This window comes from Ammospiza caudacuta, chromosome 17 (genome assembly GCF_027887145.1).
Source record: "Ammospiza caudacuta isolate bAmmCau1 chromosome 17, bAmmCau1.pri, whole genome shotgun sequence".
In the NCBI taxonomy this organism is placed as follows: domain Eukaryota; kingdom Metazoa; phylum Chordata; class Aves; order Passeriformes; family Passerellidae; genus Ammospiza; species Ammospiza caudacuta.
In genome coordinates this window covers 7361253-7505431 of record NC_080609.1, presented here as the reverse complement: position 1 = coordinate 7505431, position 144179 = coordinate 7361253, and the positions used below count along the sequence as shown (strand labels likewise).

Here is a 144179-nt window from a genome sequence, read left to right as displayed (position 1 = left end):
TGAGCCTGCTGTGCTTTGGTTACTCCTCATTAAATCCACGGCATGGATTTAATGAAGGCGAGAGGGAGAACAAAGGGGGCCATAAACCAATAGCTCTGCTACAACACAGTCCCACCTCAACTCAGTGCAACAGAATCAGCCCTTGGCAGGTCTAGGGCAGTACAAATCAACTTTTTCACTGTTCACTGACTAGCAAAGTGCTTCTGTGCCACAGAGATCCCTGCCATGATCATGTGGCTCTGCCTGGAGCAGAACTTGGCACACCTGTGCTTTCTGGAGGTACTTCAGATGCAGCAGGCACAGCACCAAAGAACTCAGCTGTCCTGGGAAATAATGAGGGAATACACAATGGAGATTTATTTGTTCCCACACATTCACAAAAAACACCAGCTCAATCTGCACCAGAAGCAAATCTGAAATGAAAGAGGATATTATGGTGTACATCAACAAACTGTTCCCAGGCATAGTTCTGGAGAAATGATTACTCAGCTAGTAAAAGTATTTTAACTAGATTTGCACGGCTCTTGTCATATATGCTCAAACATGTTTGCAGAGATGCATTCAGTGTGGCACATGCACGCTGATGTCAGTTCCAGTGACATGCTCTCTGCACACTTGAATTGCCCTGACAGTACTGTGGCAGCAAGGCTGCTAAAACAGTTGTTTTTAACAGAGGTACAGGAGGTCAGCTCAGCAGGAGAAGTGACTGTAACTTTCAGTAAAGTGCCCGTTTAGTGAACCGAGTCTGGGATAGTTGTGCTTTTGTAGTTCAAAGGGAGCGTCTCTCTACACGTTTGGCTTTTAACACCATCCCTCCATGTGATTAAAGAAAGCCACAAGAAAGAGGTTTCTACATTATTATCTCTTCCTGGAAAACAAACCTGTCTGTTTCCCCGAAGTTTGCTGGTACAGAATTATGCAGCTTTAAAGGCAGCCAGACATTTTGGCTGCCCATCCACTTGCTTTCCTTGCAGCTGTCATTATCTCTGTTTTACTTTACCTGAACTTAACAACCCCTCACTCCCTTTCCTCATCGGTTTCAGTAACTCTTCAAAATGAAAATCAATAGTGCTCCTTTTACTCCAAAGCACAGCCTTTCAGATCATCACATCATATTGTGCAGCAGCTGCTTGGAGCCTGTGTGGCAGAAATAGCCCTTGGATGAAGGGTTTCCAGTAAAAAGCTGCCTTTTTCTAGCATTTCACTCTTAGCCTTTTACATTGGTTTAGATCAACATTGGGTTTTTATCAAGGGATTCAAGTGACATGTTAGTGGCATGGCTAAGACAACTCAAAAAGCTTTTAAAAAGTATTTCATCTAAGAGACACTAAATAAACAAAGATCTGAGTGAGTGGATTCCATTCCTGTCAAATGGTCATTGAATTAAAACAAATTTACCTCAAACCTCTCATTAACAGAAGAACTGCAAGTGTAATTTAAGTTTCTGTTTTGCTTTTAACAGTATTGTTAATGCATTATAGTAATCCTATTCCTTTTTAAGAAAGTTGTCCTTATGACAGATACATGAAAGGCCTCAGGAAACCCCCCTCCCTCTTCCTCTAGAAGTGTCAGGTTTGTGAGGAAGAGATGGTATTGCAAAAGTCTGGACATAATGTAACAGATTTTGCCAGCAGACAGGGCAGACCCTGGATCCTCAGGGTGGTCTCCCTGGTGCTGCTGTGCAGATGGGTGGCCTGGTCCCTCCCTGGAAGGGAACAGCACAGACTGAAAGACCTGAGCACTGAAAGTGAATGTGCTACAGCTGCCAGTTCTCATAATTCAAGTTATCTGAAATACCAGATCACTTCAGAGACAAGCCAGGTTTCTGTCAGCACTGTGGAGAAGCTGACTTCTATAAACTTCTGAAGGAGTTCACAGTATAAGTGACACATGGAAAAGCTGAAAGTGGCAGTTCTGAGAAACACAGTGACAGGGTTGTGGGCAAAGGACTGCAGCAAGGCAATTTTTTGCATTTGTTTTATCTTGGGTCTTTTTTATAAGAAAGTTGGGAATATTTTTTATACATACATATATATATATGCACACTACAAATGCTTCCTTTTGAGACAGTTGCATCCTACAGGAACACTGCAGTTGAGAGTGTGAGAAAGCTTTGCTGCAGCTGCATAGTGACCTCTTTATAACCTTCTTTGTGCCTGCATGAAGGACCAGTCAGCAGCTGTGTCACTCAGCTTGGATTTTAAGATTTCTTCCTTTACATAACCCCAGACAGGTTTTCCCCCATTGAGAAATGCAGCTGGTTTTGTCCCAACTCCCTCCTCCTCACAGCCCCTTCCTGTGCAAGCAGACACCCTCATCATGATGCCACTATCAAACAGCAGCAGCTATCACTACATGGGTTGCATTTGCTTCCTTCCTTCCCTCCCTCCCTGTGGCAGGCACAAGAACCCTGGATCTCTCTCTCCCTTTATTATGGTGCTGCCCGGCTGCCCAGGTAATACCTGGTATTTTACTGGGTTTGCAGTGTCTTCTATGGGAAGAAATGACAGAACAGAAGCAAGTGTCCTGCAGGCTAGAGCTGACTCACAAGTGCCTTGGCTATTGTAGTAATGTTTCCCTAAGTCCAGAGAAATGAGGCTGAATTCCAGATGTGGTGTCCAGGGAGAGCACAGACACTTCATCTTTGTCAAGCAGATGGGAGAAGGCTCAGGGTTGAAAACAAGAGAAAGAAAGAGCAAACTTTTCTTTAGCCTACACACAAGGCTGGTTGTATGATCTGATATCAGAAATATACATAAAGCCAGAGACAGATGTGGCACTAAGTAACTTGTTGGGTGTCTGTTCATTCAAACCAGAATTACTCTACAGTGCCTACAATCCATTAGAGACAGAGTGCCTTAATTGAAAATAATCTGGTGAGAGAATTATTTAGCCCAGATGTGTGCGGATGACGAGCAGGAGTTCCAGGTTCCAAAACAGCCCCACTAAAGCTCAGCAAACAAAGGAAGAATCTCTCTGATTATTTCTGCCAAATGCAGGACTCCAAAGCCACCTCATCTGGCAGCCTTCCAGAACTGATGTTCACTGAGAGTAATGATTCATATTTACACTGTTCTTCCTCAAAATACAGGGGAATTTTGAAGCATATCCAGACGTGTAAACTTTTCTTTAAGCAACAGTCTCATTGCAAAGTATTTATATACTGAGAATTCCCCCCTACTTCTGGAAGTATCTGCCACACAGAAAGTAACAAAATGCATCCCAGTATTCTGCAGCCCAGTCTGACTGGGGCAGAGCTGAAATGCTTCTTGTTGGAAGTCTTTAAGACATAGATTCTAAGATGAATCAGGAATTAATTCCAGCTATTTTCAGCCCACATTCAAAATTCATGCTTCACTGAATGCCATCCAGTGTTTCAAAGATAAGCATTTTGAGTAAGTGCCACCTTCACCAACGTTACAAAAGTACTTTATTTTTGACTCACATTTTACTTTCCTCCTGTATTCAAATTCCCTGTTCTAATCACCATTTCCAGTGAACCCTTATCCATTTCTGGAGATCTATACTTTTCACTAGTTGGAGAGAAGAAACACTGGACTTAAGCACTAGAATTACTCAGCAATGAAACAAGAGTTTGCTTTATGACCAAAAAAAGCTACACTGGAAAAAATGTATCCTCTGTGGAACTGACTCAGTGTGATGGAAAGTGGCAGACATACTATTGACAGTGTTGTTCTTCTCAGGTCAGCCCCTGACAGGTTTTTTCAGTGCTGCAGTACAAATTACAGGAACTGGCCCCAGCCAGACCCACAATCCACATCTCAGCAGCACTAACAAGGTTCAAAGGTGGATTACACATATGTTGATTATGGGAAGAAGGAAATTGATTCATTATTAGAGAACAGAGCATTTTATACAAGCTCTGTTACCAGGAATATTCAGAAATGTATTGCTGCAATGTCCCCCTCAGAAGCCATGTCACTCACCTATTCTGGCACAGGAAGTGAATGACCTCAGATTTTACCTCATCACACACATCCTGTCCCCATGCAAGTCCTTCAGCCAGGTGGGCACTCACAGCACCCACATCCACTCAGCCACAGCACTCTGCTGAGATGCCTGCTGGTGGTGCCAGTTCTGGCTGGCTGCTCATTCAGATGGGCATCCCCCAGCTGGGGCTTGAAACTCCCCATGACTACAGAGCCCTTCCTGTCCTGAACAAATACTCCTGTATTTGTAGTAAACACAAACAAAAAATCAGGATGAATAGCATGGAGGGGATATTAAACAGCAATAGAAGAGTTGGCAAAGAATTCAACATCACCAAAGGAAAATGTCATTTAATATCACTGAGCTTAACTAGCTCAGGAAAATATCCCAGAATAGCCTTTATTTGGTAGTTAGAGTTATTGGGAAAAGCAGCAGGAAGTATGCTGGAGACAAGGGGAAATCCTGCTGCTAAACCATGAGAAGTTGAACACAATTTCTATTTTCACTCTAGGCTGAACTGTGCCACTCACTCCTACTGATAAAAACCACACACCTTCAGCTTGTATCAAGATCACATTGAGTAGAAAACCTGCCCAAAGTCTAGCTTTGGTAAATCACAAAATGAAAACACTCACATGGTAAATACACCAATTCAGTTCCCTGAGTCTGTTTAATATAGGTGGATATTTAAACTTCTATCTGACAAATCTCAATTCCTTAGATTATTTATACTTCCTTTGGAAAAAGCTATAACAGCTTTTTATAGAGCATAGTCAATGAAACTAATGTACAGTACTTTTAGTGAACTTATATCTAAAAGGACACCACTTTAATATTTTAAGAGCAGGAAAAATACACATAGGTTGAGAGAAATGAAAAAGAAATGTTTGAAGAGAAAAAGGGGAAGGTGTGAGATTGGAGTGTCTGCAGTGAACCCCACAGCAAAAAGCTAGAGGGGGCTGTAAGAGAATATCAACCCTGTATAGTCAAAATAGGGGCAAGAAGGAACTAAGAAAGAAGGTGCAGAAAAAAATTTAAGTCCATTCATAAGGAAGAAGTGTTTTACAGCAACACAGCCATTGTAAAGCTCTAACCTCTAGTTTACTTTGGCACCTTTACTAGATATGGTTTGATCTGAGATGGGATGAAATCCTATATTGATTTAAGAACCCTTAGTAAAATGTCCCATCTATGAACCATGCAGGGATTCCCTTTCTACATATATTTTAGCATAAACATGTTATTATTTTATTATTCTAAAAATGTGCTTTATTTGTTTTAGTATAAAAGAAAAATGTACTGCAGAGTCCTGGAAGAGAATTAACAAAACAATTCTGTCACTGGGGCCCAAACTTAAAAGAGCACAGGCACTTGAACTGCCTTAAACTTCAGCTTGGTATTAGGTAAGTGACATATAAAAGATTTTGGTGGAGAAAATATATCAGAGTGTAGTTAAATGGAATTTATGGAATGGTATATTGGGTTGCTGTGAACTCTATCAGAAGAAATGTGTATACCTGTTAGCAGAATTTTAAAGCACTATTTCACCCAGCAGCCTGCTGAGTGAGGTTGGCTCAGTGGCATCTGCTGAACATGTTGTCCAATTAAGCAAGACACTGCCAAGAATCATAGAGCTGCAAAACATTTTCTTCTCCTTTTAGACATTTCTCTTTTCAAGAACCCACCTTCAAAATTGAGTATGGACAGAGGGTTCTGAGCTCCAGCTCTAAGCATAAAACACATTTTGACATAAGTTTGATCACATGCTAGAGGTGACACATGGCTCCAAATCCAGTTCCTAAACTGCTGCTAGGGAGAGCAGATTACAGCAGAGCTTGTGAGCAAGAGCATGAATGGCTCCCACAGCAGCTGTGGCTGGCTCAGCTCCTGGCCTTGCTGCAGTGCCCCCTGCTTCAAGGAGTCTCCTGCTTGGGCTGCAGGGACTGCACCACGGCCTGCAGCCTTCAGCTGCCACCAGGAGCAGCAGCAATAAACAGAGGCAGCAGTGTTGTGTGGTGAGGGGAATCCTGTGTGTGACAGCAGTGCCAGATCTCCAGAGGCAGGGTGCTAAGGACCAGTGTTTTAGGCTAAAACTAATGACACCAGCAAACAACCCACTGTTTATAAAGCTTATACTCTTTTGTTGATATTAGGTATGGAAAGCAGGCTTTAGACCTCCCACAGTGAAGATCAAAGTTGTTTTGAAAGGGTTCACATATCCCAGGATCTTAAGTCTTACCCTCAAGCCAAACCGCTCCTTTAATAACAAGACTGTCAACTGCCAAAGAGCAGGTCAGAGATCTGGTTGTGGGTGAAAAGAGAAAGACTTTAGCACAAACTTGTCATTCATGTGGGACACTTTTTTCTCTTCATCTTCCTGCTCTCAGCTTTGTCTCTTAACAGCTTTGAATCTCCTACCTGTGTTAGGCTTATTCCAGTCCCTACACAGCAACAGACCACAATCCCCTCTGTGCCTTGGGGGTGAAAATAGCAAAGAAACCATCTGAATTGCCTCAAAGATAAAAGTATATAAAGTGTCTGTCTACATTAAAAATACATTAAGTTCTTGTCTTCTAAGTCTTTGAATTTGAGCCTTATGAACTTTATGAGGTGACAATTGTGCAGGAACCAAGAGTCAAAGCACAAACTGTGCTAAAACGTCTGCCACTACTAATGAATTTCCACACTAACTTTTGGTCTAATCAAGCCTAGTTTTACACTGCTAACATTACCTGGTCAAAATAGTTGTACCAGAATATGCCCCAATATGAAGTTTGCTTCCATTCCAGTAGGAATTACCTTTACCTTAAGGCACCTCCAACTCAGTTAATTTCGAATCATCTGATGCTGCTGGACTCCATTGTAACCCTACAATCATGAACAAGGACTTCTGCCTTTAGAGAGATAATGGTCTCTATTCTAGTACAAGAGGTAGAAACCAAAAGGAGTTATAGCTTCATACTTCTTGTAAATACCTCCTCTTATTCAAGTATGCTTATGCCTGAGAGCAGCTTTTTCCTTTTAACTTTTGGTACCAATATTTTTAAACTACAAAGCAAGGGCTTTATACTTGCAGAATTAAAGACAGATACAATCTTTTGAAAAAAAAAACACATTTATTTTCCCACATCCTGGGCAGCTGCAAGATCCTTGCATGTTATTAATGACCTTTCTATGTACTTCAGACTCAATCACTCTGGGAGAATACTTTGCTTTAACTGCTTACCTGAACCCCAAATTTTTCTTAATGCTTCTTACTCCTGTGTTCCCCTCCTAAATGTGTCAGGGACTGTCATTCAAAGAACATTTTCTTCACTGCCTGCAGGGCTGTGTATCTGCATCACAGATCTTTCTGTTAATGATTTATGGTACCAATTCAAAGCTATTTTCACATTTACAACAGCATTCCATACATCCTCTTTCAAAGAGATCCAGGAACAAAAAAAGCACAGGGTTGCCACCAGCTGTCCTAGTGGGATAGATCTTGCAGGGCATAAGTGCCTTTGAGGCACATGAAGCAGGGTCTGACTACAGGAAACACAGATTGTTCCCAAGTTACACAGAGCTCAGCTGATGTTAACAAGAATTTCAACCAAATGAGTACATTCTGTGCAGGCAACAGCAGCTCACTAGATATTAGAGCACTCTGAACAGATAAGGTAAAAGATACCATATGCAGTGTGTGCTAAATGATTTAGCCAAACGTCTTGCAGGAAAATGTTGATGTATTCTATTCCAGGAATGTTTCCTGGGAAAAACAGCTGTTGATTCAGGACAGAAGATTTCAAGGCTGCCTCCATATACCAGCTGCAGCTTTTCAAGTAGTACTGAGTTATATAATTTAACTTATATTCATAGTTAGTATGTTTTCACATAAATGGGAAAGAGGAAAGGCATCTATCAGTATGAGCAGAGTAAATTACACAAGCAGGACTAACTACTGATTTAAAATTGGACTCACAAGCTCAAATATAACTGGAGAAAGGACAAACAGACACAGCCTGTCCTGATGCCCACTCCCAAATGATACATGGGAAACTCAGTCACTTTGCTACCTCAAATTTAGGCTGGTTTCAGACTATGTCCTCTTCTTTCATATGTATTTTTAGTTCTTGTAACTGTCAAAAATCTGAGGATATAGAAAACACCTTTTTCATCAGCTTTTCCTTTAGCTCTGATACAAAGAACTGCTAGTCAAGTGAGCTAGAAATTGTGTTGGTTTTGACTAGTTAGCTGGTGTGTGTTTTCAATTTGTGCTGAAAAAAGTGTCCATAATTCAGGGATGTTTTTGTTATTGCCAAGCAGTGCTTACACAGAGCCAAGGCCTTTTCTGCTCCTCACCCCACCCAAGCAGCCAGGAGGCTGTGGGTGTGCAGGAACTTGGTGGGGGCACAGCCAGGGCAGCTGACCCCAGCTGACCCACGGGATATCCCAGACCATATGGGTGTTATACTCAGCACATAAATCTAGAGAAGAAAAAAGGGGGGATGTTCAGAATGACAGCATTTTCTTCCCAAGTGACTGGCTTGATAGAGCCCTGCTTTCCTGGGATGGCTGAACACCCACCTGCCCATGGCAAGTGGTGAATTAATCCCTTTGTTTCTGCATGGGGCTTCTGCATTTCCTATTAAACTGTCTTTATCTCAACCCACAGGGTTTTCTCACTTTTACTCTTCTAACTCCCTCCCACTGTGAGAGAGTGAGCGAGGGACTGTGTGGGGCTCAGCTGCCAACAACAGAACCATGGGTGGCTTCTCTGTGCTACAATTGCTTTTGTGGTCCTTGCTGTTCTTGCTTGCTTTTGCTCAGCTGGTGAGGAGGAAGTGAAAGGAGAGATGTAACCAAAGGGGTTTGCATTGAGAAGCTGTTCTTTCTCATGCAATTTTTTTCACACCATCACAGCATTAGATTTTTCCAGCAGCACCCTTAGAAAGTTGTAAATCTTGAGGGCAACAAGGGTCAAAGACTCTGCATATCCAACTGACAAGCTGAGAAGTGCTATCCCACAGTACTGCAAAACACCAGAGCCATCCTGTCTTATTTAAATCTGATGCTCTGACAGGTGAAGGCCACTTTCATGCTTGTGCTCCATCACACAAGAGCTAGATAGCACCCTGCTAACACAGCACAGCACCTGACTGTGGGCATCAAACTGAACATCTCTCTTGCCTTTGGGGGAGAAGTCAAACAATAGGGAGCCCCTGCAGGTGCCTCCACAGAGGGCAGGTGGAGGAAGCTGTCACCATAATGATGACTGAGCAAGGCTGTTCCCTTGGGTACATCCTGTATACCAAAAGCCAGAAGTGTTTAAGAAAACTAATAACCGGACATCCTGTTCTTTCATCTGTCATGCATGGAACTGAACATGCAGGGGTTTTTTTCAAGGACACGACCAGCACCTCTAACCTACAGAGCCTGTGAACCCAACCTGCAAAGGATGAAGGATGAATTGTCCTTCCCTTTATAAGTCAAGATGTTCCTGTGAGGAAATAATGTATGGCAGAAGCAAACCTAGCAGAGAACTGCATGGCAAAATAATTGGGTAAAGCTGTGGGACATAAAAATGAAGAATATTAATGTTGTTGGGTAAAAAGCACAGATGAAAATAGCAGGAGAGTTTCAGTTATGCTGATGTGCAGTTCAATAATTGTGCAAAAGCAAGCACAGTTGCATCTGGTGATCTCAGATTTGAGATGCAATCAAAAATGGGATAAATCAGGGAGTGAGACAGAAAATACCATGAGGTGACCTTGATGTGTCTCAATATTACAGAAAATAGAGTAAGCTTGGGGGTGCTCATAATCTGTGAATTGGACCCTAAAAATTGATAGGATTGCATAAAATTGTGCAACTTCATAATTAACTTTGGGTCCTGCTGGTCAACAAGTTTTTTTTGGTGTGGAGGTTTGAATTTTATGTTTTATACTTGCCAGTTATTTCTCCTTGACAAAAGCTTAGTTCTGTTTGGGCAATTTGTTATTTTGCTTTTGAAAACAGACTGAGAATTTTATATCACTAAATATTATGGATCCATAATGAAACTGAGAGAGCTGGTAGTGCTGCTAAAGCCACTGCACCAGGCACATTTTCTGCTGAGCCTTCTGCTCGGCCCTTCACCCATGCCTTGTGCTTTGTTTGAGTTCAGGTGCTCTGTGACACTCTGATGCTTCCAGCTGCTCCATCCCCACGTTCCCTCAAGGAGACAAGGACAGAGGGCAGACCCTGGCCTTTACTGCCTCCACCAGTCACAAGCTGGAGGGGCTGTTTTGATGCAGGGAACCTTTCCAGTGCCATCATGTAGCCAGGAAAAGAAACTGCTCCTTAACAGAGGACAGCAATCAACATCCTCTGCTGCTCTGCTCCCCAAAACAGCAGCACCCCTCTGGAGAGAGAGGGGTGAGCTGCTCTCTGGACAAAACTGCTCTCTGGCCTTTAAGAGAGGGTCTTAAACTCCAGCTCTGATCTCTGAGCCTGCAGATGTTGAACCAGCCCTTGCCAATTAAATAAATGACACAACTTCCTATTGCATAAGAGTCCAAAGGTTAAAAAAGAAGGGTAAGTAATATAGGATAACAGCACTGCACAAAGCCAAATCCTTCTGTAGCCAAAATAAAACTTAACCAAGTTACAGCCTTCAGTTAAATCACAATCGTATTTCATTTGCAGCTTGGTGACTTGCCCAAGTCATTCACCATGTCACTAGCTGACTCAAAGAGTGGGGTTAAACATAAATTTAGTTATATGAAGTCATGCCCCTGATTGAGTTGGACACTAAAGCATCTAGGTGTGTTTCATCTCAACCTAAAGCTAACACTCTTCAGGGCATCTCTGCCCTCAAAATGCTCATTTCTCTCCACTGACTCCAAAGAGAACTTAGGGTACACACATCCATACTGTGTGCCAGGGATGGGACACTGCACTCTCACAGCTCAAAAAGCTGCACTTTTTGAGAAGGAAAAGAGAAAGAGGGTAAAAAAATAAATGGGATTAGGAACAGTGATGCAATTTCCAAGAAGAAAACAAAGAATCAATCCAATTGAAGAAAAAAGCAAAGAAAAAGTAGTCTTAGGAAAACTTGGCCTCTGAAAAACAATGCACTGAGATGAAGAAGAAAAACATGGGTAGGAGAGGTATGTGGTGTGCTTAAGTTTTTGTGTTAGAACACGTGATTAACAGGAATTTGTATTTCCTTTCCAGGGAAACTGCTATTGCTAACACCGCTCTCACTTCTAAAAAGTTTTCCGAGCTCCTGGCAAAGATGTGTCAATGATCCCCTCCTTAGGTGGCCCCTCCGGACACTGACGATCCCTTGTGTTCCTTGGAAAGCCATTAACAGGTACAGCTGGCACACAGCAACATCCCTCCAGGCAACGTGATCAGCTCCCGGCTTAATGATAACCCCACTGATCGTCAGCCTCTAATCGCTGCATTTTGGGAAGGTGGGAACAATATTTTGTTTCTACAAGGACTAAAACTGATGCCTGGAATGCCAAATGAATTTCTCGTTTCCTGAAACTCGAGGTGTCCGTGGCCCATCAGTTACAAGGGCACTGGGCTCCAGGAGCAGGGCTGGAAATGGGCCATCCTGAGAGGGAAGATGCCTGACTGAGGCTCTTGAGCTCTGCAAGGAAATCTTCCCTGCATGCTGCTGGAACAGCGCCAGCAGAACGTGGCACGAGTGACTGAGGGGCCTCCTGCTGCTGGCACTGCCAGAGGATGCTGCTGCAATAATTAGCTGGAAGCACTTTTACCCCTGGCCTGTAGCACAGAGTTGTGGGTGTCTGCTCAGTCACACATCACCGTCGCTGATCCTGTGCACAGGCACGCTTAAGCAAGACAGGGGATGTTGAAAACCTCCTGCTCCTTTCCAAGCTTGTTTCCTATGCACTCCTGCTTTCAAAATAGTGCTCATTTAGTGTTTACGATGTCAGTTATCTCTTAATTCCTCCTTTTTAAAAAGTTTAATTGAGAAAGGAAATAAGTGAAAAAAGAAGAGTGCTGCACAGACAGCCCTTGAAATTGCTGTGCACGAACTCATCTGATGGAGCTTTGTAGTTGTTCCAACAGTTGTTCAGGTGATTGGGATGAAAAAAATGTACCACAAATCAACACTCTTATAGTGTGACAACACACCAACACACTCTAACCCTATCTCATGCCTTTTCTTTCCAGAGGAGGGCAAAGTCTTGGCAACATCCAGCACAGTTATGACACATGTAAATGATTTTATGAATGCTATTTATAAAAGGCTCATCACAGTCTCTGTGTCCTTAAATCACAAATTAAGGGTGGGGATGTTATTTCATTAGAAGACAAATCACATGTTCTAACATGAAGGCAGTTTTAGAAAAGAAACCACCCTACAGCAGTTGGACCAGCTGATTAGATATTTTGCTCCTGAGTTTACAGGCTTGCCCCAGACAAGAAGCTGCTGAGCAGAACTGAGACCACGCCAAGTCATTGTTATGCTGGACAAACACAGAATTCTTCTCCCTGCTCATGACATAACATATCCTTGTGAAAACATAGCTGCTTTGAAATCCTGAAAAAGCTGGGATCTCTATCATCAGGGCATCAAGCCTGTTTCATTCACATGACAGGAGATCTGTGCCTGTGTTGGGGGTGGCGAATGATGAAGCCTCCTCTCTCTCCTCTGCAAGAGAGATTTCTTTAGCCAACTGGTAGAACATGCTTTGAAACCTAAACAGTTTTCTTGTTTTTTTTAAGATGAAGTCATTCATGCTCACACCACCTGAACTGAAGCTGATGCTGTTTTCATTCTTGTGGATAGAGGTCTGGAGCACATAAATATGCTTGTTAAAAGTAAGAAAGAAGCCACAGTCTTTTGGGACTGAGTATCACAGAGGAATACTAATGAGTGTATTGTTTCTACTCTTATTTGTGGTCACTATTATCAGCCTCTTGTTTAGAATCTTCATTTGTTGGGCTTGGATCCATTAAAAAAATAAAATATGGAGCCAGATTTTTAATTTGAAATAGGAGAAGTGAGGTTTTGGTCTTTTCTGCATCTGCCACAAAGGAACCATTCCTTGCAGACTGCAGCCAAAGCACAGGGAAACCAGGACCATCCTGTGCCCTGCCCCAGACACTGCACTTGGGCAGGAATTGTGACAGGCAGCCAAGGCCAGTGCTTTCCTTGCTCAGAGGTGTCAACAGGGCTCAAAGCCTTGAGCCAGTGAGAAAAGCATGTTGTTAGTGTGGGACATCCATAAGAGCACAACAGTAAGATGAAGAAAAATTAATTCATAGCATTATTTGTATACTCCTCAACATGAAAACTTTAACTTGTCAAATGTGGAGGAAGTGAAGCCTCAGTAATCCTGGAAACCCTTGATTCACTGTTTCTGAGGAGGGGGTCACTTTCAGCCTCACAATGTGAAGGGAAAAGGCTCCGTCCCTTCTTCCCACCTTCCCTTCTTCCCACACCTCTGTATTTCCCCATCCTCAAACCTGCTGCTCAGCTCTGCCAGGTACGCTGCTGTCAGACTTGTCCTTGAATGACTCCAGTCAACTGAAGCAGACCAGAGCAGGGGTAAATCTAACTTGCTGGCCTGGAAAACCAATCTAGCTCCAACTTTTGTGTTTGCATGAGGTTCCCAGGTGCGAGCAGCTACGCTAAGCACTGGCTCCACACACTTCTCCTTGGAAACATTCCCAGCTCCCAGGGGAGGGGCTGAGTCAGTGCTGGCCCTGCCACACAACGGGAGGGGGCTGCAGCTCTCACACAGCTGCTCTCTTCAGATCAAGCTGCTTTTGACTCTGACCTTGCTCTCCAGCTACGTTTTGAGAGATGCAGCACAAGTATCAAAGGACTTGCTGTGCAGTCTTTCTTTAACCTGTGCTCTGCAGGGTCTCAACACGACTGACATTGCTGGCTTCTTCCTGCTCCAAGGAGGGATTAATGCACTGCTTCTCACTACATCCCCTCTTACTGGTACACTGCAGACCACAGACGCTGCAGGCCAGTCAGCAATTGAATGAATCATCAGACTTTTGTTCCCCAGGAACATTTACTGTACTAATCAGTAGGAAAACACAAGCCCCAGATTTGTCCTTGGTTCAGCCTTTTTGTTCAGAGCCCGGGATGTCTCTTCTACCACCCTGTTTAATTTCTCAATTAAGCTGTCACATATCCCTTGTTTCTGAAGGCAGAAGGCTCAGTCATTGGCTATCAGCAACTTCTGACACCAACACACAGATATCACATGCCACAATAAACTACTTATCACTGAGATATAACTACATGTACTGAGAAGATGCCATAAAATACCCAAAAAATCTAAGTAAGTATTTTAGCTTTTGACCTAATGTACCTCTTTTCAGCATTGTAGTAAACTCTTTAGTACCAATTCTCTAGTAATCCCAAACTCCTCTGGACACCTTTACACCTTTGTTGTGGTGCAGAGAATTTACCAGATTTTGGGTGTAAGATGTTCTCCATTGAGTTCTAAACCTCTCCTTCAGAAAGTTTCATTCACAAATGAAATGTTTCAGGTTTCACATTTGAGCTGCTATAAAGCAAACCATGGCAAGAAGCCTTATAAAATACTTGTTTTCTGTGGTGCCACTCAACACAAGGAGGTTTTGCCATGGCTGTGCAATGCTCTGTCCTTACAGCCCTGCATGGCTATGGTGGCTGCACTGATGCTGCCCCACACCAGTAAATGAAAAGCTTTTTTTAATTCAGTCTAATTTCAAAGAGCAATCAGAATTTTCTATGGTCCCTTCAAACTCTTCTTAAAAACCTACAAGAATTTTAACAGAAATGTGGCCATCTTACTAACATTTGACTGAGGCAGATGCTCTCAGATGCCATGAGTAAGCAGTGGGAAAAGTGAACATGAGGACACCAGGGTGAAGGAGGGTAATGTGGCCATGCAGGTGGCAGGCAAAGGGCAGCATTGATTGCTAATGCAGAAAAGCCAAGGACACAAAATCTGTCTCCTGTTGCAGCATTGGGAAAAGTGCTGCCTTCTGCAGGAAAGCAAGCCAGGTTTCTATGGTTTCCAAAGGTTTCTAAACAATTTGAGTATTAGTTTCCTAGATTTGAAGATAAAGGCATAAAAATCCCTTTTGTTTCCTTTAGAAACCACTTTTTGGCACTGTGTTGTGTGACTTCTATCATGAAGTGGATGAAGGCAGAATTAAAAAGATGAAGGCAACAGGATTTAACAGGACAGCAGTATCCAGCAGGCACTCAGGAGACATAAACACACCTGGTGAGTCATACTTTTAGTGCAATCTGTAACACAAAATATATAGTCTCTTGGGGTGGTAGGACATGACACCTCTCAACCTGCTATATACTATTATGTCATGAAGATGTCTGAAATGCAGTGAAATTTCTTCTTCCCAGGGGATGAAGACTCCTTTCAGTGATATGATAAACTGTAAAGAAGTAAGAAAGATGCTAAGAATGAAAAGAGATTGCCTGAGAAAAAGTTCCTCTGAGAAAAGGTGGATATGATGGAAAGTACTGAGGGTGTTACACACCTCCAGACTTGCTCTAGATAGTTCTCTCTTATCAGAGACAGACAGAGATAATATAAGGAACCAATTAATCATGGACTGGTTTGATTTCCCAGACAACTGTCATGCAACAACTGCTTCCAGCAGTGACAGATTCCAAATATTTTTGTAGGATACAGTTATTAGTCAATAAAGTTTTGGACTTGTTTTGGTAACTCTGAATCATGTGCCACTTTCAATGTGGTATTTCTGGCACCCTGCATCCTGGGGGTGGTTCCACACAGTCATTTTAAGCAACAGTTTGTCTGTCTTATGACATTTCCCACCCCACTACCTTTTTTTTTAACCTGCCCCACAGCCTTTTAGTCTCCCTGATTTGGCTTGGCATGCAATTTTAGCTTTGGATCCCAAGATCTGCATCGCACCCAGTCTGTTTCTCCATTCTGTTCTGGGAGTGTATCCTCCTCTGCAGCTCACCAGAGTAAATATGACATAACCCTGCTAATTCCAAAAGAAAGCACCTGTAAGCAGCCTGATCTGGGATATTGAAACAGGATGGTAATGTCTACAGACACAATTCCAGCAGAGCAGATGCATGGCAGTGTTAACATACACCCAATATCACACCACAAAGTGTTTTATATCCTGATTTTATGTATGGTGGTGCCAAAGATTCTATCAAGCTTCTCAGAAAACTGCTCTACCCTCAACAAAAGCTAAGAGAGACAAATAATGCAATTACCTTTAGAATGAATTTAAGTTAAAATACTTATGGGTATTGTCAAGGGTGAGAACCCAAAAAATTGTACATAGAGAATATTACAGATATCCATCCATGAATGTTTGGATAACAGGCTTTACTATTTTCTAGGGGAATTTCGTCCATCTGCTAATTTCCTTACCAGGGAAACACCTCTGCAACAAAAGTAGGTCATTGGGACTGCAGGGATCCCTTCAGCTGCTGTGAGGCAGCAGGAAGGTGTGAGGCAGCAGCATCCATTTGTCCTTAGCACAATTTCTGACTGAAGTGCTGCACGATCAGCACTCTATTAACAATGGCACAATGGCACCAGGAATTGTCTGGACACTCTCCTGGTTTTTAGGCAATGACTTAATACAGGACTAACTGCTGGAGGACGGCTGCAGACTGAATGGTTTTGGGGCAAGTTAATAGATGAGTTGTACATAAGAGATAACAGTCTGAGGATCATCAAGGTGCTGGGTGGTACCAAACAGCACTAATTTACCGAGCAGGGTGCTGAACACATGCACGGGCTCTCAGGTGGGTGGGGAAGACCCATGGCCAGCACAAAGAACTTCCCAGCTATCTTGGCTTAGTGTGAATTGCACAGTTTGCACTGATTTCTTTATCAAGATACCAGAGCTCCCACTTATGGGAAGTAACTCCTGTTGAATTCACAGGAATTAATTAACTTCCTTCAGACACTTAACAGTGCTCAGCACAACCGAAAGGAAAGCTAGGTGGGAAATTTTCTGTGAACTTTAACAGAAGCAGCTTGACCACTGCTGCCAAGTTCAAGGCTCCTTCCTGATAAGCAATTCAACACAATATGGAATATCAAGTTTACAAGATAACAGGCTGCAACAAGCTGCCCACTGACTTTGCTCAGTAGTTTATATCCACCACTTTCTACTCAAGAGAATGTTAGAAGTAGGTTGATTTTTTTTCAATTAATCTACTAAGGAAAGAAGGTTAAGGAAAAACTATCCTTGATGACAGTAAAATAACTTCTCAGTAACTTTATGGAGTTCTCCTGATCATTGCTTTTGCTAAAATGCTTTGCTGAAAAGAGAGAAACGTGCACATATGCAGATCTCCTATTCATGTAGGCCAGTGTTACATGCTCTACTCTCCAGCAGTCTTTCTGGCACAGCTTCTCCCCTACAAACAATTTGAGAAACGTCCTTTGCATTATTCTCTGTGATTTCTGCTGCCTTACTTTCAAAATCCAAAATAAGCAGGCAGGAAAAAAAATCAGAAGAAAACTGGTCCATGTTTCAAAATTCATTCTTTCTTTTCTCTGGAAGCGCAATTACAGCTCATGAGCATTTGTGAGGCCACTAAAGGGCTGTGGAAGCCCAAGGAGCTCACACAGTGGGAGGAAGATCACCCCACAGCAAACACAGATTATTGGAGCCAGGAGGATCCTGAAGGGAACCGTAACATGCTCAGAGCACTTTCATTTGTTTTGTGAAGAACTGGAACTCTTTTCCTCCCTTATTCACAATGCTTACACTGAGCTCAGCTTTGGGATCTGGGAGTGCATCAGGAAGAGCATTGCCAGCAGGTCAGGGAGGTGACCCTGCCCCTCTGCTCAATGGCGTGCTGGGTCCAGTTCTGGGCACCTCAGGACAAAAGGGACAGGGAGCTGCGGGAGCAGAGGGTGACAAAGAGAATGAGGGGACTGGAGCCTCTCTCTTGTGAGGAAAGGCTGAAGGAGCTGGGGCTGCTCAGCCTCCAGAGGAGATGGCTCAGAGGAGCCCTCAGCAGTGCCTGTCAGTGTGAGCGGGGAGGGCTCAGAGCAGGGACCGGGCTCTGCTCCCCGGCCCAGCAATGGCACAGCAGGAACGGGCAGGAGCTGATGCCCGGGCAGTTCCACCTGAGCACCAGGAAGAACTTCCCTGAGAGTGCCCGAGCCCTGGGACAGATTGTCCAGAGAGGCTGGGGAGTCTCCCTCGCTGCAGATATTCCAGACCCATCTGGACACAATCCTGTGCTGTGCGCTCTGGAACGACCCTGCCTGAGCAGGGAAGCGGCACCAGATGAGCACTGTGCTCCCGACCAGCCTGACCCGTTCCGTGGTTCTGTCTCAGCACTGTCCTGACCATGTCATGAACCATTACAAACCCCTGAGCTGTACCAGCATTAACAAGAAAATAATTTCCTTATCATTCCAGGAAAGGACAGCCTAAACCTCCAACAATTCCCCGGCCTTCCCCCATTTGCTTATCCTGGAATGGGATTTGCTTACAAAGACTTTAACAGTCACATTTTATTGCACAACAGCAATTAAGAAAAGCAAATTTCACCTTCTGATGAATCAGATATTACTTTCATGGTTCCAACTGCTTCAGTTAAGCAACTAATTAACTGCTTATTTCATTGAAGGAAAACAATGAGCAGAAACAGAAACCAGACAGCCCTTCTTTGTAAAACATTTCCTAGGAAATTTTGGTGATATTAACCAGAAAAGAGGAAGCAGCAGCAATGATTCAATTTTGAAATAATGAAAACCTCTGTATTTTTACGTTGAAGTCTCACCAAGTGACAGCCAAACCATCTCCTAAAATAGATTTACTTTCTGGGTATGAGGATGAGCCTGTCTTTCTCCACACACTTCTCATCACAGTCTATTGTTTCCTTCTTCCAGGTCACCTGATTGCTGAACCTTCTCCCCTGCTCCTGATGCAAACCAGAAGTGGGAAAATACATTGTAAGAGAGCCTGGAGTACATCTTCCTGCTGTGTTCAAGATATAGGCAAAGTATGAGTGGCTTTGGTGCAGTCCAAAGCTGATCAAAGCTGGGAGAAAGGAGGTGGCAGCTCATACAGCTCTGGATAGCAACAGGAGGGGGCATCTGGAAATCAGCTTTACAGAGCTCATGGAGGTTTTGAAAGTACTGGGCCATAAATCATCATATGCATGTACTGAGCTGATTTTCACATGCATGCTTCATGTTATATGTGCTTCAGATTTCTGAAGTTTAATGTGGGGCAGAGAAAAGGGGTTCTAGTTCTAACAAGGACTGCTGTTTGACTATGCTCAAATCTGATTAAAGCCTAACTATCCAACCTAATGTTTAGCATTTCATTTCAAGGTTGTTTCCTTTTGTTTCCAGAAGCACAGAAATAATTATCTAAGTTTACAAGGAACTTTTGGCTATATCCAAACTACAAAGTTTTTTTCAGGCTGGAATCCTGACTAAACTGGAGAATAGGTTTGAACTATTTGCTCCTTGCACATTTTTTGAAGTAACAACAGAAAAACCAGCTTTGAATATCTATGGTGATATGTAACTGAAAATCCAAGATAAGCTTCCATGTAACAAGGAGAGGTCAGAGGTGTCAAACTCAATAATTTACATATAAACTATGGCTGTTTAAGTGTTAGTACCATTGAATTATATTTAGACAGAGAAGAGGAAAAAAACCCATCTGACAAAGATGTAATTAACTTTGGTACTTCACCTTTTAAAGGTGTAAGAAGGCCATTTACATGAAGTTATTGTGACTATTTCAGTCTAATTTGGACTTCTGGAACTCAAGAGCCTTTAAAAAGACTATTTTTATGACCCTAATACCACATCCTAATCTGTGATGAAGTAATACTAACCAGATCAGGCTGTTTTAGAAAAATAGCATGAGTGCAACTAAGAAATCAACAGGACAAGATGTGGGAAGTAGGCATAGTTTTTTGGATGCCCAGCTGGCCAGAACAGACTCCTGCACAATTTCAGTTCCTAGGCATGGGCAAGTAAAGATAATTAGTGGCAGTGAGCTGACCAGCTATGTTTTCAACCATGACATCAACACACACTCATCAACAATCTGTGCTTTGCACACAGGCACACGAGTTTTCTGCTGGATTATTTTTGTGCACAGTTACAATGGCATGACAGACATATTCCATAGGTGAACATCACAAAACTCTCTGGCCTACTGGGCTCCTCATTTTAAGTGTGGTGGTGCAGCTGAAGCACTGAGCCAAGGAAGAGGCAGGCTTAGGCTCTGCAGATGAGAAGTTCTGAGTCCCAGCACCTGGAGCTCCCTGCACACACAAAAACCTGGCACTGCTCTCTGTGCTCTGGCTGCTGTTGCTTGGCTCTCCTGTACTGCCAGAAAGGACCATCCTCAGCTTTACAGTGGATAAAAGGGATTGAGAAGTGTTTATGGCTGCAGCATTAAAGCCTGTCCATGCCTGCTTATACAGGAAGATAAACAAGTCTCTGTTCCTTTCCCTTTAAACAGCAAACACAATACAGTGAGGTTTTGAATGTGTTTGGTTTTTTTGTTGCTGGTTTGGTTTGTTGCCTAAACTAATATTAGACATGTTCCTAGGGAAGCTCAGCACTGACTTACAGCCAATAGGCCCTTACTGGGTAGCAGCCAGATGACAATATCTCCTCTCAAAAGAGGTTTCCCTTTTCAGATATCTCTGTGTTATTTATAGGCAACAAGCAATGCATACAAAACATCAGGAGAAAAGGGAGGGGCAGCATCAAGCATCTTGAGACTTTATTCAATTACTGCCTGACAGAGAAATAGTTGCCAAAGTCTTTTTGAATAGTTTTAAAAACTTTTTATTATAGGAAAAAAGATCCGTTAGTCAAAGATCTGTCAGCCCAGGGATAAGGAAAAGGCTTTAATTTCTAAATAGAAGGACACTTAGAATTTAGACCACCTGCAGTGTACTTGCTTCTAGAAAATGATGGAGGATTTGTTTGCTTTTGGTGTTTTTGGGAGGGGACTGATGAAGGAAGTGTTAGCTTCAAAGAATGCCTAGGATAGAAAAACAGCTGGAGTAGAATACAGTGGAGGCAGAATTGTGGTTCCAGGGACAGCCAGGAAATTTCAGTGGAACAGCTCCCTTGCTTTAAATCCAGCGGCTGCTGACACACATAGCATAATTCTCTCAAAGCATCCTGGGTTTTGTCTTGATTTTTTGAGAAAATATAGTTCATGTTCATGTGCCTCTTTGCCTCCTATTCCCGCCATGAAGGCTTCAATGGATTGGTTGATTCTAATCCAGTTTGCTACAAACCTTGAAACACCAGAGTTACCAACTCTCTCCAGCCCTCTGCGTATGCACAGTTGAGAAGAAAGGAGAAACTACTTTCATTTTCTCTGTTCATCTAATCTCAGAGGAAAAAGTACAAACAGCTCCACTGTTAGATTTTTCTGGGATGACCCATCTCCTACCTGGGAGGCAAGACAGGATGTGCTGCTCCCTGCCCTGTCAGCAGGTGAAATAAAAGAAGGTGGAGGCTTGGCCACTATGTACTGACAGGAAGGGAGTTAAAAATACATCTGTGTAGGAATTTATACATGACCTAAGGAGTAGCTCAGAAATGCAGGACAAAGTCACAGAAATATGCAATTGTGTAAGGTCTGCTGTTAATAGCTGAGCTGCTCTCCCACTGCACTAATCACTCAAAAGGCAGAGGGCCAGTCTCCTTCTTAATTAGCCCTGAAAAGTTAATGACCCATCACCTTGGCTGTGTTACAACTTCTGCCCACAAACAATAGATTAACCACTCAGGGACCAGCACCAACAGCAAAAATCTTAGTTCAGCAATCATGAAAGACCAAACCATCAAACAGGACAGTGCTAAAAGGAGGATGTGTCAGGAACACCTGAACTCACAGACTGCAGGGAGCCCACGTGCTCCCAGTTTGCCATCACAGGCCATTAGTAATGGAAATTAAACTAACTACAAGTGATGGAAAGCCTTCCAAGTGATGTACTGACTTCCTCTCTAGTGCTGGATTTAAACTCCTAGGTTTTTACAACATTAGAAGGCAAGCTAAAAGCAAACATCAGAAACAAGGCTATGGAGCAATCAGTGAAATTTCTGATAAGGGCATTGAAATCCAGGAGAAACAAAATGTCAACATTTTGTCATCTCAATGTACTCAAGTCTAAAACAACTAAATATAGTCATTGTATATGGCCTTTTCATAACAATCTGTAGCTCAGTTATTTTGCTCTGCAAATACAGAGGAAAAATGGGGAAGGGAGGGAAATTAGGGATGAGATATTAGGGGGGAGGGTAAAAGGGAATTAACATTGGATTTGCAAAGCAAAAGCTCCAAATCCCAGTAAACAAGATTTGATACCATTTTTACTTTGAACACTAAAGCTCTTGGCACATTAAACTTCTTTTAGGGTTAAGTAAATTACAACAATGTCAACTCTTGAATTAAACCAGGCAATTCCTGCATTTACACAAGTCTGACATTGTTTCAGTTGAAGGTAGAAAATGTACAACTAGAGTCCATGCCCCTGGCTGTGCTGCTTAACCTCCTGGAGGCAGGAGCACCCTCCTGCCCCCTGCAAATGTTTTACTGCAGCAAATTGCACTGATTGTTCAGTTAGCCAGGGAAAAGAGCTGTCCTCGCTCCAGAGGCTATGATGGACAGTGAGGGTGATCAGGTCCACCCAGATTTTGCTAGTAATTGAACTGAATAAAAGCTCTTCCCCAGCCAGCTCTTTGGCCAGTGAGGCTTAGAACCCTGGTGACATCTTAAGTGTATTCAATTTAGATCTGCCTGAGAATTTTGTATATTATTTATGAGAATTGATTGATTTTTTTTTTCTCTGTGAGGGAATAATATAGCCTGTATCCCTCCCTCCCCATCATATGTATTTCTGGTAAAATAGTTCCTACATAAATACCAATGCATCACTGTCAGAAGAATTGTACACTTTTAAAAGACTGCCTCATTTTGTAGTTCCTCACTTTACCAGAGTAACAAAAAATTAATGGAGAGGAAAAAATACCTGAATACACAGAAAATTCACAATTACCTTTCCTGTTTGCTGTTGATAGTCCATTACAGAATAAGGTTAACTTCTCCAGCTACTTCACTACTGTCCTGCAGCTACATGTTATACAGATATTAATTTAACCTTGTCCCAAAATATGTTAAAACTGAGAAGGAAAAAAAGCATGGAGATGGGTAGTAATATCATCTTACTTTGTCTCAGAATAAAATTCACATAATTGCTCTTTCCTGTCTTATGCTTGAAAAATCAGAATTCTTACAAAATTTATGTACATGTTTTTCTTCCACAGGATGAGGTTTTCATTTTCATAAGACATTTAAATACCCTCCCCCCAGCAAGCTGGATAAGAGATATAGGTTTATGAAAGAAGATTATGGCAGATTTTGAGTTCCTAAATTCAAAACTGTGCTCACAAATATGCAATTCTGCTGAGCAATTTTTGGGCTCTGGAGATTCTCTTAACTCCAGAGATCACTTTTGGGCTTATTGCCAAAGACTTAAATGCTCTCCAGACAGCATGCTGGCTTTGGATGTGGTTCTAAGGGTGGGATTATAAAGAGTTCTGAATTATTGCTAGTGCTGTCAGTCTAGCAGGGGGAGAGTGTTTATAGTTAGGCACCAGTGGATTTATTTCTCTGGAGCACTTGATCTCCTGTGATCCATCCTACATCAGCCATTTTCCACAAGGTTGTCCCTATTCAAGCAAGTCTTTGCCCCATATCCTATCAGTAATTTGTGTGTAATTTGTTTATGTCAAAAGTTATCTACTGCCTTCTCTTGATGAAGTTGTCTCTATGTTCTCCACCTGCTTTCTCCCACAGCTATGAAGATATCAGTATTTCCATCCATTCCCTCAAGGAGATTGAAGGAGGGAATGGAAGAGTGGGAGATGGGCCTCAGCCAAAGCAAGGTTTATTCAGAAATTTCCTATTGGGAAAAAAAGGCTACAAAAGTTTGTTTAAATTCTGAGTCAGTTGGAAAACACCACAGCAACAGACATTTCTAAACTTTAAAAGAAAAAAAAATACAATGTGCATGCTGAACTCAGAAGAGGTCCATCTTTATCTTTCATAAAAGCAAATTTTTATTTATTTAAACTAAACTGAAAAATTTAGGATTACTACTTCTGTTTCAAAACTGGAGAATAAAAGCTATATTTCAATTTCCCAGATGCATTCATTGCATCGGGGAAAAGCAGTAAATCCATAAACCTGAAAGTGAAACAGTCTCATAAAATATCACCTGACTCCACTGAGCTATCTTATCTCAATGTCCAACAAAAACTGGGGCATTTACTAGAACACTGTCACAGCTCTGAACAGCTGCAAAGGAGCTCACATGGCTTCTTGTCCCAAAGCTGCTGTACAACACTTCAGTGGTGACACGAAGGTACACCTTAAATTGATCAGTGGGTAAGGAAGAAAACACTTGGAAAAACAATTCTCCCCTCAGTTGTGGGAAAAACTTCTGCATAGAAGCAGCCTTGCTTGGCGCTGAGGGAGAAAAGAGGGCTGGACAGAAAAGCCTCCAATTCTGAGTTCAGTTCAGCAGCTGCAAAATCAGTCTGGCAAATTTCCATGGATATGGTTTGTACTGAGGCTGCCCAAGGGCCAGTACTGAAACTACTCTGCTAAAAAATCCTGCAATTCCTTCTTGTCCAACACTGCCTTCCCACTGTGTGTGCCAATGCCAGTCTGCCAGGAGTCCTGGAAATAAAACAGCACTGCAGATCACAACACCTGGGATGGGGTCAAGTACTCACTGGGGGAAGAGCTTCACCCCATTTGGAACAAAAAGAGGACTAAGTGTGATTTATGGGCACAGTGGTAAAAGCCTGGCCTCTAATCAGTAGCACATCATTACTGATGTGCCCATATTGCCACTCCTGCATTTAGTTTTGCAAAATACTTGTTATGACCTGCCAGACACCTCCAGTGCCCATGTACAGGCAGCATGGCATAGGGGTGCTCTGTAACCCAGCACACTTCATGCCCTGGGCCTGTACTCTGTGGCCAACACACCCTGGAACACTGCTCAGACTACAGAGGGAAAAGCCTGAATGGAGCTGCACAGCCCAGTCACATCTCTTATGTTGATGCAGAAATGAGCATTGGAGAACAGATGATTTTTGCACTTGGAACTGAGCCCTTGGACCACAAACCCTGCATGTACTGAGCCACTGTCTTCCCTCCCCAGAGCATCCCTCATGCTCCAAAGAAAGAAACAAACCAGAAAGAGCAGAAGAATATAGATCCTGCTGGCTCTCATGCTGGATACAGTGATTCAAAAATAAGATGTTTTGCTTTTCTCAGTCGCCCTTCTAGGCATTTAGAAGAAATTTATTTCATATGTTCTGAGCCCTCATTTTAAATGGAAAGGATCCTGTGATCATGGCATTAAGGACTACTTGCAAATACAGTTTTGATCCCCCATTGCAAATCCAACAGATCTGCTCAGCACCTTTCACTCAGCACTTCAGACTAAGAAGAGAACAGGATTACCTGTTCCTTTCTATACAAATATTTGTATAATAGATAAAACCAAAAGGAAACTACAGTCCATAGTACTGCTGCACATATCAAGTCCTGATAAGGGCTAAATCATACTTCTGAAGGGTTTCTTTTGAACTGGACACAAATGAAGGAGTTACAAGGTGAATGACTGGCTTTATCATAGAGATAAGAAGGCAGCAGAGAGCAGTAGCAGCAAAGGCTGTAGCTCAGAGAAAGCACGTGCCTGGCACTTGACCTGGGACATGCTGAGAGCTTTGAGAAAGATTTCATGGAGGTTTAAGTGAATTTCAGACTGGATGCTGCGGTCCTGTCCCTGTCCCTCCCTCTCCAGCTCTAACTTGTGCCAGCAGTAAAGCTCATGTGGCTCTGTAACAAAAATGTCTGGCAAAGAAAGATGAAATTAAGTATTTTGGAACTTTATTTCTTCCAGTTAGGGTTCAGACAGATTATTTCCCCCACCACAGTCACATGAGCACTATTTGCTAGTAAACAAGTTCACTCAAACTCCTCACCTGAGTCCTTTGCAACCTTCTAGAAAAGTATAAAAAAAAATCTCAAACACTGCCAACCCACTTGGCAGTAATAAACTGAACACTGGAACATTTGATCTTTAGACTCACCAGTTTGAGTGCAGAAAAGCTTTTCAACTGAGTTGTACAGGTTGGCTCTCAATACTAAATGGACACTGACGTGAGGGGAGAAGAATTTCTGCTATGGGAAGATCTAGCCAGAAAATGTCAAAAGCTTGGAAGCCAGTTCTTAGGAAACAAGCTGTAAGACACGGAAGATGCTAAATTATGCTTGTCAAATGCATGTCAAGAGAGAGGAAAACAAAAACATAGTTGACAGAAAGCAATCATGTCTTGATGCTCCTGCCTGAGAGCAGAAAGTGGTTGATGGCTACAAACATCCTAGATCATCAGCCAAAATAAATGAAGGAGATTCCCACTTTATAAATGGTGAGGCTGAGTAGAAATCTACTCAGCCACACCTAGAGAAAGTGTACTTCAAGCCTCTGTCAGCCTCTCTTCCCAGCAGTGTGACTGTGTCCTCAATATCAAACCATTTCAAGCCTATGAAAGTGTTCCCTAAGTGACCTCCTGTCAAAACACAAAAGTGTTCTGCACTAGGAAGGAACAAATGGTACAGGCAAGGTGGCTTGGCAATGTCTGTTAAATAGGCAAGGGAGGGGGAGAGAACATGCTTCTCTGCAAGGTCTTCAGGCACTATCAAACTCTGGAAAGAGTTTGGGTAGTCTGCAGTAAATCCAAGCACTGCATACTACCTCCTTCAATCTGGTATTCCTCACTTTCCATTTTGCTGTCTCCATGGGATTATTGGCTGGAAACAGACACACTCGATCATTTCTGAGACCTCAGATTCCATTATTCTGCCACAACATTTACTAATTATAAATGCTTTGCCAAATATCCAATGTTTTCACTGGCTGAAAGCCCACACTTAATGGGCTGATAAAGAACAAATGCTGTCAGAGAATGGCACGTAATTGGTTACAGAGGTCAACTGAAACTATGCATTCAGGGGGTGCCTGCCTGAGCAAACAGCATAAATGAACTTTTCCTGGATAAGAAGCTGAATGAACTCTACTCCTAGAAGGGAATTTAATATGTTTAACTATTCCCACTGCTATTAAGCCTTTCCCTTCAGTGATCAAAGTTGTACATGTCATGCATGCTACTCTCCCAAGAATGCTGTGACTAGAAAACAAATGGAGAGAGTTGACTCAGAGTGTGTGCTGGGCATGCATAAATAGGCATTCCTCTCTTTCCTGGGCACACTGATCGTCCAGGAGGATGCTTCCAACACTAATCTGCACATCCTGGCTGGCATATAACAATAAGACATGTCTTTTTAAATCCTGCTGTTCTGCTTCCTCCCTTGTTTGCCCTGTAGTCTACAATTCCCCCAATCTGTCCTCTCCCTTTCCTGCATTACCACTCCCGACCATTGTCAATTCACATCCACAAACCTGCAAAAAACCAAAGAGAAGTTAAAGTTCCATTCTTCTCCATTCCATGCTACCCCCTCTTCCCTGATCACTCAGAGCCCTGTTTCTTGGAGCAGGACCAAGGCCCCAAACCATCACAGGCCAGAGCAGCTGCAGTACCAGCAGTGTCCCAGCCCAGCAGGCAGAACAGCCTCGGGCTGGGGAAGGGGCACAAGACAAGCAGTGTCCATGTGACAGTGCCCACGTGCTCCAAGGATGTTTTGGTTTTAGGATTAAATCCTTTCTGTGAAACCATGTCAATGCATTAGCTAACAGAGTGGGGAAGTGAGAGCACACAAGACCAAGCAGCTAAAATAAGATGGTGATCAGTGAGAAAAGCTGCAGAGAACAACTCAGGGATGTGAGAGATATCAAAGGGCTGTTTTCCAAAAAGTTTCAACAGTTGTTCTTCTGGCTTCAGACTTTAGTTGGCTTCCTTAGCTTGGCTATTTCACTTTCCAAAAAAGCTTAGTGCTGGTGGAAAGGGGGACAATACTGAGTGAGTATTAATATATCTGTTTTCTAGATTTCTCAGATATTTATTATCTAAACCCTCTCAATAGCTAAAAATGCTCTTCTCAGCTTCTGGAGGTTACATTGAAGACATGTCTTTAATTTGACTTGTCAGCTGAGTGAATGCTCATTCAGTCATCTGATGGCAGGCATTTGTAGGAAAATATCCAGAAAAACAACCCCAAATAAGAATTTTCCTTGCAATCAATCAATCTGGTTTCCAATTAAAATCACTCATTCCTTTAACTTTCTTCCATGAAGTCTTTCCTTCTACTGTGCCAAATTCAGGGAGTGAACCCTGTGAATACAGGGTGAGGGGAAAACAAAGCCAAACCCACCACCTGTCCTGTCACCCAAACTTTCAGAAGTTTTAGGAACTGTGGTTGGGATCCACAGGAGAAGTACAGGAAAAGCAATGGCACAAGTGTGCAGAACACTCTGGAAATTAGTAACTCCAGGGACAGCTTTGTAGACACAGTTCCTGACTTTTGCTGTATTGATTGTGCCCTTACACCTTTCCACTTATTTATCATTTATTTTACTTGCTGTCTCACTCTTTTGGTAGTGCTGTCTTCTTAGAAATATATTCAGTAGTTTATTCCATTTTGACAAAGAACGGAAACAGAAGCTGCAGCCACCTGAGTAATTAATCTCTTGAAGGTATTTGCAACATTACAGACCTGGGCTTAACAGATACCTTGTAGGGCTTTCCTTCTTTTAGCTGGACTGTTATTAACTCAACTCTGTATATTTTAACAGTAAGCTCTGTTTACTTCCGTAACATATGTTAAATGGATATTTTGGTATCACCACATCAGGATACTGAGTACTATAAAAGTGAAAGCAACTTAGGCAAAGGCTGCAAGGGAGGGGAAATTAGAGTGCTTAATTGCATCAGCCTAACCCCTCCAGGTTAAAAGGCCTCTGTCTAGCTGGTAGGAAATTCAAACACCACTTAAAAAATGAATATATATTTTAATTCCTTATCATAGGTGGTTTAAGAAAAGCCCCAACTTTGAACTGAGCTAACTTTGAAAAGCCTCACCTATTTCAGTGGTGGGCATGCAAGAGTCCAGTCTGCAGACAGGTTTTTACCACCTATTGATTCCTGTGTTCAGGGTCCTCACCTGGTGCATTAGCAGGGAGCCAGAGGTGGAAGAATTAAATAACCAGCTGAGAAAGCTGAGCCAGAGCCGAGTTCCAACTCGGGTAACACCCCAAACTGATGTTCTACACCATGTTGAAATCCCTGAAGGGAGAGTGGTAGTTTCACTTTTGGTTCTGCCGGTGGAAGGGAGGAGCTCAGTTTCTGTTTCCCAGAAATGCTCTCTTTACTCGTAGGTCTCCTGCAGTCTTGTCAAGGACTTATTACCACCCCCCCCCCCCCCCCCCACCCCCGAGGAATCCTCAAACATTCCAAGGAGCCAGCACATTCCTGACACATCTGCACGGTGTCCAAAGACCAGGAATACTTAAGTCAGACTTCCCCCTGCTCTGGTCCTCCTTCAAAACACAGAAATTATGGTATTTTAGTTCTGGACACAGTTTCACCTATTTAACCTAAATTTGTTTCTGTTTAATTTGTTCTGACTAGTGGACCAAATATGGCAAAAATACTCCTATCAACAATTTCATATTAGCTACTTCTACCTTTTTTCTCCTCCATCTAGTGTATTTTATGTTTTTGTACTTTCAAATCCATCTCAATTATTCAAAACTGGTTGCAACACATGCAAACCAAAATGAATTGTATCAATATAAACAAGGACATAGAAATTTACAGGATAAAGACAGAAGCAAATGACTTCTGCGACCATTTCCTGCGTGGAAAAATATATTTGAATGATACAGTCCCTGAGAGCAAGCAATTTAAGCTTTTGCATGACTAACTTGACATTAAAATTCCAACTCTGGACCACAGATAGTGAAACAGTCACCCATAGGATGAGTTTGCAGGCATGGCTTGTTTCACCAGTGGACTAAAAAGGATATTTTTTCAGATATTTTTTCCATTGAAAAAATTGGTTTGAGGTTTCTTAACTAATTTATTTTGGCAGGCCAAGGAGTCTGTAGTGGGTATTACTGTCTTGATGCTTTGAAGAACTCTGTTTTTTTCATGTTCCCACAAAAAATCATTTGAAGGACAAAAAAAAAAAAATCCTTTGCCTCTTTGTATAACAAATGGCTATGGTCTAAACCAATAAGAGAGTTTAAAATTACTGTTTCTAATGCGACCGCTGAGACATTTCAGACCTAATTACATCTGAGGCAGACTTAACCACCCATTTCTCTCCAGTTTCACACAAACAGTAATTGCCCTGCAGCCGCACTGCAACACTGGAGAATTAACCACATCCTAGAGGAGCTGCAACAGCTCAAGGGAAACCCAGGAGACTCCAGAGTGGCTGTGCAGGCAGAACAGGCTCCCAGATCAGTCCCACAGGTCTCCATTCCGCAGTGAGAACCAGAACCAGGCCACTGGTGTTCTGTACCAAACACCTGCACCAGGTGATGCTCCACTTCCTCTCTTGGCTTTCTACTTTAGCTCTTGTTGAATTAACATGGAGTCAGAGACACAAAGTGAACATTCCTGAATCCATATGCATACATGTACTGATGCTCATCCTAATTAACTACTTGTAAAAAAACCCCACTATTTTTACTGGAAGCAGCTGTGCAGATTTTCCTGCAAGCACCAAATGATATACAACCCCTAGGCAAAAATATAAGTGCTATTCAAGTTAGTGCACTAATATAGACACAAATAAATGATCTCTATTAATAAAACTGTCAAAATTAATGTTCCCACAAAAATCTTACACCTGGATCTCACTCTGGAGGCCAGCAACCAAACCATGGAAGCAGGAATGTGGTTCTGCAGTTCCAGTATGGCTGGATCACTCCAAATATGCTGCTCTGTGGCAGGCAACAAATCTTCAGTGAAGAAAAAGAGACAGCAAAGTGCTTTTTTACACACTTAGCTACTGTGAGCAAAAGTGCAAAGTACTAACTTCGGTACTGTAATCAGTGGAGCTATAAACAAGATTATCTGTCAGCCACAGAGCTTGGAAACTGCAGAACCAAAGCCAAAATGGCAGCAGAAAAGTCCAGGAGTTTCCTGGCAGGGTAGGTAGTACAATTCAGGATGCCTCTTCCTTGCTGCAATGTTGCTCAGCACTGTGGTAACTCTTGGACAGGGAGAGATTTCCTCTTATTTTACAAACCAGCCACTGCACACTGTTCAGACAGCAGAGGTCCCAACCAGCCTCCCACTGCCACGTGTTCCAGACTGACTCTGGAAGCAGCAGGGAGCAACAAGCTGTTTGCTTTGCTCCAAGATTGCAGAGTTCATTGACGGCCCCTCACTTATTTTACGCCTTGCACATCCAGGCTTTGGTTTGCTGTCTTGGCTCAACCAGGTTCAATTACATTTTCACTTTATTATCTTTCTTCGCTGCCTGTTTTAATATAAAGAATAGTATTTCACATTGCATACTGAGCTGAGAATCCATCCTCCCAAGCCTCCTGGAATGGAGGAGGAAAGCTAAGAAAACAAGGAGCAGGTGCTCCCATTTGCCTGTCAGGTAGACTTCATAGAGATCCTCTGGGTTCACCACACAGAGGTGTATTGGATCTAACACCTAAAAATAAAACATCTTACAAGGAAATGTTACTGTGCACAGATTGGGAATTGCTCCAGAATGAACGCTCCACACCATGGGCTCGCTCTGATAAAGGAGTGTCCAAGTGAAGAGGTGCAAGTTTCCTTTTCCTGGCAGACTGAAGCTCGATACAGCTGCAGATCCAAACTCCAGAGCACAGCAGTGGCTTTGCAAGGACCAGCTCGTACTTGTCAAAGTCAGTCACAGCTTTCTGCTTTCAGGTGAGATAGATGATGTTTTTAAGTTCTCTTTCTTACAATGAGAACAAACAAGCCAAACCAAAACAACAAAAACCATGACAATGGTAAATTAATAACTGCCCCAGAACTCCAGTTCAAGGCACGTCTCAGACAAAGGCAGAGTATTTGCACTGCAACATCTGACTATTGCCCATTTGAGGAACTTCATTTCTGGGAGTTGAGAAATACTGTGGGTTTCTTTCCTATTGTTTCCTTAATCTAGAAGCAATTCAGAAACATCACAGCTTCTTGGGTAAAGCAGAATAATAAGAGCTAACAGTGACAAATCCCCAGTCAGCACTAGATCTGTAAGTCTGTGCCCTTTCCCCTGAACTAGCTCTTCAGAGGAAAAGCCATCCTACTGAACTCCGAAAGACACCTTGTGTCTGTGCTTGCTTGGGCAGAAGAGATAACTTCTTGCAAGATTTCTAGTAATTCTGGCTAAGGAAGGCTTGCATGGAGATTTGTTAATGCACTTTTGAATTAAATATTCCCATTAAAAAATCTGAAATACAGTTTTTTTCATTCCCATTTTCTCTTATGAATAAGTTTGAAATCAGAGTTTTTTCACTTAATGTCCCAAAAATTTGTTGGTTTTGATAGTTCACACGTAACCAAACCATGCAAAACTGCTCTTTTATCAGCTCTTGTTGACAGCTGAGGCAATATTCCAGATGATTCTCATCCAGTCTGGCTGAACAATCATTCTGGGTTTGTCCTATTACTTTTCTTAAAACATCTCTTTAGTCATCACATTATTCTGAGGACTAGCATTACATGGAAAAGTCTCCTCATACATACTAGTAAAAAGATCTTGTCTAGAAGATGTATTTTAAGATCAGATATTACATATAATCTCTCTTGCCACTGGAAATTCAAACCAGTCATCAGTAAGGGCTTTGTGTTCAGTTCTTGAGTCATCCACAGACTCCACGTACATTCTGAGCCATCAGAGCGTGATATGCTTTTCTTATCTCTAACGGAGAAACAGTGCCACTGCCTTGCACAAGTCACACACCTGCCCTACACACAAGTCATCCCTACACACTGTAAACTCATTGTAACAGGGTTTGACTCAATTCACATCTGGCTCTTGGTTGCATTTTCAGAGTGAGCAGGGATATCTGTGACATACCATGGTGGGGAATGAGAAGCTCCTGAATCAACTTCTGGTTACCCAACTCAGAGTCAGTAAGTAATTAAAAAAAAATAAATCATTCAGTGTTTCACGTTAACAAGGTTAGTCACAGGACTACTCAGAAATTTCAGTTTCCAGAATGAATGGTAGGTACATCGTCAATGAGGGAGCTGAGGAAATCCTACCAAGGGAACATTGTAGCACCAGGATGCAGTGACTTCTGTGTTTATTTTCTTGAAAATACTGAGAAATCAACAGTTTCATTCCCTAATTCACTCAGGTAATACTTAATTTACTGTTATAAGAAATACTTAATGAGTCTTGGTTAGGTCTCGTTGTAGTGCCTTATAGGACCCACATTACTGGCCACTTGTGGTTCTTCATTTTGGGATACCTAAAAAAGCTTCAGAGGGAATTATCTGTTTCTTTCTGCATACTATTCCCATTCCAGTTGTTTTCAGCTAGTTCCTGATAAATCTTTTTCTAACAAACATGCTCCACATGAAAAATTGTACCAAAACCAGGCTTCCTATGGTCTTTGACAGATTCTCTGTACAAGAGACAGACCAACGGGGATTGTTGAATTATTCTGATAAATGGTTCTACATTGTGTTTGACCTTTGTTGGAGGTTCTTAGGCTCACGGGTACCTTGTTTGCAGTGGTGTAACTGGTAACTCAAGCAGTTAAGGATTTCTTCATGATTACTAACACGTAACACTTCCCTCTAACAGAGCAAAGGAGAAAAGTTTGTCATGTCCCAACTCAGAGATGGCAAAAGGGAACTTCTCACCTACACTAATCCCTCCACATTATTTCAGATTACACTTCCTATCAGTTTCAGAGAAGACACCAGGCTGTCACTGAAGCAGATGAAAAGTGTTCCTTTTTAATCACTTGGCATTTTACTGTCACATCTTAAATGATGCCAATCTTCCATTTTTTCCCCAAATAATTGTGCTACTAATACCTGAGACTTTTACAGAGGTGGTCTGTACATCATATTGCTATGGTTAAATTGAAGGAAAACTCTTCACTTTCTTGCTTTTCTTAGCAATTTCTTTCTATTTCTTAAGTCTTGCATTTCTTTTAGCCTATGTATAAATAGATGCTTAAAACAGTTTCAACATTCTAAGACTGACTCACACATTCAATTTGATTTCTAAGAGAGTTAGTAATTTCCTTACTATCATTGCTATGAAGCAGAAAAGATGGAAAAGGTTTTAAATATACTGACTTTTCCCCCTTTGTTGTTGTATTTTTTTTTCCTAAATTTAAAGGAAACCAGGCTTCTTTTCAGAAAAACCCAATCCTGTGATCATTCTGGACAATAGTGAACAATTACAAATTATGACCAAATCCTAAATCAAACATTCCCAGAAGCTAGGAGAAATACTTATTTTCTTATAGTTTTAAAGTTGTTCAGATGACACAGAGATATAGTGCAAACAAAAAACTAAAAAGTATTTGCTTTAAAAGTTACAGGTATTCAGCAGGAACTATGTTAACTGGAACAAGGAGTAAGACTGGAATGATGCCTTTAATGACATTTCTTCATGACAAGGTGATAGAAAGATTAATGCTTAACATCAGCCTCAAAGCCCTTTACCAACATGAATTAGGCTTCCCAAGTACCACTAATCTGTTTAAAAAGGGTGAACTCAGGAACAGGAAAGACCTGTCCAACGTCCTGTTAAGCTGAAGCCCAGGTGAAGCTGCTGATACCAGCCTGAGACACAGCGTGCAGTGTGAGTTGACCTGAACACAGCAAGGGAAAAGGCACCTCTGATTTCCCCTAACAGGTCTGGTTTTCTCTGCACCTTCATACAAAACAAGAGGAAGCTTAGCTCCAAGACTGTCCTTCAAAGAGATCTGTGGTTTGACAAAATTTGAGAAACATCCCTCCCTCCCTCCCAAAACGTCTCATCTGAAGATCTGTTCAGAAACTCTCAAAGAGGCTTGCAAGACCTGTTTTCACCAAAACCTAGTGTGCTGAGTGAGCCTATCTCACTCCAAAGCACTTTGGCAGCTGTAAGAATGACAATTATCTAACAGACAGTGGTTACCAACACCACTTTCGCAGGAAAGCCTTGAAGCTGATAAACTGTGATAAGCAAATTCAAGTGAACTGCACGGTGGAGAAGTAGCAAAGCAAAGCTGCTCACATCTTGTTCCCAAGAACTCTGGAATTAGCTACGCCCCTCTCACATCAGCAACTGGGTTTGCATAGGATAATATGGTGGTGGAGAAAGAGTAAGAGTTAAACACAGGTCTGGATATGGACAGTTGTATTTGATATTCCGACAGGTGATGAGCTTTTTGTAGTATCAGTTAAGCAACTGACATCCTGAACAGAGGTCATGATCTCATATAAAATACTATAAAATGATGTTTCTTCTCTCTTGTCCCTCAAATTAGCTATTAGAAAGAGCGAGACTACTTTCCTCCTTTGCAGACCCCATCTCTCTCTGCAGACTAGAAATTCTTTTTCCTAAGACATTATGGTTACGTGCCTCTCTCCTCCTTCAGAAACTCCTTTTTCTATCTCTGGTAGCTCTGGCTGCTGAGGCAGAAACAGCTCTGAGCACCACTGTAGTGCTAAGCCAGTCTGGCTCTCTTCCTTCTCAATGCACTGCTCCATCAACAATGCAGTTTCAAGCAGCTGCCTAAAACTGCTTCAAATAAAGGACCCCTAAATGAGGACAAATTTACACAAAGATGTCTTCAGTCAATTAACCAAAAGACAAAATTTGTTTCTGTAATAAAGTAACAGCTTGTTTTCCCATCCGGTGTCACGATGTTTATTCCATACTAAAGCTGAGAAAAATGTTGTGGAACTAAGAAACAGGGACCAAGAATTCATCTGTCCTTAGCTGTCATCCAAACAGGCAAAAAACAATATTAAACTGTGGCCTATGTGAAATATAAACCTTCATTTGGAGACAAGACAGTGAGAATGGAATGCTGAGATCAGTATTTTCCACTCAACAAGCACAACATTTCTCAACTTTGTAGAGTTGAGTGTCTGAGGACATGCAACTTTCAACTTATTTCAGAAAATCCCCAGTCTGCATAATAAGGCACTTAATCAAACACTTCACCTTATAAAATCCATTCTCTAATGACATCAAAAATCAGTAATAATTTTAAGACATTTGCAGATAAAATGACAGCAAAATCCTTCAGCTAAAAGCAGACACGTTATCATCTTATTCCAGAGGTCCCATACTGTTGTCTCCTTATCACAACAGTTCCATACCTTCTGAGCGTTTTCTCATGGTCAGCTCCTCACAGCACTGACTCTTTCTCCTTCCCAAAGCAGCCACTGACTCCAGTTCCCTTCTCACCCAGCCACCCCACTCTTTTATAGCATCTGCTTCTCATTGCTTACAGCTGTGGCCTGTTAAAGTCAGGCCTCCTCCTGATCTTTGCTAATTGGCCCAGCTGCAACTCCTTAGGGATAAGATACTTTCTACACTAGCTTTAGTTTCTTCTATTCTATCCCTCTACACAGACACACAGCTGAGCACCACCCAACCAGACTGCCTTACTCCCCCATGAGCTCAACTACCTTAACTGTGTGTGAACATTTGTCTGAAACCTTTCTTCCAATTTTTCTACTGGAAATTTGCAACTCCAGGTGCTGCAATTCTCTCTGCTTCTCCTTATTTGAGAGACTAAATGTATGAGTTTAAAATTCAATTGAATTTTCAGGGAACACACTCTCATAAACAGCCATCTCTCATTGCCAGTTGTATGCAGCACATATTCAAGATCATCAGAAAGTACCAAGACAGCTTTTTTCTTCATATAAACTCTAAGACAGCAGAACAGAAATGCTGTTTCTTCTGCCCCAACAGCTGCATCCATGAAGTCACAAAGAACTCCCTCCTTGACATGGAAATAAAGGTTAAGTGTCAAAGAACAAAGAAATTATCTCCAAATGCTGTATCTTTATTTAGCCAAGAGTTACTTTGACAAAGACATATGTATTGACAGAGTTTCACTTATTTTTATAACTATGCTGAAATGATCTTGCTGATAAAGATGTGGATTTACCCACTATAGGACTGTTCAAGTTGCTATTCTTAGATGTTTCTGGGGAAAAGAGTGGACTAATGCAGCAGTGCATTTCTGTCCAGGTAATTTTCAACCCAGTCAGCTTGAAAAGAGGTTTGGAGGCTGTGCTTTCATTCCCTCTCTGATCATTGTTAATTCAGGTCAAGAGGCTCAATCTGACTCTAGAGAGGTTTAGAGTCTAGAAAGGCTTAGCAGAGACACAAGAAAAATGACAAAAGGCTGCAAGAGTTCTGAAGCATCCGGATACAGAATCACAAAGCAGTTTCAAACACGAAGGAAGGGACCTTCCTGGCCACAAATTGGCATCCTTAAAGCAGTGTTACTGGCAAAATTCAGGAGGTTTGGCTGCCAGGAGCAGATTCTAGGTCATTTTCCACACCATGATTTAATATCTGCATCTTAGGAGACAACACTGTGATTTACTCTATCTCTGATACCTAGCTTGCTTATCTGATGTACAATGTAATTGAATTTCCTCCAAAGAAAGCTTTTGGAGCAATGACTATTTTGAGAAATAACATTTCCCAAGGAATGTATATTGACCGTGATGAATTCCTATAGATGTAGAGGCTAATTAGCAAGAACCCAACTAATAACTTGGTTGGATTTAATCCATATACTGAACTGGCAACATGCACCAGAGAAGGAGGCAGAAGGTGAAAGCATGTCTTTGGGGAAGAAATCACACATGACAGGCACTTTCAAAGTGGTTCACAGATATTTCAAATGTTGCCTAGGCTCTCTTAACCCTTGGGCTCATCTGCTTTCCATCACCCTTCCAGGCCTGTTTCTGCTCCCCCTCCTGCTATGTCTTTCCTGCATACTCAGGGCAAATTACCCTGACTTAAAGATGAAAATGTCTAACAGTCACATATGCACAACATTCTTCTAAATAAAAGCAAGGTTCTGTAAATGTTGTCTTTCATTGCTCATGGATGTCCTTGTGCATCAAATGCATGCAGCAGCACATGAAAGGGAAGAAGTTCTCTTAGTAAAACCATTTTTATTGCCAAGTTTCATTTACAAAGAAAAGTCTCTTCCTTGTTCATGTTCAGGTTTTCAATAGCCATGACAAATTCTCAATGCCAGCAAATACAGACTCAGAAGTCTGGATTTCAGAAACATACACCAATATTTTCTAATTCCACTCCCTTCCCAGATGCTTAGTTACATTGTTCTTTAAATTAAGATAAGATATCACATTTACTCCAAGTATCTAACATAACCTACATTAAATAATTAATACTTATTGCCTGTAGAAAGACATTTCAGAATTAAATTCACACCATGTTTGGGCTTTTTTCCATGTAAATGTAAGTGCAGGTTCAGGACTTCTTTTTCCTCAAATGAACTACATTTCAGACAACTTTACTGAAATATATTTCATAGGAGGACAGTCCGTGTTCATAAAATGCTTTTTGTAGTGCTTAAATCCCAGGTACATTCATTCTTCTAGAAAAATACATTTCTACCTCTTTGCACTGAAAACAATCAAACTTACAAAGCAGCTAGAAATGAAGGAAAAAATTTGCAACAAAAATATCAACACAGCTATTTACAAGTGGAGATGCCTAAAATGATCTTCTAAAGTTTGTAATGCTTCCAGAATGTTTCCTGAAGTTGTGACAATGTATAGTTAGTGCTGTCCCTGGGCAAAACAAAGCTCCTAGACATAATAGTCTGTAAATTTCACACTTGAATCTATTCTCAATCTTTAAAAAAAATTATCTTCATGTTCATTGTAGTACTTTTGCCTCAGTTAGTCCTTAAATACAGCCAAACACTAACCCTTAGCTCTCATACAGACTATAAGATTGCAATTACTGTGTGTCTTAAACTCACTTTAGTATGAGTATCCATAACTAAAAGTAATGGGAAACAAGATAAAAAAAATTTCAAGAATCCTCAGATTATGATCTTAAAAGAATCCTGTGAACTAGTCTGGACCTTAACTTTTGTTATCAAGTATTCTTAGTCATTACCTGCTTAAGCCATTTTTGGTTACTTTTAAAATAAATGCACTCCACACATTTATTTATGCTAACAAGACAGCCCCAACAATGACAAGTTTTTCCTTTTCATATTAAGAACCAATCAATTCAAGTTAACAAAACAATAAACCAGATACCACCACAGTGCACATTTATTAGACAACCAAAATTTAGCTTTACATTTATGATACATTAACAAACACAAAATATATATTTTATAACACCTTGCAAAAGAAATCAAAACTGAGCAACGTGCAAATCTAAAAATGCTGGGAGATCAAAATAGGGAAAATTCTGTACAAATGTAATATAAAAATATGTTTCCATATGAAAGAACCCTCTGTTTGAGACTCAGTCAAGAACTGCATCTCCTATGTCTTTGTTGCTACTCAAGTATTGAGCAGCAGAAAAACCCCCAAGAACTACTCCCCTCCCGACCCCTAAAAACATCCCACCCTAGCAAGCCCTGCTTGGATCACCCTCTGCTTTTCAGAATCCAATAGGAGATGGCAAGAGTTATTCTATTTGTTTCTAATTCATGCTGCAAATGCTGGGGAAGGTCAAGAGAAACACAGCAGGCAAGCACAGGAGAACTTCTCCAAAGATTGCTAGATAAGAGAAGAGCAGTGCCCAGGTGAGTGGTATCTTAAGGTAGGTCAGTGTGGTGAACCAGGGACACACCAAAAAATTCTTTCAAGAAGGACAGTAGCAGTTAAGAAGAGACTTTTCAACATGTATTTAGATGGCTACATTAGGCTGTCTGAAAGAAGGAGACCAATTACCTTGGAAGCAAAAGGCCTTGATCTCCTGCCCCCAGCTATGTCTCTGCAGATCTCTGATCCAACTACAGGACTAAACCATTTCTTTTCCCAGGCAGCAGCTGCTTGCCTGGGCAATGCTCTTTTAAAAGCAAGTTTCACTTCAGCTGGTTAGTGGAGACAAGGGCAGAATGTTTACTTTGGTGTGGGTTTTCTGACCACTACTCCCTGGTGGTCAGTGCCCCTGCTCTGAAGGCTGTTCTGGAGCTCCCTGTCTCCTGCAGGAGTGACAGCAGCACCTCAGAGTGACAGTAGTGCCCCAAGAGTGACTGACAGCGGCACCCCAGAGTGACTGACAGCAGCACCCCAGAGTGACTGACAGCAGCACCCCAAGAGTGACTGACAGCAGCACCCCAAGAGTGACTGACAGCAGCACCCCAAGAGTGACTGACAGCAGCACCCCAAGAGTGACTGACAGCAGCCCAAGAGTGACTGACAGCAGCGCCCCAGTGACTGACAGCAGCACCCCAGAGTGACTGACAGCACCCCAAGAGTGACTGACAGCACCCCAAGAGTGACTGACAGCAGCACAGCACTGAAGTGTTTACTTTTAGGAAGTGGCTTCATCCTTACACACACAGTTTCACCTGCTTGTCTGATAGCTTACCTACATCTTCAAGCATAGTTTATTTTACTGCTAGTGAAATGACACAATTCCAGGGCAATTACTGAATTCCTGGATTGCTTGAAGTAATCACAAATTAACAGTAGACCTATTCTTCTATTTTCCTAAAAACAGTATTTAAGTCATTTCCTGTGAAGCTCTCACTAGACAAGTGATCATGAGATTGAAAAGCCACTCAAAGGTAATAAAAAGTACAGTCACCTCTCTTTCCCTTTGCCCCATTACTTGTGCAGTACAGCTCAGGGGTGAGATTATTCATATGCATTGAAGAGACTCCTTGTGCATGGGTCTAATCTTACTAGAACTGAATTTGAAATGAGATAAATTAAGATCAAGGTTTTCCAGTCTAAAATTACTTCTGTTTAAGGGAACTCAGCCTGCACAGTGATATTTTCTGTAATCTAGGTCAAGAATCTAAGGTTAATAACCAACATAAAATGATTTCTAATTAAGTGAGGCATTTTTTATAATGGTCTCCAGAATATTACTAAGACTACAGTGTAATGCTGCACCATTTTAGAGAGAGTCTAGACTTCAATCAGTTCAGCTAATAAAAATTCATGTGGTTCTTGTGCCCAGATTGCTACTGATGTGTCTAGGCCTGTTCAGGTACATGCACATTAGCTGCAACAGTGACTGCATGAATGCAAATTCATCTTAAGCATGAGACAAAAAACCCAAAAAAGCAGGCTCTTACTCTAGTAATGCCAGATTTTCACACAAAATCCACTGCAGTGCTGAGGACACCTAAACTCTGAATTCATTTAGAGTTTGGGCCACTCTGGAATGGTCAGAGTATCAGTTAATTCAATTTGAGACAAAGTAGAAGTCACAGAAAATTAGAAATCAAAACTGCATGAAAAAGTAAATAGGGGGAAAAAATTACTGGCATTCAAGTGGCAGACACCTCACATACCCAGCTGGCAAAGATTCAATTATTATGTGAAGGAGAAGACAGAAAAAGTGAGAAAAGTGGTACCTGTGAATTAGTCAATCTCATATGTGTATATATATATGAATATATATCTATATATACACACATATATCTACACACACATATATATGACAGCCAGGAAGAGGTACAATAAGCAACTGGGAAAGGGGTAAAAACGTTGCAGATTCACCCATTTGGTAAGAACTTAATGCCAGTAGAGTGCAGTGGTGACTGAAATCAATACCAAGTAAACAGCAGCCCTCCTCTGAGGAACTGCCAACTCAGGGTTGAGAACAGACCAGCAATGACAAGCTACTCAATTTACTATTAACTTAAATTAACTTACTTGGAAATTGATGAAAAATCTGAAATTCCTTTCATGTTAAATTATGTATCAAATCAGCAAAGAACATTCCAAGCTTTAAGAAACATCTTTGCCTTTTCTGTCAGCTTGGTGTCAGGATCTAGGAAGTAATGTGAACTCAGAGTCACTTTTACGTATGTTTAATGTTGTTTAACTGAGATACCATCCCAGACAGGAAGAAAAATAAACAATACCTTTCGAGATCAGACTTGCAATGGAATTATCAGTTAGATATGGTGACCTTCTTCCTACATGACTATGAAAAATCTGAAAAACCTCTTTAGAGTAAAACTGCTTCTGTCTGCTTCTTGAAGTTGTCTTTCAGTTGCAGAGATATCACCATTCCTCAGATGTGTAGCAATTTGACTGTCAGAAGTGAACAAACAAGCTATAGCAATCTTGTAAAATATTTTACATTCCTCTCTAGGCGTGTAAGCAAAGACTAAAGTAGTCTCAAAAATCCCTTGTGTTAATTTGAACAAGCATTGTGTTTTAACTTTGAATCAAACCTTGAAATAAATAAATATGGAAAACATAGTATTTAAGTCTGGAGTCCTACAAAGACAATACTGAATGTGGCCAAGCCTGCTGGTATTGTGCAGACCTCCAAAAGATGAACAAGGTTAGGATTAAAAAAAAAAAACAACCAACCAAAAAAAAACAAATAAAACCCCAAAACCCCTCTTCCACAAATAAAACCCCAAACCAAACACCAAACTGAAAAAACACACCCTGACTCAAATGGAAATTTTACCTCTGTCCTATAATATATAATTTTTTTCTGGTCAATGGCACGTCTCCCATTTCAGAGACGTAACAATGCAGTACCATGAAGCTGGGTATCCAAAAGTCTCTTCACTTTGCCATAATACTGTAGACCTTTTACAATAAATTAGTTCCTATTAGAAAGACAGTAGGTTCTCTGAAACATGTTCATGTTCTTGTATAACATAAACTGGTAGGAAAGAACCAATCTAGATTGACAAGTCTGGGTTTTTCTCTCTTCCCCAGTTCAGATATGCTGAGTATGCGATGTTGGCTCCAAAAACTGCTGACATTCTCTGTCACCACTTGGTCCCTTCATGTGGGCCTGAGGCCTCTCAGGCCTCCAGAAGTATCTGCACTCCCAGAGGAAAAAAAAAATAATCACAATTTGGTTGCAATTCCTTCACTGTTTATTACAGTCTGCATGGTGGCTTTAGTCAGAACTTTCCTCCTCTACCTCTTTCACCTTGTCAACCTCAACTTCAGGCTGCAAAGAGGCCTGAGGGATGCAGCTGAATGTTCGGATGCTGTGCGGATCCACTGGTGGCACCAGTGTAAGCGACTCCACGCTCAACGTGTCCGTGCTGTCATCTGTGAGTAAGGATATGGTGGGCTGCTGGGCAGGAATCAGGCTGGGAGAAAGGTTGGCTGTTTCTGTGTCACTGGGTTTTACAGCATTTCTGCTGGACTTGGAAACAGCAGCAAGAGTTTCATCAGTCAACATCGTCTGACCGGAACTGGCCGTCAGAGGCTGCTCTGGAGCTGAAGCATCATCTGAGAAAAGAAAACACCAAGAACAATCAATACTCAAGGCAGTATGCACATTAACCTAACAATACACCATTATTCAAGAATAACTGGGTAGAAAATACAGTTATGTGAAGCACTATGCTTACACATCCACATTTTAGTAATTAGAAATAAACCAAAATATTATAAAGGCATAACCTAAAATGTCAGTAGGATTATGTTCTAATTAGGAACCATTTAGTATTAGAATATGTATCAATATTAAAAATTTTCTTAGAGAGAGCAAGTTGAGGGAAAGAAAACCTCTCCAGTATTTAGTATGAACTAAAATGAACCCGCTACCCCTTACCAGGAAGATCTTTAGAAATAAAAGAAAAAAACTGAAGAACCACTCTACAGCCAGCTTTCCCAAAAGGTGGCCTGTTTCTTACAAAAATTTGGAAGTCACTCTCTCAATTCATCCTCCAGGTTCATATTTAAGTGACACCTCAACCACAGAAAGCAGAATTATGGCAGAAGAGGAAGGAGGACATTTCCTTGCTGCAACTGAAAGGTGCTGCAAGAGGCCTGCTTTACACAGCCTTCTGAGACATGGGGGTCTCCTCCTAAGCAAGGAGCATCCAACACTCAAATTGAGAATAAGCATAAATGCTACAGAAAACTGATATGCTGCTGCACCTCCTACTTCATGAAAAACCCCTCCAACATTATTAGCTATTTGTGCTGTCCTCTCCCCCTAAAAATCCTAGTGAACTGTCAAGCAAGCTGTTCATTTGGCTCAGGATGGAGAGGGAATGGACAGGATGAGGTGATACAGCCTTAGATGATCAAGTATGCCCAGAAAAGTCAGTTTTTTTTCTTTTCAGACTACAATAATAGATGCCATTAAAGTAAAAGGTATCCAGCTTCAAGACAGACCAGTTTTAAAGCTTTTCTAAGAAACAGCATGTGTTCAAGTGTACAGGAATCTGCAGAAAAGCTTACAAGGCAATGTAGTGAATACATAAGCTAAGAATTAAATTATGGTTTTAATACACAGTGACCTTAAAAAATTTTCTGTTTCATTATGATTCCAATTAGTCCTGGAAAACAGAAAGCATGAACATAAGACAAAGGGAAAAAAAAAAAAGGAAAAGCAAAGTAGAGAATGGAATGGGTATCAGTAAGGTATAAATGGATTACACTAAAATTACTGGTTTTTTTACCTTTCTGGTAAGATAACCCAAACAATGGTTTACTCTCACTCCAGAAACCACTCATGTACTTTTTGCTGAATTGGAGGCTAAAGCTTCTTGCTTTGATAAAAACAAGATTTTTAGATGGTAAAAAAGTCTGCTATTAAATAAAAGAGGTATCAGTGGTTATTTTTGAACTATAAGGACAGATTCAAAGTAACCCTACAGATTCTTTATCTGTCAAGAAGCTTTAGTGAGAATGTAGCAACTGATAACAGAGGAAGTGATGCAAGAATCACATGGAAAATGAACTACTCAAACAATGAAATACAGGCTCATTTCTCTGAATTCCAAGCTGAACACTAACATTTCAGTATGCACAGAACAGTGAGTTTCTGCTTTTTCAACCTATACAATCTTCAAATGCTATCAAATGCTCTTTGCCAAGGTAACTTTTAAATCTTATTTATACTACAGCATGAATAGTCACCCAAATTCAGATTCAGAAACCTGAGGCATTCTGGTAAGTAAAGTATTATCAACTAATGGCATTCTGCTCAGAATGTTGCATATAGCACATTTCTATTTAACTTCTGAATCCACACTTCAGTTCTTAAATCATTCCTTCTCCTCTCCCAATAGAATATCAATGTCTTAATACTTGAATTTACTGAAATGATGAAAGACATTATATTCTTTTGTTATGCTGCATGTTTTGGTCCCAAAATCCTTCCAGGTAGGTTCTAAGTTAATGTTAAAGTGACTCCTTTCTTAATGCCACAAACAAAAAATATTTGGAAAAAGTCTTCATAACAAAAAGTATCTGGAGTTAACAAGTCCAAATTTTCTACACAAAAGTCTCAAAAAAACCCATTAAAAAGAATGACAAAAGTATCAAAAACTGTGAGCAAACTACGCTGCCCAGTATTTCAGTGGCAGCATTTGTAGAGAATACAAGATCAGAGCTCTCCTGTGCTTCCCTCCAGCTGTTATTGATATTGCTAGAAGCCAGTCTCTCTCCTCTCAGGATGTCTTTTGTCACTGCCAGCCTGGTTTCCATCACTGTGGCATTGAATTTCAGGGAACAGTGGCCAATTGCTGTAACCCAGGGTGGCACCACTGTCAAAATGATCAGAAAACAAATCCCAACACACAAAAGGGTGGAGGAGAGAGAGTTCTTAACACTGTCTAGAGCTCACAAGAATGTCTGTCCTTAAGCAGGTACCAAGCTCTTGCTTCTAAGGAGTTTCACATACTCAGCATATTTACAGATTAATTTCTCTACTTATTATCTGGAATTTCCCTTTATACTATATATAAAAATACTAACTGGCTTTCAAAATCCAAACTCCCAACATTTTGTTGCAGTTTGACTTTTGGATAGAAAGAAAATTTGTAATTTTTCCCTGGATAAAACCACCGGTCACCGAGATATGCTCTGCTCTTAAATATCAAAAGGTTATCACCTAATACTAGAAAACAGCATTTCTATTTATCTTTCCCCAGCCTCAATGTACTTAGGCAAGAGTGTTTTGGCACAAAATATATGCCAAATCTGCAGCAAAACCAAGGAGAGAGAAGTCAGTTTCTTAAAATGGTTTTGATCTTAATACTGAGCTCTAGCAAACAGTCTTCCATACCTCCAAACTTATTGTACTTATTGAAAACAAGGTGCAATTTTGCAAGTTTTGGGGTATTATTAGCTCTCTTTGGATGCAGAGCCTTCAACAGCCTTACATGTTTTTCAGCACTTCTTTAATACTACAAAGATTATTGTTACAACAAAAAAAAAACCAACTAAAACATTCAACTTGTTATATTAACTTATGCTAAGAAGGGTTATTGTGAAAGAAGTTTGAAAAGAACAGAAAAAGGAAAGAATAGACATCTACAGTGAAGTGTCCTAAGCTGTACAGCAACGTACTATGAAAGGATAACAAAAATACAAATTACAAGACATTAGGCAAAAAGTTGCAAATTAAATCTATAATGATGAAAAAGGGTGTTTATATAATACTAGCAGAGTAAAGTAGCTTCATGCCATGACAGGAACAAAGGAAAAGAAAATTAGATACAAGTTCAATCAGATTATATAACAAAGGTCATCTGGAGCGTATTTCCATATTTTTTTGCATCTGCTCCTCCTCCTCACCTCCTCAGGTAAGGACAATCAAACAGTCCATAAAGTCATCTGCTAGAACCTGATGATCACAGAAATATTAAGCTTGTGCCATCAGAGTCCAGGGACAGTCTTATGCTGAATGCCTGTCCATTTGACCTGTGCTATAAAGAGATTTCTTGCTGCTGGCCAAGGACCTGCATTACTGTCCATTCAGGAGCCTGTGTTTACTGAATTTCACTACAGCCAGGGCTGCCCTGTGCAAATGAAGACATGGCTGCTTTGAAGCTGGAGGCTTGATAGCACAATTTCCACCTTTGGCACGAGTGCCCAGAGACATGGGAGAAACCACAGATAAGGCTTTCAGGAACAGCTCATTATTGATTTACAGTTCTCCCAAAACAAAACGCAGAGACAAATATTATAACGCTTTCTTCAGTTTCCTACCTCACTGTCACTGCTGTCAGCATGGAAAGCAAATATGTTCTACTGATTATTATGGGCTTGTGAAGGCTTATGGAGGAACCTGCCTGAGTGGGTATTGCGGGAGTTTCTGCTGCAGCTGCTGCTGGAAGGCCTAAACCCAGTGTCCACCGTGACTGTCAGCCTCCGACAGACTAAACACCCGCCGGCGTCCTTTCCTGCCAGACCTTACTAGAGGGAAACACAGCCAGAAATCATACAGAGCCTTCAACAATGACACAGGGGAGGGAAACTGGAATGGAGACAAAGGATAAATGTTAGAGCAGCAACAAGAATAAGTGACAAGGACACACCCGTAACTGCTGGTATCTTGAATACAATTTGACACCACACCAAGAGTCTTCTACTTTTGGGAAATACTTCTGAAGCAGGAAGTATTCATTCTTTAGAAATAAATGAGTTTATATGAATTTAATGCTTTGCTTCCTATCTGAAAATGTTTGTAAGTTTGGGCTATGTCTGGCAATATCAACATCAAGGAGGGCTGGCAGGTATTTATTTGCATTATAATCTACTCACCTGCTTTAGAAACTTTGAGAGAAGTTCTTTACCACAAATTCTGGTGACACAGAATTATTCTCCTTTCCCCTGGCCATGAATTACATGCAGTGCAGTACTGTGCACGTGACAACACTTCAGATCACTCAGCCCTACTATTCTGAAACCCAACAGTAGCATTTACATTTGGTTTATGATAAAACCAAACACAGGGTTTGAAAAGATAACAGCAGTTCAGATGATGATGCTTGGTGCATAGAAAGTTCCTAGAAAAGAAACTTTCTAAGAACAAAAGTACTTCCTCACCTAGTCAGAAAATTACTAGAGCTTCACAGAACAGGAGGTCAAACCACATTTACATTACTGATTATAGAGGGAAGAGACAGAGATGGTTTCAGTAGGAAGGCAGGCACTGCTCTTCTAAGCTTGATTAATCACCCTCTCCTTGGAATGGAAATTTAATTTCAGACTGGAATCCAATATGTTCTCTGCAACAAGGGACAGTTCTTGGTACTTATCTTAGATATTTTATCACCAATACCTGCCAGAAGCACAAAATACAGCTTAAGTGGCACAGATCAGTGCCTTGTGAAGTCCTCATTACCTATTGCTCTGATGTAAACATTTTCTTAAGTACTGAAGCCAATTGCTTTTTAAAAGTTAAGACAGCTTAAAAAGTAATAAAATACAGCACAGATGACATTAATACATTCATAATTCTGGAAGACTGCTAACTTACAGTAAGAGAAGAGCTTCTATATCTAATCCTTGGCATATATGACAATAAGCACTTTAAAGAAGTGTACAGTTCCAGCAGGAGTAGCCAAGACATGACTGTATTCTAAGCTCTGAAACTTGATGATTAAAATCTGTCTAACGAGAACATTTTACCTTATGCATAGTAACATTTCAAAAGCACATGATAATTAAAAAAAAAGCTAAATACAAAGAAAAAACCAACCTGATAGCTGGACTTGCAGAACCCGACACTGATTTTTCTGTCTTGCTAAGCAATCTGCTTTCTTTAAGGGATGATTTCTGCTTTTTCAATTTTAAAGAACAATAATCTTGTAAAGGGCTAAGTTTAATCCCCAAACACTGCAAATGGGGGAGCTGCCAGTCTTTAAAATATCTGTGCCATAAAGCAGCTTGACAACTACTAGGTAGGATAGCCAATGAACTTGGGAGTCATAGGAGTTTATTTCACTCATGACAAAGCAACTGATGCAATGCTGCGGGACTGTTTGATGCAGGTATGAGTGATAACAAGTAAATTATTTTTACAAAACATTGAACTAACATAACTTTTCCCTGTGATACATTTTTGAAAGAGCTTTTGCCGTTTAATCATCAATTTATCCTCTATGTTGTAACATTTTCTCTTAATTAACATGCAATTTGTCTTTATTTTGTTCTCATCTATCACTGTTTTATGTAAAAATTGGTGTCTATGTTCCAAATCTCATTTTCTGAGACAACTCTGTGAAGATTTACAAGTATCATCTAAAATATATTAAACCCTGACCAGTTTAAATCTGTCAACAGACTGTAACTTAGGACACTATAATCACAAGTTCACAGTATAAAAAGCTGTGTGGTTTAAGATGTTGCTCCTAAGGAAGGTAGTTGAGGTAGTTTCCTTGAAGTCCAGATAGGCATCTCCCCTTTATCTAGTCTGGCCTTCTTGTCTGAAGTTCCTGAGCAACCCAGGATGCTTTTCATGCTCAACAGCTTGAGCAGGTGCCAGAACAAACAGGGGAGCAGGGAAGGAGGGGCACAGACATTTGTGTGTGTGTTCAAAATGGAATGGGAAATGAGACAGAGTCAAATGTGACAGATGGCAGCAGCATTCAGGGGCTACCTTGGGACATAGAACAGATTTTGGTAACTGCTTGCTGCTCATCACAGACTGGTTACTTCCTCCTCAAAGGAGCTACTTCACATCATGCAAGTCACTGCTCAGAAGCAGAAGAGGAAAGGCATTTTAGCTTCAACTGTCCTCAAGTGGTTAAGCTAAGGGAAAACCACTGCTTTACACAGAAGTGGGTGAATACCAACAGCTGTTTCCACATCCCAGCTGAGTGGTCAGCATGACCTGATCTAACACAGACTGTGCTCATGGCACTGTCACCTCCTTCAGCAGAGTTCTGTTCATGCACAAGTTCACAGAAAAGCCCCTTGCACATGCCAAACAGAGCCCCACTTTCATGCCACATCTCTGGCAAGTTTCCAGGACAGATCACAATTCCATGTAAGTATTACAAAAGGGAGAATATTCAAGCTCACAGTAAACTGGTCAATCAGTTAATGCAGAGACCCTGATCCCAAGAATGCCACTACTGAACAGACACTGAGACTGGCAAAAAGTGTCAAAAGGGCTCTGGGGGTTGGGGAAAACCCTTCCTACATTCACACCTCCTAGAAGACCTAGGGAGTTCAGAATTCTCACTAGTCTGTAATAAGGACATTGAGCCACCATCAGAACTCACCCACAGGTTTTAAACCACTACCTGTGTTCATTATTGCCTGCAACTACACTAAGCAGTTTGGTACAGACCAGGGCAGCAGCTTTGAAGAATTATGCACACTTATTGCTTTAGTCTGATTTTAGGAACAGTTTCTGTGCATTAACGAGATTCTTCTAGAAAGAAACTAAACTATTAGATATGCTGCAGCTATGCACCAAATACACTTCTAACACTTACAGCCAACATATCAGTCTGACCTGACCACTGGTCCTTTGAACAGCCACATACATGGCAGGGATTCTTGATCCTACAGGCCAGAGCAAATATGGTCCAGCAAAACCCCTAAGCCACATGCATGCACCTCAGTTCCAACTGTGCATTATCCTACTGCAATAAAATACCTGCTCATGCACATAAAGCCACTGCCTGCCTCTCTGTAACTGCCCTCTGAGGAGAACAAAAGTCATCCTTGCAGCAGATCAGTGCAAGTTCTGATTTGGGACTGGAGCAGCTGACGCACATTGTCAGGTTCATTCCCTCTGACTTGGCTGAAGGGGACTGGGCCCAGTGGTAGGACCCAGAATTGGACCCTCACAGCTACATCTGCTAGAGCATCACATAAAAAAAATAATCAAAGCACACCCAGAGACAGTTTTCCTGCACGACATGTGACATTTTGCACATACTTTATGATTAAGTCACAATGAAGGTCAAGGTGGGCAGTTCATGCAACCTAACTGGCAAAGTGCATACTGAAATCAGGCACTCCAAAATACTTTTCCTCTAGTTTTGGTCTGGGTTTTTTTCATTATTTTTATCTTTATTTTCAGGGGTGAGGAAGGTAGGGAATAGTTTGGTGTTTCTTGTTGTTTGTTTTTCTTTTTTTTTTGGAAATCAATGAGCAGCTTCCTGTCATCAAGCTTTTTAAAATGCAGGAAAAACAAACAATTTTATGTAACACAAATGCCAACATACTGTGTAAGCAGACTGCAATTTTGTTAACTACAGTCTGTGATGATACTTCAATAATTCACTATCTTTTTATACTTGATGAGTAATTTTATGTTCTGGATCTATGCATTTTTTCATAGAAATCAGATTATGTGTGCTTGAAAGACCTCAGTCTGAAACAAAGCATAGTCTTGCTTGATATTTTTGTGAACTAGCTTGAATTGCTTATACCTACAGAAATAATATAGATTCTTTATTTTCATTTCCTTTACCACAGTTTTCTCTTAGATACTCTTGGTAAGAACCTGTAGCTGCATTTCTCTTTCTGACCATAGAGGATTCAAATACAGCAGAGGACACTGTACATGAGCCTTTTTACACTGCTAAGGAAAACATGTCATCAAATTCATGTTTTCTTGTAGTGCCAATCCAGCCTGAGGATTCTGACAAATGACAGCACTTCTCTGTGCAATGACTACATATTACCTGGACCATGAAGAGACTGGGCAACAGCAATCACTTGGCAATAGAGGAAATAAATTTTTGAATATATGGTATATAAAAATATCCAAATTGTATTCTGAAATTACACATATTGCAGGACTATTTTGACTATGTGTTAATCTCTCAAGGTAATAGATGCTTTTTAATCTAGAGTCTGGCTGCTAGAATGCTTTAAATATTTATGGTACCTTAATTTCATCAGCACTCTTTCATTACCCTTTCCAGCAGTATTTCTTTCAAGGACACTCACTTGAAACATATTGGTCTGCTGACACTCTTCAGTGAAACCCAAAAACACTCAATACCTAAAGAAGTTGCGTCATTTCCTGTAGGACTGCAACAAATTTTAGATATAGATGGGCCTTCCAAATAAAGGCAAAATGGCACATCTTAGAAGGGGTAGCCTGATCAACCCTCTCAAGGAATGATTAACATTGTAAGTGACCACTAAAATGAGGGCTTGCTTGAAAAGTTCTTGAGAATCAAGTTCCCTCTATTGTTTTATAACCAAAATGAGGTAGAGTAGGTCACTTCTAGCATGAAAGCATTTCAGGATGCACCCTTGTCTAGTCTCCAGCCTCAGGCTTTGCCTCACACAATTTGCACTCAGAACAGACAATGCTACAAGATTCTCTACAAATACTACATGAAAGGGAGGAATAATGCAAAAAGAAGTTCCAGTTTAAGCATACCCACTAAATATACTGACCAATGCAAACACATGCAACCTACATTTGTGAAAGTTACACTGTCAGTCTATTTACATTGCAGCCTCTTCTGCACCAATGAAACAGCCTCCTGAAATGTGGAGGTGTTCAGCCACAAGAGTGTTATTGCGAAAACTTTGCAATATTAATATCCATAAATAATTATTTTCAAATATTTCATATTTGGCCCATTGTTACAAATTACCCTGAGGATCAGATAAACACACAAAAGCAAATGTCACCCAGTTCAAAAAAAAAGCAATACTTCAGTTAAAACAAACCACTGACAAAAAAAAAAATCCTCAACATTCTAAACTGTTTGTGCTAGGAGAGAAGTCAGACAAGCAGGACATTATTTCACCAATACTTAAAGTCTCTACTGAAAGAAGCCAAGTATTTAGAGTTCCAGAAAGCTGAAGAGATCACTGCAATTTATACTACAATTTACTTTTAATTGGCTTAGTTGATTAAGTAATCTAAAACCCTAAAGCCCTACTCTTTGAATCCAGTAACAAAGCAACTTAATTTTACAATGAACTGCTCTGCATCCCTTATTGCCTAGGCTGAAGGTGGTGAGTGAATACCTGCTGGGCTCTGGGCAGCAGAAGGAGTGGATGTCGAGCTTGCAGTCACTGAGTCACAGCGCCCTGTACTGCCACTGCCACTGGAAGGGGACGGTGACGAGAGCGGGGATGGATTGTGCTGATTTATGCACTGGGCTACAGCAAAGCCTGCAAAACAGGACAGTGAAGTTTACAAGTTAAATAGCAATCTTAAAAGAGTTAAGCTGTTGAACAAACTGGGAAAGGGTAAAAGCAAATCCTGTATGAAGGTGATGCCAACCTCATGTAGTGACCCAGAGGATGTGCCCTTTCCCACCTTCATCCTGGAAACCAGAGAAGTCTGAATACACCTGACTGAAAACAGGCTACAAGTGCTGATCAGTAAGTAAGTAAAGAGTTTAAGGGATTAAAAGCATTTTAAAACTTAGAGATTGCACAAACAGTCAAAACATATTGAAACTTTTCGATTTTTGATATAGTCAATATATTCACAGGTCACAGACCGTAACATGATAAGGAAAACAATTAAGTCAAAAGCGAACAAAAAACCCTCTTGGATATAAGACCTACATTTTTTTACTAGACACGACTTCAGAAAATTTTAATCAATCACATCTAATGCTGGCACTGAACTTCATCCAGCCTCTCACAAACTGAATTTTTTCCAGTGTGGAAGGAAAGACTGGAAAGGTCTATGCAGTGTCCGACAGCACCTCTTAGATGAGTCATTTTCTGACTTCTAGTGTAATTCTCCTTCAATCTCTTTGCAGGGTAGCATCCTTTTCTTTCCTAACCAGATTGCATTCATTCCTTTCTCCTTCTATAAGTACACACCTATAGCCACCTCTTCAGGTTTTGCTAGCAAGCAGCTTTTCAGAAGTTGATGCGCTTCTTACAGCAAAAGAAGTGCCTTCACCACGGGCTGTAGGTCAGGTGAGGCACACCATGTTTCTGCTTCTGCAGCTCTCCTCCCTCTCTCCCATGGGAAAGTGCTAATGCAGAAGTTTTTTTGGCAGTCCTGTGAAGTACTGAAAGCAGCCACAATGTGGACTACAAAACACCTAACAATACTCTAGTTGCTACCTTCACTGAACAGTCAACACTGAAAGGGAAAGTATCTGACAATCAGGTAAGACTGAAAACACACCACACAGTTCTTTATCCTTTTATACAGGGAATCTCCCTTGGCAGTGAATGGATGATTCACTCAGAGAATCTTCTATATAGGGAAGGTGCTGGTGCCATACAGGATGCAACCACTCAAAACTCAGCTTAAATGGACATGTTACAAGAAGCTCTGAAAGCTTTGAAATGTAGATATACCAAGTCAGGAAAATGCTGTTAGCAGCAACACACTGACAGGCTGTGCTACAAGTGAAAACAACAGTGATGAAAGCACAGAAGAAAGCTCACAAACATCTGTCCTGTTAATAATCTGACTTGATCTGTAATCCCACCTCCTACATTCTACCTCCCACGCTTACCCAAGAATTAGACTCAAAACCACTTGCAGAAACACAATGCCACCTGAATTGCTGTAGCACTGCAGCACAGCTTTAGATAGGTATCTAAATGTAATTTTTACCAAGTTAAATTACATTCATTATGTTCAAGATGAACACCACTTGAAAGAACTAAATCACTACCAAGGCAGGAGAGATGTCTTTCAGTGAAAAACAAAATATTTGGTAAGGAACTAATTGTCCTACAAATGTAAATAAATCCATGCATTTTATTTCAGAAACCAAAAGTGACTGATCTACAATCACCTAGGTAAGTTAAACTGAGTTTACACAGCGACACCTGACAGTCTGCAAAAAGTTAACCACAAACTGAACCACCTCAAATGTGAAAGACTTCCACATGTATCACTGGCCATGAGTGCTATAGTTTTTAATCACAGAAAATGTACATTAGATTTTTCATACACAGTTTGTATGAAAAGTTTGTATGTTTTGAAATATCAGTTAGGACGGGGTAACAAGGAATAACCAACCAGTGGACTTGTGACCACAGAAGTGAGGCAAAGCCAACTGTTAAGGTGAATGAAATTAAGAACAGCTCCTAAAGCCACTGCTACAGAAGAGCTTACATCAAGGTATTTCACTTCCCTTACAGGGCTGGTAAAAGCTGTACCTGTGGATAAAGCATTCTATATCCACAAAGTTTGCACTTCAAGGGAGAAGAAACCTTCCACCCTCAGCAGAACAGCAGAAATAAGTAGACAAGGTCTCCCATGACTGTCATAGGGAAAACTGGTCTGATTTAGCAGGATTGCCAGCCCAAAGCTTCTGCAAAACAGCACTCATGGATTCATGTCCTTACATAGGAGCATTTGCTTCAAAATGACCTCAACATATTTTCTCTCCCCAAACAACTGCAAAGGAAGAATTTTAAATGTGCTAATGGAAGCTAATTTAGATAGGAAGGAAAGGTAAGCCTGAATAATTCAAAATACTGTAACTGGGAAACTACTGACCAAGGAAAAAACCTCTAATCAGGAAACTCCTATAGGAAATACCTGCAAAGAAAATGTGAGCAGAATTAATCCTAGCTACAGGAAGCAAAATAACAGTGAGGAAGTTAATGATGACAGGAATGTTAGTTCATATTACACAAAGGGTTCCAAACCTATGGATGATTTTTTTTCCTTCAGACTTTAAAATGAAGATGGTTATAACTTGCTTGCCATGCTAATGTTAACAAGCTTTCCTCCTACTTTTTTCCTCTCAAAACCTTATTATCATCTACTGAGATATTAACAATGGATAAAATAGTAAGAGAAATCTATTGATTTTTGAATCTTTTGCTTTTCAAAATAAATTTACTTAGTAGGTAAGCAACCACACTTGTTAAAATATTTAGATGTACCTTTTGCTGGAAATCGTTAACATTTCCCTTAAGACAGGCGGGGTATATAAATCTCAGAATAGAGCTGATACTTGAAACTAATTCTTGAGTTTGCTTGAAGAGGAAGTCATTATTTATTTACGTTCAATGGAAGACATCTGTTCACAGGGCCCCTACCAAATCTGCTGGTTTCTTTAAAAACAGTGTTCTTTATTTACATAGATTGCTTCAGAAGTACAATATGTTCATACATAGCTAATAGATGAGATGGTGAAGAGTCCAGCCAGCTACACTATCCCTAAAATGCTCTAACATTCTAGCAAAGGTCAGAAACTTTAAAGAGACCTTGGAATATACTCATAGCCATGACTTCATGGTAATAAAATTGATAAGTGAGGGATTTTGCTTACGTTGTTCTCTACTGAGAACTGTCCAGTCCAGCAGAAGATCACAGCATGTCCCTGCACTTTTCACAGGGGGATGTTCTGAAGCATGCTCTGTGACATTCTCATCACCCTTCACTTGTCCTGCACAAAATCCAGTTTCAAGCTATAACAATGCTCACCCTCTTTCCCCCAGACACCAAGATTTTAACTTTGCACTGTGGAACAATGAAGGAAAATGAAGCCCAGTTTGACAACAATAAGGGAACACAGAAGTTAACTGCAGGCTCTCTAGTGACATATGCAGAGCTTTATGTAGGCACCATGAGAGAAACTGAACCAGACAACTGCAATGAGTGTTCTTGAAAATTCTAAATTCATTGACAATAGGAATTAGGGAACTGAATAGCTGTATCAAAGTTCACAGAGTGAAACTTGCAGGAGGAATGAAAACATTGATATGAGTGTTAATTTCTTAAAAACCATGCTGGATTGTACAGCACTGACAGCCAACATGGTCCTAACAAAAGTAGTAATTAGTCTTCTAAAAATGTTGCCATAAAAACAGCTCTGCTTTAAATCTACAAAGGACATCACCAAGGGAAAGCATAATTTGAGTATTAAAAGTACAACCAAATTAACTGACTGTGCGAGCTCTGCAGAACTCAAACACCAGTTGGAGCTGTAACAGTTAAGAAATGCATACATGAAGCCAGTAATTTAATTGCAACTTGTTCAGTAATTTTTTCAAAGCCACAAAATTATCTTCTTGAAGTAAAAATCATTGCAAGCCTGATTAAGGGATAAGCACACACAGATTCCTATAAAAATCACTAGGAACAAGGAAAGCTTATTCATTCCTCAGCAAAGATAAGATAACAAACCCATATTTGATACTGGTTTTGTAATCAGATGTAAACACAGGATATTAATCAATTTTTATTTTATTACTACCTGTCATAAAATGCATTTCAATGATGCTGTATTTGATATACTTCCAGTTGCCTGCCTCATTTCTTATGCTTTGTATCAAATAAAAGCTTTAAAATACTTTTCCCTCTGGATCTGCAAGTGGAACTCTACATTTCCTGGATTCAAATAAAGGATGTCATTGCTTGAACAAACGACTATGTTGCATCATCCCCAGTATTCCCCTTCGAATTAGCAGATGAAGTCATTTGTTAGGAACACAAAAGCACTCTTAGAGAAAGCTGAAACAGTAACACTGGACTCTTTACAACCACACCTTTTCCATGGAAGTCTGGTCAAATAAGGAAAACACTCCCCTCACACATCATACACTGGTCTTTGACGCACTGACTGGCAATACCCATGGTTTTATAATTTCTGTTCCCCAGTCAGGACTCAGGTAACTGAGCTCCAATTCTAAAGCAGTAAAACATCTGCGTTCTAAGTAATCTGAACTGTGTGCATTTGAATTCTGAATCACATTTAAAGAGAAATGCTGAGTTCTGTGAAATGACTGACAGTAAGAGGTAATGAAATCTTTTGTATAATACAGCACAATTAAGTACTTTCAAGCAGTATGAGATATCCCTTTAAAATGACTCAACCCAAAAGGAATATAGTCATCTGGAAAAGAATTTCTGCAGAGAAGTCAATTTGTGAAACAGACAATAAAGAGGAAAAAAAAAGCAAAGAGCTCATTGATTTAGAATCATTCCTTTAATCCCAGTTCCAAGCTAATGTAGCCGTGGCCCTTTTCTGTCTTGCTCACTCTGAGGGAAATGTGGCAGTGCACAACATTCCAGCTGTTTCCACAATCCAGCATGAAGACATCAATAAACGAATTAAAGGAGGAAATACACACAACTGACTGGGACTGCTCATAGAATCTAAATGGGAGGTGCTGGGCTGCAGCTCCAGAGCTGTGTCCAAAACCTGTAACTTCAGCTGAAGGCTGAACAGGAAGATCTGGATGTGTTACATAAATACTGAGTATGCAAAGCATGATTTAAACTAACTTGATTTGTAAGGAAGGCAAGGTATTAAGACATCTGGGGAAACTGCCATGGAAGTATTGCTCACAACGCACCCACAATACACACCCAGGTATTATTTGTTTCTCTCAGAGTAAATTTTGCCATAAGCCTCATCCTGGAGTTGTGTGCTCAGGAACACACCACAATAAGCTTTTCACTGCTTGTACAAGTTACAGTACAGTTTTTGCAGACAGAAATCACAAAGCAAAACCTGCTTGTTAATGAATGCTAATCTTACCTGGGACTTTGTCAACAGATGCAAAGACAGAGCGCTGCACTGTGGGGTCACTGCTCCCACGCCGGGACTGGTCATAGAATCTAAATGGGAGGTGCTGGGCTGCAGCTCCAGAGCTGTGTCCAAAACCCATAACTTCAGTTGAAGGCTGAACAGGAAGATCCAGGAGAGCTATGTTTAATCACAATTGATAGTTTTTGTTACTCAAATACATAAAAGGAAAAAGAGGTGACAAGAAAATTGATAGTTTTCTCAGGACCTAAGACTAAACCAGATTTTAACATAACTTGCTTTCATTTACCTCTTAATTATGGTTACAAATGCAGTGACAAACTAAAGAGTCAGTGCTTCTGGCAACCTTTTCTACATTGCTGTCTACACCACATTCACACCAGGGAAACCTCAAAATTTCAGCGGAAAAGAAAAAACCCCAGGATTACAGGAAGTCCCTTTCACTAAAAAACCATAGGAGTTATTAACAATAAAAAAAACCTTTTGCTTTTCCCTGCAGAAATAAAGTAATTCATTAGTTAAAACAGAACACTGCAGAAAGCCATTTAAAGAGACAATCAGCTTTAAGATGGAAAATAAATGCCTTTGCATTCATTCAATCTAAAATTTTTAATATCAAGTACTAATATCCTCAAACTTGCTTTTATGCCTTGCTTCATGTAAAAACAATTAAAGTGTCACATATCCACTTTATAAATTCTAAGTTAAATACGGAAGTAAATCTATTCCTTGGAAACTCAGTCCTGTTTTAGAGTCTTCTGTAGCTCACCACTCCTCAGTGTGCCTCAGCCTGACATTACAGAGTGTTTTGCCATGCCAGCCCAGTGCTGTCTCCCAGAGCCATTGCAGGACACCACCCACCTGCTATCCTCTGCATTTTGGTGCGCCGCGCCTGGATGCGGCCCTTGGCCAGGCGCTGCTTGGCGATGATGCAGCGAATGTGATCGGCAAAGATGAACGTGGCCTGCAGGATGGGGAAGGGCTTCGAGTGAGGGCTGGAGGCAGGCTTGTGGATTATGATGTTCAGGGCTCTGCTGTCATCCTCTACTCCGGTCACCTGCATATCCTAAAGAGAAGCAGAAGGCAAATAGTTACAATAAGCTTTTCTAAACTACAGATTAAATATTAACATTGAAAGAAAGTATTATGAGAATGTTTCCTTAAAGCTCTTACTAAGACAGTTTCCATGTTAAAAAAACCAGCAATATAAAACCAAACCAGACTCTGCAAGTTGTACAACTTGGACTTACTTCTTCAGAAATTAGTATTCATAGAGATTGAGTATTTGAGCACAGCAAATTTTCAGGAAATACAAACAGCAACAGTTAAGGCAATAAAGGGACAAATGAGAAAAAATTCCTTAGATAAGCACACATCATTTCAAAATTACAACCTGTCACCTTCTCCACCTGTGTAGGAAAATCAGAACTCTAAGTGAGTTCATTAACTACTTGAGTAAAGTGCTTGGAACACAATCCTAACCAGATGTGACTTCAGTCTTCAAATGAGCATAGCCCATCAGATGTTAAGGAAGTTACCCCATCTGCAATTGTGTCTCTGGTTACCTACGTAAACTTCTTCAGAAATTCAGAATTGTTTTAAAAGGCAGGAAGCAGAAAAAAGACCAAAGAAACAAGGAAGCATGCTACAGAGCTTAAATATATAAGCTAATACTGGTATTACTATTTATCCAACATAAAATGTAGATTTTCAGCTCAGAAAAGCTGGCCACCCAAACTACAACTTCCCTTACCTGCAGAAGGCCTGCAAACTTAACTACTCCCCATCCAAGTCTGGCAACATCTGGTTCAACCAAACTCATCTGGTAAATATCCACAGCCAGGAATCTTTGAACTTGGCCCCCATCCTTTGTTACGACTGTACAAGCAATCAGATCACTGTTATCTAAAGGAAGGAAGGAAGGGAAAAGGTTACATAACACTGAAGTTGAGGATTCTGGGGTGTGGGTATTCTACATAACAGAAAACATTAACATATAAAAATATAACAAACTTGATAACACATGGTTAAAGCTTCTGTTCACATTTTTAATAGATATTTTAACTTTCCTATCACAGTTACATAGAAAGGGCAGGAGAGATTTTAACAACAGTGGTTCAGACATACAAGTTAAATATAAGATGGGTACTATATACACCTTGCTTACTCCTATCACCTTCACTACCTTTCAGAAAAGAGCTCCTTTCATCTCAGGGGTAAAACTGCAACATTCTTATTTCTCTCACTAGGTGAAGTCTCAACTTGTTAACAACCACAGCCAGACCCAACACCACTGCAGGCCATGGCTTCTACCTTGTTATAAACTTTGTCTCCTGACACAAGCTACTTTTCTACAGGTCTGAAACCTATGCTGGCTCTTGGACTCACTTCAATTTCAAGATTATTTGGACTCTCCAGATAAATTGTAGCAGTATTTTGACAATGTTTGATATTTCATTGACTTATATTGAACAAACAGATTCTTACTCCAGAAACCCCTCCAACAAACCCCAAAATACATTCTCCACCATTTCCTCACTGCCCCGTTCCAGTTCAAACCCATTATTAATGAAAAGGGACTAAATCACCCTGTTCACACCAGCTGAAATCTACCAAGCAGCCCTTAAACTGGCAGTGCAACCCCTAGCAGAGCTCTGCTAACTCTACTAAGAGCTGCTTTTTCCTTTGCTTCATACTGATACTTTCATTCATATATTTGATGCACACAGGTCTTTTCCTCTCTCTCATCTAGTACAACTTACAGCAAGTAAAATATTGTGAAGGCTATACAAATCAGTAGAACTTATTTACTCATCCAGACATCTAAACAAGCATTTAACACCACTTTTCACACTAGAAACATCTGCAGGATAAACTACAAGTGGATGTGTACAGCTCTTCACAGTGGCAGGTCACATAACCATAGACAACAGCCATGAATTATGGTCAGGAGGTGGAAGAAATTCTTTTGTGCAGCTGATTACCCAGAGATGATGTGGAATTTACATCACCAAAGGTTTTCAGGCTTCAAAAATCAAACCAACTTCCTCTTCCCCACAAAAAACCCCCCACAATACAAGTGAGAGATCCTTTCCAACTAACATTTCTGTGAATCTACCAATTACCCTTTACCAGCAGGACCCATTCAAAATTCATTGGGTGGTAGGAAAGAAAGGCATGAAATACAGAACCCTAACACAATTAAGAGGATAATTAATGCTAATCAGTGTGAATCTACTGTCAGCTTTTGAAATTCGAGAAAACAAGTTTAATCAATAAATGCAATACATACAGGACATGATTCAGTTAACATGAGAATTGATTGCATTAACCTTCTCACAGCCCTGGAAGACTCAAAAAATCCATAAAGGATTGGCAAATATTACTGTAAGAACCTGTAGAGGATTTATTCCTGTTTAAAGAAGGAGCTCAGACACCAGGCAGAACTGGATATTTCTTATTTTGGTATGCTTCATTTCTTGCCTCTTTTATTCTTTAACCAAATGAATCCATCAACAGTTATTTCAGTTGACTTGAATTCCTGCTCTTCTCAAGACAAAGTGCTTGGATTGGGACTCCTTCAAACAGGAGATGTCAGGCTGATGACTCTTTTGGGAGATTCTCAACTAACAGGCCACAACACCAAATAGAGTTGTGGAGTTCTCAAATACTAGTTTTTGACCAGTATTTACAAAGTTTTTAGTGCAACAGTAAGCAGGTTAAAATACTTGCTATACAAATTCAACTGCCCAAGTACAAAAATGCACTACTTCAGGAACTCAAAGGGCAGAATGCCTTCTAGAACAGAAAGTTTTTATTTCAAACCTGACAACATCTTGAAGTAAAGCATTACTGTAAAAGTCTTTAAAAGAAACAGAAAGGAAAGTTACTCATTTATTAGGCAACTGTTACAGGAATCCTTTGAGCCTATACAACTGAATGTAGTTCATTTATACATGACTGTTTCTAGTTCACAGCTGCTGAAGAGTCAAACTGTCATCCTTGATGACAAAAACAGAAGAGAAAGTGTGGTTAAACACATTTTCAGTGAACTGCTATAAGAATACTTACAGCTATGCTATGAAACAGCTAGAGATACCCAACCACTTTCAGATGAAAATATCAAGCCCAGTAAACTTCAGTACTATTCAAATTTGGTCTGATTACAGTGAACCACAGGCTGAATGGCTTCCTGGTGTGGCACTGCTGCAGAGAACTGGAGTGCCTCTTCTGAGATTAACAGCAATGGCTAATTTCTCCTCATGCAAAACGAGGTTTGTAACCAGTCTGGATGCTACACCTTCATTACTTGGATCCAAAATTTCTGTGAACTTTCTCCAAGAAAAACCCAAATTTTGGGAAATACAGCCAAGGAAGGAGAGTTCATAGACCTCAGCTGCTTGCAGTGCTGAAGATGTAAATTCAGGGAAAATAGTTGTCTGTGTTTATAAAAATATTTGCCTGAAAAGACTATATTGTAAGAAATGTTCATGAATATAACAGCTACTCAATATGGTCTAAATGCACCTGATCTGCCTTGGGGCTTGATCTTTAATGATTTTATAATTTCCAGCCATCCCAATTCCAGAAATTATCTGCAGACATTAAAAGCTCTTACAGAAAACTTTCAGCCCTTTGTATGCACAGCTGGCAGCCCAAGATAAGCATTAGGCTGAAGATAGTGAATGCAGCACCTCCCACTTCACAGGAAGAACTCTTCCCAACAGCAGGCACCCTTCTGGGATGATATCCAGCTTTACTAAGCAAGAAACCAACCAGTCATGGATCCACCTTGTTCCCATGAAGTACATTTAGTTCATGTTAGAGAAGGTGTCCCTGCTTATACATCTGCACCACATTCTGGGTTACTCTCTTTGCCACAAATATGACAAACTGTCCTGGACACCTTTTTTAGCTGATCCTGCTTTGAGCAGGGGGGTTAGACTGGATGATCTACTGAAGTTCCTTACAACCTCAATTATTCTATCATAAACTCTTCTGAAGTCTTTTTAAAAAAATGTTGACTGTGATGGCCTTTTAGAGCCTGCTCACTCTGTCTGCCAAATATGCAAAGAAACTTAACTATAATGTTACTTTTTTTTCTGTTTCAGCAAAGAAATAACAGCTTTAAATGTATCCTCATTTACCTCTTGGCCATGGCATTTAAAACATTAAACAGAATGCTGTTACCACCTGAAACCAAGCACTGAGGCTGTTAATTTGAGCTGTCAGTGACTTCACACAGTGAGCTGCTAAACAAGACTGAAAACACCTCCAGCCTCACAGGCAGTCTAAGTGAGACAATTATCACAAAATATGTAATTGCTTCAAAACTACTGACAGTAGAAAAACACTGCAAAGTAACAGTTGCTATAATTCTGATGACAGCATATCCAGCAGTATGGAATGAACCTTTTGTGGAATTACCTGACTCTCTGTTCATACATTTATATATATTCATACATACTGGTGACAACCTTGTAACTACACCTAAAGGTTCACATTTAACATATGTGCATCAAAATATTAAATATGGTTCTTTACAACAAACTTGAATCTCCCTCATCAAGCTCACATAAAACATGATCATTACATTCAGGAAAAAGGAAAAAATAGAGCTATTTTGATACAGTTCTGTGAGATTTTTCCAAATCAAAACAGTAGCTGAAACCATTACTGGATCATCTTAACCTCTACTCCCCTCTTAAAAGGATTTGTATACAAACAAGCATAAACACTGAAGGCATCTTAATGTTCCCAAGAATTTTAAAAGCCTTGTATTAATAGAGATTGAGGAAAATTTGTCAAATCAACAACACCTCCAAAGTGGTATTTAAAAAAGACACACAAATGTAATTTTTTGGGTCATGCTTTGCCCACTGCACAGTCTCCTGCCAAGGTATGGCACCTATGCAATCCTGTGCATCCTGTGTGCGTTGTGTGATATTCTCCTTGATATCCTCCTGTCTCTCTTGTTTGGGCAAAGACTCCAACTGCAAAATACATTTTTATGCCACAACACAGTGGAATATCAACACTGTACTACTTCAATTCAGGTAGTTTCAGTAAGAACAGCAGTAACAAGCAGTTTAGGAGAAAAAAGAGTCAGTAATTTTTGTATCAGACTATTTAGGAAATTGAGGGGCTACTTACTCAAATCCAGAACATCATCTGCCTTTATCAGATCTCCCTCCCTTGTGAGTGGTAACTGAGTTTCCAGCTCACCTTGCAAGTGCAGGGACAGTGAACGGAGCATAAAGAAAACTCTGATTGCCTTGAGAAATTAAAGAAAAGATTATCAGAATATTTTTACACCCAATACTACATATTTTAACAGAATCTTACAAACAAATATTGGCTTTTACAATTCCCAAGTTTGCTGTCCTGTAGTAAATATTTTTAATACATTTAAAATTGAAATTAAAATTGTAATACCTTTTACATTGGAAAAGTAGAATGTAATTTCCAACTTAGTTAAAAAGAAGACATGAAAGAAGCTGAAACCTGCCATTTATTTTCAGTGAAGTAGAAGCAGCAGAGCCTTTCTATCACTGGCACACTTACACAGACTGTGACTGACAGGGAAACAATTACAGGAGCTGTTTATGCAAAAACAATCCTGGAATATTTTTATTTAATCATTATTTAAGACTGATTGTATTTGCAATACTTCTATGCTATAGACACCTACACAACCAACCTTCAGAGACTCTCACATTTGGAACTTAGAACAGTAATAACTTTTCTGGCCAAATCTAGCTAATATGTCTACAAGTTAAGACAGAAACAGAGGGGATTTCTGCATTTTAATTTACAGTTCTCACTAAAACTAGCCACATGTAACTTTCTCAGAGCACTTAATTTATATTCTCAGAAGGTTTTCATCAGGGCAAAGCATTCTGAAAGCTGTAACAGCTTTCAGAATGTAAGAAACTTTCAACAGCTGCTCTGTGAAATGAATATGCTAGTTTTGATTTACAAATTCATGACATATGGTATGCAAAGACCCAAAGTGTCAAAGAACAATCATTTTATTAGCCACATTTTGAAAGGCCCCATTTATAATCCTCTTTCCCTACAAGAACTGCATTTTCAGTACAGCAAATGAAAAATCATTTTTTATTACTTCTGGTGTTCTGCTTTTTAAGAGTTTGCTACACAGTAATTCTGTGGTGTACTGTAAATTAACTGCTGCTTTACAGTAACAGCATTGAATTCATGAACAGCTGCAGTGCCCAGAAACTCCCAGATTGCAGGAAGTACTAGGAAAAACAAATCTAAAGTGCTTTAAGGGAAAACTCTTCACTCTGTTTTTAAAATCAACAGAACAGTGGCTCCTGTGAAGTAGAACTGTGAGTGTTTGAGCTCTCTACTGGCAGTGCTTCCAGGAATTTCTGACACAACAGGGATGAAGAGAGGGAACCCATGTATCAGGTTCTTCCATGAAATGACCCCAAGGCAATGGCTTTGAGATGCAGCTGAAATTTAACAGGGTAATCTCATTATGTGGAGCAAAGGACACCAAGGGTATCTAACAAAAATATGATGATAATACTATTTAATTCATGAGAACAGAGTCACTTTAGAATCTGAGATGACCACTCCCATTTAGGGAGTGCACTCTAATGTATTGTGGATTTACTGAAATTATACAGGATTACTATAAAGCAGTTTTCCTACCAAGTCCTTCAAGAAGAATTCACAGTACTTGGTTTAATATTTGCCAAATTCAGTCAAGAAGAGGAAAATCTTGCCATTTTTGGTAACCCAAAAGTTAAACCCAACAAGGATTTTGTTTGGATTTTTTTTTTAATTTGGAGTGCAACCATCACTCAGCTTTCACTATCTGCCCCCTCAAACCTCTTCCTCCTAGACTGCATTAATTTGTATCACATTTATTTCCTATAAAACGAATGACACTCATCTCCAAACATGCAATCACATTTAGTGCAGAATGAAGTACAGGAGTAGAAAATAAAATCAGAACTTTAGCCTTTGCAAAAAAAAATAAAATGAACAATGGAAACTGTGCTGTGCTTCCTACAATACTGACAGCCCACAGTTGGTTATCAATATACTGTGCCTAATCTATTTTATCAGATCTCAACAAAACAATAGAAAAGTTCTGTGGCCTAGAATTTTTTTGGCTGACTTTTAGTTTTTTGGTTAACTTGGAATAAATATGGATTTCTATCTACATTAAAGTATTATGCAACTATGATCCTGATTTACTCATCTATATACAAGTTCTATGTGCAAAGACATCAATTTGCAGGGAAGCCTACCACTATCTTATTACATTCCCAAGAAAGTGTTCTTAGTAATTCAAAAACTTCTCACAAAGTGAGATTTTTGAGGGCTTCTCCTAAAGTTGTTAAAGAGAAGAAGAGCTGCCACTTACAGGGACTTTCCATAGCAAGGAAGTAAGATCCTAACAGTTAAGAACTCATAATATAATCAAAGTTCACTTGCTAGTGAAGTAAAACTTGAGAACTTTTTTGAATCGTGTCAGAGCATGTTCAGAATCAAATCTTTTTGCATTTGAAACCATCCTTAGAACCTCATCAGGTTGAGTGGCAGCAGCAATGTCACAAGGGATACCTGAGTCCAGCATTTTGCCATGGCAGGTCAGCCAGGGCAAGGCAGCAGCACAGGAAACGAGGAAATATCAAACCCTGAGTGCAGTGTGACTGGGGAAGGAGCACCAACAAGGAATCATTCTGGGAATTCTTGCTCATGATGGAGATCCTTTCATCCCAAAGGCTCAACAGGAATATTTGTATTGATTTTTTTATTTCCACCAACAGAAGTTAAGCTATTCCTTATTTAGCATATGAAAATCCTGGAACAGTCATTTCCCACTAATGTGCATTTCTAAGTATCTTTCTGTTAAATGCCTCAGAGAATTTCAGGAAGCATTTCTGCTTTCTAAGAATAATACTTTTCAAAATAATTCACTGTATTGTATCCGACAACTTGCTGTGATAACAAAAGCTGTGTGGCTTATAAGCAATGAAAATGAACCTTCTCAGAAGATTGCTGGAAGTATGTTACTGCACAAAATCATCATTTGGGAAGTGCTGTTCTCTAAGTTTCTTTGCATTTATATAATTGTATTATCTAAGTATATTCAAGTACTCTTGAAGGAAAAAAATACCTCTTAGATTTACTGACACTGCAAGGCTTCTGGGACACAGCCAGATAAGGGCTAAGAACCGATTAACCAGGAATGGAAATGAGGATGTTGTCATTCAGGCCAGTATCACCTCTATGGATTGTGTCAGTCACAAAAATACTTTGCTGGTTCTCTCTTCATTTTCAAATCTCTATCACAAATTACCTTGCCAAGATGAGCTCCCAAGTAAAATTAAATTTTTTGCCATGTCTAGAAATATGAGTGATACTAAGCCAGTCAGTCTTCCATGGAGATTCTTACTACAGGAATATAATTGAGACAGCAGATCACAAAAGAAACTGACAATATATTGAGTGTCATCAAAATGCCTTTGTATGTAGCTTTCTGTATGGTCTGAAAATTTAAACCCCAGTGCAAGAACATGTTGCATTGACGAGACACAAGAAATCAGAGAAAAAGCTTCTCCACTGGGGCAGGCAATTGTTATATATGCTCTACACAGATCTGTCTTCAGCAAGTTTTATGATTTTATGGATGAACCTTCCAATTAAGCAGTTTTCTAAGAAAAGTATTTGTACTCCTAGAATTGCTCAATGATTTTGGCATCACTTTGTCATAAGCAGATGGAAGGAAAACAGTTTTACTCACTCGTCGTGTTCTTTCTACATCTCCACAAGGCAACCTCTTCACAAAGTCAATCCCGGTCAGAGGAGTCCCCGTTGGGGGCAGCAAGATGGAGGCATCCATCATCAAGTATTCTACATTCATAGGTTTCATCTACAGAAATATTTCAGCACTGGTTAGTATACAGAACAAAAAGCATTTGTCTCTAGTTTCAAATATAACTCATTGTTGTGTATTTTAAAATTCTGAGAATTTTTAATACTGTGTCTCATTTAAGGGCCTTACATGCAATCTTTCATTTAACTCCATGCAACCTCTCATTGTTCCCAGACACACTGCCAAAGTTTTCATACAAATAAAACACAGGAAAAACTCCAGAAGATTACAGAAAAGGTATTTGCAAATACTAAAAACCAAATTCTGCCAGGTTTGATTTCAAGTTTTGACTTAAATTTGTTGTTACTTCAATCACAAGGAAGTTTCTCATAACTTTTTCTCTCCAAACAGAACTTTCTCAGAAGAGAGAACATGCTGAGCTTCAGACAGATATAGGAAGATTTTCATATTGTTTAGGGAAAAATAATAAGTCCAGTGTCCCATTTAGGGACACTGAATGCAGGCTGAAGCAATTTTTTTTATACTTGATTTTATAAGTAATGGAATTTTATCAAATAAAGAGCTGTGAAGTTTCACGTAAACAATTTATGTAAGTACAGACATAACTTCTCAGAGACAAAAACACCACTGACATTTTGTTATCCTACTCCCAGTAATCGGTACCCCAGTGTGCTCAGTAGCTATCAGCACTTTTTCTTATCCCTGTGCTGTATCTGGGTTTGAGGATTTGCCAGGGCAGAAGAGATCTCACTTACTGTCATAGTCCTGTATTCATCTTCAAACATATCCAGAAAGATTTCTTCTCCCTTCCAAAAGAAAGAACATGGACATACCATGAGCCTTGCTGTTTGGGGCTCTATCAGGTTTGCTCTGTACAGTGTCTGTGAAGGGAGGCCAGGGCTGCAGGGCACTGCTGAGCCCTTCAGCAGCACTGCTCACACCTCTGGGAAAACACACTTAGCAAAGGGGGAGATTTCTCTGCAGCCCCTGCAGGACCGTGGTGGAGCAGGTACCAACCCTGCAGCAGGCAGATGTGCTCTGAAGGAGCTGCAGTCTGCAGGAGCCACACTGGGGCAGGGGAAGGTGTGAGGAACAACAGACAGAAGCTGTTCTGGACTGACATCAAATCCCTAATTCCCACTGCCCCTGCACCACTCACAGGAGGAGAAGGTTGAAGAGCCAGGAATGAAGCTGAGCCTGGGAAAAGAGAGAGCTCGGGGACAGTTTTAATTTGTCTTTGTTTCTCACTATCTAAATTTATTTTTCTTGGTAATAAATTAACTTCTGTGAAGTTGAGACTGTTTTGCCCAAGACTGTAATTGGCAAGTGACCTCCCTGTTCTTTATCTTGACATGATATTCTATTCTCCCTCCATCCTGTTGAGGAAGGGCAGTGAGAGAGCAGCTGAGTGGAGTGGACCTCTAGCAGGCAGCCAAGGTCAACCCCCCACAAGTTACTTATTTTTTGTAAGCCACACTGAGCAAACATCCTTCAAGAGAATTCTAAGAAAAACAGGAAGATATTTCAGCCACTTGAAATCTGTCACGGATTTATTGCTCCTTATATAGAAGTTAATGCCTGGGGCTAAAAAATTTAATTTCTTTCATTGTTTACAACACATGTAAAAGTAAAAAGCTGCAAAGGTTTCCAATAAGGAAAAAAAATTAGACAAAACTTTAGATGATCATTTCAGATATGACACAAACAAAAAGCCATGTCAAAATCAAACACATTCCACATTAGTGTCAATGATAAACTTGATCTCCAGTACAAACCCTGGGAGTATTCCAACAGCCCCTTGTGACATGGGTCAGGGTGGTATGGGAAGGATGGAAAGAAGAGAAATTCTCCAAGAAAACACTTCCTTCCCTATCACAAATTTGGAGGTCCCATCTTCAAAAAGGTGCTTCTTTGGTCACTATGTAAAGACTGGGCTGCAGACATTTCCCATAGGTAAAGAACTTTTTTCTTACAGCATTCTGCATATTTACCTTATAGAAACGGCGAAGGAGATGAACACTTTCCTCCCTTGCACCCTAGGAAAGAGAAAATGCATTTCAGGGAATACACTTACTTATTAGTCACATTAAAAAGCTACCCAAACACTCATACAGAACAGACTGTCTAATAATTCATGGCCTTAATCCTGGAATTTGATAGAATACAGTTCTTGCACCTATGAAAATGCAGCTTGAGTTTATTATTTATTATTTCAAAAGCACTTTTCTTTACATTATAGAGATGGATAACATACAAGTTTCAGAGAGACAATGAAACACAAAACTGCTGGAGAAGTTACAAGTTAAAATAGCAGAGATGAGAACAGAGCATAGGTTATGACATTCACAGCACAGAGCTACCAATGCAAAGATGTTCTAGAAGCTCAAATTTCACATCAAGGCTGATTGCAACCAGAAATGAAACAAATTGATTCAACTATACTCCAAGACTGAGACACCAGTAATGCAGTGACTGGGAATTTGAAAGAAAATACTCACCTCCAGACAATCAAGGTGTACATTTTTTATGATCCTGCCATTTTTGGAAAACACAAGCTGCTTCAGCAATAGGCAGCCAAGTTCTAAAGTTGCCAAACGAATTTTTCCATCTGTGAAAAGAAAATTTCAACATACAAAATAGTAGCAGTTTAGTTACAGCTCTTGTGATCATTCCATGTCCTTAAATGTTTCTACTCTTCCTGCAATTGTCAAACTTTGCTCCTTTGAGTGCTGGTGCTGCCTTACTATGCTGATGGCTATAAAGGAAAAACTGGAAGAGTATTTTAAAGCAGAAGAAAATTTAAAGCAGAGCCATTCAGTAAGAAGGGAAAGATTATTACTAATAAACAGTGAGCCCAACATTGGGTTTTGCTGCCTTTATCAATCTGCAGCACAGGTTGAATTACTCTAAAATTACACAAGGATCCCAGACATTTGGGATGGATGAAGTTACAAGGTGAAAGGAAGCTTTGTATATAGTACACTAATAAGGCACAGCTTTCCCTTGAAGGGAGAAAAGGAGATGTTCTACACAGCATGCAGCAAGTTGAATAAAACATACCCCATTTCCATCCTTCTCCAGCACCTCCCTCCCCAGACATGCCTTTATTTAAATAAATGCATATCCTCACTTGCACTCCTTCCTGCTGCTGCAGGTACAAACTCTTCATATATTAACATGTTTTTCATCTCTGACACATCAGCACAAGTTAACATGCTGTAGAGCAGTTTTGCAAGTCAAGTCAAACAAACAGATTTTTATTCTACAGACATTCAAAAATTTGATAGGGTGTCAGTTTCTGGGGAAATCCAACTCTACCCATTTACAATTTTAAGGGGGAAAAGGCAAGGAGGAGAGGTGTGGCTTGAACAAAGATCATTTTCATGGAATAGGTCATGGAACACTAACCCTCGTTTCACAAAAAAAAAGGGAAGAAAACTCCCAACATTTTCTGCAGAACAGTTCAGAACTGAAAATACAACCTGAAATAAAAAAAAAAGGAGAAAATTTGCTACCACCTAGAGCTGACAGATAAAGGACTGCTATAAGCAAAGCGCACCATAGTTCTCAAGATTATTTCTCAAATGAAATTATTTCTACAAGCAAAGGTGAGACAGATCATATTTTCAGTATGAAATCAATAAATGTAAAACCCCTCAAAATCTCCATTTTTGTTTATTCAGAAGTGCACAAAGTAGGAATTTAGAGAACAGATCCTTGTATAGTTCTGAGTATAAAAACAACTACTCAGCACAAATCCAGAATTTCTGATTCCTCACCAACCAAGAAAAAGCCAATAGTTGTCTTTCACAAACCATATCTACATACTGCTCATCAAAGAGCAGCTGAACAATCACTTTCTCCTCAAGGACAAGAGGCTAAGTAGCTTCTTTCTATCTTCAAAAATTTCACCTTGGAAGGAAAAACAAACCCTGGAAAAGCAATACCTGGTTGTGCAGCATAATTCATTATCCTGATGAGCCCTTCTGCAAGGACATGATTATAGGAATTTCTCTCTTCAGCATTTTGAGCTGGAAGTTGAATTCTCTCCAACTTGACTGAGTCAAGTCCTTTCATGAGGGTGAAGGAAAAAAATGCAAATTAGAAAACAGGAGTGTGCTCTGAGGCAAGCATTTAATAGACCACAGAAGTTTTCTCAGAAGAGAACAATCAGCAATAGGAAACTAAGCAAGATAGTTTTGACTTTGTATGACAAAGAAAAGGAGGAACAACAAAGACCAAACACATTGATGAATCCCTGAAAATTCTCAGCCTTAAATGGGGCCTACTGAGTGGCAACACTCAAATCTCAAAGTTTTTGGTGAAATGCAAATGATTTTGCTGTTTCTGAAATTCTCAGATTATTTGTTTGCATCTAAATCAAATCAAAGTCAAGCCATACATCTGGAGAGCTAATGGCTAAAGGGGAGAAGATCAAAGTCTGATTTTAAATTCTGCTTTCATAGTTAAGTAATCTGTTCATATATGTTTAAACTAAATAGGAATTTTATTTTGTAGTGGTCCTATTTAGTATCCTCCCCAACACAAATAAAATTTTCACTGACTTGTTATATAAGGAAACTAATCCCATCTTTCTTTAATATATTCCTCTAAAATATCAAAGTTCTTTCTCAGGAAAGGCTGGTTTGCTGGGAAACCTCTTAGAACAATAAACAATTATGGATTGTGGGGATCTTCCTGTCCCATTCTAAAGAACAGCAATAAACAACCCCATAAAGCAGAAGATGACTCTACTGAGGTTTTTCCAATCCTGGCCTTGCAGTTAACTCCACATAACTGCATTTACCTTTGTTGTGTGACATTGCATATAAAAGACAGAGAACAAAAAGGGCGTAGTAATCATCTTCAGGACAGTCCAGTGCATTGTAGACCATATCAAGGAAAGGCCTGTGGAAAGGAGTAATTTAGAAACAATTTAAAAAATCTATAGAAAAATGGGTAACCATCTTATTGTACACGTAGCTAATGGAAGAGGCAAATTCACAGTAATGCACATTTTCAGCCATTATAACAAAAGAGTTCTGTTACAGTTTCTGTTGCAGAGGACTCAGATTACAGCCATGCTTTGTATTTACATACTGACAATAATTCTGAGTTTTAACCAGATTCATTACATAATACTTTCCCAAGAACTGCTTGTTCAAACAGTTACTGGGTTGTTTGTAGCCTGTTTAGTAAGTACACAGAATCATTGCAGAGCTTGCTTTAAGTGCATACCTAAGTAATCTCAAGGAGCTGCTATCACTGTTGTATAAAACAGACTCCTTTAAAACTCATGTGCTAAACACAATTGAAAAGCTCTTACTATTACAAGTAAGCATTTTTACCAGAAGTTTGGAGGAAGCCAGGTTTTTCTAAAACAAGAATTTCACTGTCCAACAGTTATAGGAAAGAAATATTAACTAGGAGGGAATATCTGAAGAGAAAAAAAAAGGTTTGGATTGTAGATGGGTTTTGTTTTCCTGAGTTTAAACACTTATGACCTATGACACATATACAGAAAGTTACAAACAGTGCTAAGTTCACCTTTTCTTTACCTGTACCTTGGAAAGACAACAAAAGTCAGTGTAATCCAGAAGGCATTTGGACAGATCAGATGCTGCCGAGATTAACCTGATATCAGCACAGGCCTGATGGCAAGGCAGCTTCACTTCTGGTCCTAGGATGGCTTGCATCCAGTCAGTAGTTCAAGTTCAGAGCACATTCAAAAACAAAATATATTTTCACAACTGGCCCAGCTAAACAAATGATGTGTCAGGGTAGTGTCACAGTCATCAGGAGATGACACTGTGTGTGGAAGCCCGAGTGGAAAGGGTTTATTCCTATCTGCTAAACTATACTTTAACAGTGAAAGGAAAAATATCCTTACATTATCTAAATCATATTTAAAAAATACATTAAAAGAACAGTAAACAACCTAAACCCTAAACTGTAGAAGTACTATTTAATATAATTTCATTAAAGCCAAAGTTTTACCAGGTGGAAGCTGCTGAGGTATCAGTAGTTATTCCATTAACACCAATATTACACAGTATTAAATTACTTCTCTGATGCCTAATGCATGTTTCATTGTTTTCCCCCACATACTAATTAGATTAATGAAATTATGAAACTTGAAAAAAATCATTACAGAGCAGCAAGAGATACCATTTTCATTCCAGATGCTTCTTCAAAGCGTCTTATCGGCATTGTCTGTCTCAGCCACAATAATCTGAGGCTGAAACAGCTTCCAAGAATCCCCCTCACCAATGTTCCTCATTTAGATTAAATACACAACAGACCCAGAAAACTTCAGCCTAAGAAAATAGCAACAGAAGCCACAACATAGCATGAGGATTTGACATGCTTTGGAAAAAAGCTTTGCTGTGCAGCATTACATAAAGTGAAGCTAATTTAAAACATGTCTTTAAGCTTAAACTTTCCAGTAGTGAGGCCTATCAAAATAAAATAACACCTAAAATACTTAAGCTTTTTCTTTTGTTTTTCACAGTAGGAAAAGCGCTAAGGGAAATTAAAAGCTTGACTTAGCTTTTACAGCTGCAGACTTTAAACTGCCAACTGTGCTGTTTTCCATTTATTTTTCAACAAGTATTGGACTGTTTTAAAAAGAACCAAACAGTTTTCACAGTAAAGATTATATGGTAAGCATTTTCAAATGTATTTCTTAACTCTGTAAGCCTTTGCTTCCTTTAATTCTTCTACTAAGGGCTTGATAGAAGCAGCAGATCAAATGCCATACAAGTGTTCCTCAGATTATTTATTCTTGTGGAGTATGTCCACAACTGAAAACTGCAACCCACTAGGAACCACTGTCACCACAGGCATTAATGACTACTGCAGGTGTGGAAGCTGCAGTTCCAGTATGGCACAGAGGTCCCTGCATTTTCCACTCCCACATGGTGCCTTATCCACAAGGCTCAGTGATTCCAACCAGTGTAGGACAGAAACTACACATACTGAGGCAAGTCTCTTGAGAAATTTAGCTGCTGCTTCAAATACTATACTTGGCATAATAATAGATCTTAGGCTACAGCAGCTAATCCACTGACATTTCAAAAAAAAAATCACATAAAACAAAAGCCAGAACTGCCCTATACAAGGTATATCCTTATTTTAAAACTATTTTTAGCTCTGCACATTCTTTGATGTTGCTTATTTTTAGAAAAGATGCAGAATTCTGCGAGACCACATCTGCAGATCAAGAGAGGCCTGAACTGCAGACATTTGCCAAATGCACTGGCAGCTCACTTGCATTCTGCTCTTTTCAAGACCTGAGCATCCCAGTCACTTTAGTATTCCATGCACTCACTGCCAATTTCTTTCTAAAAGCCATTTGGCACATATTTTAGTCAAATTATCAATAATATAGAACAGCGTGTTTTAAAGCCAGTTCAAGTCAAGGTTCAATTTCACTTTTACAATGAAATTAAATGTTATCTTTATTAATGAATGTAATCTAAACTACAAAGCTATAATGAAGACAGAATGAAATTCTGGGAATACCAGGCAGCATTTCCCAAGTTTAAAAATAAATTTTAAATCCTATCAAACATGTGCATTTCCCCAATGGACACATTTGCAATTATTTTTGTGTCAGGCACATTTGGTTTCTTAACATTCTATTAACAGGAATGCAAAATCCCTAGTGAGAAGTTGTCTTAGGGGTATTCATTACATCCAAGCTTAAATTTTGAAGTCAGGGCAATTTCTGCTCCCAGAAACACTTATAAGCTGTATTTCCAGTAGAAGTTTCCAATAACCCTAAAACATAGTAATGGACCCTGGAAACAGTAAAAGGTTACAAGGGTTTGCCTATAACTACTGTTACTAAAATTCTGCCCAACTCATCTCTGAACTGACGAATTTTCCTTGTTTTTTCCTTATAGGTGCATACAAAAATGGACAAATGCAACTACAAATATAATAAATAAAACTTCCATCTTAATTTAGAGGTTTGGAAAATTACAAAATGCAAAGATTTGTATTCTATTTTTGTCATGTTAATATTCTGTAATTTAACTTTACCAACTTAATGCAACACAACTGCCTAAAGGAAAGCACAAACTAAAATGTAACAGGATCATTTCCAAAACCAAACAGTCGAGAGACTACACTCCACTTTTGTATTGATTCACTCACTTGTGATCCAGAAAAAAACCTGTAATTTTAACTTGAAGCAGATTTGAAACATCCCTTTAAGAAAAGCAAAAGATTTAAGGGGAGGATAGGTAAGGAAACAATTCAGCAACATCTTTTCCAGTTCTTTATACCTGTTCCAGTTTGTCATGTCACTCCCAGAAGCAGCTGCACTCTTTTCTTCATCTGTTGTATTCTGTTCTGTCACAGCAGAGATGGACAGCTCTGACAGCTTACACCTCTCCATAATTACCATCTCTATTTCTAAAAAAACCAAAACATACCACCAACATTTGCTATTTTCAACAAGATTATCACAAGCTCATCTGTATTTTCTGTTTGGTATTGAAAGCATTTCATGCATCTATATGTAAGAGGTGTAACTATTACTTCAGAAAGGTGAATGAGAGATGTGGGGCAAATTTTCTTCCCAGTAAAGCCAAGAATCTGGCTTACATTTCTTTAAGGAGTGTAACACTATAAAAAATATATACATATACATTAAATATGTAAAGAAAATACATATATCATTTTGGCAAATAAGCCACAGTCAGGTCCCTTCCCACGCAAACCACAGGAAGAAAAGCCATAGAACCTCTTTCTGAAAAAAAAAAAAAGATTTGTGAAAAAGCTGGTGAGGCTGGGGCATGGGTGGACATCAAGTTTCACTGAGGGTGCAAACAGCCTCCACAACTGCAGCAAACAGGACACCTGGTCCCCAGTGCTTCTCACCTACTGAGCTTCAGCAGAACAAACAAATCTAGCCTTCCCTTAGGAAGCTGAACAAAGATTACAACTAAATGCATCAGTTTAAACAGTAGATTATTTCATATTTTCTTCAAAGCATGGAGGAAAATATACCATCAGTTATTTGGCACCATTTAAGGAAAGCCTTCTCAAAAACACTGTTTACCTAAATCTAAACTCAGTCATGTTTGGACAGGACTGTCAAAGAATAACACCCTTTCTTTCAATTGCTTGCAGGCAATTCTGCCACATTTTTCTCATTTTATGTTTAATTCTCAATTTACGTTTAATGTAAGTACTAGGACTTACTATCCTTCTAAAAGTTAGTAACCATAAAATAAACAGTTATAATATGCTATAAGACCACTCATCCTATAAAAGCAGTTCTGAAGTTTGGGCTACAACAAAAATGCAGAAAAAGTCCAAGTAAAAAAAATCTAGGAGTCAAAGATATTTTCAATTATGAACTATTTAATATCATCTTCCATCATGTACTGTCACTTCTAGCACACCAGTTAAATTTTATCATTGAAACACAGATAAAATACTGCTGATTATCTTGCAAAGGTGAAGTGGCTACAGCTCTCCCTTACCACAAAAGGACAAGTTATAAAGCTGTCAAGCTTGCTTATCAAGCCATGCACACTGAGGTGCAAGGCATGCATTGTGATAAGGGCCAAGGCCTACAGGCAGATATGAACACACTTCCATAGCTTTAATGAGATTAGAAGTATATGTTCTCACAGCTTGACTTAACATGAGAAAAAATCCAGCCAAAGCCTTAAACAAATGTCATAGTCCCATGCTCACCTAGTGCAGCAAGAGGACAAATCATGGAACTAATCACAACCAGCTCCATCAGTAAACAAAAGTACCTAAATTGCAAGCACCCTTTTCTTGCTGGAATACTCACCTTCATTTTCAGTGCTTGTCCTTACACCCTTTGAACCTGCTTCTGTACCTCTACTTTTATCAAGGTCATCTTGGTTATCTTCAGATCCTCTCTCCTCTTCATCTTCCTCACCAACATTTTTATAGTTGGGTCTTTTCTGCATCCTCTTCTTCCCTTTCTGTTTGTTAATTTCAAGAGACCTCTCAAGTGTTTCTGTGGGTTTTATGAAACATCTGATACTTGACTTTGCCTGTAAATTTGAACAGTGTACACTGAGTTCCAGCACAGAATTTTTAATTGAAATTGATAAAGAAACTTCAATTCATATAAAATGTAAATCAGCACACTATCCACAAATCTCAAATCCATTTTAAAATACAGAAAATTAATACCAAATCATCAGTAGCACAACTTTCCCCAAAGTAACTACCCCAAATATCTATCATTAAAAAGTAGGCCTTCTTGAGACAGGACAATGCAGAACTACCTAGTTCATCACCACAAGTTTTAAATTGAAGGTGTGAGACATATTACACATCAAATTCAGACACCTTTTGTAAAAAGGATAAAGGCAGCAAAATCCTACATGTATGTTGACAGCAGCGATTAATATAAATACACCCCTTTTAAAGGTGCAAGGACTTTTTTAAAGCAGCAAGGACAAAATCCAATGCTCTATGCCGTGAGATTTTTGGGTTGGTTGCATTTTTGGAGTCGCATGCTTCCCTCAATATCAAACTAATTCCTGTATCAACCAGGAAGAAATGACAGTCATTAACCTTTTTTGGGCCTCCAGACATGACTTATCAAGTCTGGAAAACACAACTTCATTTATTAGACTTAATTTACTTGTGTTTTACACAAAGTTATCACAGGATAAGATGGCAAACCAACACCTCATTTTCTTAAGTATTAATTAATTTCAGAACAAGTAAATAAATTTAGATAAATTTCTCCCAGAAGAAATGAAGTATTTCCAATAATGTGTCCTAACAACACAGAGCAATGGATTCTTATAGAAAGTGACCAAGATGCTACAAGAAGCTCTGCAAATAAAAGGAGTAACAAATTTGGTTTTTAACAATTTTGCAGCTTGTTTCTGAGCTGTGCTGTTTGAGCTCCCCTCTGCCTGCCAGCTAATCACCAGAGTACAAAATAAACACTAATCAGCCAAACCTCACTGTTACTGAGAAGTGAAACACATGGTTTGGAGCTTTCTGCCAGCTTTGACCCAAACAGGACAGTTACAGAAACCCCATTAACTTCCAGAGCTCAAAACCTCAAACAGATGCAGCTCACACTGCCTAAAGGGTTAAAAACTTAAGGGCAAGCAAGAGAAAGAAGTAAGACTAGAGTAAATACCAAACTGATTACAGTCTTTGCCTTAGGTGACTCAGTACAATAAGCACTCAAGATGACTGCATCAAACAAACTCTGGGGAAAAAGTTTGAAAAAATCCTTCCCTTCACTTAGTGAGGAACATCTATACATAAGAGATTAGGAAAATATCATGGAAAAAGCTGTCTACAAGTTAAAATGCCAAAATGATTCTCTGAATCTGGCATTTTGCAAATGCTTTATAGAAATATTGCGTAAGTGAATTTACACTTGGCACTGAAACAAACCACATAGTGGGAAGACTATTTTACAATACCAAAAAATCTCCATAAATACAAAATTCACTACACTTATATCCCCTGATAACCTCTTGGATGCATTTTTTGTGTGATCCAACTGCAACACAGGAAGGTTATAAAATGAGCAGGCTACCTTTATTGAATGGCTTCTGGCCAGAAAAGTCATAAGAAAAGGGAAGAGCACCTTAAGTCCTATTATTTAGGGGAAAAACAGAAAAGTAGCATGCAACTTGCATAACACATTTTCCCCTTTCTGCATTCACTTCTTACTTCTGCATTGCTTCCTAGAATCTTGTAGCTACTTCTTTATGGAGAAAGCACGTACTTAACAACCTTGCATTTCTCATGTGCTCAAGAGCAAAGTACCACAAGACATCAGCAGACAGTGATGTGCTTGTAAACATTGAGCCAGAGTTTGCTCCAAGAAGGAATGCTGTAGAAAAAACCCTACACAAATATTCTGTTTTGCTAAAGGCAACAAGGCTGTATCATTAAAACGTTCTAAAATTAGATTTAAAATTATTTTAGATAGCATTTGGTTTATAAGTTGATCATACAGGTTGAAGTACTGCTGGTTTATATCTTTAAAATGTCTTTTAACCACATTTTCAATAATGATTTATCTTGTGCAATGTGTGATGGTAAAATAAGGCAATAGCAGTAACATCTTTTACGGGAAGGAGAAAGTAGGTTAAAGAAGAAACATGCACTAGGTAGAAGTGGCCCACATGAGAATGATGCAGGAAAACAGATCTCACAGGAAGTAAGGTAAACCTTAGTGTGATATCTGACAACTTTAAATAATTCTGCTGTCTATACATATTCAGCTCTCATTGTGACATAAGAGTATTTCTTCTGATGATGCCCAAAACCAGGGAAAAACACAGGGAAAAAATATGGAATGATGTGGAGAACTTGTTCAATGGAGCCTAGGCAATCACTACTGCCCAGTGATGTTCAGCAGATCTCCATGGGTAGGTTATTGCCAATTTGTAAGATATCACCAGTTACTGCTGGTCATTTTTTCCATAAATTGATTTACAGTAAACAGTATCACTTGTTCCTCTTGTGAGAACTACCACTGCTCTTTGCCCTAAATAACTCAGGGTATTTTGCATTTATACACAGCAACTGTGATGTTTCTCAGCTTTTATTTTTGTGAAGTGTTCTTTACTCAGTGTCCCAGCAAGAGGACTCTGTGTGTAATGAACTCAGTCCTTACTCCTTATCCCATTCCACTTTAATTTATCTTATTAGAAAGATGAACAGAGATATGAGGTTCTACATCTGGGTTTAGAAACTATGTGCTAGTTAGAAACTGACAGTTACATTTCAACTTAAACATATCAAGACATCTCAGTTACAACAGATGAGCAGTGATAGGTACAGAGCAAGGGTTTAGAAATAGCTGCAGTTCACCACAATATACAGATTCCCCACAACAACAAGCTTAGGACAGTATCAGAACAGTTATCAAGATAAATTAGAACACAAAGGAAGTAGTAAATGATAAATCTGGGTCTGATTTAATTAAAAAAAATTCTACATTCAGACTAAAAATAAATTTTAAAAATTGCTCATCACTCCTATTTAACAATTCTAAACTAACTTCTGAAGTAACTTTCAGTATTCAATAGAAGTTGGCAATTTATTTGCAACAGAAAATACCCCAGCAATAACCCTGCAAGGATCCTGATGTGCCTTCATTTGCACAGCTGACCTGAGCCCCCTGCACTGAGCTGTATCAGCAGGGAAGCCCAAGCAGCAGTTCCCACACAGCCCTGCAGAGCAGCTCCCCCATGGCTCCCCTCCCTGGCAGCCACAGGAGCCCTGGAGCTCTTCTGCTGGACACTGCACCCCCACTCCTGCACATCACCAACTCCCCCAGTGGGCAGTCTGGGCTTTCCTCTATGTTCTCACTAAACAATATGGTTGAAGTTACTACAAATTAAGGTTTCTCCCATGGAAGTTTTCCCTTTACCCACTGCTCTGCACTCCCTGGAACACAGCTCCACCTCTGGCAGCTTCTCCAAGGGTCTATTCCAGAAGGCCAGCACCCTTCCTGTTAAGGACCTGTTCAGGTACAACAGAACCCCCAGCTTACATGTCAAGAGGACACATCTTTAAGGCCAGTAAGGAGCAGCAACCTTAATAGCATTACAAAATTAAGAGATGAACAGCAGTCTATAGGAAACCCCTAATATTCCTGACATACGTGCAAGTACACAAAGACATGCTATAGGTATTTGGTAACTCTGTACAGTAACCATGACAGGAAAAGAAAATCTCACTTCTGTAACAAATGGTACTCCACCCTCTTGCCACAAATTTCCTAGCAACAAAGCTTCTTCTGCACAAATGACACACAACACTCAGTATGCACTTAGCAGAATGTCAGACATTTCCTAACATAAGTGATTGCTTTATCTTAAAGTAATCAGCCAACTCTATCATTCTAACATAGTTTTTTCTAAAAAAGGTTAGATTCTAAATATCAAGGTCAACAGAACAAAACACCAGAACCCAAAAGCTACCAGCTAAGATCATTCCACACAGTTTCCAATGCCCAGTGGGAAGAAATCTGGAAAAGTTGATGTATCTTGAAGGAGTTGAAACATATCTCCCTCCTTGAAACTCCCAGAGATACAGCCAGTGCTAGGAAGGAGGTGATTAAGAACCAATCTATTGCTTGTTGTAAATTAAACATTCAGTCAGTAACTGCTGGCCAGCCAGTCAGTAGAGGACACATTCAATTTTTGGACAGAACTACAGTCAGGTGCCTGTTACAGTAAGGTCATGCCCCCCTACTCGTTACCATGCCCAAAATAGGCCTCTAAAAGGTAACAAGCATTACACAAGCTGTGAAAGCCACAACAAAAGGGAAAATATTAAAAACATGACACCTAGAAAACCAGTAACAGCATCAGCATCTAGCAACATCTCCCATGGTTAAATGTGAAGGTAGAAGGCCAATGACAGAGTAACACTCTCCTTTCTCACATGCTCACTGATGCACACCTTCCAAAGATGATCAGTTTTACTGCTAAAACACTGGGAATATTCAGATGAAAATCCTAAGCCTGGTATTTTTTTTAGGTCTCTCATTTCTACTACAAGTTGCACATTGAAATTACACAGGAAAGGTGTGGTGAATAATTTTTATTTCACTACCAAAGCACAGATAAAAACTGAACACAGAAGACTGCATTACAGAAGTGTCCCATCAAAATGATGGTCCAACAACAAAAAGTCTGCTACTGCCCTCATCTCCTAAACATAAACACCTTGGTTTACCAGTTTCCAGATACCTGCCTTTAGTTTTTAAAAATTTTCTTTGCCTTAAAAAAAAAAAAAAATACAAACAGTTGGCCACTTACGGAGTTTTTCTGTATATCTTGCTCAACCTTAGAAGAAAACACTGAGAGGTCCCCATTGAGTATAACCTCAGCCAAGGAGTTCACCAAAGGAGCATAATGTATAATCAGAAAAACCTATTGAAAGAAGAGCAGAAAAAACATCAGACATATTTATACAATACAGTTTCACAATTTCACTAGTTGAACATACTTTAGACCTTGTTAAGTGCTATCTTTAGTTTACACATAAGTGCAACTGGTAACAGAGAGTTCATGAAATCAATTTAAAACAAAGGAGACAAGGGTATCTGACCAGTCTCTACCTTTGAAGCTACCTGGTTTTACTAATGCTTCATATTCTTTCCTCCTTCTGAGAAGTGTAAATTCTTTCTCTTCAACACCTTTGAAAGGGAAGCTGTGTGATATTCCAGCAAGGAACTCATTAAAACCATTCCAGAAATTTATTTTTCTTTTAGAAACAACAAACTGATTATGGTGCACAGCATCCCCAGACCTTCCTGTGTGCCAACAAGTGGCCAGACTCCAGAAAGTTCTGTGCACACAATCACTGTGCAGTGATTCATGACTAAAGGCCATGCACTAGGCTGAGCTGGATCAGAAGCAGCTTTTCTGGCTCTGAAATTGCAGCAAATCAGTGTCAGCTACACAATGGCTGCAGAACACAGGAGTAAAGACCATAATCCCTGGAGCACTGAAGCATTTGACCACAAGTGCTTTGGTGCTTTACCAGAGTTCTGTGTTTACACTGACTACTCCATTTTGAGCCAAGGCTTACATGTCTGGGCCAGCAAACAACTGGCTCCTGGACAGAACCAGCTCAGGTTCAGCTGCAATAGCTTTCTGTCAGCTTATATCCATTCTCTTCACAGGAATATCAAGGCTGGATCCCTTATCAGTGGTTCTAGCTGAAAAATTCCCAAATAATTCCTAACTCATTAAACCTAATCACTGCTTTGAAAATATTTAGCTAAATGTTCTCAACAGGTTTTCTGATTAAAGTCAGAAGCATTCCAGACCTCCAAAAGGGAAGTGATTATTAGCATGTAGTGGAGATCTACATAAAACTTTTAAGTCACAACACACTTCAAAAGTGCTTTGAACAACCTCCAAAACACTCGAGCCTCTGCCGATTCACCAAGTGTTGCTTGACCGTCCACAGGCCTGCTCTGGTTCAAGAACAGCACAAAATCCCTTTGTCACAGTGGCTGAGAAATCCCAGCAGTGCATTTCCAGGTGCTGGCATCAGTCTCTCAAGCACTTGTGTCTAATATAAGAGTAGTGCCTAGAGCATATGCCAGGTGTCAGGAACAGAGTCAGCAGCGTCTGGCAGATCTCATCCCACCCCAGACAAACGCCAGGTTAAAAGAGGTGGGGGAAGATGTTTTTCTGCCAGTCACAGCAAGAGTAACTTCATTTTCTATATCACATCCCATTCTGATACACAAAATTTGTTCTCAGTTCTTTATGACTACTTCCATTTTCTTCTTTAAAGAGAATGAAGAACATAGATAAAAATCCTGAAGTGATACCTTGTCCATACTTCCACTGAAAACAAAGACTTTAAAAGAGATGACAACTGCATGATGCAGATCCCTTTGCTTACAAGCAGCTGCTGCTCCCACAGTTTTATCTGTGGTAAATAACCCTCACACCACCACAACATTTTAGACTTAATTTAAGGAGCATCAAATATTTTCCTAGGAAAAAAACTCCAACCCCATGCTTCTAGCAAAAAGATGAAATTATGGGCCAGATCACAATGAAATGAGTACTAAAAAAAATTCTAAGATCAAAGAAAAAGAAGTACAAATTCTATGAACATAAGTCAAAACTATTTTCAGACAATGTAATTTAGGTAAATCAATCTCACAGTAATGCACTGAAGACTACAGGGACAACAAATGAATTTTCCCTACAAAACAAAAAAAAATCTACTGTAGAATTCTTAATTTGAAAATTAATTCCAGAAGGAAAAGGAGGTGGAACTGATATGAGTAAGAAATAAGTACTTAATTACAGATTTAAGCTATAGGCATAATGACATTCATATTGTGAATGGTGAGAAAGTGAGATTTTGGTAGTGGTGGTTTTTGGGGTTTGGGTTTTCAAAGAGGAAAATTCAAACCCGAGATTTTCCATAGCTTAAGCAGATTCAGAATGCAATACAGCATCTGGGTAAATTTCATCTGCCATGGTACCAAGCTCTGACCCAGCATGCTGCATATCTATTACACTTAATTTGTCAGGGCATGTACACAATTTGAAATGCTCTGAAAGTTACCCTGGGCAATGGGATCCACAGAAAAATGACATTAACTCAAATTGTCTGCCAAAAATGTTTTACTTTCTTTTTCTTAATGAAAACTGAAAGGTTAGAAATTTGCTTTGATGAATTTTCTTTTATGGTTTTGCCAATATGATGAAAACACACTATTTTATAATCACAAGAGTACTGCAGAATTTGTTCTGAAACAGGACAAATATTAAAATACTTACTTGAGAAAGAAGATAAAGAGAAACCTGGAGACTTATTTTTGGACGCTCTCCACCCTACAGAAAAAGTTACGAAAGTGCTTACTTGTACAAAGAATTTATATGGCTTAATGTTTTATTTAAAATCAAACTTGTGTTGTTCCACATCCTGCTACAAAATATTCAGAAAGCATCAAGTTCTTTATCTTTAACATTCACTACTTGTAAACTATTTGAAATGGAGACTCTCTGAATAATCATATCTCTCACTCTTCCTTGATTAAAAAATTGCAATTAATTACTGTCTCGTGGTCACTTCAGTAATTTAAACAGGTGAGCATCTGAGAAGTACATTGGTTTTCACTATGCTACCAGTTCAAAAACTTTTCAGTTAACATTCATTAAAGACTGCTAATTAGCTATGCAGATAGCATGAAATATTACCCACAACAGACAAATGAATGTAGGATCCTGTGCAGGTTTAAAAAATACTTTCTATTTCACAAAACCCAGTTTTAGTGAAACCACCACTTAATTTAAAGGCTATGCTTTAAACATAAATTCAGCTTCATCACACTAAAACACAGTTTCTCTACAAATAGAAGAAATGAGTATCAAACCCAGGAGTCTGTATTTTCTACATGGATAGATTTTTAGACCATGGCAAATTTGCTTTTTCAGTTTTTGCCAGAAGACAAGTTAGCTTATCAGAAAAGGAAATCACACATCTCCCAGTGTCACAGAAATTTAAACCCTGTTCCAAATTTGCAGTTCTTCTTGGTCTCCAACACTGTGAGCTTTTAACCACCATGTCACCCAAAGCAGCATTTCTTTGGTGCGCTCTTGAATTGCATTTCAGGCTATTTCCTCCACAGCCACCCTCTTTAAGCTATTTCATGTAAACCACACATCATATACCCAACTGCCCAAATCACTCTGCACGCTGAAAGCAAGCAGCACCTTTGAGAATTCACTGTTTGCAGGTATTAGCTTACCTTGTCTTGATTTACTAAGGAATACACGTAGAGGGGAAGAAAGAGCCTATTAAGTAGGTGGTCTGTCAGCACATCATTTAAAAATTCACAGTTAATGATAAGGATATCATTAAGGTAATGCAAATGATCAAGATGTTCTGCTACCAGGTCACTCAGTTTGCCCCTATTTCTGTGCCTGAAAAGAGAGCAGAAATAAAAAATTACACATGATCAATTGTGATAGGAAAAAATAACATACATCCCTGCCACAGATCAGCTGGCTCAGGTAGACTACCCAAAGAAGATGTTTCAGTGAAGCCAACTAATGCAGCTGTTAAACAGCTGCCTGTATTTTCTTTAGGATTCACACATCAAGTTTTTGCCCCAAGTTTTCACAAGAAAACTTTGTTTTTACAAAGCTTTGCTTCCATTGCCAGTGTTTTCATAAGCCAACTACAAAAATGAGAAGATTTCTTTTCCAAAAATGAAAGAAGAATTAGGTGTTGTATTTAACACCTACCTCTTCACTTTAGGAAAGCAAGAAACACACGGCCACTCTAAGGTGGGGATGGCAAGACAAACCAAGAACAACTTGAATCAACAAAGTATTTCTGTAGCTGACAGTGGAATATTACACTGTCATGTCAGGTCTGACAGCTCACAATCAAGTTCATATTTCTAGTTTAAATCTTTTTCCTAGAACCTTTTCAGAAAGCTCTTCTAATGAGATGACACAAAGAAAAAAGGATGTTAGAAAGACAAAGTTTATAAGATTGAGAAGCACAAAATGCCTGTTGTGTCTTCTGGATATCTGCTATTTTTAGCAGAACAAAACAAAGCCAAAGAAAAGGCTTGGTGCAAACACTAATTTACTTGTAGGGATAGCAGCACAGATCAGGCACACAGCACTGTTTCCTTGAAGAATCACTAAAAAACCTTAAAGAGTGAAAAGTCTGAACTGCCTACATGGGAACATATCTAGAAACTAACTTAACTGGACTACTATAGACAAAATGAGCACACCATTGACATCTGGGAAAAGCATTTGCATTCAAGAGGCAGCATTGTAAAAGCTTACTCTTCATCAGTCTGCACACAGTTATCCAGCTCTATCACGTGGCTGCCAATAAACCAGACGAGGTTGGAGAAATAAGGAACTGCAGTTTTATCTCGAATGTAATGCAGCATAGGCTGGTTGTCCACTGAAGAGAAATCATTAAAAAGAAAAATCAGTTGCCAATATTTTTTATTGCTTTTTAAGAAATATAATAAAATATCTTTTGAATTTGATTACATGCTAGTTTTCCATATGAGTATACACCTGACACAATCTTAGGCATGAAATGGAAATCTACAAAAATGCCACATCAATTCTTATCTGGTTTGAATGAGCCTGATGTTGATATATTTACAGATGTCTGAAAAGAAACAAATCTAGTGGAATTCAGAAAGGTTCTTTTAGCATATTTTTTATTAAAAAGAAGAGAGAAGCGCAAGAATAAAGCATTAATGCTGAGAGTCAAGCTAGTTAGACTTACATGACACTGCATTAAGGAACACAGGAATCATCAGTGAAGGAAGGGCAAAAGAAACAGACAACAGTTAACAGGATTAGGAACTGGGATAGTGACATCCTCTAAAAGGGTTTAAAATGCTAAAGCACAAAGCATCTAAACTAAAACATATGGGGTAGCAGTTAGAGCAGAATATATGCAAACAGGTAGTCAGAAAATTATCAAACCTGAACATCTGAGCTCTGCCTGTAAACTCTAACCATTATATCACTACAACATTCAATGAAAATTCTAGAAAAGTAATTTTTAAAATAAAAATACTTAGTCGCAAAAATATATCACAAATAGGATAAGAAGCTTATAATCTATTTTTTTTTTTGAGCTCATATTTACACTTAAAACAGTTCCTTCAAGTAGAAGTACCAAGTGCTCATTTCTTATACAAGAAAAAGTGTTGCAGCCAACACTGTAAAGATCCTATTTGCTATGCAGGCTATCCAGTCATTTGCAAAGCAAACAGCTCATTGTTTTAAAAAAGACCTCATATGCCTCTATGAAGACTGTCAAACCACTTCTTCTCTTAACTGACAGAAAGTTTTGTAAATTCAACATGTAATTTAACTTAAAATGGACTAAAGAACAAGAAATCCTGCATGAACATATTGCATAATACATATTACCTTATAACATGCTGATTTCAGAGGTAGAAGTTCAGAATAAACAATTTTTTTAAAGAGAACACTGTGAACAGTTCATTAAAAATCTTAAATATCCCAAGAAAAATTTAGGGGGAAGTGACTTTTGGACATTGGGTTTTCGAGAACACATTCTCAAAGCAGTGCTAACTTCAAATTTCAGCCAGGTTTCTGATGTTCCTGCTGATTTTTGAAGACCTCCAACAATAGAGATGCCTCAGTTTCTCTGGAAAAATCACTGCAGGGCTCAACTACTCTCACAGTGAAGCTTTAGGTTTTTTCCTCACATCCTACTGGAATGCCCAGCAGAGGAGTTTGAGGCTGCAGCCTCCTGGCCTCCACTGAGCACCTCTGGGAATGGTCCAGCTCCTCTTGAGACTGGAGTGACTGCAGCACCTACCAGTTCTACAGTCATTTTAATGCACTTCCAGTCCAAAAGGGAGTGAGGGTGGTTACTGCTTCATACACCAGAAAGCTCAATTTCATGAGTAAAAGATAATTTGTATTCTTAAAACATACTGGTTTTGGGGTTTTGTTTGTTTACTTTTTAAATATGGTCACATTCTGACCTCTCTTGGAAAGGAAGCTAAAGTTCCTTGTGTATGCCTGACACTTTTGGAGTTTTTTTTTAAACCAGTTTCATTGGTAAGAAAATAATACTATTTACAAGTACATACTGCAGGTTTGGGATAGTTGTCACAAAAGTAAAAAATGTGTATCTGAAACTTGTCAACATGCTAAGCTTTTCAGTCTCACAAAACAGACAGAAAACCTTCACAAATAAGTGAAAATTAAACTACACTGAAAGCAGATTTGCACACATACCTTTTTTAATGTATAAAAAGCATACCTTTGTAGACATTTAAGGTTATAGTCCTAACAGCAATCCTGACCATGCTTTCGGGGTGGTTAAAAAATTTAATAGCTTCGGTGTACAAAGCAAAGTCATTAGTGTGCTGCAACAAGAGGAAAGAAAATATTTATTCATTAAACATGTACAGAATATGGCTTGGGATTCTGTATAAATTATGTTTTCCCTATATTAACTTGGTATCTTTACCTTCTACTTAAGTAATCAAAATGATTTTACAATGCACATTCAGCTGCATGTGTAGCTCGGCATTAAAACGAGCTGCTTTAAGCACCAGAGCTTCCCAGAATAACTGCACACAGCACACATAGCCAGTGCTTTCATGCCCTCTTCTGGCAGAAAGCAGAGTGCAGAGAGGAAAAACCCAGCTCAACTTTGCCCCTTGAATCAGCTTTTTGGACTTTGACTAAACCTCTTAGAACCAAGTGATGCAATAGAAAAGATCCTGTTTATGAAAGCACAAGAAAAGAAAGCATAAGCAAGTTGAATTCTCAAGGAAGCAGACTTTAAAACTACTGAAATGAGCCAATATAACACTAACTTCCAGATTTTTAGTTTATTATAGTTGTAAGAGGACAAAGCCATGATTGTGCAGAGATTCTCACAAACAAATTCACAACCACTAGCATGGCCATTTAAAAAATAAATGCAAGACATTATGAGACAAGAGACTAAACAGAGTATGTGCCACACTCCTATCAATTTCTAATTCAAGTCCTCTTATCATTATACTGCAACTTTCTTTACTTACCTCATTATAAAAGAAATGTACAGTATGATTATTGAGTTTCAGGGAAAGAGTTTTCAAAAATGATATGTAATATGCCATGATCTCTTCATCAGAAAAGTCAAATTTGTGGACAATAATAGAATTCACATGGTTATTAGAGAGCAGGTAGTCTGAAAAAAAAAGTATTTACACAGGTTAACAAAAAAAAAAATGACCGAGGTAACAGGCTGTATTTAAAGTGCCAGCTAGAAAGCAACAACCTGATGCTTGAAGATCACAATTTTGAGCCAAACAAGTGATGCCTTTGACCATTAATATAAAGGATCTGCTCCCCACAAAGGTGTTTGCTCCCAAGAACAAGACAACTGAGAATATACTTTATCTTCCTCAATTCAGGTAAGCTCTGCAGCTAATGACACTTAACTCTTTTCCTCCCCAAGTCCCAACTGGCAAAGGCTTGATGATGACTTTCATAACAGTGGTGGAATACTTCAAATTATTAATTTTCTATCCTCTATGTATTTTTCCAAAAACTTTGAAGGAACCTCCTGTGGCTGACTGCCAGCACCAATGATGTCAGAACAGTTACAGTACAAACTACACACCAGAGTCTCACCACATGACCTGTGGCAGCAAGTGAACATTTCAGATCACAACTAATTTGACTTAAGGAATCCCTTGAAATGTGCTAAATGCTTGTTGTACCAAAAAACTACTTTTGCACCATGGAAAATTTACATTCAAAGGTATTGTGGAATCAGTTTACACCACATTTTTGGTAGTGTTCAATTTAAAAGACTGTCAGTAATCCATAGTTCTGTGCAGGGGTACTAGGACTAAATTTCATTGCCTGAAAGGGAATCCAATCAAATCTAGATCACTTCATCCTAAGCAGTTTGGAAGTGTGTCCTTACACAGGGATGTTTCATGGCTGATGTTCTCAAAAAGGATGTTCAGAGTCTGCAGCAGCTGCACACACACATAACGACCTGACTTCTGACGCAGGATGTTCAGGAAGAACTCAAACATATTCTTCTCCAAGAAAAAGCTGAAAGAAAACAAAGATGTCACTAAGTCACATGTTGTAAGTAACAGGAACATAATTTGGCTAGGAGCAGGGATAATTCAAGGAACTTTGACAAACAGCATGTTTTGCTTTTATGAAGAATTACTTTGCAAAGTTGCATGTGCATAACAAAAGAATATCTTTCAAAAACCTTAAATACTAAACAAGAGGGCTTGAAATTCAAATTATGCAGAACAAAAGGTATCAAGTATTCAGGGCCTTTCTTACTGTATTTTAGTACATTCAGTTTATCAGGCAGCTCTAAATACCACAGCTAGAATTTGTGATATCTTAGGTAAATTGAAGCAATGTGATATTGGATGTACTGAGTAAATCTGGACCCTAAAATATATTAGAGTTCATATTTATATCAAAAGAATGGAGAGTCAAACAAAAGCAGTACTTGAAAGGGGCTCTACAATCCAAACACTTTTTAGAAGCCGCAAATTCCTGCACGACATGAATATGAACCTGCTCACACATCTACTACAGGACACATCTTTTTACATATAGTCATGAAATGCAGTCTTGGAGGAGTTCACAGTAACAGGAACAGAACTCCTTGGGGGAGTAAACATGAACAGAACTGTACAACTCCAAGCATTCTTCAAGCACAAAAGCAGAGTCCCAGAGAGAAGTGGCTGGGGATACTCACTCAAACACTGAGCTGTCATTCTGATCCCCCCAGATCAGGATCTCCGTTATGGAACGAATGGTCTCCACCAGCAGGTTGCGGTTGTGATCTGTCACGATTGTGTTTTTACTCAGAATGTGATACATGTACCTAAAAGGGAAAAGAAGCACAAGTGATGAGCTATCCTGCCACTCCCACATGCACCATATTTGTCTTTCACCACTGCACCAACACAGACACACACATATGCACACACCAAGTCTAACAGTTGGACAATTTTAAACCCCTAAAATTTCCTTCTAATACAGATGCAGAGAGAAAAGTAATTGTTAAACAGAGTGACAAAGGGAACAAATATCCCCCAGCCAGGTGAGTTATGGGTGCTTATGTAGATGTTAACATAGAACTAGAAACTGTGCAACTGGTCCCAAGGTGCTTCTTCTGTGAATTTCTTTGGAATATGTTGAAGTCAATGGAGTGATGAACAACAGAAATAGAAATAGAAGAAGCAGGTAAGCATGCAGTAGCTGCCATGGAAAAGTGGCAGTGAGGTCTAATCCTTCTCTTGAGTGCCACATGAGTTCAATCCCTTCTACTGCCTGCAGAGCCCCTCACTGACTCACATCTATTCTGATGTTTAGTATCAGGATCCTCAAAGACTATTCATTCACCTTGGCAAAACTTCATCAGGTCTCTGGTCCTCTGAGCACTCCCAGAAATCAGTATTGCCCAGAAACACTGATTGGAAAGGGGGTAAAGTCCAGCTTTATCATTTCAAAAGGCTAGAGTTTAAGACTGTCTAGTGAAGCTTAAAAAATGGTATGTCTATACCACAGGTGACAGGAAGCTATAGACAATTTAAGTCTCAGAATGTTACTCTTCAAGGAAGCACTTTTTTTGCCCAAGTAAGTTGTTACATCAAATTCTAATAAAAGCACAAAAATCACCACTGCTTTTCTCCCCCCCTTTTTTTATAGAGTGATTTAAAAAAGGGTAAATATAAGAAAGGTGCACAGTTTTGAAAATAAATTAAAAAACATGAGGGAAATTTCATGTCATTTTTGAACAGCACAAGTTTGGATTCCTAAACACAGTTCCTATATTATTATGTTATGATTGTACTGAAAACCAGGAGTAACACCTCAGCATTTCTGTGCAAATACTCACAAGTGTTTGGAAAGGATGACAGATTTCCCATATTATTAATCTTGCCATGAATATGGAGTTAATCAAACTTCCAGGATCTAGTTCTGTGAAAATAGCCTGTGTCCTGACCCTGGGGCAGCCTTCATTATTGTTCTGGATTCCATGAGAGTTTGTTCAGTGATTCAGACTAAAATTTTAGGAATCTCATTAGTAGAATTTTGCCAAGCTTTTGTAAGGTTCCAAAAAACACAGTGCATTTCTAAAAATAAATGTTGGGGTATCTGGTTTATGGCTTAAAGTAAGATGTTTAGATCAAAAAACAGACTTGAAATTATGTTCCAAAAAACAAGATTCCCATCAATTTTATCAACACTAAAAAACTGAATCATTGCACTGGGCAAGCACACAGCCAGAGACTAAACTGCCATTTAACTGAATACTCATGTGAGGCTGCTCCAAATACTTATCAGACTTCCAAAGACAAGACAAGATATTACCCAGTTTCAGAACCTTTTGCTTGAACTCAAGAAATCTCTCACAAACACAGAAGAACTTTGATCATATTTACAATTTATTCAAAATCTTCAAATTTGGTTTTGGGAGCCTTCTTCAAACACTGAGCTGCCAAAGTTGGGCAGAGTTTCACAGGACTTGCAGCAAGAAAATCTGTCCTCACAAGCCATGCAGGGAACAGGTGCTGTTTCAGAGAAGCTGAGGGTAAAACACTGTGTGCTCACTGCTCTTGATATTACTTCACCCTCAACCAACAATTCTGCTGTGTTGAGTACTGCACAAGGACACAAGAGGTAAAGAGCCCTCAGGAGTCCACAGCTTTCACAAACCTGAAACCGCATGCTCCCTTCCCTCACTCCCCTAATCAGCAAAGCCTGCACTACACTCCCAAAGCCATTACCATCTTATATATATCACCAGTCAGCAAAAAGGAGGAAAAAGGGAATAGGTGGCAGAGGGGGGAGAGGTGGAGGGGGAATGGTCTTTTCTTTATCTTTCTCTTCAGTAAAAAAAAAAATTCTCTCCCTCTTCATAGTGTTTTCTTTCCCCCCTCCTAAATCAACACTCATTTTCAAACTCAAAACAATCACTGATCACATTGAAACCACTCTAGGAAAAGTTGATTCTCAGCTGTGTCCTACAGTCACAACTGCCTGGTCACGTGCTGTACCAGAATAGTCATTAAACAGCAAAGAGAGCACCTGGAAATCCTCTTCCACTAATCTGAGATCACAGCTCAAGATTCCTTCTGTGCACACTGACAGTGGGACGGCTCACAGTGAAGATGTGAGAATTCCTGGGGTTTCTAAATCAGCACAAAGCACACAAGCCCTGGAAAAGCTTCCCATTAGGGCACTTGGTGCATCATCAGGACAGTGAATCAAAAGACAACACACAAATTCAGTCCCTGCTCTGAGGACGCAGCAGTTAATGGAACAGAGAAGAGATGGCAATTAGATCACTTCATTCCTCAATCATTTTAACAACTTCCTGAAACAGTTAGTAAGTAATACTATATTACTTCACATATTTTAGACTATTAATTTGAAGTCACATAGAAATCACTGCATCTGTGAACATGTATTTCTCATTAACAAGTTATATTACACAAATTTGGGATTAAAGTTTACTCCAGCAGTAGGATTTTGGGTATGGGATGCAGTGGGAAGAATGGCAAGCTATTATTTCATTTTGGGAGCCTATGGAATATAAAGCATTACAAACACAAAAAGCAAGAAGCATTTAATAATCAGGAATACATTACCTCAAAATTTATTTATTTAGTAGAAGCATTACTGCAAATTCCTTATTCTGCTAAGGCACTGATGCACTTAGAGGAAACTTGGGCTTCACCTTCAAGCTATTCCTTTTTATTTCATTTTTTATTTATCCTGTTTGCTTGAAAATGTACAAGGAAACATACACATACTTGCTTCTCTTTACAGACATGTGAAATACCATATTATGAGAACATGAAGCATCACACAAACCCAGTATCTTTGTATTTAGGTAAGTCTTTAAAGGCTGTCTCTAAATGCTGATTACAGAGGGATCAGGTTTGTGCTTCAAAACACAAACTTTTAAAGAGGAGACTTTTGTCTTCTCTGTATCTGAAGACTGGGTTTAAACAAAAATACATCATGCAGGAAGTGCCAAAGCACTCGATACCATCAGAATCAGTTGGAGAAGTTGCCAGCAACTCAACAAACCCAATAAAATTCTGAACATTTTTCTGGTTAGAACTCATGCTCAAAGGGGCAACATAGTAACTTGTGAATATTGTAAGTGCATATTAATGACTTTCCTACTCAATACTTACAAAATACACTAGAACAGCTAAGAGTTTAAGAAGTCAAGCACTCAAATTTTAAAAGCCCAGACCTGCCCATAGCAGGCTTGCTCCTTCACTGCCTGTGACCAGGTAATTGCACATTGTTCTCACACAGGACACCTGATGCATGGCACAGACAGTGCCTCAGGAAATGAATCACCCATGGAAAAGGACTTCAAGCACACTTTATGGACACTGCATCTGACCAAGGCATGGGAAATGCTCAGCACCCAATTTTAGTGGCATGGAACCTTTGTGCAGTCACAATGCAATTAAAATACCAAGTGCAGAAGCAGCCGTGGGAAATGCGCTTGACAGTAGCAACAGGGCTGTGTAAAATACCACAGAAAAGTAGGGGGAAAGTCTGACTTAGAAACAAAGACACACAAACAGATCAAGTTCTGTGAGAAGTACCCAGGCAGTGAGTAGCACTGTGCCATCCTCCTCTAGATGGCATTTCAGAAGTTAGATTAAATTTTAACTGTTTTCCCTAGATCAAGAGACTGTACAAAAACACCCAATGCAAAGTGTGTCACAATTTTCCTTCAGCCAATCCACCCTCTGGTGTGTTTGCAGGAAGACTGAATAGCAAAATTTCAAAAGCAAACCTCAAACAAACTGCATTAAAGCTGATGGGAAAGATCCAGCACTCACTGACCAAAAGCAATAATGCTGCTGGTATCACTAAGCATGTGGATTGTTTACAATTTAGACTAAACTCTGCCTTATGCATGTTAAAAATTAAAAATGTTCCCACAAGGCTAGCCCAGACTGATTTCACCCCTGTAACACAGCATAATGTACCTTTTGCAGGCTGAGCTAACCTGCAATGGCAAGGCAGGTGTGTTGTACTCAGCTCCTTCATATGGAACACAAAATGGGGCTTTGATGAGTTGAAAAGATGAGAAGATAAACAGCTTATCAAGTGTGCTTACTGAGACTTTCTTTCTTTCTTGACCCCAAAGCAAAGGCTCTCTCACCTTTTTCCTTCTGTTACTTTACCCACTTCAACACTTGGAAAAGACTTCAATTTCACCTTTCCTGTTGGCATCCAGCTAGAAGCTGAAATTCACACAGCTTGGATAAACAAACACTTAAAATATACATAGTATAAACAGGTCAAAGTATTATCTGTCCTTTACATATGACCATTTCAGATTCATAATTATAGAAATCACATGCAAAAAAGCAAACAGACCAAAGCTTGTACTTCAGTAGATAAATATATACTCCAACTCTCTGATAACAAGCCACAACACTTACAGCCCAATTCCCCATTGCTACAAATGAGGTAGGGTGCTATTTTTCTATTCTCTGTGGCCCCAACAGATCATATGGACACATTTTTCTGACATGTGAAAGTAAGTCTCAAGTCTCGCTCTTTTTTTCCTAAACTTAAATTCAGTTTTTTCAAATTTCATCACGCACCAGCATTCTTGCTCTACCTTCAGTCAAACATCAAAGGAAGAGCTAAAGCTCACTAATGCTGAGCGGTACACAAAAACTACTCCTTGGATGTTCAGCAGAACATTCCTATGTTTACATCTGACCACGACTTTCCCCCCTTTTCCCTGTAAAACCAGACTACACTGGCATGCTAGTCTGACCTACAATACTTTCAAAATTATTTCTGCAATGCCATTGCCTCATTAGTTTTGTATTCATGGGCTTGAGTTCCATGTCTTTGGTAAAAAGCATTGCATTTCAGATAGTCTTGCTCATTTTGAACATTTCTCCGGTTTAGAGACAAGGACCAGAATCCATAAATCATCTTGATAAAACAACTGCAAGATCCAAATCCCGTACAGGGCATCCTGCTCGTTACTGTCAGGACCCATTCATGTCCTCCTTGCAAGATGACTGAAAAGTACAAAGCACTTTTTCTCAATGAGCTACATAGTCACAGTGATTTCATTTAGAAAATGCTTCATATCTCAATGACCTCCTTTTCTCGTTCAGTACAAAGAGAAGCTATCAAGGTGGTTCTCATTTTTCTTGCAAGAGCGGAACACTTAAAATGGAACAGAGAAATTAAATTTTTTATCCCTTGCCACCCTTCCAACTCTCCAGCGGCAGAGCTGGGAAAAAACTATTCCACCTTCAGCGGGCAGCAGTAACACACGGCTGTGGGGCTGCAGAACACATTACAGCTCTCAAGCTCAGCGCTTTCCTTCTGCAGCAGCCGCCGCGTCCCGCAGCGCAGGGCACACCCCGGCCCGCCGTGACTCACGGCTGCCACGGACCTCCCCTCACACCGGGACTGCACTGCCCACACCCCGGCTCCAGCCCCTCGCCTCAGGCGCCAGCAGGAAACAAACAAAGTTCTCCCTCACGAGGAATGCGGTATTTCTTGTATTTATCACGCCTTGCACTCTACCCCCCCCGCAGACTCTGTGGCACTGCTAAAAACAAAACAAACACGTATGGCAGCCGGAGTGTGACATTACATGACGAACTACGTCTGCCCGGAGGACTTTCTGGGACGGAGAGGCCGGTTTCCGTGAGGCGGACACCAGACCTCAGAGCCTCCGCCACAGGGGACTACTCCGGGCGCGTTCCCCTCAGGAGAGCTGCGGCAAAACGCCCCGGCGAGGGCAGCGAGCGCCGGGGGAGCGCCGTTCGCCAAGCCGCCCTCTCCTCTCCCGGCCCCGCAGCCGGCTCCGAGGGAAACCTGCCCCGAGCAGCTCTGCGGACGGAGCCCGGCCACAACCGCTCCCCTCCGAGCCCCCTCCCGGCCCCGCCACCCTCCGCCCCCACTGCCGCCCCGAGCCCGCGGCCGCCCCTCGCTCACTTGAGGTGGTCCAAGGAGTGGATGCTGCGGGAGGCCTTCCCGTGCCCGCCGCCCACCCAGCTGCGGGAGCGGCCGAACATGCTGGCGGTGGAAGGCTACTCCGGCCCGCGGGCCCTACGGCCTCATAGCCCCGCGGGGCGAGCGGGCGACCGGCGGGCGGGGACCGGCCCGGAGCCTCGGCGGCGGAACCGGCGCGCAAAGCGCATGCGCGGCCAGGGCACGCCGGAAATCGCCGGCTCGGCCCCGCCCCCGGCCCGCGGACTGCGAGTCCCAGGGAGCACCGCGGGGAGCGGGGCCAAGCCCTCACACGGGCGGGGCGGGGCGGGGCCTGCGCCGGGCGCGCTCTGGGGCCGGCTTGCTTAGAACAACATAAGAGAGTAAAAGGCGCCCGAACCAGAAAAAAAACCAAAACACATTAAGCGTCTTACGAGTACGTCCTAAATGTGTTGTAATTTGAGGTAAAATTTGGCCCCTGCCTGACATTCCTTGTTCGGCTTCCATAGCCCAAACGAAGCTGTTCTGCGGGGTCACTCCTGTGCTGCAAGACACAGCGTCAGAAATTCCGCTGCTGGAATTTCCCTTGCTGAGGTTCTTCCAGTAAGGATTTTAAATCGGCCTAAATATTGAGGAAGAACAAAGAGAAGAGGACTCTTGACTGTCTTGACCTAGTTTTGATTTTTTTTTTTTTTTTTTTTGCTTTAGTCAGAGAAATAAACTAAATCTATGTAAAAGCTGAAGAGTTTGTCAGGCAGTGTCAAAAATGGACCGAGTTTAAAATCCCGCCTTCGGTTATATTTTGGTATAGGCAAAGAAGCACCTGCACCGCAGCCGAGACGGGCCGGGCCCGCAGTGCCGCTTCAGGAGGGCCTCGGTCACAGCAGAGGTCGTGAAACAACTTCCAGGGGCGAAGGCACAGCCCCAACCTGCCCGCGCTGCCCCGGTCCGCAGGCTGCGGGCTGCGGCAGAGCTCGGCAGGCAGGAGCGCGCAGCCGAGGGTCGCGCAAGCGGCCCCTGTCTCCTGCAGCCCCCGTGCAGCCTCAGCGGGACCCCAGTGCCGCCAACGCGGCGGAGGCCACGGCGCCCGTCACGGCCGCCCCGCGCCAGCAGCAGCGCGGCGCTGGTAAACAACGGCGGCGTGCGGCAGGGCAGGCGCGGGGCGGGGAGCGAGGGGCGGGCGGGCAGCGCGGTCCTGCCACGCAGGCCGGGCTCGCTGGCAGGTGCTCAGAGCCCAGCTCCCAACGCGCCTGCGGGCTCCTTCCGCAAAGTTTGCGGGCGGCAGGAGGTGGAGGAGGGAGCCGCGGCGGGACTGCAGTAGCCGGGCTGGACATGCCGCTCAGCACCCTCCTGCCAGCAGCGGGGCTGCGGCAGCGCCGCTGAACCCGCGCTGGCCGCTCGCCCGTCCGCCGGGCGCCTCTTCCTCCGGGGACTGAAGGGACCGAGCCGGCCGCTCCGCGCCCCTGCGGGGCTCGCCTCTTCCCGGAGTCCGGATCCGGCTCCTCAGAGATTCTGCCCTTTGCTACCACCGGGGCTGCGGCGTACAGTCCTGCCCCGCTCCCAGCTCCGCCGCTGCCGTCCGCCCCCCCGCGCCGGCCGGGCGGGTCGGTGCCCGCTGCCCCCGCAGCCCCCACGGCTGCATGACCGCCGCGGTCTCCGCACGTCTGGATTCGGTGGAGTCCTGGGCCTTCCATGCGCTGCTGGTGCTGCCCTATATGTTTTACGTGGGCTTGTTCTTTGTCAATGTGCTGATCCTGTACTATGCCTTCCTGATGGAGTACATCGTCCTCAATGTGGGCATCGTTTTCCTGCCCGAGGATATGGACCAGGCTCTGGTGGATCTGGGGATGCTTTCCGACCCTGGCTCCGTGCTCTACGAGACGGACAGCGAGCTGGATGTGTTTGACGGGTACTTGGAGTGACGCCCCAGGGCGCTTCAAAGCGACTGAGCTCCGCCGCCGCCTGGCCCGGGGCAGGGGCCCGGCGTGCCCGCATGGCCTCAGCTCGGGGACCGCCGCGGCTCCGCTGCGCGACCCCGTCGCGGCTACTTCTGCGCAACATCTTCCCTTCCAAATGGCACCCGCCCCGCCGGTGCAGGGGCCAGAGGGGCGGCCGGGACCCGCTGCCGCCGGGCAGGCCCGCGGAGAGGCAGAGGGCTCGCCAGTGAAGTAAGTAATTCCTCAGTGTCCGGCCGGGCACAGCGGGCACGGCGCCGGGACACGCTCTGCCGCAGCTCCGGCACGGGCGAGCGCTGCGGGCAAAGGGCCGGGGCCGCCCCCGCCGCTTTCCCTGCCCCGCAGCGCCCGGGGACAGCGGGGACAGCGACCCTGATCAGTCCTCCGGGACTGATCCCCGAGCCACTGCAGCTCTGCATGGGGGGCTGCCGGGCAGCAACTTTGCTGATCCGGTCCTGAGAGCAGCCCTGAATCGAAACGAGCATCCCGGTTAACATTTATTACAATTCGGAGACCTTCCTCGAGCCAGAAATACATCTTAATTTGCTGCCCTTTAAAACCACTCTCTTGGATAGTGACAAACTACCCAGCTCACCATTTTAATTGTAGCACGAGGGTTTTGCTTGATCAGGTTTTTTTTTGGTAGCTTTGAGTGATTCTAAAAGTCTGGAAATGTAAGGATTTAGCATTTTAAAACACTGAAATGCATTTGGGAAGAAAAATCACTATTTCTAGCTAGGACTTTCTGTGCCAAATGTATGTTAATGAAAACATTCACAGTTTAAATTAAAATGTGTTAGCAAATCTGCCAGCAGATTTTTTTAGCAAAATAGTGTCTGTAAATCTGAAAACCAGTTCAGGATATCTTTATTTTTCTGTTTGAAATGATGGAAATAGGAAATTCAGTTATAGGGTTACAAGTATGAATTCAGTGACCACACTACACAAATACCAGTTAATATCAAACTATTTTAACCAGTCTTCTAATTTAACAAACCCAAACAAACCTTTCCTGTAGTTCTGTCCTTCATATAGGTTAAAATTATCTCCTGAATATTTCTAGTCAGATTATTTTTAAAGAATTAGCTGATTTTGGTCAGTAATTTAGAAGGAAAAATTGGACATTTTTGGTGTTGGAGTAACATTGATTGCACAAACACAGCTGAACAAGGCTTGGCCCAAGGCATGTGGGAGCCTAACAAGGGAGTGAACAGATTCTGTTGCTACTGAAGAAATCTCACTGCATATAGTCACTGCAAATGGAAGTGTCTATGCCTACATCTGGTGGACCATCCCAAGCAACTGGATGAGAGTCCCTTCTGCTAGAATAGAAGGTGTGGAGCAGCACAATCCTCCCTACAAAACACCATTGACTACTTTTGTGGTTGTCTCCTTCTTCAGCTGGACAAATAATACACATGATCTGCATTCCAGGAAAGAATTTCCTAAAAATTGATGGTAATTCAAGTAAAATCTTTGGTGCTAAAAACTGTATCCATTTTCTTCCTCAAAATACCTTTCCCTAAACTCCAAATCTTAGTGCTCCAATGCTATTTAGTAGAGGGATTAAAAATACTTTTTTTAAATAACATTTTTTTTTTTGTCTAGAATTTGTTTTGATGAGTTGTGTCTAGTTTTCAGGAAGACCTAAGGAGAGCATCAGACGCAATTTTCCTCAGTGGGAAAAAAAATTTCCTACTATACAAATATCACTTGTTATGAGCACATTCAGTTCCATGTAGATTATTTGGCTTCTTAAAATTTTCCTTCTTATTAATAAGATAAGCAGCTCTGGAAACTTCTTGATATTCCAACTATAAACCCCTCCATATGCAGAAACCAAAATGCAGAGGTTTTCTCAAAGCTCAGAAGTAAGGCTCCATTTTTACCCACCAAGAGCTCATGGAGCTCTGCACAGGTACCAGCTCCACCCTTGACCTTTCATCTTTTGGAAGCTGTTAAGGTAGATGGTGGTTTCCATTGAGAATCAAATCACAAATCCCAAAAGTTTGATCAATTCTTAGGCAGCAAAAAAATTACTGTGTTTCGTCTATTTATATATTTAATTGTACTTACAGACATAGCAACCAGGCTACAAATTGCATAATTATTTAGCTACCAGGCAAAGCCACAGTGTTACCACCATGATGAGGGATTTGAGTTCATATCCTCTTACAGGTTTCTTCACGGTTCTGTGCCATTCCTCCTCAGCAGTTCTGTAGCAGCAAAGCAGGCAGAAGAGGGACCTAATTTGGAGCTGTGTTTTCTGCTTTGGGAGCAGCACTAAGGCCCTGAAAGGGAAGATTTAGATTCTTGTGGTGCCTTGCCTGCAGTGACCCAGTGCTGTATGTGTTAACCCCTGCCCTCCTGGCCTGGGGAGGTTTCCCTTGCACCCAGAAGTGCTGAGGATTCACAAGACACTGCAGGAAGAATGGGTCTGTTTTGCCAGCAGTGATGAAGAATATGCAGGCCTACTCTTTGCATTAAAGAGCAGGGTTCTTCATGTGACTCACCAGTGATTTCTGAGAGCAAGCAGAGAGCTGTGATTATCCTGAGCTGAAACCTTGCAGCGTCCTCTGTGCCTCGCACCCTGCGTGAGTGACGTGTGATGGGAAAACAGAGGGGGCAAATCCCAGGAGGCCCTTCTGCAGTGTGAGGAGAGGCTGATTTAGATGTAAAAATAAAAGAACTCATGGATCAGAACAGCTCTGTGCTCTCTGGCAGCAAACCCCTCACTTGAATAAACTCAGTAGAAGCAAAATGATGTTCAAGTTCCTGAGCAAAACTGATGGCAGAGATTGAAGGCAGACAGATAAGTAAGCAGCTGAAAAATGTTTCCTGGCTTATTCAAATGAAGAAATTAAATCTGTGTAACCTGAACAAAATTGAGCTTGTTTGTGTCATCTGCTGTTTTTGTGTGAGTGTTTCAGGTTATTTACGATATATTTGAAGACCCCTGGAATAAGGTCATGTGACTATTCTCATACTTTCATAAAATCAGATGGGACTCATCACAAAGTACTCCTATCAGAAAGAAAATGGGCAAAAGTAATCAATAATGAGAACCGAATAAGAAGACTGAATTGATGTAATCTTGCAGTACATGCTTTACCTGTATTTTTTCATAAGATGAATTATGATGAATATCTTCAGTGAGCAGAATCCAGCTCTCAAAACCTGTGACTCAGCACTTCCAATGAATGCCAGTATCTAAATTTTGAATCAAAAAACCCCAACATAGCTTAACTCTCCAGCTCATCAATATAGTGCCAATTAGAACTGCAGCTCAGTGTCTGTGGGACAGCCACCCCCTGTGCCTGTGCTCTGAAGCAGAGATGTCCTGCAAAGGACAGATCAGAAGAATGATGTCACTAACACTGTCAGGATACATTTAAATGTATCAGAATCTACTTCCTGACTTCTGTCTTTTCAAACTTTAAATATTAAAAATACTGAACAGAGTGGTTTGTTACTTATTTTACCTTGCCATTTTTCACAATTTTTCCTCTTTTGGTAGAGATCACCAAGGTGATTTGTTGACTCCATGATACAGCTCAGTTGGCTGTTTTATGAGTTACAGTAGCAACAGGATCAAGAACAATTGCTCTGATTTTTAGAACCATGTTTTGAATTTTTAGCTGTTACTAAAATTAAAAGAAGTCCAGTGTTCAAACTCACCTGACAGCTCTGCTTTAAAGAAATGTGTACTTAACAGGAGTTCCATTCTAGGTGGAAGGAAGACAAAATCAAGGTTAATTGTTCAGTAGTCCATGCAGACTCAATAACCACAGCCATGGACAGTTTTCTACCAAATGCATTTATTTATATAATGTCAGGAGAGTAAGCAGATTTTTTGTTTCCAAATGGTGCTGTAAATAATGTGAATTAAAATGAGGCACAGAAATTAGAGATATGTTCAATTTTTGATAGACATAGTTTGGGCCTGAGTATTGCATGTGTTAAGAGCCTCGGCCACAAGTAACTTTAAAGAATAATTTTTTAACAGTCTGTGGTTCTTTCCTATAAAAGTCAAGCTTTCTGTAATAAACTTGCTTCAATAGGTGGCAATAGCCAATTGCCTACTACTTTTAAGCTGTCAAAGGAATTAAGAAACAAATCCAATTTAATTCTTCATGTTTGTTTCCTCTGGAGGAGAGACAAAGTGACACTATAGTTCAGCTAATAACTATAAATCCTAAAATAGAAGAAAAGAATAGTTTTTTTAGAGACATTTAGTCTCTAACTCATTGCATTTGCCCCTCATAATGATCCTAGCTTATAAGGAGTACAGCTATCCCAAAGGATTAAATATGCACAAGTTGCTAAATCTTTCCAGTTGCTCAGGGAAACTGTCTTACTGTCTTTCTTTTCAGAGTTGAATTTTATTACTTTGGCTACAGATTAGGAAAGAAAAAATAGCTGAATAGTTTGAATGATGCTCTCTGAAGACACAAGGATGTGTCTAATATATGTGATGAAAAGGGGAAAGACAAATAGAAGCCATGTATGGGAAATAATGGTATAATGGAAAATCATGATGTGCACTGAGTGAGGGATTGCTGGGGAACCTCCAGGTAAGTTCACAACTGAAGGCTAAATACTCTTTTGTAGGGCCAGAAAGAAAGACCCAAGGATTGCTCAGGCAGTGGAGCCTAAATAGGCCACAAGAGCTGAAACACTACTGCAGAAAGTGAGGAAACAGAACGCAGACAGTGTCAGGCTGTGAAACAGTCACACCATGTGCCCTTAGCTCCAGCCTGCATTGTGAGGAACAGTAACTTCAAAGGCAGAATTAACAAAGATACCGTGACTGAGCTGTTAATGCTAGAGTCATCCTACAGCCATACTGTTCAGGGCTTGCAGGTATGTTCCAGGCTGTTCAAAGTTCTAGTTCTGAGATGTAAAAAATATTTTAAAATATTTTCTATCTCTTCATTTTCCAGTTTTCTGAAATTTTTGAAGTTTTCTGTTAAAAAATAGGTTCTCATGAAATTTGAGGAACAGATTTCTAACCTGAAAATAAGAAAGGCAGGATTGAATATACTGGCCAATTGTATAATTTACACCCCATTTAATATCTGCCACAACAAATTACAGTCTTGGAGTAGCAGCCCTACAGCAGTGTTTGGAACTACCATTGGACAGCTTTACCCTTTGCTTTGGAGCCCAGTACATTTTGCTGTGCTATTTTTAAGTCAGCCTAGAATCCGATCTACAGTGCAGAATACTAACAACCACACTGAACTGTCTGCTCTAGATCAGTTTTTAGTTCCACTTGGAAAGCAATCAGATAAACATGAAATGAGTAACCTGGTAGAGCTGCTGTTCCCCCTTTTCATGTCCTCATTTTGAGAGAAAGGATTTTGAGCAGTGTGTTCTGCTGACAGGCATTTGACAGAAATGCCTCACTGGACACAAAAGTGCCTCTTCTTTTGACCCAGTATCTGCAGTAAGTGGCACACAGGAGCATGGAAGTGTTGTGATGAGTCAGACCACGATCTCACAGCCCTGTGTTCCACCTCTGGGAGATCTCCTGTCCCTGACCAAAATCTGCAGGCTGCTCTGTTCTTTCCAAGGCAGAATGCAGGATGTTGGATGGCACATTGCTGCCCAGCCCTTTAGCAAATGTTTTCCAAACCCATTGCCCACTCTGTGTTATGAAATCCCTCCGGATTTCCTTCCCATCAGTACATGATCTGAATACTTGAAAGAGCTTATTTTCTGCAGTCTGGAAGATTTCTCTATTCATCCTCTTCTTTGAGTCAGTAATGGTGATGAATAAAAATTGGCCCCTGGTATACTCTGCTACTGAGTTCTTTCCTACCAAGTTGTATTCTTTGCTTCCAATCTTTTAATCTTCTTTCAATCCATAAAAGAACTTTTTCCCCAGTCCTGTATCAACCTGTTTGCTTTTGGCCTCCTGTAACACCTGTGTTAATGACACTGTTGCTGTGTGTGTCCAAGCTCATGCAGAACTGTGACATGTGATTCCATTCTTCATTCAGGCCCAGAAAGGGGAGGGAGGGAGGAGCTGTCCATTCAGAGATTGCTGCACACAACACGGGAACGTCCTGAGCTGCAGGCAGCCAGGGGACCTGCTCATGGTCTGTACCTCAGCTCCTCCTCAGCACACACTCATGCCAGCCCCCTCTCAGAGCTGCACCATTCTGGACTACACTAATTAGCTTTCTGTAAATCACAAGACCAGATGAATGCTGTCACTAGTGCCCAGCACCTTTGTAATCCACAGCTCTGGTTCTACTTAAAGGAATCTTCTCAGCTTTGTATTTACCCCTGATGATTGTAAACAATCACCTCCTAATAGCAGTGGGATATTTGAGTCAGTCAAGGCAAATTAGATAAACTGGGATAAAGCAATATAACACTAATTTATTCTTGGCAATAAGACCAAGAAGTTACACCAAAATGTTCTTGAGCTCTGTAACTACTTACCAGTGAATCCAAAATAGTTGGAACAATGCAACTCTGAAGTAGAAGAGAAAGTGACCAAAATCAGAGACTACATCAAATGTAGGCAATACTTAATTGACATGATGATCCAAACAATAAAAACACTCTAATGAACAGTACCTAGTCAAGATAATGTAGCCGGTTCAAACATCTGTTTTAATTAGTAGGGCTAAAATATCAAATCTGGATAAAATAGGTTACCCCACTGTGTGTCACAGCTGTTTTTACTCTTAAGAATTTCCCCTAGTAATTGATGTGATGCACTGTGGTTCTTACTCTCACACCCCTCACACTGGTATCTTCATGGCTCTGTTAAAATTCCTAAGGACTGGTGGGCTCTGACATGAACAGAAACTGTGACATTGATTTTTCTGAAAGGTTGTGCAGGTCTTTACTTCTCAAAGAATTATTACCTAGAGTCACAAAAGGGTTTGGTTTTTAATTTTTTTTTTTAATAAGTCAACAACATGGTGCTGTATGTCACATACTCAGTAACTTTTCTGTTCATTTTAGGTATGGAGGGTTACTCTGTATTTATGTGTTTTCTTTTAAACAGATTCATTAAACACCTGAAATGGATTATGGCCAGGCCAATGGATCAAGTCCTGGAAAGAAACTGTACTCTGAAATGTAAAGATGAAAATAAGGACAAGAGAACCAGAAGAGGAGTTGCCATCAGACCTTGTCAATTGTGACTTCTCTTCATGGTCTTTGCCTCTTGTGTGTGCACTTAGTGCAGTGATTCATGCACCATACTGGGCTTCCATGGGTAATTCTGGGATGGACTGTATGAAAAAATAAGATAAACTATGTTCCATTGTAACAGAAAATCAAGATGTTACCCAGATTTGATAAACTTTTGAATGAATACCATGTCACCCAAATGGACACACTCTACATATAGCTTAAGCCAGTTTTACAATCACATGTTGAAAATTCTACCAGCCAGTAGTTCAAAAGCAATGCTTTCTCAGGGGAAAATACGCAGGAGTGACTGAAGGAGGTTCTGTTCAGGGAGTATAATGGCAAAAACTGTGCTAGTAAGATATTTTATTTAAAAAGAGAGTTTTGAAATAGATCAGAGAGTGAATTTTATATGTCAGGTGGATTCATTATTTAACACAGGATACTTTGCAGATTGTTTAAGCTCACGTTCCTATGTACAGATGTGAAAGCAATACAATAAAGACTGACCTTTTCCATGAAAAATTAAGTAGTTGTGTTGGAGTTGTTCTTCAGTTTGAAAAGAAAATAATTGAAATATGCTTTCAAGGAAATTCCAGTTTTCCTGCAGGTACATGCAAGTAGTTCCAGATTGCAGAGATGGCCAGGAGGTAGGAAACCCTTCTCATGAACAGCTGCTTAAAATATCAGACCTGAACTGAAACATCAGGCACTGTGTGTGGGGAAGGGAGGGTAACCCACACGTTATTAGGGCAGGCATTAGACTGGTTTTGTTTTATTGTCATTATACTTTTTAGAAAAGACTGATTTTTGTAACTCTGCAATTTTTAAACTGAGCTGATGTATCAAGAACGTTTTGGATAGAGCAGAATTGGAAACAATTCTGCTGACACTCTCTGCATGATGTGTGTCCTCTGCAGTCTGTGTCTGCCATCTGCTCCCAGCGTGGGCTCCCTGCTGCACACAGATGGTGTCAGGAGTCTCTTCTCAGCCAGTATGAGGAACAAGAGGGTGATGGCTTAGATCCCCCATGAAACAATGACAAACTTGTGTATACTGATACTACCAGTATGTTGCATTCAAATAGCACATTTTAGCTCCTAGGCAGTAGAAATTAGCTCCCAGTTCCCAAAATTCTGTGCTCCAAATGCAATTTTCAGCTGCTCCTGCAGGAGGAGAAGCACTGACACCAAACCAAATAGCATTTCTCCAAGATAGGATTCATCAGGTGCAGTTCAGGACCTGTAAGCACTGACAAGTGTTTTGTTCCACACAGTCCCTGGACAGCAATTCAGCAATAAAGTCACTTAGGGCACAATATTCTAACACATAAAGATACATTTAGGGAAGCCAAGTCCCCATTTAGGTACCTATAGAAAGAATAACCAAGTTTACAAACTTGTCAAGTCCATTTGATAGTAACACAGTAAAGGCTGAATTTTGCTACTGCAGGGGGCATTCCTGCTGCCTCTATAATTATCCATTCATAGTGTTCACAGAGGTGGCTTCACTAGTTTTTCAGGGTCCCACAAATGCCTTTTTAAGAACATGGTTCAGTTTGTCACTTTTGGTACTTACTGCAGTACCTAGGAGTTTGTAATAAATTCCCTGCAGTGGGTTTGTGCACACAGTGCACAATAAAACAATACAAATTTCCCTGAGTCAGTCACTTTGGAGATTCTGAATCTTAGACCAAGATTCCTGATTTCTCAGAACAGCTCAGCTTCATGCATTTAAAGGATGGGGAGAGTGTTACAAGCTCTGACTACCATGGTAACACAATCCTTGGCATTTTAGCAAGGCTTCTTTGACAACAAAAAGAGATGGACATAAAGAGATCAGCATTTTCCTCATCCTAAAAGATTTTTTTAGAATAGATATTTGATCACAACAGCTTCTTAGAAGGTAGCCAGTGAATTCAGTTTCTATATACAAGGCACTCATTTGACAAAAGCATTTTTGAGGAGCTTGGTGCCATAAGAATATCCAGACTTTCAACCCAGATGAAGTTTAGAACTTTTAACTGCAAAGATTGAGAAAGGATGAAAACCCCTTTTTGCTTTTATTAGCAGGTGGCCTCAGTCAGCACATTTGTATCTCCTGATCCTGAACTTACAGTCTGGCAGTTGGCATTGCAAGAACCTGTTCCTGTTAAGAAAGAATTATTTCTCCATTTCCAGCCCACTGAACTGTCCTGCCCATTCAGTCTCCCTCACACACAGTGCTTTCCATTAGCCTGCAATACAAAGCCCCAAACCTGTTACTGTGGCAGAAGCCAGCAGTTGCTGTGTGGTTTCAGTGTTTCCAAGAGAAAAATCAAAATTTCAACGGGCACTAGAAGGTACTGTTGAACAGAATACTTACTTTTATTAATCGGTTAAAAAAGATGTGTAAAGACAACCAAAACACTGTATCAAAATTTACAACCTGTACATTATAAACATACATTCCCACTAACTCAGAGAACAGTAGTACAGCCAACATGATTTTAGTAGTCCAGACATCATCCTGCAACATTCAGCTGCCTGTGGAATATTGAGCACATTCTGAGACTCAGTCACGGTAAAGTGCAGCTGCAGAAAATATCCCTAAAGGGCATTTGTCAGCCAAAGCTTAGCTAGGAGAGGTCAAGACAAGGATGTGCATGGCTGGAGTGCCACAGGCTAATGGGAATATCACACCACATTTGGCTCAAACTACCTCCCATTCAAGCAGCTCCAAGAGGAGAGGATAAATAAGATTTTTATCCATGGCTCTGGCTAGAGTTTGACTATAAAGAAGAACCATGCAGATAGTTGAGAAAAATACAAATTCTAATTACAATCATATTCTCCACAGGGTTTTTCCTCCTGGCTTTCTCTTCCTCTACACCTTATGTCTGATTCCCTGCTCTCAGAAACAACAAACAGACCTTCCTTTATCCCTTCTTTCTTTAATTTGTTCACTCTCTTTAATTTGTCCACATCCCTGCTGTCAAGATTCTGCAGGCACTGAAACTTAAGCAGAGGAGCAGAACTTGCTGGAAAGAAAATGAATGATGTGATTTTGAGCTGTTTAAATCTGTGAATTTTTAAAGACCAAGAAACAGAGTATTTGAGAGGTTAGTTGAGAGATTCTAGTTTGCACAGATCCTTGGGTCAGTATTGTCAGTGCTTCCTAGCAGAAAAGATTTCAAAGAGGTTGTTGAACTAACCCTGAGCTAACTGTGAAGTAAAGACTTCCCAATTTGTAGCATTTTGAGCATTCCTAGCTTTTTCCATCCCTTTTTGTTGTTCTGTCTTAGACTTTATCTGGATGGGAAGCCAGAATGGTGCTCCTGACCTGACAATTGCCTCTGTACAATTTTAACTTCTCTTCATGTTCACAGAGCAGAAAGAAAATAATAAAAGAGACAAATGGTTTGCTGTTGCAGTCAGCAGGATGAATATTTGGCCCACATATGACTGAGACCAGCAGCATAGACATGATAGTGCTTTGAGATGTGCTTTTGTTGATTGCCTGGCTACTCATAACTCTGAGCCAGAAGGCCACATAAACTACACACAGTAGTGATATCACTGTCAAGTATAAAACTGGTGCTTGTAAACATTTATGCTGCCCAGCTGCATTTAAGAAATTAAATACCAATCCAGGTATATGAATTCAGAGTTCTCATTTGAGACATAGTAAAAAACTTCAAAAATTGTTTGAGGATTGGTCTGCCATAAACTGGCTATTTTTATCTATTTGGATTTCTGCAGTAATTTTAGAATAATGCTTCATCATTTTACACTTTCAATTTCTTTCTTCTCGTTACTTATTTTTCCCAATTTTTTTGAAGGATTCTGTAACAAGTCATAGAAGACATGTTTCTATCCCTTAAAGCAGCACTGATTACTAGTGAAGAAAATAGCAACTTCTAGAATCTTGTGGATAATCTTATCAGAACACTTTCTAGGGCTGATGACTCTTTTTTATGCTTCTCACCCTAGTGCTTCCAATCAGTCCATACAGAGAGGTGAAATGTTTAACCTTGAGCTTTGGAAGTCCAAAATCATCAGACCAAATTTGATGGCAGTTACCATTGGCACCATGAAGTAAACAATCAGATTTGATCTGTCAGTGCTTCAGATGTTGCAGGTTGAGCAGCTTTCAGTTTACTCTTCGATGACTTGATGGAATTTTATACTCACAATATCCTTGTGCATCCTGGTCTCCTTTAATGGTGGTCACAGTATCCAGGTGCTCTTTTCATCTTTGATGTTGCTTAACTTTTACTATTTAAGTAGAAATACAGCTGGGTCTTTGAATAGCATTTTAAAACTCTATAATTCATCCAATTTAAGCATCGCTTAGAAACTGCAATGTTATTTTTTGCAACAAACATGAGAACACCAATTCATAAAGCAGCAAGAAGACAGGAAAGGACAGAGGACACCCTCCCCTCTTCTTTATGACACCTGTGAAATGATGAATACAGAACATTAGATGTACACCTGTCACATTAACCACCATTAAGATTACAAAAATCATAGATTTAATGATTTGTGTAAACAGACAACAGTGGCTGGTGGATGCTGAATGGTTCAAGGTTGGGAGACAGAATCCAGAGTTCCTGCTGCTATTTATCCTCAGAGCTAATGCAGGTTTCCTTACAGTGATCATATCCCTGGTGTCCTTTCTCAGGAAGGTAGGGCTTTTCAACAGGACAAAGATTTAGTTCACTGTAGGCTAGTAAGGAGCACCACAATTCTTCACTGCTGCAATTACTTCAAGGATCCTTGAAACTGTGCAGGCAATGAAGTAAAAGTGGCTGCCAGTGGCTAAACCACACAATAACACAGAACTAGGAATGTAGGAGGGAGTGTTTTGCTCTGAGTACTGTACAGGTACAGCTGCACAGGCACACAAGCAGCTGTTGAGGATTTGTATTCAACAAAGGAAAAGTGAAAGGACTTACTAAAAACCAGCACAAAACAAGTTCTGAGGAGTACAGAACTCATCTATTAAACATGAGAAGTACACAGAGCTTTAGTTTTTCCCAACAAAAATGAGAAGCTAAGCAGGGCAGCTGCCAGTCACTGAACTGGGCTGGACTGGGAGTTCTAGAGGTCCATTTTTCTTAATAAAGCACTTGCAGTGTGCTAGTGCAGATCCAGGGAGGAGGGAGGTGCAAGATGAGTGCAGGGAAAGAGGGCCTGATGTGACACTGCTCTGTGCCACTCTAGGGCACCATCTCCAGACTTGCCCATGGGCACATGGATGCTGTTACTGTGCCTGCTGTAGTGAGCCTGGAATCAACAGCTCCCACAGAAACAAACCTGGTTTTCTCAGGGAGCCATGATTTGTTACCTTTATGGAATCCTCTGAATCTACACACTGATCCTGGAGTCCAGCTGGTGAAGGTGTTCAAGAACTCCGTAGGGAATGGTGGGATTCCACATCCTGTAAGGGCAAATTCAGAAAGAAAAGAGATCTTAAGAAGTGCAGTTTGTTTTACCTTCTTTTGGTGTGTTTGATGTGTTTGTGCCTTTTTCTGGTTGTTGTTGCTGTTGTTTTCTTTCTTTCTTTCTTTGCTTTAATGTTGTCCTTTGACTATCCTCCTGTGAAAGTATGTAAGCTATGGAGCAAAGGAAAATGCATTTTGATTTAGAAAAAACCAGTTCAGTACTCCATAATCTTGCTGACTCTGGTTACACAACTGCACTCCTGTCTCTGTAACTAATTTTTTGACCTTCCATCAAACTCCCTTCCTCTCAATGTGTACCCGTAGCTTCAGTCTATTTAGCCTCTAATGATGGCTGCTCATTGTTTATCCCTCAAACAGAAGTGGTGCAGCACAGAGTAGGTCTGGTTCTCTGGGAGGGTAGAAGATTAACAAAGGGAGGCTCAGTGGAAACTGTTTCAGTCAAGACAAGCTCGATTGCCTAGGACTACTGGGAATTAATGCAGCTGAAACCGGAGACAACATTTAAAAAAAAACTCTGCTTTTGTATGTTGCTGATGTCTTTGTTTGTGCCTCTTTTAAATCTGACAAATCCAGAAGGCAGCTTTAGCATGATTGCTAACCCAGTTTTACAGGATGAAGGTACAGCAAACAGCCTGTCAAGAGACTTACACCAGGTTCTTCATTTGGGGACATTTTCGTAGGCTGTCAGTCAGCTGCTGGGCTCCAACACCAGTTATTTTGTTATACTGAACACTGAGGAATAAAAACAACTTTGTTAATCCAAATCAAATGGTGTAATCAAACATTTTATTCAAAATAAAAAATACTATATAGGTTAATCTGCAGATGGGGTAAGAAAGAAAAAGGAAAAATCCCAAAATAGATTGTCAGTTCAAAAAACCTGTAACAATATACTCAGAAGGTTGAATGGGAACTTCATTATGTTAATTCATCTGAGGCATTCCTTTTTCCATGTTCCTGAGGTCATTCTCTAGCTCCCCCATGAGCCTATTCTCCCACCTTAACACCAATATTTCTGGGTTTATGGTGAACTGTTCCTTAATCCTTTCTAATCACTGACTAGCTGGACTCTGTAGAAGCACATTTCTCCTGTGAAATTTTCCCAAAATCTTCCTCAGTTTCTGTCTCCTCCAGAACCAAACATGGAATATTTGTATTTTCAGTCTCCAATGAAGTAAGCTTTCCTGGGCCATCTCAAAGATTTCATACTCACTCTAGCACTCTTAAAGATGTCATTGCAGGAAGAACCTTGGCCAGATTTTCTGCTCCAAAGTCACAAATGTTGTTATTGTACAAGCTGCAGAAAACCAAACCAGAAGAGTCACAATTGAATAACGGATAATGTACATAGATATTAGATCAAGGGTTTTCAGATATGGTAAGTACATCTCAACTTTCATTTTATGCTTATTTGCAGTTAAAGTTTAATGCACACATTCATATTTCCTGTATCAAGTAAGGCAAATGGTCACATCCTTCTTCACCTAGCACAGGTACAGCAAAAAAGGTCTAGATTCTATTATTCTATGGATAATAAGAACATTTCTGTCCACACAGGTCAAATTAAAAATCTGCCAAAAAAAATCAGGCCTAAAGATTTGGGGTACAGCATTCAAAAGATTTCCACACCACCAAACTACTCCAGAATTTCACACCAGGATTCCTTGCATTCCCTGCTTCCCTAAGGCCTGTGCCAGATTCCCCAGTGCAGTGGGATGGGCCATGGTCCCCATATCAGCAAACACAGCTTTGGATTTGCAACAGATGTGGTGCACATCTGTGCAGGGCAGGATTCATAACTGGGTATTATGGACTGGATTTAAACATCAGCCCAGTCCTTGCTCTATTCCCAAATATCCTTCTGCATGTCATACTCCTGTTCTTTCTGAAGACTTTATGCAAAAATGAAGTGAAAACTTGGCTGCTGCAGTGTTACCTCTTTGTTCCCTGTTCAGTAGTTTCTGACAGAGACAGCAAGGTGTGCTTTCAAAACAACAGGATACAACTACTCACCTTAGTGTTTTTAAGGAAGACAAGGAAGGGAGAGCTGCAGCAAGGTTCTCTGCACCCAGGTCTGTTATTTTATTCTGTGATAAACTACAGTAAGTGAGATCACTTCGTTAGTTGAGCACATTTATTCTGATTTATTACATTGTGGGGGGAAATTAATTTTCAATTTTTAAAAAATATAATTTGGACAGTCTGTTTAGACCAAATACAGAGAAAAAGGCAAGATAGAGCCCTTGAAGAGAAGTCAGGAAGGATTAATCTATTTGTCTAATGAATGTACTGATTAAGTATCTCCACAGGCTCATTGGTCTTCCATGCCCATGGGATACTTTTACCCATAATTGTTAACAGAGAGTCCCTTAAGTCTCTAGGTTTAATCTGTTTCTTCTCAAAATTTCCCTGAACTGTTAACCTTACTTTAATGTTACTTTAATGCACTTACTTTAATGTTTCCAGTGATGTCAGGGTTGGAAAGACTTCAGATAGACTCTTTGCTCCTTCATCTCCTATGCCATTTTCACTCAGAGCATCAAGGCTGTGTGATGACAAAAAGAGAATTAGCTTCCCTTTTAATCTAAATTTTTGTGGTCTATTCACCTCAGAGACCATTCTATCTATCTTGAAAAGCTTTTCTGCAGTAGCCTCAATCAGCATGAAGCATCACACAAATAACAGCTTCTCTAATAGGCAGCTTTCTGCTGCCCAAATTTAAAGCATAAGAATTTTTTTTTACTAGTTGAATGCCTTGACCCATTTCCTTTGATATGCAACATTATTAAAATAGTTATGAAATAGCTGTGTTCCAGCTAAGCTGAAAGGAGATTTCCTGTGCACACAAAAATACAGAACTGACAAAATCCAGCAGAGGCTGTAAACCCTTGCCTAAACCTCTCCTTCTCCAGAGAGGAAGTATTAAAAATGAAGTTTTCCTCGTATCTAGTCAGATACTGGAATTTCAGATACTGGATCCCCTTCTAATCTGACAGATAATGCTGGGATATATTTGATATATCCAAAGGCCCTCCCAAAACCCAAGAACCTTCCCACAGGTGCCATGCACACCCCTGCCTACTGCTGCTACACTTGATTCTAGTGCAAAGAAGCTCAGAACTAAGAGAGAGTTGGTTTGTCATGGATGTCCTGGAGCTCCAGTGAAGTCAGGAGTTGTCAGTGGTGGGGCAGGGAAGGGGGCCCCCAGGGGCTCTGCACTGAACCTTCACCCTTCACCCAGGAACACCCCAGGAAGGGACTCAGGGTTCTGAACAAAACACCACCTGCTGTCTCCAGGCAGGATGGGGAGTGTCAGCTTTTAGGGTGCTGTTACAGTTTGGGAATGTTTCTGCTGGTCAGTTTGGTCATCAAACAAGGAGTCAAGTTGGCAAATAAAATGTTTCTTGTGTACAAGAGCTTCTCCATCATCGAGGGCTGTTGAGGAGAAATGTTAGCAAAGTTCATCTTTAGCAGAACTCACTCTAAATGCTGAAGTGATGGAAATGCTGCAAGAATTTTCACAAGTTTTAGCAATCCTTGAAGGCCACATGCTGGACCCAGCCTGGAAGAAAATACAGACAGGCAGCAGGTTTTTCACAGGCTCACAAGCAGCAAAACTCAGGAATTTTTGAGTTCTTTCCCTGCAGCTCCCAATACAAGCTAGTTTACACCCTCAGAAGCAGCCATTCCCTACAACCTGCCCCAAGGAATTCTGCTGTGAAGCCTCCAGATGAAGACCAACAAGGCTAAGTCCAGGACAGAGCTTGCACAGCAGCAGTGGGACATTTGCCACTTTTTGTTCCTCTCTGCAAGACTTATCTCACTTGTTTTAGATTCTTATATTTCTGTTCTTTATCTTTTTCAGGTTTTTCACTGTAAGTATAATCTTGAGATGAAATACACATCTATCTCAGTATAACTGAGAAATGGAAACAAAGTTATTTTCCCCCAACTAATAACAATTCAGTCTAACTTAAGATCAACATTTCACTGCAGCTTGAAGCACAAATTGCACTTTGATATTCATGCTCCAAGCATTTGTCTCTCATATCCTATTTGGAGTTTCTTTGGTATCAAAACAAGTTCAGTTATTTAAAAGGATTAGCATTTTAAAGAAAATTTAAATAAAGGGAAATTGGAAGAGGAAATTAGAAGAGAAAGCAGCACAAAATCAGAAGTGAGGCCAAGCATAGCTGTGCCAGGTTGTGTTAGATTTACAGAGCAGGAAACAGGTGAGAACACCTGATGAGAATTCTCCATTGCACTGCTGCAGTTTCTGTCCGAACAAATCCACATGCTATGGAAGGATATTTTGAGCAATGGAATAGCCTTGGAGGCTGCTTACAGTTTGGGGGGAAAAAAGTGTTACTAAAACCTCACTTTTAAAGTAGTGTTACCAAGTCAACCTTCCATCTTCCAGGCAATGGGTGCTAAATAATTTATTTGGGAGGCATTTTCTGATGTAATCCTCTCATGGCCTTAGCTCTGATAGGGTAGAAAATTATGTCAGAAAACTCAGATAGAAAAGTTCACCATTTCTGGGGGAAAAAATATTTTCCAGGTAGTTGGATCACAATCAAAATATTTTATGCCCTGTGGCACAAGATCAGTACCTTATGGTCAGGAGATAACTTGTACTAAAACAAAAAAAAAAAAAAGGTAGAGCCCTGTTGATCTGTATTGCTGCAGGAGTCAGAAATAATGTTCTTTGAGTTTTGGCCATAAATTAATAAATCTAGTTCAGAGAAAAGCAAGATAGCAATTAATTGGGGTTTACTCAGTGCTTTCAGCTGACTGTACATCAGTGCCATGGCTGTAGCCAACATCCATGACTGCTCCTCTTAACCAGGACCACCTCAATCAGTAGAAGTTCAGCACTTACGCAAATTCCAGTTTTCTGAGGTTTCTGATGGCAGGAATTTCATAGCTGGTGCAACCAGATGCTTCTTGCAGACTAAATAAATAACAGTAGAATCAGAGTATGATAAAAAATTTAGCAGCCAAAGACTGCTTTAAAAATAATCTGTTAACAAATTTCCACAGAAAATTAACCACTGTTGCATTAACTGAGGAACCAGGAAACTTTAGAGTAACTTCTGCTCTAACCTCTCTTCACCTGAGTAATTTCAATCCAATATTTGCCTTTCATAGTGCAATTGTTTGCTCTTTTTCCAATAAAACTTGAAAATACATTTTTCTAAATCAACTATTTTCTGTCAAACATGAAACTATTTTGTCTATCTCTTAATCAAAATACTCCACCCATGTTAAAATAGAAGTCATCATTAAAAAAACCCAAAACAAACAACAAAATTTTACTTCTGCATGTTTTTAATTGCAACCAATCCCCCAGCTACATCAGCAGCAGGAATGGAACCCAGGGTTTCTAGACCATGCAACACAAGATTTTATCTCCTGGGCTAAAGGACTGACTTAGCCCCTTTGGGACCAATGCAAAACAGGCTTTAATTTATGCCCAGGTACTACAGGGAGAAAGAATCAGCCCAAGTTCTGTAACTGAAAGGAATTGGAAGAGATTAAAGAGGAATGACAGCTGGCTTTTTCAGTGGCAGTTTTGGTGACTGCTCTGCACAGTGCTGTCACTGCTCATCCCTGCTATGACATCCACCTCACATGGGGGTGGGAGAACCCCCTGAGATGACCCAGGAGCTTGCACTGCCTTAGTTACTCCTCTGGACAAGCAGACAACTCCATTGTCCAGCACTGGTGGTGAAACCCTGTTTTCATAAACTGCTATTGGTATCAGTTGGTATAAGAGGAGTTTTGACCATAAATGATCCTACCAATTCATCATCTTCTCCTGCATCTCCACAAGGTCGGAGAGGTCACTGATGTCCTTCATTGTCTTTGCCTTAAAGGGATCAAGAACAAATTTCTCTGTGGATGCTTTCAGCAGTTCGTAGTCTTTTGTCTGTTCTAAAGATTTCCAGAGCCTGACTGTGTCACTGAGGGAAGCCCTGTGAAGTGACAAAACATGCAAAACCAACAGATGTGACTGCTGTTGTTGCATGAAAGTGTCATTTACACACAGGGCTGTGGATGATGCTGTGGGGTACAGAGAGTGACCAACCTGAACGATGTCACATTCCTCAGGCTGACCAAGGCCTGCAGCCCTTGCATGTCGATGCTGCTGTTCTGCAAATCCAAGGAAAACTCTTTTCTTGACCTTTTCAAAACAGAGTGCAGTACATGGACATCAGGTGGTGTAAGAGCTATGCCCAGAAAAGACAACTTTGGCTCGAGCCTTAAGGCCACGTGCTGAAGGAGATAATTGTTCTGTGTTTCATAAACACAACACAAAAGCTCCAGCAACCTCTCTGGACAGAGAGTATCAATCTGCAGCCTTCTAATGTATTTCAAGAGCGTCTTCTGCTTCTTGGTTGATTGATTTTCATCCTCATTTGAAAGAGAGCAGAAGCAGGGATCATCCTGGCGAAACATCAAACCAGCCACAAACCGAGGCATTAAATCTAACCAGTTATAAGGTTTTTTCTTCTTGGATAGAAAAGACAGGTACTTTGTTAGATTTTTATCCTTGAGCTCTTCTGCTAACAAAAGGTGAAGCGCACACAAGAAATTCTGAATGACAAAATCAGAGAATGTGCACCCAAATTCCTCTTCTTCACTATCTGAATGTCTAGGGAATGCAAATGGCAGGAAGAACCCATACTTCAGAGCAAACTCTTTAACTTCCTTAGAAGGAATAAGATCACTTTTCATGGCACTTTGGTGCTTTTCTCCAAGACACCAGGCTACACGAGCTAGGGTAGCAAGATTCTCTTGATTTTTTGTGGTTGTAACATTTGTAACATCTGTTTGCATAAACATTATCTTCTGCTGAAAAAATTTCAGGAAGACTTCAGTAAGAGTTGAAGGAAGACTTTTCTCTCCCATTTCAAGCACTGTCTCACAGAGAAAACAAACAAATCTACACATAACAGGACTGTAACAATGACTGAACAAGTACTCACACTCTTTGATTAATTTCAGTGCACTATCACAGTAGAGTGATTCTTCAAAGTATTTGGTTATGTACAGTTCTCTCTGCTGAGGGGAAAATCCTACAATTTCAATAGTCTTATCCACTTTGGACACGAACTGGTACAGTTTGTCTTTTGGCCTTGCTGTAAATAATAAAGTACAGCCATTGAGTATCTTTTTCTGGATGAGTCCTGAAAGCAGCTCCTTTATGCTGCACAAATCCTTTTCAGGCTGGCTGGCTGAGCAACGAGGAAAATTCTCGTGATCGTGCAACCCTTTAAAACCGTCAAAAATCAGAAGGACTTTATCAGGATTTTGCAATATATACTCAAAGATCTCTTTGCTTCCCTCTTGAGGCTTTACAAAAAATTTAAGCAGTAGTTCCTTCAGGCTGTATTGCTTCTCAGGCAAGCTTATTTTGCAGTCAAACCAAAATACAAATTCAAACTGAGAAAACTCTCCATTGGACCAGTCCTGGCAGATCTTCTGAACGAGAATGCTTTTGCCCATTCCTGCTTTCCCCAGCACCACAATCACTTTAGTCTCTAAGTCTTTACGCTGTGGGATTTGAAATATTTGGCTTCTATCAATGGCTGTCTTTTCCTTCTCTTGCAGGCTGCAGGTTACCAGCTCCTTTTCCATTGCTTTTGCACTGTTCTTTCCAGTCTTGGTTTCAGTTTGACTTTGAACAAGTGTCCCATCAATGAACAGGTGATCCAGATTTACTTCCCGCTCCATGGTCACAGATTTGCACGTGTCTCGGAAATAATCCTTAAGGGATGAACAGAAAGTTTCCACTTGCTCTAGAGAAATAAAGAGCACACACAAACTGAAGGAACCAGTCCACAAATTACAACATCATTTCATGGTGGCTTAAGTGCCTGATTGCAATATGGTGAAAGCACAGGCATTCCCATAAAGCCCATAGGGCTGGATTTACTCCATGCTACTGCAGCTGAGAAGTGCAGGCACAACAGACACTTTCACATCCATGAACTGAATAACTGTGGAGCTCTCTGTACAGATGATAAAACCAGTGAAGTACGCTGAGCTGCTAAGCAGCTACTACAGCTAGATATCTACAGGAAGCCAAGTCTAATATCTTGAAACCAGGAATTGTGTTCAGACCCTCAGAACAGCTTCACAAATTGTTGAATAATTCCTACAAGGAGCTTCTCTGTATGGAAAGAAACACAGAATCTTTTTCCAAAAAATATTGGAAGGTTTAAGTTCAAGAGCTCTAAACTCACCTGGTCTTTTGAAAGGTTCATCAGAAGGAATTATGGAATCTTGAACTTCTTGAAATTTCTCTAAATCTGGAGAAACAAAACAATATACTTGACAAAGACACCTAGATAATCACCGATTCAGCTTTACTAATTTTAACAATAAGATTAATGCAAATTTCCAAGTTCATTGTAGCACATATTCAGAGTAAGAGATATTTTGTTCATTTTACAAGGAAAAATGAATAAAATTCTCCCACAAGTAGAATTCTGCTGATGTGCACTGATAGAGGCAGAATGGCATCAAACAAGACCACAGCTGTTCTGACAGTTGTGGGAAGCAGATTTACCATTTCCAGGTGACATTCACTGTTCTTTTCAAATGTCAGTGTTTTGCATAAATTCGTGTTCACACATAGTGCTTCTTTATGTCTTCAAAAGCAATAGTTTTCTTTTTTTTTATTCTACACCTTGTAACCAAGCACTAAAGATGAATGTCACAGAGAAGTGACTCCTGGTAACAGTGTTTACCCATTACTCTCCCTGACAAAGTCCCATTGCTGTCCAGTTTTCTTTCTTTTCACCTGTTTGCTTTCAAACTACTGCAGACTTTTGCAGTTGGGTCAGGTGAACAGTGTCTCCTTTACACAAAGGAATTGGGAATTTTTCAGAGAGAACACATTTTCTTCAGATTGGTAATTGCAGAGTATCAGTTTTGACAAAACTTTTGGTAGGAAAAGCTTTGCAGATGCAAGACAGAATTTAAATTGACAGGCTGTAACAAACTCAACCTCAGAACCCTGTAACCACACACAGCAGAGATGTGCAAAAAATTACCTAAACTAAAACAGATTAATCTCCCTAAATATGCACAAATGTGTTTCATACCAGAATCATCTTGATCATCTTGATATAGAATATGATCTAAAAGAAATACAAATCTTACAATTTCAGAGATCTGGAAATTAATTCCTACCCTGCATGTCAGCAACTTTCAGAATGGTTAGAGTTCACAATTGCTTCTAAAGGGAAGCACCACAGGCCTCCAGTAAGAAAGATATTAAATAAAGAAAGGTTGGGCAAGCATCTGTTTTTTATTTACTGTTTATTTTATTAACTAAGAAAACAGAATGGAAGAACAGAAAAAATAATCTGTAATGAGACATTTAGATGGGAAACTATTCAAAGCAGGTAGGAGTGAAGAACTTTTAAAAGAGTAAAAGAAAAACTGGCTTGGCATCTTACATTTATCTGCTGCTGCTGCATCGGGAATTCCAGGGCTGGTGGTATACGTATGTTGTGCTGCAGTAAATCAGTTGGAATTACTGGCATTGTTTATTTACATAAAAAGGAAATACAATTTACAAAGACTCCCCCACACCTAGGGATATTTGCCTCTTAATCTCCATATTATACTTTTGCTTTTGGGGGAGTGGAAGCCACCAGAGGGCAACAAACTCCTGCACTGGGCACAGGGACCAGCAACAGCACTGATACCAACCTCTGGGTTCCAACAGCCCTCTGAGGGCTGGAGGGAAAGTTTGTTACCTGAAGTGGGACTGTTAAATCCTGACCAAGGCTCTGATTTCATTATAAACCATTCTGTGCATTAGCTTTCAGTATTGCTTAGTTAAATAAGTTGGGTTTGGGTCTTCCATGGGAGCTGGGTGCAGTGTGGCTGCCAGCACTGAGCATTTCAGATGCTCAGGCCATGCCAGCATCAGATCATCTCCCCCTTCCTGAGGGTGCTCCAGCACCCTGGGCTTTGCATTGTTTTAACTAAACCTGACTTCTTTCTGAAACTGGATGTCATAGCAAACACAGGGGATTGGCTGCTGAACCTGAAGCTCTACCACTCCTATCTGTACATTTTGGATCAGAGTAAGCAGCCAGTGACCAATACAAAGAAGGAAATACCATCCAGTTTTGGTTTTTTAAGGTCAATAGGAGTAAAGTCTGAAGGGGAGAACAGGCTTTGAGTAGAAGCAATATGGTTTCTCTCCCAGTTCAAAGTGCTGTACCCCAATTTTCTACTACTACCCCAATAAACCCCAATTTTCTACTTACCACATAAATTAACTGGAAAAATGGGAGACATGACTGTTTCTGTGGAAGATGTCAGCACTGGCAAGAAACAAAGCATAGTTTCAGCATATCATAGCTATCAGTAACTGGATTTAATCAATGCTGCTGTTGGCAGCATTGATTTTTTTAGCACTTTATGCCTCTTTATGGGGATAAAAAGCTATCGCTCTTACCTGGATATACTATAACTTCAGATGTGCCATTTTCAAGAACAAAGTTAAATATCTGCTGAGGAGCACCTGCCAAGCCTGGATTCTCTTGGTACCCTTTTACACTGGCTGGTAGGCACTCTGAGGTCAAAGGTTCTGACAATCCTGAAATGAGTGCAGAATAATTACTCTTCTATTTTTAAAGGGTTCTGCCTTCTAAAGCTTTATGAGAGAGAGAAAGTTTTCTAACAGTACTTTCTGGCAGCTTATAGGCAAATCTTCCCAGTGGAGAATTCACAGGATCACATGACGTCCATAGAACCCATTAAAAAAAGAATTATTACAAGGTATGATGAGCTTGAAATGCAAGGGATTACCCAGCTTTTAGCAGCTACTGTTTTCAATAGTCTAAAGAGAAATTCTATTATCATAAGGAAAAGTGCTTAAGGCAAAGTCTGTAAATGTACAGTCAAAGATCCAGAGAAGTGAAAATGTGTAAATAGTATGTATCTGCATTTAATTTACCTTCCTTGCACTACATCCTTCCCAAATAACTGCACATCATGCAGGTTGTACAAGCACCCTCCCTCTCAATCCACACTGGGAAAGTTTTTTGATGATTCAGTGCTTGCAATTTAATCAGCCATAGCTCTGAGTTTCTGTAGGTGGGACACAATTTCTTCTGCTACTTTATGTTGCTTCAGCTCACATGAGGTATTTCAAGGCTGCCAATTTACACACTGGCTTTGGCTCCTTTCCAGCACAGACTTAACAGTGAAGGGTGTTGAACTGGGCCTTTGTCATTAGCACTTCTCAGTGTGCCATGAGCACCCTCTGCTACCCAGCATGGCCCAGGCCAGGGGCCTACAGCCCATGAGTGGGATCACTGCTCACTTTTCATGAGCTAAATCACAGCCTAGACTTTGCTCTACTGCTGCAAATGTAATTATCCCTCAGTCCTTTACAAATCTCTGGGTGAAAAAGAAATTGGAACTAAATTAAAGTTTAATAATGAAAAATTTTGTGACTTCCTATTCTTAAGACAAGTAAGTAATTACTCAGATTAGCATATAGTAAATAACTGTTCTGTTATAACCTGCACCAATTAAATAAAAGATTCATTCCACTCAGTTAGGAGCAATGCCCTTTTAATTTCCCTTGAATAATTTTCATTCTTTTAGTGAGTGCCACACCTTTAAGAGCTGCTTTACTTGCTGTTTTCCTGCCATTGCTCATAGTCAAAGACAAGATTTACAAGAGAGTTTTCCCCATGTGTAGAACAGCCTGTGTACAGCTGCACAGCTACAGCTGTACTCTACCTACCAGGAATGATGAGGCTCCTTTCCAGCCCGTGGGCAGCAGGAACAGAACAGGACATGTGCTGGTTGGTTAGGGAGGTGCAGCTCACTGGGTGGCTGTTGAGAGGCATAGCAAAGAAACTGCCACTCCCTGCAGAAGATGCAGGGACTTCCACTTTAAAATAAAATAGCAAAACAAAAGGAGAAAGTTATCTCATTGATAGAATTTAAAGGAACCAAAGAAGAGGTCTCAGTAGATAAGATAAAGCACTTGATTCTGATCAGCTGTGTTTTGATTTTCCAAAAGCAAGAACAATTCACAATAGCTTTCTGAAAACAATTTAGCTCTCAAAATCTAAAATGTATTTATTAAATTCTGTAGTAGATCACTTTTTCTTCTTTGTAGTTTCTCTTTAAATTTTCTTTTTCTTCAGCTTTCCTCACTTATTTTCAGATGTATCTAGATGTACATGACCATACACATGGATGACTGACAGATAAGACATAACAATCAGTACATTGGCTGTACTGATTTTCCAAGCACAGTTTGCTGTCTCAATATTGCACAAAAGCAGAGAGGCCCACAAGCAATAAACTGGGGACCTTGACTCCCTACTGAGACACTACAGTGCTTATAAGGACAAAGAGTGTGTGGTAAGTTCTCCCAAAGAACAGTCACAAACACCAGCCCTTTTAAAGATGCATCTCCTCTGCAGCATATTTTTTCCTCCAAGAATAGAACAAATGGGTGAGATGTTTGTGCATTGTACAATTTCATCTTATCAAAAGACTCCTACAGATCAAGTAAGACACACCTGCTTATTTGAATTAGTGTGTTAGTTTCATTGGTTTTACAACACCCCTATTCTCAGAGTTGGTTTTGCTTTTTCCTTCCCTCTCCTGTCTAGCTGCAACAAGTAAGTCTGTACTTCATCACTTTCTGTGGTCTGATGTTTTTATTAGGAGCTACAAACTTGTCTGGGGTTTGTGCCACTATTTCATTTAATTCCTTTGAAAGAATCTCATCCTTGGCTTACTTTGAACTTTAATACACATTATTGTCTTTGCTGTAGGTAGTCTTGCACTTCTGAAGAGCTGATGCATTTGCATTTGCAGGATCCTACTGTGACACCTGTGACAGGTTAAAGAAACTCCTGATTTTGTCAAGTAGCTCATATTTTTGTCAATTAGATTTTTCTACACAGTACTTATACTGTCTTATGTATATTTTCCTTCCTCAGCACCTTCACTGGGTCAAGGACAGTAGAAAAACTGATAATATTCTGAGGACTTCCACCAAAAAGGATGGGTGCAGCTTCACAAAGCACCTGTTAGCTCTGGGATGATCCTTTCATCTGGAATGCAGGTTCTGTAGGGTGAGACTTTTGGAACTGATGTGGCATTTTCTTATGGAAAACTATTATTAGTAGTGTGGTGTAAATATAGGCTTTTAAAAGTGCCGAATCTACAAAGGAACTTAAGCAAACAGAAACGAATCCACCTTTAACAGCTACTAACTGCCAGGAACTTCACACATGTCCAAATAACTACAGTCAGCAGGTAGAAACTCTGATATCATTCCCAGAGCTAGCAAAAATGTTTTTTCTGCTCAGTTCTCCCTCCCCACTCCTTCAGAACTCCAGAAGAACACTGGAAAAGCAGCATGGATGGCAGTCATGGTGCACATGTGTATTCTCCCAGACTTTCAGGCAGTCTGTGCCAGCTCCTTACCTGCCCTGTGCTGAGGTGCAGTCCCAGATCCCAGCACTCTGGATGAACTCTAGGTTACACACTGCTTTGGCCACCCCCCAATATGTACATGGCCCCTGGGCTTTGGTACAGCCAGAGTCCCCTTAGGAGCCTTGGGAGGTGTGCTGATACAAAATGAGTCAGATGTCCACCCAAAACACAATAGAAAATAGTTAAAACTGTTGCTGCTAAAACAGGTTGTTCTCACCTGGATTTTGGAAGAGTATTTTGCTGGTTTAGCTCTGCCTGAGATACCCCTTTAGGCTACAGTTGGCTGAGAACATTAGCACCAGTTTACACCAGGGAGACAAGTTCCAGCCGGCCTGCTGGCCCCAGGTGATGTCTTGTAGATGGTCTAACAATGTGCAAAACCTAGAAATTTCCCTTTCTCCCTTTCTTTCTTTGTTTTAAAAGACTTTACAGCATGGACTAGACCAAGAAATCATCTCTTCACAGTTATTATTTTCACTAGGATGTTTCACTGGACTTTTGGAAGATGTCACACTTGGAAGAAAGAGGATCAAACCCAGGGCATGTGGAGCTGTGACCTGATGGATAATATGACTCAGGTCATAGCTCTGCATTTCCTGGGTTTGATCCTTCTTGTTCCAAGTGAGACATCTTCCAAAATTCCAGTGGAAAAAAAAGGTGTACGTGATAAAATTTACAGAATTTGGCACTGATCCAGGTCTCCACTATTTTTCTTTCTTCTCTCATGTGGATTTAGGAAAGGTCAACTGTTCCTCTGCTGATATTAAGCAAGTAATTTTCCTATCACCTGGTAGGAACATGTACTTTTGAAGCATAAGGATCCAAGTGTTCTTAGGCTACCATGTAGCTGATCCTAAGTTACACAATGTAATAACTGCAGATAAGAGGATGTGGATTTTTTTATATCGTAAATTAGTCAGAGGAATCTAAAAGTGGGATTTTTGCAGAAACATGAAAATGCCTGATGATCAAAATCATCAAATCTATGACAGCAAACTTTTCTGGAAGGCAGAGTTACAGAGTTACAGTACCTAACAGAGGATGAGATTTTGGAACATGAGACAATATATGTTCAATAACCTTTTCTTATTCAGCCAATGACTTACCAATTTTCTTATATTTGGGTTCTGAAGCATCACAGTAACTCTCTGCTGCAGAGCCTAAGAAAGCTGAAAGAAAGCAAAGTCATACTAAGTGGCTAAATTTTGGTAATTTCAAATTTACCCATGAAACTTAAGTAGAAGGGGGTGTTGCCAGTTTCAATTCAGCTATTTCAGGACTGTACAGGCCCAATGTATAAAAATGAAGGTGAAAAGCCTCATGTTATTTTGCTCTGTGAAGTTTTAATTAGGCTGCAGATTTTGTGCCACAGATATTTGCTGTTATTCTTGCAATTAAAAAGGCAATTGTTCAGCCAATGCTTACTGAGCTATAGATACACTGAAAACAAAGTCAACACTGCCACGAGGATGACAAAAATGCAAAGAAACATAACATTAATTTAATGTTTTGTTACAGGAAAACAAATTCTGCGAACTGTAAATTCTACGCTTGGAAGAGCCGCTTTCAGTTCCTGCCCACAAAACTGAACCAAGACAGAGGAAACTCGTCTGGTGTCACTGAAGAGCTGCATGACAAATGCTCTGGGGCTGTGCTAAAGCCAAGGGGCTGGAATGCAAATTAGGACTCAGGCACAAAGCCTTTCATGTTCTCACTGCTTACACTTACTTCGTTTAAGACATGACTGCATCTTTATGTCAGGAAATTTCTCAGTGTTTTCGGCAGCAATGTCATCCAAAATAAGGTTCCCTGCTAAAAACATGAAATATGGTCCAATGTCAAACTTTGTTCTCCTAAAAAAATTACAGAGAGGAATAAAAGCAAGATAAACACACCAATAGAGAGCAAAGATGAAATATGCTCCAATAAAAGATAAAAACCAAATAATGTGATAAAAAATGTACCCAGATCCACATATCTTAGAAAGCCCACAGAGCTCTGAGTGCAGACTTTGTCACCCTGTGTTAATTTCTGAACTGCAAACTATTAATCTACTGGCAGTGGCTAATAAACCATAAGTACTTCTCAATGCTCTAATGATGAGCAAAGGATAAAACATTGCAGCTGTGTCACAGTGTGATCACAGTACTACTCAATTTATGTACTAAAGGGATTAGATCCTTTAAGAGACAGAATGAAGGGTTCTAAAACAATTTTCTATTCTGTGCTGCAAGAACTGTGAAGTCATCCCCACCATACTTTTACTGGAAAATACTTAAAAACTAATATTGCATTCTGTTTTTTGGTAAAACCAATAAAAAATATTGCCATTGGTTGCAAATTCTAAACACATGAGGAAGCAGTATATATCATTTGAAAAGCTATATGAGCTTCCTGCAGCCAGGATTATTCTAGGGAAATACTGACCTTTGGTAAATTAGTCCAAATTATTTTGCTCAAACATAAAATAGGATATACAGATATTCTGTGAACTTTCTGGTTCTATGGATTTCTCAAGAGGCAACTATTGATATATCTGTTCTGGAATAGTAAATAGCTGCATTTGTGCTGCTACCAAAACAATGATTTGGTACCACAAGCCAAGCAATGTGTCCAGTCAAGAATGGATGAAGGAATGATTCATTATATATATAATAGCACTGCTGCATTACTCAGGGTGAGAAGTAAAACTTGACACTTCCTCAGGCAGCTCTGTGCATCCTGGACAGAAATCAGCATGTGTAAACTGTATTTATACACATGCAAAGTGCTCTGGGGACTTATGTGTATCATCCTGCTGTGCTCAGGGTAGGTGTGATGCTATTGAAGCTATTAATGCACTGGACAGTGAGGCTCTGCATATTCTATGGGCATGGTGACATGATCAGCAGCTTGGTCAGAGACAAAACTGCCATCTTTGAGGAAGGCCTGCAAAAATGCATAAAATCCTCAGGTTTTCCAAGAAAATCCTGGGACACTGTACCCAGGGGGAAAGAAGAAGATACCAGAGGTAGAGAAACTTTGCTAGTGTTCAAACTGGGGGGATGAAGCACATGTTAGACAGAACACCGTCATGGAGAAAGTTACTCTTAGCTATATCAATCTTACCAAAAATGTCTTCAACCTGCTTCTCCTGCTGATCCTTGAGCACATATTCTACTAATTCAGCTAGCAACAAAAGAAAAAAAACAAAAGAGGAACACAGTAATGACACAGTAAATGTCACAGCAAAACTCTAGTAAGCTTATCCTCATTAACAGAACTCTGCAGTGTAAGTAAAATGGAGGAGTTAAATTAAGTTTTTCTTGTAACTTGTTGTTCAGGAAATAAAGATCACAAGAAAAGAGAAGTAGAGAAAGGAAGTATTAAGCAGAAGGAGACATTAATAGAGAGATTTTCCCCCAACAACCACAAGCTACTGTTAATCAGTTTCCCCACAATGCATAGGTTCAGATACTCTAAATCAGATTTATCACACATGAGGGAAAGGCTACTTGAGTAAATACCATGGCTCCAGATTCAGAATAGAGTTTATAAGAAATAGCTATAGCAAATGATTGTAAAATAATGATTTAAAAAACAAAAATTCCTTTCATACCCATTTTAGCATAAGCATCCGTGGTGTTGCAACAGGGGTAGAACCCATCTCCATTTTCATATGGGAAATCCATATTATTGAACTGTTCATAGTTGCTGGCATCAACTTCAAGATCTAGAGTTAATAAGGAACATGCATTGGCTCCATGAATGCCATAACCAAGCATAAAAAAGCAGATAGCAGGACATGCAGAACAGGCAGATTTGTTACTTCTGCAGAAGGCTTTGGCTTTCCATTGTGTGTTGGCTAAGAAGGAACAGAACTGGACTCTCAGTAATTCACACTCACCTGGAAATCAGCACTTTTCTTTTGCTGAACTCTGAGACCTCATCTCTCTTAGTATTTTATTTACTAAGTGCATTCTGTGATGATCAAGCCCAGACTCATACAGCTTATTAAACCTTCTTATCCTTCAGGCTATGGTGGTATCACCCAGATGCCCTGTTCAGAACAATGCTGTGTCCATGCTAACCCCTGAACTGCACTGCAAATTGCCTGTGAAGCTGCCAGTTGGCCAGGGACCATGCCAAAACCTTCACAGCAGAGATGCCCAGCTTCCAGGGACAGCTGCCATGTCCTGATGATGTTTGATTTACCTGCATCATCTCAGACATTGCTAAGGCTCAAAAGTATTCCCATCAGTGATAGCATGAGTCAGTGCTTGACCCCTAATTCATGCTGCTTTCAGACACTGAGCATGTGAGGCCATGGAGTAAGGAACACTCCTGTAGCTGTTTTTAACAGTCAGAAACTGAGAGGGAAAAGCCCAACCTGGGGAATGATCAATCATAAAGATAATTCTGGTGCTCAGTTCTCCACTGATTTGCCCATGTGCCTACTGGCATTGGTCACCCATGAAAGCCACAATGCTCCAAATTGGTAATATTTTCCACCTATTTGGCACAGAGCTGAGATTTCATGCCTGGCATACACTAGCTCTTCTCTCATTGCCATTCTCAATCCATGGTCCAGCTCATTTGTTTAACATAAGCTCAGCTAATGCTCCATACCACAGACTTCCATGCTTTTATCAGAACACTCAGAGAAGGGAGAGCAGATCAGTCCACAATTTCCACACAGTCAGGAGCACAAAGTTTGAAATCCAGGGCAACCTCCTGATCTGATTACTTGTAGGAACTGAATTCCAAGAAATTATCAACTTTATACTCTTGCCCTTCTGCTTTCTCATTTGTAATGGAATTATAAAATCATTGTGTCCCAAAAAGCTGGAAAATGGCACCTGGTAATGAAACCCCATTGTTTTGGTGCCTTAGGATCTCAGAATGCAAAGCTGTTTGCTCAGGGAGTGCGTTCATCACAAACTCATCTAAAAGTCTCTGTTTAGCAAAACCTTTGGCTTCAAGCCACAGAGGTGTTGACAATTACACTTGGCCAGCTTATGACTGGAACATTTGCAAATAAACTACTTCCAGGAACGATATCCAAATGAAAGACACTGTCATGCCCTGGTGAGTGACAGTGCAGTGTGTTTTGTTAGACTGACTGAGCAGGATGCTATAAATATGTACAATTTAAAAACATGACAGTTTCTGGAAGCAGTCACTGTGTGTGCAGATACAGACAAACTTAACCACATCCTACCACCAAAGTGCTTGTAGACTTTATCAGCCCCCATAATAAACTGCCATTAGGTGCCTTTGGAGCTGAGAGGAGATGGCAATAACTTACAGTGTGAAGAATAAACCAGCCAAGTGTTTTTTTAGTGTTTTACTAACCTGTAGAGAAGTCGCCTTCTTCATCTCCAGATGACTTTGGATCAAAGAAAGTACACAGATGCACTGGGTCAATATCACTGTGCAGTAAATCAAGGTAGCCATTTTCAGGCACAAATACTGAATCCATGGTTTGTCTCTTTATCTGAAATCAAATTGCACAACAGTTAGCTATGACACAACTAAAGCCTCAGCTTTTGTCAGTCAAATCCACAAGTCCTGCACTGTGGCTTTCTGTTGGCAAGACACAGATCTTGAGGCTGGAGAGATGGCTTTATTACCAAGGCCTGGTTTGAGTTATAACCCTGGGTTACTTAGAGATCCAGAGACAGCTTGGAGTGAGACTCACCTGTCTTTACTCCAGGGAGAGGAGTGGGATACTGCAGTCTGACCACCTGGACCAAAAATGCCAAGTACTGAATAAGTGGCAACCCTGGTACCTTATCAGGATATAAATACTGCACAAATCCAGCAGGTATCAGGGAAATTAGAAGACTGCAGTGAATATGATGGGAGAATCCAAAAGACACATCTGTTCATGAAGTTTATCTCTTCCTCCACATCATTGTAAATTCCCTTCTATTTCTGTCCAGTTACTGCAGCAGACACTAGAATCAGTTCAAACATTCCTCCTGGATATTCCACAAGTACAGAATAACAATATGTGTTACTTATTCATCATCTCTATCAAATTATTTCAAACCCAAATATCATCTCTTCAGTGTTTATAGATCACTGGTGTAAATGCCACCTGAGCTGGTGATCCAAATTGTTTACTCCAGCATAATACTGAGATACCAGGATGAAAAGAACAACCAGCAAAATTTTCAGACTCTATCCTGTTAAAATAGGTGTCCACACTCCGTAACCATGGAAAGTTTCAGCTTGGCATCAAACAGCATATTTTTCAATGAAGAATATCTAATAAATGGCTCTCAAATACTCTGCCCTTAGCAGATGACCACTGATGTCCCTGCTTGCATCCATCTCTGTTCCTGAGGAGTGCAAACAGGGAGCAACTGCTGTACCATGAAACCTTCCTGCAACAGGGAAAAATCAACAACAGCTAACACTGCAGCTGTGATGAAAGAAGGCAGAGCAGACCTCATCACACACTACTATGTGCTGTTTGTTACAAACTCACCTTCATTCCTCTTACCCCTCCATGGGGTTGTCTTCTGAACGTCTTGGAAATGGATATTTCTGCATTTGCTGCAGAAAATGCCAAAATCTAGAGCCAGGACTTTGAAAAGTAGGTAAACATGGTGTGGATCCGGGAGCAGGAATAGCCTGCACTAAGACAGTTCTCCTTTTTCATGTTTTATAGCCTCACTACACTACCAAGATTACAAAAATTTGATATTATTGCCTGGCAGATATAAATGGAAAGCAGAAGTTGAGAAACCTGCCTGAGAACCAAGAATGAGGTTATAAACACACCAAATTAAATTTTCAGTTTGTTGCAACACTTTGTTTTGCCCCTTCCATTTGTTAAATTAACAGAAAATCTAAATAGGGCCTTTCAGAAGGCCAAGCTGCCAGACTTTATGAATAAAGCTGTTGAAAAAATACCTCTGAGTCAATATAATTTTGGGGTTAGAGTCAGAGAAGAAACTGGGCAGAAGGCTTAAGGGGAATGCAAAACAGACAAATCTATCACTCCAAGTTCAGTGATTGGCAAACTGCTTGATTACAGCAACTAGAGAAGGGCATGTCCTAGGGAAGGAGACTGAGTAGGCCTACTTAATCTTCATGGAAATACCAAGCTTTAATTAATTTATAGTCATAAGAACTTTTCCATCTTTAAGCTTTTCTTTCAATAGCACTTCTCTGTGGAAAAACACATAAGAAATGCAAAAATGTAAAAGAAACATAAAAAGAAACATAAAAATGTTACAATGGTCAAGAAGTCAGGAAACAACCAAGGGAAAGTCTTGGCAGTGCCAAGTCTGGCTGCAGAGCTTAAAACTAGAACGTAAAAGATGGTACATCTCAGGTGCACAGAAGTGAGAGAAACACTTTTCTACCTTAACAAGATGAAGATTGCCACTCTTTCAAAAATGAAAAACTTTGTTGCTTGCCTTTGTTTGCTACACCAGTCTGAAAGGCCCTCACCTTACTCTGGTCTGTTTTCTTCATTGTTTTAGTTTTGACACAAATCCTTGTATCAATGTCTCTCTATTGACTACACTGGATTTAGGATCCTGGGATTTCTTTCTAATCTGAACCAAAACATTTTTAATAACAGCTGTATTCTGCTGCATTAAAAACATGGTCCCACCATGGAAAATATACTGTGAATAAAGAAGCAGGTTTTTGAAAGATGGAAATTTCGGAAATTTCTATATGGAGAGGATGCAGAGGCAAGGAAAACTACACGTCAGGGACAGCAAGTGTTTTTCTGCATATTGCAACTGAAGGACACAAAATGAAACCAGACCTTTACCAAGCTTGTTTACAGCAGCAAGTCCTTTCCCAGAGCTTCCCCTTTTTTTGTCACAGCATCCCAGCAGTCCTGTCTGAGGTGAAGAGTGAATAAGCTCTGTACTGCTCAGCACTTCCTCTGTTGTTTCATACTTTATTTTAACCTCATTTACTGCTATTACATTCCCTTTGGGGTCTCATGGAAACCGATGCTGCCAAAACAGGTATTTGCAGTGTCATGCCAGAGGAATAACAAATTTTGTGATGATTTCTGTGTTAGGGCTGTAAGGCCAGAGGCAGCTCTCAGCAGCAGCAAGGCAGAGCTTGCAGGGACCTGCAGGACAGGAGTCCCCAGGCTGCCACGCACAAAGGGCATGTGCTGGGCGGGGGCGAGGCAGGACAGACCTCAAATGTATTTCCATGCCATTCAGAGAGCTCAATCCTTTGTGGTTTGGACACTGGTTAAGACAAATATTGTTCTTTAAATCCTTAAATAACACCTCCTTCCCCCAGCAGCCGATATGGTCCAGCTGCACAGCCACACTTGGCACCCTGTGTACCCTTTGTGACACCTCTGCAGTGATTCTGGGCACACCTGACACTGCCAGGTCTCCACTCAGGATGCATTTGGTTCAGCTCTGCATCCTGCATACATGGCATGACAATATGGTTCACTTCCAAGACTCACAATGCTTTTTTTCAGTGCTCTTTTAGAGTTCAAGTGATATATGAATTAAAAATGCTGGAAAAGCAGTGAAAGAAACAGTGACCATCACTGTAAAAGGACAAAGAAGGAGCATGTGATTTAAATCACATATTAATCATAAGAATTAGATGGGGCATTTTAGATTTCTAAAGGCAATGGAGGTCATTTTGATTCATCGTTTTTCCCAAATAATCTGATTTCCTTGTGCCTTATATTTTAAAGGGTCAACATGTTAAAAATTCCAGGCAATGGGGTCTGCTACTAATTGAAATCAAATTTTATCTTAGAGAACAAAGGATTATAAAGGCCAAAATGCAACATTTACTCCAATGATAATGTAAAGGAGAAGATTTGAGGAGAGCTGTTAGGGGCTTTCCTTCCCAAACCTCTGTTGACATATGAACTAACAGGCAATAAATCTCCCACATGAGTACAGAGGTTAAGAAAATGAAAATTTGTAAATTCATTTTAGGAACAGAGGAAATCCCCCTCTAATTTAACTTTTGGACCAGTTTAGGAAGCTGAGGATAATTCATAGAAAAGAGTAGTAGTGCCATGCAAATCACACACTTGTTAACCAGAGGATGACATAACATCCAAGTCTTGCATAACATTCCAACTCCTAGAATTCAGAAAAATGGAACAGTGGGACTTCTGTGAAGACAGGAAATTGAAAAATGAAATACAAAGATTGTTGAACAAATGCTATTTTCCTGCAACACCTCAGACCCATTAAGTGCTACACATGAGTCTGAGTGAAAGAAGCTGACAAACAGCAGGTTATATCAAGCTGTAAAAAAGGAGTCCTGTGAAACACTTTGATTGAAAAGCTCAGTATTGCTGGCCACAATTTTACAGCCTTGTTTTCTTACACCAGCTTTAGAAAGTTTTCTCTCACCTTCTGTGCCCCCCCAAAGGTTATGTCAAGGTGCACAAAGCATTTTCTGGCTTTTGCTGCAAACAGTGTTTAGGCACCAGCTTATCTGGGAGGTGGGCAAGGCAGCAGTGGGGAAGGATGAAATTCTCTCCACGTTCCAATCACTTATATCATTTTCCTCTTCCCAAATCAATGAGCAACAATTCCTCTGCTTTACAGGTACCACACAGATTTTTCCTTTCAGAAATGCCCTGATTATTTGTAAAATGCAAGTAATGGAGCTCAGTTTGTATTTAGCTTTGAAGTTTTAGTTTCTATTTCAGATCTGTGAAAAACTTACAGTTTAAAAGCCAGTTTACTTTTTCCATAGTATTACCCAGCTCAAGAAGAGATACTACTTTTCCTGAGAGTCTTTATCTTTCTGATGGAATGGTGTTACTTTCTACAGAATTTATATTCTAAAATGAAAGAAAAACAGAGATGGAGCTGAAAAACAACTTCATCTATATCCTGCATGTTATCCTTTGTCTCTGTTAGAGATGAGTTTAAAAGAGTTTAATAAAGCATAAATATTGGGTAAAAGAAGCTTTTGCCTTTCAATGAGCTTAGCTTAGAACCAGCAATATTACTTGTCTGGGGCAGGAGATGGACAAGTTCAGGCAGAGCTGTAACAAGTGCCCTGCAGGTGTCAGAGTTGTGATTTAGAGCAGCACTTGCCTTTCATGTCCAGTAGCACCTCCTGTGTCACAGCTGTGCCCAGCTCTCTCATCCCAGCTATGAGATAAAGTAAAGATCACAGCAGACACTTGTCTGCATTTTAACTCAATGGCTTTCTTCAGGACAGAACTTCAGCCCTCCTCAATGGGAAAGTAAAGCTCTAGGCTGTTTTGCCAGAGTTATGAAAAAATGGAAATAAGCCAGTTTTTTTTTTTCAGTGATTCTCAGTTTCACTTTCCATAGGCACAACGTTTATACAAAAAAAGAATATTTTTAACAAAGTCTGAAACAAACTACAGCAAGTAGCAGGGCTAGCCGCAAAAAAAAATCACAAAAAATTCTCTAAAATTTCACCCACATTTAGACATCATCCCACTAATATTTGAAGCAACACAAGTCCAGATACTGACACACTGCAATTACAAATATGTACAAAAAGCAAGATAAGATGAATTTACCATGAAAAAAAGCATGCATTCAACAGTTGAAGAAAAACTGACCTTAAGGAACCAGACAGCTCCTGCTCTTTCACTCTGGATTCAGTACCAAAAAATGATGAGAACTGCCAGCCCTGTCCAGGGCTAAGAGAAAGTGACAGCAGAAAGGAGGAAATAAGAAAGACCAGAACACTCAGAGGGGGAATTCCAAAGAGGAAAACTAAGAGGAACCTCCCTTCTAGCAGCCCCAGTATAACAAGCAGTGATACCTTCACTGGTCATTTGTTGCTGATAAGAAGAGCTTGATCTTGTCACTAATTAGGAAAAGGTCAATTTATTTGGTTGGAAACCAAAATTGAATGAGAGCTGGCAGTAACAATTTTCATTGCTCCCCAAATTCTTTCTCTCATTTCCATTCCAGTTCAAATCTGTCCCAAAGCCATGCTGTTAAGGAGTCCATCAGTAAGAATAAAGGCAGCAGCATGTGGGCACTTACCTTGCAGCTCCACTTGGTGCATCAGAAGTGAAAGTATGTCTCTCACATGTTCACAGACTCTGTCTACACAAAGTAAGTTTTGCATCTCATGCAAGGTCTCTTGCCATTGGCCCAAAATGACAAGTAGGATGTTCTATAAAACAGGAGCTTGTCTGGCTTTGCACATGGTGTTCTCAGTTTACTCGTAGCAGCATCTGACAGAATGTTTGTTCATCTAATCATCACTTACCTTGCCATGCCTACCTGGTGCTAAGACAAACAACCTTTTGAAAACCAAGTTCATTCATGAGCTTCCTCTCATCATGCCTATAGCTGCTTTTGTGGTGATCTGCAAGCTTATTTGCTTAGTTTTCTATTTTTAATCATGCATAGACCTACACAAATTAGAAATTAATTTTAAAGCAGACTGTACTCCAGAGTGAACAGATACTTTTTGCACTATTATTCCACTGACTATTGCTTTTAAGAAAAGTTCCACCAGAGTCTGAAGGGGAAAGGCAATAGGATTTGATAAACACAATGACATCCAGACTCCCTGCTTCAGACTGCAAGATGTTTATCAGCTGCCAGTAAGAAATGGCTCCTGCACAAGACAGCAGCTCCTATAAGCAAAGCAGCTGCTGACCTGTATAAGAATTTTCTCTTTGCAGAGGAGATCCACTTCTACCAGGTTCCATGGGAATATGCTCACTGAGAAGAGACAAAGCTGTTTCCTCCCTGGGAGCAGCTATCTCTTCACAGTAGTTACAGACATGGGGCCTGATCTGCGCTGCAGGACATCGGCCTCTTGAGGCTCTCCCACACCCAGGCTGTATTGGGACTCCTCTGTGCACTTTTGAAGAACAGCAACATCTCAGAATAACAGCACTATGTTACTAACAGCACAGAAAATAATGAGAGGCTGCACAAATACAGATTCTGTATTTTAGCGGTCTGTTTTGACAGGAGACAATAAAATAATCACTGCATAAGAAATCTGTACAAAACTTCACATGGCTATTTGTTAGCTCTATTCCAATGTGCAGCACAACCCCTCAGGGGATAAACTCCTTCAGCAGCCCTGCAGGCAGATCTCTAGCAGCTTCTGAGGCTGAATTGAGGCAATCCCTATTCACATCAAGAACAAAAGTTTGGGGAACAAGAGTTAGCTTATTACTGTGATTCCAGTTCATGACTGCAGCAAAGACTGGTTGTTCACTTTTTGTACAACACCCATGGGTGCTTGGAAAGAAAGGAATTGCTGGGGCAAATCATAGCTCATCCAGTGGAGTAGTCTATAAAGGTGGTCTTCAAGAGAAAAGCAGACTGGAAAAGAAGAGGCTGTGAGACAGCTGAGAACTGCCTAAGCTTTTCTTGTCACCACCAGCTTCTGCTTTGATGTTGACTGGGACACTGCCCTACAGCCAAAGGAGGAGACAGAACATGCTCAGTAGTATTGGAAGCACCAGCATAAGTGATACCAGGCCACATTCTATGGTTTTCTACATTTAAAATATGAATTCCTGCCCTTAATTTGAATGTGTGTAATGATAGAGGTCAGTATTTTGCCCTCACATGAATTATCTTAATTTGTATCCTGAGGATTTCCTCCTGTATTTTCATCCATGCCTTTGTTGTCCCAAAATATTCTTTTCATCTGGTGTTAGTGAGGCCAATCCCCATACAGAGTCAAGATATTTGGTTTATTTACAGTTCTGCACAGAAAGGGAGGCTGGGTGGCAAATTCACAAAACCAGCACCACAACTATTAGAACTTTTCATAATTAATACATTTTGGCAAACAAAGGCGTGAATGTTCATTGGCTACAAATTACATAGGTTTCTTATTAATTTGTATTCTATTAGTTAAAAGATTCCCTCACTTCTCATACTAATTATTCTGTATGCTCAGTTTTTCTGTCCTTTTGAGTCTTGCTCCCTCAGCTCTCTGAGAATGTTTGTCCAAAGTCCAGTGAAATTCTGAATGACCACAAATATTTGAAGCCATAAACTGTCTTTGCATCTACTAGACTGGAAATTCTGAACCTTTTGAATGCCTAACTTCACCTACAAAAATTACCTTCTGAGGAAGTTGCAAGTGTGACCAGCAGCATTGCAGAGGGTTATCTTGGTGTGTCTCACCTGCAGTGTACATGTTGCATTACTGAGGCTCCTCATAGCATTTGGGAAGAAATATGGTGGGTGATACTAGAAATGTACGTGTGGATGGATGCTGGAGGACTTTGAAGCAAAGCTAGTTTCTGAGGTGAGCAAGCAAGGAAAAGGTTTGATCACACGGCTTTAAAAAAATCTCTAGAGAAAAAGCCCCACCCTTGCAATCGAGCTTTTATGTTCAAAACAACTTCCAAAATATCACAGCTTTGCTTACCTACAGGAAGTCAGTTTCACAATAGACATAGAAAGGTTTGCATTAAGAGCTGCAAGCCTTGGTGGAGTTGCTGAGAAAATCCTGTGTGAGTGTGTGTGTGTGATGGAAGGCACAACATTGGTAACCAAAGGCTCCTGAGACTCACCCAAAGCATGTTCCTGCAGTTCTGCTTTGCACAGTGCAGGAATGGGCTGGTGCTCATTCACTGAGAGCCACATTCCCTAATGCTCATGGACATTGCTGCAAAGTCCCTATGGATTTCAATACTGCATTATGAACAGGGAATTCTGCTTCCTCGAAAATTCCTTTCATGTTGGCTCTGTATCTGAGCTCTGGTTTTTCAGTCAGTTACTGTCTTTGGCCTCTCTGGCCAAAAATTGGTTTCCACAGCAGAATTTTGTTCAGGATTTCTTCTGTCCAGGGTGAATAGCTTTGAGGTACTGCTGGTTGAACAATTTCTCATAGACTGAAAAGTTTATTTAAAAAATTTCCCTATTTTCTGATTATAATGATTCAAGCTGCACAATACATAGACATCAGAAGTTCACTACTTTGCTTTTCCACATGACTTCCCTTCCTGTTCTATGGATTCTCTTTAACTCACATGCAGCTTTTGAAGATAAGACAGATATTTCACAGCAACTGTATCTCTCTTAGGGATTGTCATGGTGTTCTCAAAATCCAAAAGAAAATACATATCTTAGCTATGGAAATGTCTTAGCTATTGCTAAGCAATAGCTACATAAGAAACACCAAACAGTAAAAATGTATGGCCCGACTTAGTTCTCTTTTTCACACACATTGTTTGTGCTGTGACACATTATAAAGAGGAAAGTGAGTTGAAAAGGAGAACTTGTGCTTTTGATTTCTCTGCATTGAAGGGAAGTATCACTTCTAAGTAAATACGGCGCTGCGCAAAGTCTACAGCTAATTTTGGAACCCAGATTATATTAGTAAAATGTCAGTAATTAATGTCACCATTTTTCCCAGGGGCAGTGAGGTAGATGAAAGTGTGCCAATGGAGGCCACATTATGTCCTTCAGCACAAGGCATTTGGGTATGCCATAAACCACGGTGGATTTTGGTGTCAAGACGGTAAGAAATTTTTGTTTCTACAAATGCAAAAACAAAACCAGAAATAGAAATCACATTTAATTATTGCAAATTAGGACTATAGCAGCAGAACTTGAACTAAAGCTTAAGCCTCTACAATCACCTTTCCCTTAGTTCGGCCTCAGCTACAAGATGATCAGCTTTGGGTTCAAAGGCAGAGTAGTTTTGGCACGTTATTGCTTGGTTTGTCTATAGCCCAGCAAAAGCCAGGGACAGCTCTACAGAAACAAGGCTACCTCCTTGTCATGATCTTGCAGCTCTTGTTGGAAAACTCTTCAGGAATACTTAGAACACATGGGAAGAGTAAAACAGGAACTAACTTGAAATCTTTATATCTTAACACCCATTCAAAGTCCATCTTGCTTTTGATCTGTCTCCAATCTAGATATAACAGAGATAACAATCCATTGTTTCACTTGAAAAGCATATCACCTCCTGGTCATGGTGAACACTGCCTGGGAACATCTGAAGGTGGAAATTGTTTAAGGGGTGAAACTCGCAGAAAATCTGCTTTTCTCATGTTTAAGTGGCAATCATGACGATGTACCACAAGCTGTTTGCTCAGTTGCTTGTCTGCTTCTGGAGGGAACTATCCTATGGAGAGGAGCTCTTTCTCCACAAGCAGCCTGCCATTCTCCCATTAGTGCATCCCCTCACAGCCAGTCACACGTCCTGGAGCTCTGAGCAAGCATTTCCACCAGCAGCTGGCAGCTGCCTGGCCTGTAGATGGAGGAGAAGACATTGAGAAAACCTCTGATGCCTTCCCTTGGTTTTCAAGTAGTCTGTGAACATCACAAATGCACAGATCCCTTAGCATTAGTGTTGGAACAGGCAGTGCACAACAGTATTCATCTTTTTGACACAAGAACTTCTCATTTATCTGTAGCTAAGAGAGATTAAAAGAAAAAAAAACAGAAGAAATTTGTACATTTCCTTTCACCACCACTGGCATTCATATAAGTAGTTCAGTCCACTGGTACACTGGAGCATGTGACATAAACCCCCTGTAATTTCTCTTACACTGAAATAAAATAGAGCAAGAATGGGAAATAGCATACAAATGCAAGCTCCAGCTAACAAGGAAAAGGATGCTTGCAAAAAACCGCAGCTTGTTTCAAGTTTCAGATTGAAGCAAAAAAAAAAAAAAAAACTGGGCAAAAATAATAAAATGACAGTTGAAGAAACCACATATTTTAGGGGCTTCCCTAGAGCTTTTTTGATCTTTGTCAACTAAAACACACACCAGACACAAAAGTTTTCAGAATCCACACCAGACACAGCAGCTCTGCTATCAGGCAGTTGAATGAAGGAGCACTCACCATGACCCCCATTCCAGTGGTTGTGCTGTTACTGTAACTGCACACGGTGATTGTGGTATCACAGAAAGGTCACACCATCTTCTTTTTCAGGAGCTTCAGGTCCATGCTGCCACAGTTCTGCAGTGTGGTCTCTGGGCTGCTCTGCCATGGAGAATGAAAGCTCTCCCACCCTTCTGCTGAAGCTGCTCTGCCCTGCATGAAGGATGAAAATCAGACAGTGCATTCTCTGAGAAACCAATAGGTTTGGGTTCTTGCCCTTCATCCAAGCTTTATTTCAGTATTTTTAATTGGTGATTATTTATAGATTTTAAAGGTGTGTGCCTCATGAATTCAGGCCCAGTCACAGGAGAAACACCCTCCAGTAGGGAAGTCAGGCAGAACAGTTTTCATGGGAGCAGCTGTGGAGATGTCCAGCACAGCCTGGAACTTCCTCCTCCTCGAGGCTGCGAGGTTGAGGCTTGTCACCTTTTAGGCCATAGAGGAAATTGTGGTCTCTTAAATCATGGCCTTGGGTGTAAAAGGGGGTCACAGGCCACAGACATGAACTTTGCTTTCAGTTTTGCCAAAAGATCAGGCCCCTGCCCCTGGGAGAGGTTCAGAGTTATGTCCAGCAGCGCCTGGGGCATCTTGTAAACATCAACCAGTCAATGTGGCAGATCCCATCCAAAGCACTTAATGTCCCTACAGCTTGTCTGGGGGATCTGGGGACCTACAGACCAATCCAGAGCACCTCCTCCTCTTTGTGCCATTCAAACCTACAGAAATAGTATGGAGTTTGTGAATTTTAATACCTCAGATATCCCCTCAAGTTCTCCATGTACTGAGGAGTACAAGGAATACCAGGAAGCTGAAGCTATTTGGTGAACTAGAAAAAGAAGTATTAATAAATTAGGAAATACACTATTAAACAATACTGCTATAGAAGTAGGCATCACAGGCTGCTTCAGAAAAATTCACAGGCTCACAGAAAAATTCACAGAATTAAGAATGGCAGGTACAGGTTTTTCATTTCATTGCATCACCAGATTAGAAACCCTTTCTTTCTTTGTGTTTTGTCTGTATTCTCTTTTAATTTTTTCTGATAAAGTAATTCCCTTTATTCATCTCAGTTTAGAATACACAAGAAAAACAAGTGCAAGCAAGTATGGCAAGAGCTGCTTAGCCACAGCCTCCACAACAAAAGATGGAGTGGAAATTGCCAAAGAGGTTGGAGAACTGTCCAGCAAGATTCTCAGGGAGCTGAGTGAGGCTCTATAGGTGCTACTAGCAGCCAGAGGGAACAAAAGAAAAAGGAAACATGTAAAAAATCTAATGAATAAGCAAATTTAGAGCTTTCGTAAACAAATTTAAGTTTTATTTCTCCAGATAAACCAGTAGAAGAAACAGTGCTCAATTTCTTATCAATTTTCCTATTGTACTAAGCTTCTCAACTTTTTGATAGCTGTTAGAGTCTTTTATTTATTAGATTAAGATTATTATTATTATTTCTCAGTAAGACTATAGAGGCTTAAGGCAGGAGAACTATTGGATACTTGTGTGAGAGTGTACAGATATTTTAAGTTCATGTAGCAAAGGAGGGAAGGGACTCTAATTCTTTTCTGATGAAATCACTTCCACTTGGGAAATGGATCTGGGAAATGGAAGGGGATAGATAAGTTCTGCTTACTGCAGTAGATCTATGAAGTTGTTTAAACCAAACTTTTGCCAGCCCAAGTTCCTTATTTTTGGAGTTCCCAATATGAGAAATGAACAATGACTTGCAAAATTAACAAATACCAAGTAGTGCAGCTGAGAGTGACTGAAGCTTTGAACACATCAGGAGATACATAAATCTGAACACATTGAAAAATCTGCATCCAAGTGCTGGGAATGCCCCCCAGGCTGGAGGAGAGCTGGTGACTTTGCCTTGGTGTGCCCTTGTTTTGGATGTGTCTGAGTGACCACTGCACAGTCTAAGCAGGAAAATGACACTGAAGTAAACTCAGTAATAATTTCAAAGCCTTTTGTTTCTTGGGTGACTGCACTAGAGGTTCCTACAGCATGAATTATATAAGGCCTTAAAGCCATACAGGCTTAATAAAATAAGGTATTTAATA

At 40.4% G+C, this 144179-nt stretch overlaps 3 protein-coding genes across 7 annotated transcripts; 1 reads left to right on the top strand and 2 right to left on the bottom strand.

Moving 5' to 3' along the window:
- Nucleotides 1–40366: 40366 nt before the first annotated feature.
- On the bottom strand, nt 40367–98472 carry CLEC16A (C-type lectin domain containing 16A). Of its 5 annotated transcripts, XM_058815784.1 has the most exons (24): nt 98243–98472; nt 91983–92111; nt 91176–91309; nt 90283–90431; nt 89511–89616; nt 87530–87653; nt 86473–86647; nt 85502–85555; nt 83006–83119; nt 78013–78241; nt 76487–76616; nt 73003–73103; nt 72143–72265; nt 70694–70803; nt 70187–70231; nt 68951–69001; nt 68103–68231; nt 64472–64592; nt 60072–60223; nt 59180–59384; nt 58310–58477; nt 52857–53003; nt 47192–47311; nt 40367–43391 (listed from the first exon to the last, which is right to left on the bottom strand). In XM_058815784.1, the coding sequence occupies exons 1-24, from the start codon at nt 98320–98322 to the stop codon at nt 43051–43053; spliced, it is 3237 nt and encodes a 1078-aa protein (XP_058671767.1). In that variant the 5' UTR covers nt 98323–98472; the 3' UTR covers nt 40367–43050. The 5 variants fall into 5 exon arrangements, 4 of the variants coding, with proteins under 4 accessions (XP_058671767.1, XP_058671764.1, XP_058671765.1 ...); XM_058815781.1 differs by lacking the exon at nt 47192–47311; XM_058815782.1 differs by lacking the exon at nt 47192–47311 and having other exon boundaries at nt 60072–60196; nt 64544–64592.
- Nucleotides 98473–99548: 1076 nt separating this feature from the next.
- On the top strand, nt 99549–107844 carry DEXI (Dexi homolog). Its single transcript, XM_058816218.1, has 2 exons — nt 99549–100404; nt 107219–107844. The coding sequence occupies exon 1, from the start codon at nt 99877–99879 to the stop codon at nt 100156–100158; it is 282 nt and encodes a 93-aa protein (XP_058672201.1). The 5' UTR covers nt 99549–99876; the 3' UTR covers nt 100159–100404; nt 107219–107844.
- A 1898-nt stretch (nt 107845–109742) lies between these two features.
- Nucleotides 109743–138499, bottom strand: CIITA (class II major histocompatibility complex transactivator). The gene is made up of 21 exons (XM_058816047.1): nt 138482–138499; nt 131630–131765; nt 129894–130007; nt 129404–129463; nt 128024–128107; nt 127402–127464; nt 124581–124730; nt 123282–123422; nt 123091–123147; nt 122269–122325; nt 121048–121113; nt 118887–120600; nt 118600–118773; nt 117678–117749; nt 116277–116357; nt 115248–115340; nt 114809–114892; nt 114009–114092; nt 113444–113527; nt 112678–112770; nt 109743–111785 (listed from the first exon to the last, which is right to left on the bottom strand). The coding sequence occupies exons 1-20, from the start codon at nt 138497–138499 to the stop codon at nt 112698–112700; spliced, it is 3405 nt and encodes a 1134-aa protein (XP_058672030.1). The 3' UTR covers nt 109743–111785; nt 112678–112697.
- Between the last annotated feature and the right edge of the window lie 5680 nt (nt 138500–144179).

What these genes read in the sequence shown, in the direction of transcription:
- DEXI (XM_058816218.1), top strand. Translation starts at nt 99,877, where the DNA reads ATGACCGCCGCGGTCTCCGCACGTCTGGATTCGGTGGAGTCCTGGGCC.
- CLEC16A (XM_058815784.1), bottom strand. Translation starts at nt 98,322, where the DNA reads ATGTTCGGCCGCTCCCGCAGCTGGGTGGGCGGCGGGCACGGGAAGGCC. An exon ending in TACATTTCTTTTATAATGAG is followed by an intron (nt 89,617 to 90,282) that starts GTAAGTAAAGAA and finishes CTCTTGTTGCAG; the next exon opens with CACACTAATGACTTTGCTTT. An exon ending in CAAAATGCAGAGGATAGCAG is followed by an intron (nt 58,478 to 59,179) that starts GTGGGTGGTGTC and finishes GATTAAACATAG; the next exon opens with CTCTCCTGGATCTTCCTGTT.
- CIITA (XM_058816047.1), bottom strand. An exon ending in CAGGAGAAGATGATGAATTG is followed by an intron (nt 117,750 to 118,599) that starts GTAGGATCATTT and finishes TTATTTATTTAG; the next exon opens with TCTGCAAGAAGCATCTGGTT. An exon ending in CCCCAAATGAAGAACCTGGT is followed by an intron (nt 112,771 to 113,443) that starts GTAAGTCTCTTG and finishes TTGCCCTTACAG; the next exon opens with GATGTGGAATCCCACCATTC.